Source organism: Mesoplodon densirostris, chromosome X, assembly GCF_025265405.1.
Source record: "Mesoplodon densirostris isolate mMesDen1 chromosome X, mMesDen1 primary haplotype, whole genome shotgun sequence".
NCBI lineage: Eukaryota > Metazoa > Chordata > Mammalia > Artiodactyla > Ziphiidae > Mesoplodon > Mesoplodon densirostris.
In genome coordinates this window covers 23,399,301-23,518,424 of record NC_082681.1, presented here as the reverse complement: position 1 = coordinate 23,518,424, position 119,124 = coordinate 23,399,301, and the positions used below count along the sequence as shown (strand labels likewise).

Here is a 119,124-nt window from a genome sequence, read left to right as displayed (position 1 = left end):
ATAGGTGTTTTGACTCTACCAAATGTAAGCTAAATTGGAAATAAATTATTGGCTGTATGCAAAACATAACATATGCCTATTTCAAAGTTTTGAGTTACATGTTCATTTAACAGGTATTTATTGAGCACTTGCCACTTGGACTGTGCTATTAAAGGAGCTCTGGGGGATATGAAAAGTATAGGAAGTGGTCACTGTCTAGTTGGGGAGATGTCATATACTGGTCATTTAAATAATAAATAATATCTGATGTAGTGCAAGAGCAAGAGAAAATATGGGATGGAATAGCTAAGGAAGGACTTCATGTAAGAAGTGTTACTTGAGCTGTGTCTTGAAGGATGAGTAGTAAAATTCAAATAGTGGAGGAGAAGGAATGATATTTCAGATGGTGAATACTTTGGGACCAAAGGTAATATTTTCAGTGGTTAAGCACCATTGACTTTGCATCCGGTCTGCCCCAGGTTGAATCCTGGCTCTGCCACTTGGGCAAGTCACTTAACTTGTGCCTCACTTTCCTCTTTTACCAATCTCATAGGGTTGTTATGAAGATTAAATGAGCTAATATTTGTAAAGTATCTTAGAGGAAGCACCATGCTGCTTGGAGGCATAAAACAAAACCCAGCATGTTTTCAGGGGACAATGGTAGAGAGTACATACTAGGAAGTAAGTAAGGATGGGTGAATATGGTGGGGCCAGATATGAACAGGCAAAAGAGTTTGGCCCTAATATCGTAGGTGATGAAGTTATTATCTTTAGTGGAATAGGGATAAAGAATGAAATTACAAAGTTATTTTAGGAAGTTTAACCCAGGAAGCAGTATTTATTGCGTGAAAATGATCCAGGGCTCCCTTACTCATTAAGAATAGGTTAATGTTCAGAAGTGCAGGTAGTAGTTGCCTTTAAAAAAAACATTTATTTATTTTTATTCTTGGCTGCATTGGGTCTTCGTTGTTGTGCACGGGCTTTCTCTAGTTGCGGCTAGCAGGGGCTACTCTTTGTTGCAGTGTGCGGGCTTCTCATTGCGGTGGTCTCTCTTGTTGCAGAGCATGGACTCTAGGTGTGCGGGCTTCAGTAGTTGTGGCACGTGGGCTCAGTAGTTGTGGCTTGCAGGCTGTAGAGCGCAGGCTCAGTAGTTGTGGTGCATGGGCTTAGTTGCTCTGCGGCATGTGGGATCTTCCTGGACCAGGGCTCAAACCCATGTCCCTTGCATTGGCAGGTGGATTCTTAACCACTGTGCCACCAGGGAGGTCCCAGTAGTTGCCTTTTAACCTAAGGCTCTTTGGGGGGATAAATATTGAAAATATCAATTCCACAATAAGGTAAAAAATTATTTCTACTTATTTCATATTTTAAAGGTCTTGCAGACATTGAAATTTATTGCTATTTCTAAAAGCCAATAATAAACATGGATTGATTAAATACAAAGTTAATCATATCTGTTGGTGAAAGAAGCTTTGGAAAACACTATCAAAATCATGACGATCATATACCTATGAAAACAACTGGGTGTATTTGAAAGATAGTCATTTAATGATGCACAATTAACATACAAAAAAGACACTGTACAGCACATTTATTTTTGCAATAGGTACAATGAGGTTTTCTTGTCCTCTTAATAAAAAATTATATTTTATCATTTTGGGTGGCAAAAGCAACTTACACATATTGAATAACTCCAAAACTATAAGTGAAAGTTCCCCCAAATCTCACTCCACAGAGTATTTTATTGGGGCATGGGGCCCATTTTGATATACCACATTTCCAGAAATCAGTGTTTCTACCTTACAAATATAATGTGAACGCTCAGACTCAGTGACAAGTTTTTACTGGGAGCATATGTCTAAATAAACTTATGTGGATGTAATATCTTTTTATATCTCCCAGAAAGTTAGCATTAATTACGGCTATGAATTAGCAAAGCTTCTTTTCACTCTTTTTTTATTTTTTGGCTGTGTTGGGTCTTCATGGCTGCGCACGGGCTTCCTGTAGTTGCAGCGAGCAGGGGCTATCCTTCATTGCCGTGTGTGGGCTTCTCATTGCGGTGGCTTCTCTTGTTGTGGAGCATGGGCTCTAGGCGCACGGGCTTCAGTAGTTGTACCACGCGGGCTCAGTAGTTGTGGCTCGCGGGCTCTAGAGCGCAGGCTCGGTAGTTGTGGCACACAGGCTTAGTTGCTCCGCGGCATGTGGGATCTTCCCGGCCCAGGGCTCGAACCTGTGTCCCCTGCATTGGCAGGCGGATTCTTAACCACTGCACCACCAGGGAAGCCCTTCTTTTCACTCTTACCTACTGGATATGCCTAATTAATAGTTACCTTTTTAAAAAAATAGCTACTCTTCTGTAGGTAATGATCACCATGATCCGGCAAACTATTATGTAGACATCAACCAATCAGAAACAAAATACTGTACAGTGAGGATTACTATTCACACTGGACAATGATAATTGGTATTCATAATGATGACCTTCGATTAGCCAACTAAGATTAAATCCTTCTCGAGGTTTAATACTGAATAGTATAATCTAGGGTTTTAGAAATGGGTGACCCACATATATGCTAAAAGAGTTAGCTATAAATATATCTGCTAACTCAGCTTAAAAAGCTTCTTAACTAGAAGACCCCATTTTCCTAGCCATTTTGAGTAACTTGGACTTGGCTGAGCAGTCACATTCCAGTTTGCTTAGAGATCTATCACTGATGCACTGAATTGTTTTTCTCATAGTGGGAATGGATTTAGTCATATTTGTCTCTTCTGCAGCTCAGCCTCACACACAAATAAGATGGTAACCCACGTGGGCTGCTGGAATCCCTGACCTTGATGGCGTTAGCAAATAACTCCTACGTCGGTGCTATTGGTATGTGTCAATATTACCTTAGCTTATGAAATATGTGGGAGGAGGGATAAAGTCTTAAAAGCAAACATAAACGGGCACATTTTATTGTATGTAAATTGTACCTCAGCAGAGTTGATTTCAAACAAATTCTGAACCTGCAAATCACTTCCGGCAGAGGGAATACTGGTCTTGACCAAGATGTGTTATGCTTATTAAGCCTTGGGAAGCTGCCCTCTTAACACCGTAAGAAAGTTCTGTTCATTTATCATCTTCCAAGCATAACCTAGGCTTCTGGCAAATTAGACCCAACCACTTTGTTCTACATTCAGTTGCAGAGGGGTGAACGCTCCTAGGGGTTTCTAATTCCTTTTGAAACTCCACCATTCTGGAAGAATTTATGATTATATGGAGGGCTCGGGAATGCAACACACTGTGAGGTTTATGCTGTGTCCCAAGACCCCTCCACCTGGACCTGGAATGGTTAGCCCCGGAAACAAAGTCCCCTTTGGCTGAAGCTGCCACCACCAGCTTCCCCCTTCTTCTACCCCATGTTCGGCCCTCTCCCGTGGCGGGCCTTCCCCATTGGCCAGACAAACACAACCGACTGCGGCAGCCAATGGGAGCCACTCTCCTGAACATTCAGAGGATGGGTGCTCGTGGTGTGATGAGGGGAGGTTGGCGCCTGGCACGCGCCCCCCTACATCTGACAAGTCTGTGACAGAAACACTAACTCCCCCTACACACGCACACCCGTGCCCCTGCCTACCTTTCGCAGCTGCGCGGGCCCCCATAACCCACAGCGTGTCTTGGCAGCGCCCTCCCCATCTCCTTGGGGCGCGCGAGCGCACCTGCTTTCTCAATAAGACAGAGCATCACTTTATCCTAAGGCTTGGGAGGGGGCTGCGGAGGCGCGGTGCAGCTGCCGGCCGCTTGGTGAAGGAGGTATCTCCGCCCCACCCCCCACCCCCGCCGAGTAGTGTCGCTCCGAAGCCGAGGTGCTCCAGAGATGCCTGAGGGTGCAGCTCTCTTTGTCCTCCCCAGCTGTGCCCGCTGACCCCGTGCGCTCCGAGAAAGTGGGGGTGGGGAGCCCGAAACCTATAAACCTATAAAATAAATGGGGGCAAGGAGAAAGGAAGACCATCCTGGGGTGGTGTGTGCGGCTCTCTCCACCCACCCTTTCCTCCTTAGGCTTCCTCCCTCCGGTGTGTCCCTGGAGTCCAGGCAGGGGAGGGTCTAGGCAAAGGTGCGGTGGCGGCCGCGGCAGCCTGGGGAGCGCGGTAGGATCGCACGCCCGAGCGTCCCGTCCCAGCGCACAGGCGCAGGGAGAACGTTTGCCCACTCTCCTCCATCTCTCCTCCCCTCCCTGGCTTTTGTGTCGCTGTCTCAGAGCTGCTAGTAGGGTGCGCTGGAGGAGGGGGGGCCCTGGGGTGAGAGGCACCCCCTTCACGCGCGCGCGCGCACACGTTGCTGGCGCACGCACACACGCGCGGATACAGACACGCACACTCTCACACACACACACATATACACACGCACAAAGCTCGCTCGCCTCGAGCGCACTAACGTGGCCGTTTTCTTTGTGTGGAGCCCTCGAGGGGGGTTGGGGCCCGGGTCCGGTCCGGGGGAGATGGCGCAGCCCATCCTGGGCCATGGGAACTTGCAGCCCACCTCGGCCGCTGGCCTGGCATCCCTGGAGCTGGACTCGTCGCTGGACCAGTACGTGCAGATTCGAATCTTCAAAATCATCGTGATTGGGGACTCCAACGTGGGCAAGACCTGCCTGACCTTCCGCTTCTGCGGGGGGACCTTCCCGGACAAGACTGAGGCCACCATCGGCGTGGACTTCAGGGAGAAGACCGTGGAAATCGAGGGCGAGAAGATCAAGGTGATCCAGACGGTCAGGTCCGGGAAGGGAGGGATCTGGGAGGGGGCCTTGCCAGAGGCGTTGCTCTAGTGGTTGTAAATGTCCAGCGCGTGGCTGTGTCGCCGCTTGCTGAGCCCAAGACCCTCGGCACGTCCTCATCCCCTTCGCCTCTCTCAGTGGCCCAGTACCCACCTCACCCGTTTTCTGAGGGCAGGCGGGAGTGGCTGCATTCATGCCCTTTGCCCCTGCCTGACAGCTCCCACTAGGAAAAGCCTGTTTGATCCTATCCTTGACCCTGAGCCGGGAGCAGCGGCACCTGTGGGCAGAGGGCGGTATGAAGAATCTCCGTCCTGGTCTGTGGGATGGATCCCAAAGCGCTTTACACATCTTGAGGTCCCTTCTACCTCGTGGGTGCCAATAGGTTGCAAAAACCTGCTTTAGCTAAGCCCCCAGGCCTTGCGGGGGTGGGGGGAGATGGAAATCCATAGAGAATGAAAGCTGCTTTATTTTAAATTACAAGTTATAATTAAGTTTAAGGCTGATTTGGAATGGGAGTGGTGTGGGGTGCTTCTGGCACAAAGCCATGAGCCCTTTTAAAGAAATTGAGACAGGGTTACCTGCCAACACTTCATAATAGATAAAACTAGTTCTTTTGGAAAGTACCCCTTAAGTGGTATCTTCTTTATTTGTCTGGGTACCTAATGCCCATTACTCATTCTGTGGGTATTGTCTTCAGCAGGCCTTTGTAAAAATGCAGAGCAACTTATCTGAGGGCTAAGGGAAGTGTCTTGGTGCCCCCTCTCTTTGGTTTGTCAAGTAGGCTAAGTACAGGTATTCTTGTCTGACCATTTGTGCTCACTTTTGGTTCATAAAAGGCAGAAACTCGATAGGACAGTAATATTTCAATGTGCAGAGGATGGAGGGAGGGAGGACATGGCAAGGGCAGCTTCATGTGTCAGAGGAGCAGAGGGGGCAGGGTTATGGGCAGGAAAGCCACCTCAGAAGGCACTGGGCCCTCAAGACCAACTTCTTTAGACCCACAGCTGGCCTTTTCTTAATTCTTTTTGTCTTTTAATTAATTAATTAATTAATTTTTGGCTGTGCTGGGTCTTCGTTGCTGCACGCGGGCTTTTCTCTAGTTGCAGCGAGTGGGGGCTACTCTTCCTTCAGTGCACAGGCTTCTCATTGCGGTGGCTTCTCTTGTTGTGGAGCACCAGCTCTAGGTGCGTGGGCTTCAGTAGTTGTGGCACACGGGCTCAGTAGTTGTGGCTCATGGGCTCTAGAACACAGGCTCAGCAGTCGTGGCGCATTTGGCTTAGTTGCTCTGTGGCATGTGGGATCCTCCTGGACCAGGGCTCGAACTCATGTACCCTGCATTGGCAGGCAAACTCTAAACCACTGTGCCACCAGGGAAGTCCCACAGCCGGCCTTTTCTTGAGCCTATGCTCGGACACTGTCGGGTGAAGGCAACCCTCCCCCCATGGTGGGTAAACAGCCCCAGTGACCACAGGGCCTCTCTTCTGAGTGATGTGGAGAGAAGGACTGAGTAACTGAGGAGAATGATGAAATGCTCTAAACTGTACACGATTCCTGACTCCTTCATTATTAAAATGAATGTGTTTTAAAATGGCTTCAGAGACCAGGCCAAGGCACTAGATGTCAGGAATATGGGCAGCTCAGTGTTGGTAAGGGAGTGCTCTTGAAAACAACTGAGACCCAGGATCAGGAAGACAGGGCACTGTTTGGAAATAGTGATCTTTTTTGCCCCTCGCATTTTGGAGGGAATTGCTACATTTCCTTTCAAAAGTCAAAGTAGGTCAATATCTGCTTGGCTAGGACTTCTTTTAATGTAACATTGTAAGACTCTGGCATTTTTAAAACATGCCTTTTAAAATCCAAAATAGAAATGTACTTATGGATGTGCTCTTAAACCCTCAAAACCTTTTGAATTTAATGCTATCGCTTGTTTAAAATCGTGTCACATTGAGCCAACGAGTCCTCTGGATTTAACAGAGGGGGAAATAAGTCCCCTTGAAATTTAGATGGAGGAAAAAGGAAGCGTTTGGGAGTCTAGGGAAGGAGAACAGGGGGAGAGGAGAGGAGGAAGCCAGAAAGTGGGAGGTGAAAACGAGTGGAAGAGGGTCACTACCCAATGGCCTTGGGGAAATTTTGCAAAGATTCCTTCCCTTCTAAGATCCAGTACTTGATCAAACTGGATTTTACAGTCTCTGCCAAAGATTCCGGACTTTCTCCCAGAGGGCAGAGCCTGTGACAATGTGACTCACTAGAAACAGAGCCCAGCACAGCACCACGTGCAGATAAATGCTTAACACAGGCTTTTTTGGGAAGATGATATTTTCAAGAGGGCAAAACCTTGTGACACTGCTCATGGAGGAGCCCTCTGAGTGCAGATTCTGAAGGAGCTCAGGGTGGGGTGTGGGAGCAGCGGGATGGGGACCCTGCCTCTGGCAAAGCTGCTGCAAGCTCAGGGCCCAAGCCAGCAGGCGAGACCAGCATGTCCTTGGGGAGATGGCAGAGAATGGCAGCTAGCAAATGAGCTCCATAGGAGATGATTTTGCCCCATACTCCGGCTGGCCTGAAGTTTCTCAAGGAACAGGTACCAAAGTCACGCTAGGAGGTGACTGCCTTTGGGGAAGGGAGAAAAGTCCCCAGGCTGAGGTGGCCCTAGACCACAGCCAGCAACAGAAGGCTGTCAGGCTCTAAAATGCCAGTGCTCACAGGAGAGTGGCAGAGAGGTCTCAGCAAGCCCTTCTCTCAGTTTAAGAATAGGGTGTGGCCTCTCCTGGGCTGCCCCGCTGTGTCCCAGGGTAGCGCATACTGTCAACCCCTGCAGGGGGACAACTAATTTGGCATATTTGGGGCTACTGTCTTAATTACCAGGGCCATCCCTAGGGCCTTGAAGCCCCATTTGGTATCTCCAATCAATGTGTCCCCCATGCCCTCACAAGATTTATAATCTAGCATTTTCTGGTTCACAAGAACATCAAGAAAAGCCTGCAAGGAGTAGGCAATAATCATAATAACAACAACAAGTTCTATTTATTGAAGAAGCAAAGAGCACAGGCTAGGCACTTTCCATGCACTATCTTATTTGGTCTTCTCAGCAACCCTATGAAATTAGGACTATTATTACCATTCTTGTTTTAGAGATAAGGAGTCCAAAGTTAGAGAGATTAAATAATTTGCCCCAAGGCACGTGGATCTGACCTTCAGTATTTGACTCTTGAGCCCAAGCACTCTGCCATCTCACTATCCTGCCTTCCCCGTGACAGGGCCGGGATTTCAACCTAGATTCCGAGCTCATGCTCTTTCCTACTGCTTTCTCCTCTAGCGGGGCAGTATCTGGCTGGGGGGGGGCATTGTGCTCAGGGGGAGGTGGCATGCCGGGCAACCAGCCTTATGGTCTCTTCTAGGCCAGGGGCTCAGGGTTTCAGCCCCAGAACCCAGGAGCCTTCAAGATGTCACCTTCAGCTGCACCCCAGACATCGAGCCGAGTACCTGGGTTTTACTTTTTGCACCTTGACTGTCTCATCTTGGGTATGAGAATCAGAGGATGTTCAGAGATGGAAGAGACCTTAGAGCATCTCTAATCCGACTTCCTTGCTTTACAGAGAGGAAACTGAGGCTCAGAGAGGGAACGTGACTTGCTCAAGATCACCCAGGGCCCGGCCTACAACTCAGGTCTCCTAATTCCCTTTTCGGTGCTCTTTCCATACACCATGCTGCCTGGCTTAGAAGAGCATGTAAATCCCCACTCTGGGCCAGCCTCACCGTCCATCCAACCCACAAAGTTACCTGTGACAGGGACATGGTGACACATCATATGGGAAAGCTTGACAGTCCTCCCTGACACCAGCCTAGGAAGGATGGAGGCCTCCACCAGTCCCCAAAGGCAGGGTGGAGCTTCCCTTAATGACCATTATGTGTCTCTCACCTTACAGGTTTAGCTAAATCATATTGCGCCTGTCTCAGTCTAAAAGCATTGGAAGACGACAACTGGGGTGTGTGTTTGGGGGTGGGCAGGTAGTAGAGGGGAGGCTCAGTTCTAACTTTTGAGCCATTCCTTGTAAATTTTCATGCAAGCACGCCCTGCTGTCCAGTTGGGCTCCTCCTATAGCCTGGGCAACCCTCTGCCCCATCACTCCAGACCAGGCACGCTCGCTGCAGGACAGCCGAGGCTGTGGGCAGGTGCTGCTCAGGATTGTGGATTTCTCTTCCTCTGCCGATCACTTGGAAAAACACCTTCGTGTGTTACATTACCGAGTGGCTGAGCTAAGCGTCCCCTCGGAAGCTGCCTGCAGTCAGAATGACGTCATGTCTTCCTTAGGGCTTCTGAGCTTCCATCTTCTGCCAGTTAGCTGAATGGTAAATTATCCAGCCGTTTTGTTGTTTCTCTGTCTCCAGTGCTGCCTCTCTTGCTGTGGGTGAGTTTCTCTTTGTTGTCCTCCTTTGCTGTTCTCTGTGTCAGCCTGGTGTGTGAACGTGGTGTATCTTAGATGCAGATGGGACAGCCAGCTAGCTGAAGAGTTATCTTAAACTTTTCCCGTCATCCACTCGGGCATCCTCCAAAGGTTACAGATGTAGCTTCTCTCTTTTCCCACTTCTACCCCACACCCCCCACCAGCCTCCAACAAAAGGACATTCATGCCTCATCTGTAGAAAGATGCAAGATATGTTCCCTAGGGATAAGAAATACCCATGTCAGCTAAGAGCACGTGCAGGGGTGAGGGACTTGCCGAAGCTTGCTCAGGCAGCGGTAGCCCCAGGAAAATGGTTTACAAGGCTAGATTTATCTTTGGCAGCTCCCCACCCTGTGCCCCTTGACTCTCCAGAGCCCCTGTCACTTTGGGCCTGCCCCCAGCCACCCATGGCATGTTGCTGGCCTTCCTCTCTCTTCCCCCTCCCCACTGACTGCATTTGCCTTGGCTCTATCTCATCATCAAGAAGCCAAGCTTGGACTTCCTTGGCGGGCCAGTGGTGGAGACTCCGTGCTTCCAATGCAGGGGACACAGGTTCAATCCCTTGTCAGGGCAGTAGGATCCCATATGCTGTGTGGCGCAGCCAAAAAAAGAAGCCAAGCATTTCTGCGCTTTCCAGGATGAGCACCAACAGATCCAAGGAGCAGTGCTACCAGGACAGGGCTCATGGGCCCTCTGAGACAATGGCAACAGCTAATATTTGCAGAGCACTTTATACTGTGCAAAAGCTCTTCCTCGCATGTTATTTCATTTGGCTGGTCATTGACTCAGCTAGAAAGCTGAGGGGCTAGAACCCGGCTTTCCCAATTCCACATCTACTGCTGTGTTTCCAACAGCGCCAGCCCAATTAGCTGTCAGGCCAGACTTGATGGTGGCGGTTTCAGGCCAGGGACAAAGGGGGAGTGTATTAGGCACTGTGTCCTGTACTCACAAGGAATGCTAATCCTCACAGCATCCCTACCAGATTGCTGTGTTTATCCTTAGCTTCCAGAGGAGGACACTGAAGATAAAGTAACTTGACTGAGGACACCTAACTAGTGGGACATGATTGGGTTGAGATTTGCACCCTAGTTGGTTTGACTCCACTATACCCCACTGGCCCTTGGAGAGAAAAGAGGGTCCTGGGGGGCATGTGTGTGGCTAAGGGGCAGGCGTCAGATGCAGTGCCCACAGGAAGGGAGGACTGGGTGAGGGAGCGCCAGCTGCCAAAGGGAGAGGAGATGCTCTCATTGTCCGACAGAGGCCAGGGGTTTATGAGGATGCGGAGAAGGACAGGGACACTAAACCCAGAAACAAAGTGAGGTCGGTCGTGTTCCAGCGATCCTGACTGCCGTGCTGTCCCTTTCTGATGGCTCTTGAGGCCACAGCATTGGCTCTTCTGATTCTCTGCTGTGAACAGCCTGCTTCCTGGCTCCCCTCCCACCACAGACAGGGGTGCAAAGAACCTGGGGTGGGGTTTCTAAAGAACTGGAATGAGAGCAGTAGTTGAAATTCTGAGCCTCCGAATGAAAGCTTCAAGGATCCCCAGGCACTGGAAAGGCAAAGGAGGTCTCCAGCAGAGAGGGCCCTCCCTGCAGTTCCGGCAGCTTGGGTGGCGTGCATAATTCTGAAGCCATAGAAAAGCCAAACAGCCAAACTACTCAGCCCCAAACACCTCATACACTCCCACCCACGTTCCTGCTAGTGGCAGGTATTTTTAGAGTCCTGAGCTCATGGTGTTAAAGCATCTGCCACATGCCTGAGGGCTGGTAGGCATTCAGCCTTACTCAGAGGCAAGAGTTCCGACTACCGGAGGGTGGGGGTGGGAGCCAAGTGGTAATGATATTCTCGCAGGATACCTGCCCTCTTCCCACTGACCTCCGTTCCTTTCCTGGCCTGCTCTCCTCTTTCTTCCTGCTCAGAGCACCAGAGAGGTGGAAGAAATGAAAATCTCTTCCGTCTCTGCTTGCCGAAGCAAATCAGCCTTTGAGGACTTATGTTTTTCTGGGTAACCAAAGTCGAATGTTGTCTCTGAAATCACCTTGGCAGATACCTAGGATGCCAGACAGTAGTTTTGCTGGCTCAGGCCAATACTGCTTTTTGATCACGACAACGATTATTGACAAGCATGATGACGAGTGATCTGATGCAGAAAAAGACTGCTTACAGTCTAGCTGGAGGGATGCCAAGAACACTGATGAAACGACTAGAGAACAAATAAATATATTCTAAATGGTGTGGTGCAGACTCAAAGTGCGATAGGAATGCCTAAGGAAAGAGAATTGAAGAAAAGTTGGAGAAGGTTTTAGGAAGAAGGTACAGTGTGAGCCGAGCCTGGAAGAATGGGTGAGATGTGGATAGAGCAATGAGGGGGCAACCACTTCTGTAGGGGAAGGTAGACTAGAAGGACCAAAGGGACAGAGGAGAGAATGAAGCAGGTGCAGCTGAGTAGTTGGAAACCAGCTTGGGTGGGGTCCGATTAGGGCAGACAAATGTTTCCATTTTGATGCCACATGCAGTAGAGGGCTATCGGAATTGGCTGAAGAGGAGGATGACATGCTGATACAAGAAGGGATTTAGGAAGGCTAGTTTGAAAGTGGTATGCAAGAGGCACTGGAGTGGAGACGTCTAGAATCCAAAAGACTTTGCTGTAATCCAGGAGTGAGGAGATGAGAGTCTGACCAAGAGACATGGAAATCTAAATAGAAGAAGGAGATGAATTCGAATGTCGTGCCAAAGGAATATGGAGGCCATCTCCATTGAGGAGATGAAGGGAAGCCTGGGCAATGAAAACTGATGTTCACAATGATGACTCTGGGGCCCTGTAAGATCTTCATTCAGCAAAGAGATTTAATTATATTTACTAGATTATACTTACTGACTGCTAACTCCAAATAAAGGCTATACTTCGTTTTAAGAACCATAGTAGTCAATTAGTGACCATAATCACATTTTCTTTCATAACTGAGAATTGTATAAGGCCTTGGGACTGTCGTTCTCAGCATGATTTATCTTGTCCAAGACTTTGGATGTATAACGGGAAATAGATTGGGCTGAATGTGTTTAGACTCCAGAGTATCCCCTGGGAGTTGTATCTTTACATATGTTACTGATTGGCGTGATCCCAAAAGCTGAGATGCAGAAGAAAAATCCAGTGAGCTAAATTACCTTTTACATAACAAAGAAGTGAACTTAAAATCAATTGAGCCACACGGTGAGATTTTAACACTAACTTTGTTTTCTTTAAAAAGTCATGAAAAAAAAAAACCCAAACCAAACAAACAAACAAAAAAAACACAAAGTGATGTATGCATGCAGTAGAAAATTTGGAAAACATAAAAAAAAAAGAAGAAACTAAATATCACCTAAGTTCCACTGTTCATAAATAACCATTAATATCCTGGCCTATACACTTCCAGTCTTTCCTATGCATTTGTCTATGTTTAATTTTTTTAAAAAAAATTGGGACCATAGCATATGAAAAATTTTGTTTCCTACTTTTTTCACTTACATTTTATGAGCATTTTCTACACCATTTATTCTATGAAAAGGTTATTTTAACGGCTGCATAATAGCCCATTGTATAGATATATATTGGGTTGGCCAAAAAGTTCATTCAGGTTTTTCATAACATCATATGGAAAACCCCAAATGAAAATTTTGGCCAACCCAATACATACATTTTAGCTGCTCCTCTCCTAGTGAATATTTAGGTTGTTTCCTATTGTTTTTTTTTAAGTGATTAAGATCTTTGTGCAGAATTTTGACCACATATCTCTTTCTTTTCTTTTTTTTGCTCTCCCCCCGTTTTATTGAGATATAATTGACGTACATCACTGTATAAGGTTAAGGTGTGCAGCATAATGGTTTGAGTTACGTATATTGTGAAATAATTACCACAGTAAGTTTAGTGAGCACGCATCATCTCATACAGGTACAATAAAAAGAAAAAGCCAAAAGAAGAAAAAGTTTTTCCTTGTGATGAGAATTCTTACGATTTATTCTCTTAACAACTTTCATATATATTATACAGCAGTGGTAACTATGGTCATCATGCTGTATATTATATCCCAAGTACTTATTTACGTTATCTGCTATTTCTTTTGTATAGATTTCTGGAAGTGGGATTCTAGGCTCTAAGAGTTTTGTACATTTTTAAGGTTTTTGATAATACTGCCAAATTGCCCTCCAGGAAAGTTGACCAATTTACATTCCAGTTTTTCAACTAAAAACCTTAAGAAAGACTTAATAAACCCTGAAAGAAACTTCTCTCTATATGTTGATAAGTCCATTCTGCCAATTTGCCGAAGAACCACTTCCTGTGTCAGGGCTTGTCACCTCACTTTTATAATGCCACAGAACCATGTTTTCTCCTATCTGTTCATGTTTCACTTTCTGACTCCAAATACGGGTCTTTGTATCTTCCAGGTTCAGGTGTGGGACACCGCCGGTCAGGAACGCTTCCGAAAAAGCATGGTCGAGCATTACTACCGCAATGTGCATGCCGTGGTCTTTGTCTATGACGTCACCAAGATGACATCCTTCACCAACCTCAAAATGTGGATCCAAGAATGCAATGGGCATGCCGTGCCTCCACTAGTCCCGAAAGTGCTTGTGGGCAACAAGTGTGACTTGAGGGAACAGATCCAGGTGCCCTCCAACTTAGCCCTGAAATTTGCCGATGCCCACAACATGCTCTTATTTGAGACATCGGCCAAGGACCCCAAAGAGAGCCAGAACGTGGAGTCAATTTTCATGTGCCTGGCTTGCCGATTGAAGGCTCAGAAATCCCTGCTCTATCGTGATGCTGAGAGGCAGCAGGGGAAGGTGCAGAAACTGGAGTTCCCACAGGAAGCTAACAGTAAAACTTCCTGTCCCTGTTGAAACCAAACGGTGTAAATACAAAAGCAGTTATCACTGGAGGTTTTTTTCTTTCCCTTTTTTCCGTGCCTGTGTAACACTGACACCTGCTTGTTTCCATACAAATTGATATTAAAATAAAATTTGTATAGATTATCATATGCCTTCATGTCTTGCTTTCCTCCAAGAAGACATTTCTGATTGTGATGAATAGAAGAGGCAACTCGCCCTGCTAGAAAGGCACACTCCCTACCAGCCTTCTACGCCGCCTGAAATGCTCATCCTTTGAGTCACTTCTTCAGGACTAATTCGTTCTCTCACATGATGTCATCAGTGGGCAGAAACACCCGGAGGGGGTGGAATACAGGACAGGTATGTGGTTCTAGGGAGTCAGTGCAGGCAGAGGGATAGAGAAGTTTTGAAAGGAGACATTGACTCATCATTATTTCCTAGGTTCCTTGGATGTCGAGAGTAGGCTGCTCTCTTCTTATTTCCCAAAATTTAAAAATAAAAATATAGGTTGCCCAACAGGCCCAGTTCCTTCCAACGCCGTTAGCTCCTGCTTCCCCATTTTTCACCAAGCAGCCCCTGATACCAAAAGTACTTCTTTCCCCCTGCCCTTTCTTGAAGAGGGCAGGGTTCAAGCTAACATAGGTCTATGATGTCCCCAGATCTTTGCTGGAAGAAATGTAACAGGAGGATTCATCCCCTACGTTCCAAGACCCTCTGATTTAGTTGTGAGAACAATGTACACACTGAAACTACTTGGGAACAAAAATTAGACAAGAATATTACCAAGTGCAAGACTGTGCTATGGAACTTGAGAGCATCATATACTCAACATCAGGGAGGAGTCACCAAAAAAATCATTGAACTTATTTTGGTTGTTGAATAAAGTGTAATATTTGGATTGGTAAAGAGGAGGGGAGTGGGCAAAAGTAGGGAGGCAGGAATGACCCTGGGGCTTGGGCAGGAGGACAGCTAGGAGTCTGGCCCACTGACAGCTGAGCAGCCCACGCCCCAGGCAGGACAGTTTATTCCTTTTTGAGCCAGTGGGAACTTCTGGTGGCTCTCCAGCAGAAGTCCTGTAGGTATTTCTTGTACATCTGGTCCTATGGATGTGAAAGCTCCTTGTCCAATGGTTAAAGAAACTAAAAGTGGCTCTGAAGGTGTATCTATTGTACAACAGCCCCACGTAGATTTCTTTGCTTGGGGGTGCTCCTAAAGGCAGCCCTCTTGTTGGAAGCCCAAGAGGAGGGGAGGGGGTCCCAGACAGATAGCCCCTGAGCACTGTCCTCTGATAGGCACACGCAGCTCTGGCCCTGCCCCTGACAGTAAAGGGTAACAGATGTGCTTCCCACCCAAACAGCCTGTCTGCTCCTGCGTCCCTCACTGACTACTTCCCCACCCAACCCCACTCCCGCCTGGTCTCAGCCTCGGCCCAGCCGCCAGTCTGGTTCTCATCACTTTGTTTCTGCCTGGATCCTGGTTTTTGGAGTCTTCCTAGTACCCCCAGTTAAGGCTGTGTTTTCTGACCGGTTGTCCCCACCCAACGTCCTGCCCCCGACTCTCATCCGAGGGGCTGGGGTCCTGTTGTCTGTTGGTGAACTGCCCGCTGAAGCCCCTGTCGCTGTGCTTCTCCCCGATGGAATACCCCAGGACCTTGTCTCAAACTTCAGATGCCGACTTCTTGCCCAGGATACGGACTACTGTTGTGGCATCTTTTGGCTCTCGTGACCTGGCTGCAGGGCCGGGCCACCTCTCAGTGGCTGCGGGGACACTTGTCCATACTAATGGATGCATTTTAGTCTGGGTCCCGGCCCGTCTTGGTCACACCCGTTTCTGCTTTAACAGGGTCAAGATGACAACATTCCAAGTCCTCTGACCAGGATTGCCTCTGACACCTTTCAGGCATTCAACAAACGTTTACTGAGCACCTACTGTGTGCCACTGTTCTAGGCCCCGGGGATACATAGGTAAACAAAATAAAATCCTACTCTCATAAAGGAGACAGACACTAAACAAGAAATGAGATATATAAATGAGATCGTCTGAGAGTGATAAGGACTCCAAGGGCCGTAAAATGGGGTAAATGGACAGAAAGTGCGGGAGGTGGGGGGAGGGCAACATATTAGATAGAGTGGTCACAAGAGGCATCTTTGAAGAGAGAACATCTGAGCTGAAACCTAAATGAAAGAAAGCAACCAGCTGTGAGGGAAAAGAACCCCAAGCAGAGGAAACAGCAGATACCAAGGCCCTGAGGCAGGGGTAAGGTTGGTGCATTTGAGGAACAGAAAGAGGGCTGGTGGGGCTGAGCAAGCAGGGAGGAGAATGTCGGTTTATTTAAGTGCAGTGGGAAGCCAGTGGAAGGGCTTAGCATCATCTAGATTCAGTAACCTTTGGGAAGATTCAGCAGGTTTACTGATCGGCAAGGGGAAAAAGCCTCCAGTTTTCTTAGCTCCTCTGAGAGGAATAGGCAGCCTTCCCGGGTGCCTCCTGAGTGTGGGCCCCAGGGATGTCCCTTCCATGCTGGCTGCTCCCCACCTTAAAATCCAGACTTGAAAACTGCCCCCAGACAATTACCTTTTGGTAATTGGTATCGCCAAGGCTCTGGTAGTTTTGCTGCCAAAAGCAGGCACTCACCAATCCTACCTGCCTGTATCTTCTGCAGCTCACCTGCCCAATCCCGTCCCTTCCTGTAGGATGACATTGCTCTCGCTCAGGCACCTGGGGACAGCCAAGAAGTCAGGGGGTTCCCCACTGTGGCCCCAGGAATCCTGAAAAGCTCTGGGCTCCATCCAGTCTCCCAGCCCCAGAACTTCCTGCTGGCAGCAGCAGGGTGGCATGGTGGCGCCCAGGCCTCCCACAGACTGAGCAAGAGGACCTGGGAATGGGCTGTTCCCAGAATGCACCCAGAGGAAGGGGACTCAGGAGGCCAGAAAACAGTGGCACCCTTGTTGCTGTGAGGGTGGTGAGGAGCGGGGGGCTTCAAGAGACACAGGCTCCTCATTCAGCCTCAGTAAAGCTCTGGAACGATGCATGATGGCCAGTATCTCCCCTCTACAGCTCCCCTTCACTTTCCAGACCTGTACCCTTGAGTCTTCAACTGTGCTTCAACAGAGACAGGACCTGGAGAAATAACTATGAACATTTCAATGCCTAGTGGATACCAGACCCTGTACTAAAACACTTTATATTTTTTCACTAGCTCATTTAATCTTCCTTCAACCCTGTGAGGTAGGGATAATACCTTCCATTTTACCGATAAGAATATGGGTGCTGACCTGTCCAAGGTAGTAACTGGTGAAGGGAAATTTGTCCTACTTCAAGTCTAGGCTCTTTCTATGATATTATACTGTCTTTCCAGCTGGTTCCAAGCTCCAGGATTTCTCCCCTTGCAGAGACTGTGGGTTTGCTCCAGCCAGTCCCCCTGATCCACAGAGGCTTGACCAGGAGGCCACTCAATATCCAGGAGGCCAGATTGGGACATTCCTCCCTGAATGGGACACCCCTGACCACATCCTCAAGGAAACCCAAGTGGCTGACAGAAGAAGTGTCAGCTCCGGGCCAAAGGAGTCCCTGAGATGTCCTTGGCTTGGACAATAGCTAGGAACCACACAGCCAGCCAGACTCCGCAGCTCAGCCTTTGGGGGCTGTAGGATCCTGTCACTGGGACCCCCAGCACCACCCTCACCCCAATATCGGAACATTTGCTCAGGACCCCGATTCAGCCTGAGGACTGGCTCTGGCTGAGTTCAGTGTGGCTGAGAACTGTTTCAGCAGGGTCCTTCAGTCAGAGACCAAGACCAAATGCTTCTCTGAGCACCGCCACCTGGAGCAGTGCTGGGGAGGGAGACCCAGGCCGGAATAGCTGGAGAAGCCCACCCCCCAAGTGTAGCTGAGTGCAGCCCACCCTGTGTGCATGCGGGGCGGGGATGGAGGGCTTGGAGACGTGCTGAGAGCTCCCTGGAAAGCAAGGCTTAGCTTCTCCTGCAACTCTGAGCGGCAGATGCAGAGAGGGGTCAGTGATTATTCTCTTATAGCATCTGAGGGGACAGAGTTGCTGCCTTAACTTATAGAGGCCTCCCTCCACCCACCATCCCTCATCCCCTCACTGGGAGGGGCCTTGCTCCCTCTGGAAGGGCTGGCCTAGGCCCCACTGGTTTCACACCTAGTTCTGACTCCATGACTGTCTGTCCATGTCCCTAAGGGCTGGAGCTGCAGCAGCAAGACTGAGATAGGAACGCCAGAGATTGCCCTAGATTAGCAGTTCCCAAACGCTGGTTCACATCTGACTGAATGAAATCTGTTGGCACAGTGCTAAAGTATAGATTCCTGGGGCACCAGCCTGGACATTCTGATCTACTAGATCTGGGGGCAAGGCCCAGGAATTTATTTTTTTTAACATCCATAGTTGATTCTGATGTGTCTCCAGGTCTTTCCCTCCCCCCCCCCACCGCCAGGCTTCCTGATAAACCCTAAGATCTGCAACTACCTTTCCTGAACCACGTCTTCAAAATTAGTGGTCTAGTTAACATGGAATCCAGCCTGGTGAGGTGGATCCTTTCCTAGGATAAATGAAACTGTTCCAGTCATACCAAACGTCCTTGGGCTGTGCGTCTGAAACTAGTAGGCAAGAGCCTCTTAACCATGAGAGGCCAATGAAGAACTAATTCGGAGCATAAACAGCTCTGCACTATGAGGACCACTCTGGACGCAAGGTTGATAATTCAATAGAAATTGCATGACTGTTGTGCGCCCTCTGCTGGTAAAATTAGTGAAGGCTGGAAAGTGTTTACCGGTAGTTTTTTCTTTTTCTTTTTTAAACATCTTTATTGGAGTATAATTGCTTTACAGTGGTGTGTTGGTTTCTGCTTTATAACAAAGTGAGTCATGGAAGCAGCCGCATAGCACAGGGAGATCAGCTCAGTGCTTTGTGACCACCTGGAGTGGGGGATAGGGAGGGTGGGAGGGAGGGAGACGCAAGAGGGAAGAGATATGGGGATATATGTATATGTATACCGGTAGTTTTTTTTTTTTTTTTTTTTTTTTGCGGTATGTGGGCCTCTCACTGTTGTGGCCTCTCCCGTTGCGGAGCACAGGCTCCGGATGCGCAGGCCCAGCGGCCATGGCTCACGGGCCCAGCCGCTCCACGGCATATGGGATCCTCCCAGACCGGGGCACGAACCCGCATCCCCTGCATCGGCAGGCGGACTCTCAACCACTGCGCCACCAGGGAGGCCCCCGGTAGTTTTTTTAATGGGTGCTGACCATGTCCTGGCAAGGAAGCCCATACAGAAGGAGCTAATCCTGGTCCCAGTTTGGGTACTTAAGACACTGGGAACTAGAAAGGTTACTAATTAAAAAAATATTGAAGTGGACTTCCCTGGTGGCGCAGTGGTTAAGAATCCGGCTGCCAATGCAGGGGACACGGGTTCGAGCCCTGGTCTGGGAAGATCCTACATGCCGCGGAGCAACTAAGCCCGTGTGCCACAACTGCTGAGCCTGCGCTGTAGAGCCCGCGAGCCACAACTACTGAAGCCCGTGCGCCTAGAATCCATGCTCTGCAACGAGAAGGCACCGCAATGAGAAGCCCGCACACTGCAACGAAGCCTGCTCTCTGCCACTAGAGAAAGCCTGTGTGCAGCAACGAAGACCCAACACAGCCAAATAAATAAATAATTTTAAAAAAATATTGAAGTGTAATTGATATATAAAAACAACATATTGACTTTATACAATTTGATGAGCTTGGACGTATGCACACACCCCGTGAAATCATCATCACAGTCAAGGTAATAACCATATCCATCACCTCCAAAAGTTTCTTTGTGCTCCACGCTTTTGTGTCAAGAACACTTAAAATGTGTTAAGAGGGTGGATCTCATGTTAATTGTTACTCTTATAAGTAAGCTACCTTCAGTAAATCACTGGGGCTTAACTCTCTTAAGGGAAATCTGTGACCCCTGGTGAGAACTATAAGCCTGGCAGCAGAGAGGGAGGGGAGACATTGAGAAGCACCTCACCTGTCCAGGAAGATAGATTTTGAATCTATCCAAGGGAAGTAACCCTGGGAGCCTTAAGAGAGACCCCTGGGGTCACAGGGAGAGTCCCCTAAGCCATGACACAGTTGAAATAGACAGAAATGGACTTCATGACCTGAGCTCTGTGGTTGGTCCTTAGTCTCTTCTCCAGTAATAAAGTAAGGATTGTGACCCGCCGCGTTTAACTTTTTTATTAACATCTTTATTGGAGTATAATTGCTTTACAATGGTGTGTTAGTTTCTGCTTTATCGCGTTTAATCTTAAAGTATTGGAGGAAGCGTCAGGTAAAAGCTCGGATAGGAAACCTGGCTTATCTGATTCTTACTCACCAATTCCAGGTAGAAACCCCGATGCTTCAGATAAAGGGGAATTACACAGGTATAGTGGTCCTGCCTATCCTTCCAGGGGGATCACTCCATGGGAAGGATGATATCAGATCTAGCCTAATTTTCAATCTCTATACCTCCAACTCAAATAATGACAATTATTAATGGCAGCTAATCTTTATTGTTTACTCTGCACTGCTAAGTACTCTGTTATGTGCTTAACATGGACTACCATGCTTGATCTTCACAGTAAACTCTGCAGCACAGAATGATCAAAGCAACTTGCCCAGACTCACACTGCTGCCCAGGGTCAGAGCAGGGGCTAACCCAGGTCTAACTGCAGAGCCAGAACCACAATGCTAACTTCTCTTATCTCTATTTCTTTCAAGCCTGGAAGGAAGCTGTGCTCCTGGGCCTGGGACTAATGGCTCTGCTCCTGCTGCATTCAGGACTAAGTAGTAGATTAGTTGGGAGATGATCCTAGATGCCAGGGCTTGATCTGGTGAAATCACTCTTAGCCCAGGGGTAGGTCCAGAACCTGGGTGTAGGGGCTGAGTAGGTACCTGAGGATCGAACTGTCCTCCTAGGAAGAGAGGGCAGGGCAGGGGTATGGAAAGGCTAGGAATGGGCTGGCTCTAACAGTTGGAACTTTAAAAAAGAGATACTTTAGAAGAGCTTCTTGCACCATTTGAGAGATGGGAAAAAATGACCTTCATGAACCTTTCCAGTTCTACATTCATATGGACAACACCGAGAATAGTGTGATTGTGCGCTAGCTTTTTTTCGATGGCCGTACGCATTTTAAGCCAGCTATGAAGATAATGACATTTTAGGCCTTTGGATAAGAGTTGCTTCCATGTCTGCAGATCAGAAGTCTGCTTTGAAATTGTGCAGATCTTCCATTAGAGAAGATGCTCAGATCTGACCAAAGCTGGGGCAGGGAGGATGGTGCTTCCGAGTCAGTACTTCCTGATACCATTTTATTTTCAGAATAAGTAACCTGTTTGTTCCTCTGTAAAATGGGATTGAAAATCATCTTTACAGGACTTTTTGAAGATTTAAATAAGATAGCATGTGAAATGTAGTGTACGGGTAAACATTTGTATATTATACTTTATTCAATTCCCCTAATATAAAGGGCATTAGGAAGAAACAAAAATGGAAGACTATTCAGGTTTTTCCAGATCATTCAGTTTTAAAAATAAAGCAGTATTGAATAAATTCTTCTCTTAAATTATTCAGAACTGAGGTAATTTGACCACAAAGCCACTTGAAAGTTACTGAGATAACTAAATCAAGTTTTTAAAATAAATAATTAATTAATTTTTGGCTGCGTTGGGTCTTCGTTGCTGCACGTGGGCTTCCTCTAGTTGTGGTGAGCGGGGGCTACACTTCCCATTACAGTGCGTGGGCTTCTCACTGCGGTGGCTTCTCTTGTTGTGGAGCATAGCTATTTATGGCACCCGGGCTCAGTAGTTGTGGCTCACGGGCTCTAGAGCGCAGGCTCAGTAGCTGTGGTGCACAGGCTTAGTTGCTCTGCGGGCATGTGGGATCTTCCCGGACCACAGCTCGAACCCGTGTCTCCTGCACTGGCAGGCGGATTCTTAACCACTGTGCCACCAGGGAAGTCCCTTAATCAACTTTTAAAATCACTTCAAATTGTGGTCTTTAGGACATTTGAGTCAATCAGTAAATAGACAACTGGTTAAATAGCCTAATTTTCTAAGCTTGAGGTATTTATTGATTTACCCAAGGATTATTATGCTTTGAGGCGCTGAAGATTTGCTAGATAGAAATACCCCATTCTGTTCTCAACATTTTATCAAGAAAGAGAAACTTGTACAACTTCAAACGTTCCTTCTGTTCTATATTATAATTAATCTATTCAGGCAGATATACTGGAGAAAATGGAGGATAGGAAAGGAGATAAGGGGTAAACAGATGGAGCAATTCCCAGGCTGAATGAAAATATCCCTAACTTCTGAGAAAAGCAGGTACTTTTTAATCATTTCAAAGTCCTACTAAAGGAAAGGCCACTTTACTGCTGGTATTTACAATTATACTTTTTCATCAAATTACTGGTATTAGATAAGCTGAGATTCCTGGAAATGAATTCCTGGTAATAATCATTAAAAATTTTCCTGTAAAGATGGGATTCTCTCAGCACAAAAGGAATGTTTTCCCCCAAAGCAGATTGGATCCTGTACTCATTTTTAACAAGGCGGTGTCTTTTCATTGTCTTGACAGGAAAAGCCAGAACTACCCTCATTTCCGACATTAGACAATTATACCACGTGTAATTGAAGCATTGTGATAAGATGTCATCCACCCTGCAGTCTGGAGGAATGTACTGCAGGACATCTGAACTACAAGCCAAAGTTACAGATAACCACAGTGCTGACGGATTGCCTCTAAAGCTGTCAATGAGAATATTCCACTGATGTGTAGTTCCCAGGGTCTCCTTCCAGCGGTAGCAATAGTAGTAAGTAACAGCAATGAAAGCAATCACAGCAGGAGCAGCAGCAGGAATGACACTAATGTTAGTAGTACTAGGGTAAGCAATGGCATTTATCAAGCGCCTACTTTTTGTCAGGCCAGTGCCAAATTACATATATATATATATATATATATATATATATATATATATATATATATACACTTTTCACTGATGAGGAGCCTGAGGCATGACAAGCTTAGGTAATTCACCCGAGGCTACACAGCTGGCTAGGTTCAAACCCTAGGATTTAAACTTAGGACTGTCTTATTTCAAGCCTGAATTCCTTTCATACCACCATACATCCCAGTGGTATCAATAAGTAGATATTTTTCAGTGTGAAGGATTAAAAACAGTAGAAGAGGGGCACAGTAGCCTCTCCAAGTTGCTTGGCGACAACAAGATTTTCCACGTGGTCGAATACCAAAGTGACAGGAGTGAGGCTATGGAAGGATCTCAAAATCAGAGAATCGAGGTGTATGAATATGAGTATGAGGTGAACCATTGTGTGATCAAGTACAAGGCAGTGTAATTTAGGAGAAATACCCTAATACTATTTATAAAAGACAGTTATGACTCAAACGAACCTAGGAGCGTTCATACACGTTCCCTAAAAATAGAAGTCTAGTGAGCTTGAGACACCAAAAGCTAATGGTATGCCTTAACTTTAGTACTCTGTGCTTCAACAATGATTCTCAAGAAAGACATACTGGGTTAGGAAAAGAAAGTTAACAGAAATGATTGTGAAAGTGGTGTTGCAAGGTGGGAATGAAAAATAGGGAGGAGGCTGGTGGGAATGTAAATTGATACAGCCACTATGGAGAACAGTATGGAGGGTCCTTGAAAAACTAGAAATAAAACTACCATATGACCCAGCAATCCCACTACTGGGCATATACCCTGAGAAAACCATAATTCAAAAAGAATCATGTATCACAATGTTCATTGCAGCTCTATTTACCATACCAGGACATGGAAGCAACCTAAATGCCCATCGACAGATGACTGGATAAAGAAGATGTGGTACATATATACAATGGAATATTACTCAGCCATAAAAGGAACGAAATTGAGATACTTGTAGTGAGGTGGATGGACCTAGAGTCTGTCATTACAGAGTGAAGTAAGTCAGAAAGAGGAAAACAAATACCATATGCTAACACACATATATGGAATCTAAAACAAAATGGTTCTGATGAACCTAGGGGCAGGACAGGAATAAAAACGCAGATGTAGAGAATGGACTTGAGGACATGGGGAGGGGGAAGGGTAAGCTGGGACAAAGTGAGAGAGTGGCATGGTCATATATACACTACCAAAGGTAAAATAGATAGCTAGTGGGAAGCAGCTGCTTAGCACAAGGAGATCAGCTCAGTGCTTTGTGACCACCTAGAGGGGTGGGATAGGGAGGATGGGAGGGAGATGCAAGAGGGAGGAGATATGGGGATATATGTGTATGTATAGCTGATTCACTTTGTTATAAAGCAGAAACTAACACACCATTGTAAAGCAATTATACTCCAATAAAGATGTTAAAAAAAAGGAAGAAAAATAGGGGGGAGATTAGGGTCATTCTATCTGAATAAAATGAAGGTAGAAATAAAATCAGGAAGTTTAGTAATAGACTAACAATAATAGTAACAAAGATGACTTACACTCCTGGGTGCCAGTCACTGTTCTAAGTGCTATATACGTGTACTAACTCGTTTAATTCCCTCAACCCTATGAGTAGGTGCTGTTATTTGCATTTCACAAATGAGGAAACTGAAGCCCAGAGCCCAGAGTAAAATATCTAGTTGCTGGCAGGGCAGGAACTCCAACCTAGGTAGTCTGCTGCAGGCCCTGGGTTCTTAGCCACCCCACTGAACTGCCCCTTTAAGGTACAGGGAGGCTTTACTGTGCAGTTTGGGATCGAAGCTCGTAATCTTAGTATCAAGGAACATCTCTTGAAGCTGTTTAAGCAGGAAGTAAACTTTACAGAGTAAGAAAGTCCTTAACAGATTAAAAATTGGCTGAAAATAGTAATAATTTCAAGAAAAGTAGGCAAATGTGTAGATTTGATAAGCATGAGTTACAGAGAGAAGTTAGACATAATTTCAATAAGAGTCTGAAGCCTCCTGAGTTTGAAACAATGTAAAGTGACCATATACTCCAGCACAAATTACTGGTCTCTTCCAGTTATGTATTTCTTATACTTTACAACCACAATCATGAGCACACAAGTTTCTTCTGATATAATTTCCAAAACTATGAAAACGGATATTGCTAGCCTCCAGTTTCATACTCCATCTTACAAATGATTCATGAACGTGAATGAAATGTCTAGAAGTTCATCTTAGTCAACACTCTCACCCAACTATTTTTTATTTCCCAGTTCAGAAAATCGAATGATTATTCTAGGTCAGCATTCTCCATACTGTATCTTATGGAGATTAATGTTTAGAAGTTCTTAAGTATTGGGGGTGAAATTCCAGAGTCAAATAAATGTCTGCTAATTTTTTTCTTAGAGAACCATAAACCACATGTAGCATGAAAAATCCCACAATAAAGAATCTATTTAACTGTAACCCAGCATTTCCTAAATTTATTTGACCATGGCACTTTTATTATGCAGATCATTTACAAATTATGGACAACTCTAGACCTAGATCCCTTCTTTTGCAGAAATGGAAGAGTATTGCTTTTACAAGAGTACATGTAGAGAGTTAACCATGACTAGGAATAATTGGGGTATTTCATTCTCTCAATGTATAAAAACTGTTTCTGCTATTGGGAAAAAAACTGTTTCTGCTATTGGGGAGAGTGGATGTGACATTCTGAATTCACTTTCTTCTAAGAACAAATTATAAGTGATGTTTAGGTATAACAAAAATACAATAATAAAATCCAAGAACTCCAGAACAAGTTAGTACCCACATTTTACAAATAGGCTATCTGAAGTCAAGGATACTGCCACTTCCCTGGTGTTCTTCTCACATCACTAGCCACGCCTCAGTCTCCTCTGCTGTTTCTTTCTCATCTCTCTAACCGCTTGTTGTTGGAATGCCCCAGGGCTTTACCTGTGGACCTTGTCCGTTCTCTACCTCTACTCTATCCCTCGGAGATCTCATACCACCTTGTGACTTACAAAGAAATTTAAATGTTGACAGCCTGGACCTCTCCCCTAAACTCCAGGCTCACACATGAGAATGTCCATGACATCCCCACTTGGATATCTAATAGGCATCTCAAATTCAAACATGTCCCAAATCAAAGTCCTCATCTTCCCTCCCAAATCTGCTCTTTTAGTCTTCTCCGCCTCAGTTAATATCAACATTATCTTCCCAGGTGCTTAGGCTAATGACTGTGGTGTCCCCTACAACACTTTTTCTCTCACACCTCACATCCAACAAATTCTGTTGGCTCAACTTTCACGATACAGCCCCAGTTGAACCACTTATAAACGTACACTCTTACCATCCTACTCCAAACCCGTTATCTCCCACCTGGATTATTACAATAGCTTCCTAGCTGATCTCCCTGATTCTGCCCTTGGTCCCCTGCATCTTATTCTCAAGTCAGCAGCTAGAGTGATCCTGTTCACTGTACTTAAGAATTTTTGTTTTTCACTGAGGTATAAAACACTCCTGTATTCATCTGGAGAGGGTGTGGAGAAAAGGGAACCCTCCTACACTGTTGGTGCGAATGTAAATTGGTGCAGCCAGTATGGAGATTCCTTAAAAAACTAAAAATAGAGCTACCATATGATCCAGCAATCCCACTCCTGGGCATATATCTGGAGAAAACTCTAACTCAAAAAGATACATGCACCCCAATGTTCATTGCAGCACTATTTACAATAGCCAAGACATGGAAGCAACCTAAATGTTTACTGACAGATGAATGGATAAAGATGTGGGATACACACACACACACACACACACACACACACACACACACACACAATGGGATACTACTCAGCCATAAAAAAGAATGAAATAATGCCATCTGAAGCAACATGGATGGACCTAGAGATTATCATACTAATGGAAGTAAGTCAGAGAAAGACAAATATCATCCTCTATCACTTATATGTGGAATCTAAAAAAATGATACAAATGAACTTATTTACAAAACAGAAATAGGACTTCCCTGGTGGTGCAGTGGTTAAGAATCCGCCTGCCAATGCAGGGGACACGGGTTCGAGCCCTGGTCCGGGAAGATCCCACATGCCGCGGAGCAACTAAGCCCCATGCAACACAACTACTGAGCCTGTGCTCTAGAGCCCGTGTGCCACAACTACTGAAGCCCACGTGCCTAGAGCCCACGCTCCGCAACAAGAGAAGCCACCGCAGTGAGAAGCCCACACGCCACAATGAAGAGTAGCCCCTGCTCGCCAATAGAAAAAGCCTGCACAAAGCGCGAAGACCGAACAAAGACCCAACACAGCCAAAAATAAAATAAAAATTTAAAAATTTAAATTAAATTAAAAAATACAAAACAGAATCAGACTCACATAGAAAACAAACTTCTGGTTACCAAAAGGGAAAGGGGGGAGGGGTGAATTTGGAATTTGAGATTAACAGATACACACTACTATATATATAAAATGGACAAGGATTTACTGTATAGCACAGGGAACTATATTCAATATGTTGTAATAACTTAGAAAATAATAATTATATATGTATGTATAACTGAATCACTTTGCTGTACACCTGAAACATTGTAAATCAACTACACTTCAATAAGAAATAAAAATTAAAAAATAAAAACAACACTCCTTTGTTCAAAATCCACTAATGGCCTCCTCTTCCACAATAATAGCCAAATCTTCACAATTGCCTGTAAGGCTCTATACTACATGGTCCACATTACCTCTCAGGCTCCATCTCCTACTACTGTCCCCCCTTCTCCCCAACTCTACTGCAGACCCATCAGTCTTGTTGCTGTTCCTTGAACCAGGCATGATCCTACTTCAGGGCCCTTCTTTTTCTTCCTCTCATTATGCTAGCTGTAGATTCTTATTAGGTTTAAGTTAAGGAGGTTTCCTTCATATTCCTAGTTTGCTAAGGTTTTTTTTTTTTTGTTTTTGGTTTCTTTTGTAGAAGATTCACATGCCATAGAATTAACCATTCTAAAGTGAACAATTCAGTTGCATTTAGTACATTCACAATGTTGTGCAGCCATCTTCTGTCTAGTTCCTCAACACTGTCGTCACCCTGAGAAGAAAACCCTGTACCCATTAAGCAGTCGCTCCCCATTAGGGACCCTCCTCCCCATAACCCCTGGCAAACACCAATCTTTCTGTCTCTATAGATTTGCCTATTCTGTATATTCCATATAAGTGTAATTATACAATGTGACCTGTGATTTTTTTTCACTTAGCATCGTGTTTTTGAGGTCCATCCACATTGTAGCATGTATCATTACTTCATTCCTTTTCATGCCTAGATAATAGTGCATTTTATGAATATACTAGTTTATCCCTTCATCTGTTTATGACATTTAGCCTGTTTCCCTCTTTTGTCTGTTGTGAACATGTGCTGTGCTACGAACATGCATGTACAAGTATCTGAGTCCCTGCTTTCGAGGCTTTTGGATACATACCTTGGAGTGGAACTGCTGGGTCATGTGGTAATTGTTTAACTTTTTGAGCAACCACCAAACTGTTTTTCACAGTGGCTGAACCATTTTGCATTACCATCAGCAACGAATGAGGATTCTAACTCCCCCTTCAGGGCTTTTGCCTTTGCTGTTGTCTCTTTGGAATGCTCTTCTGATAGATATCCAAGTGGCTCACTTCCTTATCTCCAGGTCTTTAACTCAGTTGTCATCCTGTCATGGATCACCAAATTTAAAACTGCAACCTCCCAACTACCAATCTGTACTCACTATCCTCCTTCCGCACTTAATTTTTCTCAAGAATATTGATCATCATCTAACATACTATACACTTTTCTTATTTTCTATTGTCTATCTTCCAACACTGAAAAATAAGCTCCACAGGGGCAGAGATTTCAGTCTGTTTTGCCAGCACCTAGAATAGTGTCAGGCACATAGTAAGTGCTCAATAAATATTTACTAAACAAATAAATGAGGCCCAAAGAGGTGCTTTGGCAAAGTTTGACAAAACAGAGTAAGAAACAGTCTTTGTAGTTCAGAGGTTATTTTTCTAATAATGGTGATGGATTGAAACTGAGCCAATCACACTTTTTATTCAGCTGTAACCAAGAAGCATGCGTGCGTAAGATGGCTATTTCTAAATCAGGTGAAAGGACTATTTAGAATAGCCTGAAAGTGAAGAGATCAGACTGTCAAGCTAAAATTCATTAGCACCAATTAAAACTGAACTGCCTATAATAAGCAAGCTTAGTACCGACTGAGATGTCTTATTTAAATGAAGTAAAAAAAATGATGCTATGGGATACAGAATTTTAAGAGCATTATACTTTACGAAAATGAACCTAATATATACTGTAAGAAATAGAATCCTATGGAAGAACACAAAGGTGCACCCCTGCCTAAAATATTCCTATAGCAAGAATGTGGTTTATCGTTATTTGTGAACTATGACAGAGGCAGAGAAAATATCTGTATATAAAAAGAGAACCTATATTAAAACCACAAAGAAGTTATTTCTGGGCAAAAGTTTAAAGCTTGGTGCAATTAATACTGATGAATTATTCACCTGAAAATGGTTAAAATGGTAAATTTTATGTTATATATTTTTACCACAATTTTTGAAAAGTAAAAAAAAATGGATAGAAGGATGGTGAATGAAAAAACATCTTAGAGACAGATATGGAAATAAAGACTAGAAATATCGCCAAGTCCACTACTAAGAAACAAGCAACTTTTGGAAATTTTGGAAAATCATTTACAGCAGAAATCAGTCTGGAAAATTAAAACTAATAAATTCAACTCTTTTGACTATGAGTTACAAGCAGACTACATAACAAGTGGTCCTTGAAATTGGCTTTCAATGTTTCTGCTATAGGCTGAATATGTTTCCCCCTCCCACCAGCCAAATTCAAATGTTGAAACCTAGTCCCCAGTGTGATGGTATTTGGAGGTGAGGCATCATTAGGTGATTAGGTCATGAGGGTGGAGCCCTCATGAATGAGATTAATGCCCTTGTAAAAGAGACCACAGAGAACTCTCTTGCCCTTCCCACCATGTGAGGACACAGAGAGAAGACGACTGTCTATGAACCAGGAAGCAGGTCCTCAACAGACAATGAATCTGCCAGCACCTTGATCATGGACTTCCAGCTCCAGAAAAATGAGGAATAAATTTCTATTGTTTATAAGCCACCCAATTCTGTTATAGCAGCACAAACGGACCAAGTTTCAAAGTACAATTCAAGAAGTTCTAATGTTAAGAGGAAAAAAACCACTCATGATTGAGCCAAACAACTTCTGAGCCTGCCCACCTTTATGGTTATTAGGATTACAAAGGGACTCTTGCCACCGCTTAAAGTTAGCTTAAAATTAGTAAAGTATAAATAGTGAGCTTTTTTTTTTTTTTTTGCGGTACGTGGGCCTCTCACTGCTGTGGCCTCTCCCGTTGCGGAGCACAGGCTCCGGACGCGCAGGCTCAGCGGCCATGGCTCACGGGCCCAGCCGCTCTGCCGCATGTGGGATATCTTCCCGGACCGGGTCACGAACCTGTGTCCCCTGCATCGGCAGGCGGATGGACTCTCAACCACTGCACCACCAGGGAAGCCCTACATAGTGAGCTTTTAACTGCACTGAAGGAAAAACCAGAAGATGGAGTCAACAGATAAAGCTCTCAATCTGTAGGCCAAGTAATCAGGCTTCCATGTAAGAAGCAAAGCAATGCTCCTGGTTGTATGACAAAATCTACAGCTTTTATTCGAAGTTATTTGTTAGAAAATAATTCCAGAGGCACTTTAACAAACAAACTTTATTATCAAAACTGTTCAGCAAATCTATATTCAATGTAACCAAAATAAACACCAAATAAAAAAAAACATACATCTATATATATATGGACAAGAAACAAATGCAGTTTTTGGTCCCAATATTTTCTGGATATATTATCTTTATCCAAAGGAGTTACATTAATGGCTAAGATGACATTATGTGTTAGATGTACAGAAAATGTAACTTTAAAATTTGTTTTAAGGTCTGTAGGAAGTGGGTTTTTTTGCTAATTCTTTACGTCTTTGACCTCACAATCACTAAGATGTTAATGGTAGTCCCAAGATAGACAGAGGATATAATAATGTCTAATGGTCTAAACAATTACCAAATTAAGAAGCTACCAATAGGTAGCTACATAAAATCTGTGGAGAATTGTAAGGATTTTGGGGGGAGCTACTAATGAAACAAAACAAACACAAGTTTTAAAGAAATAAAAGAGGACATGACAAAATGGACGTTAATAAATTTGGTGAAGACAACATAAAACCAAGATAACAAAATTAAATTAGACTTAAAAAAATTGAATATTAGTACTGCTGAAAACTCCTAGGGTTTAACTTTAACACTGGATAAAACTTTAAATGACTAGTAAAAATAACTAACTTTAGAACTGTAATTTTAGAAATTTGTTTTCCAAGAACATGGAAATAAACTTGGTTCCCTACATAACCAGTTTTTATATTCCTTGGACTGCATGCATGCTAGAGAAAGATTAAAGGGCAGCAGCCAAAATGATTAAACTTCAACTTGGATGTTGAAGCACTGATTTGATGGACTTTTTTCTTGGTCAGAATCAATCCATAAGCTTAAGATCACGAACCAAAGCCCCCAGTGGGAAGCTGTGCTCAATTTGGTGGGCCTTGAGGTCATCTCTGGCCACATTAGCATCAGTCTTATGGGAGGACAGTCATGAAGGAACGGACTCTCCCTAAGATCTGATTTCTTAAGGCCACAACCTAGAGGAGGTCTCACAGTCAAACAATTCACATTCCTTGGAAAGAGAGAACAGGCATCAGATGTGTCCATCAAAGGGGGACACTGACCAGGAGTACCCTGGATTTTTTTGGAAATTTCTGTGTTGCTTCTGCATCTGAAAAATATGAAAAATAGAACAATGACAGACAAGGAAGGAGGAAAAAGACAGCTATCTGACCTAAAATTTTAAGACTTATAAGAAATTAACTAAGAAACCAGACAAAACAGACAAAAAAAGATGAACAGTCACATCTTTGGGAATGCAATATTCTGAAAGCAAGTATAGCAGAGAAAAACACAAATTATTTTAAGCAAAGCAAGAAAAGACCATAGCAACAAAAGTTATTTTTGAAGAGAGCCAACTAGAGAGAAAAGCATATGTTAAGATATGTTAACCTGACACAAAGATAAGGTGGAATAAGACTCTAGTGCCATCTGAAAGCTGAAAAGAGCTGAATAATGAGAACTAGTGTCATGAACTTGGCTGTTTAACCACCTTCGTATGAGAAAACACTTCAGAACTTTGAACTTAGGAAACTGCTTTTGTGTAAGAAAACACTTCAGAACTTTGAACTTAGGAAATTCCAACTTGTCTTGCACCAGGTTGCACGAGCTCCATAGAGCAGGAATCTATTTCAACAAGCGGCTTTAAAAACAAAAACAAAAACAAAAACACTTTAATATTTTTCATTTCTATTAATGATACATTTAAAAAATGCAACAGTGCTAAAATCCATCAAAGAAAAATGCACTAAATGAATATTAAACTTACGCAGAAGTGGGTCCAGAAGCTGAGATACTTCCAGGAACTGAAATTAGAAGAGTTTTACATTTAAAATAGAATATATGAGGAATGAAAAGGGGAAAGGGGGGAAGGGATAAATTAGGAGTTTGGGATTAACAGATACAAACTACTATATATAAAACAGATAAACAACAAGGTCCTACTGTATAGCACAGGGAACTATATTCAATATCTTGTAATAAACTATAGTGGAAAAGAATCCGAAAAAGAATCTATGTATATGTGTATAACTGAATCACTTTGCTGTACACCAGAGACTAACACAACACTGTAAATCAACTATACTTCAATAAAAAATTTTCTTTAAGAATATATGAGGAATGAAACTATCATTTTAATGTGTAAGAGCCATATTGTGGCTGATCAAAAATACTGGAATAAGTATCAGAAATCCAGAGTAACACAATTATATACGTACCTTTCTCCATTATAACTTGGCAAGTATGAGTTTTATGTTGACTTAAGTGTTTAGCCATAAGATCTAAACCAGAAGAATCAGTTAGGAAATCACATTTAAGGCACACCAGAGTAATGTCCCTATGAAAAAAAAAGAAGACAGAAAGAAAAGGTTTTTATCTTTTATGAAAATCCATATACAAGTTCAATCATTATTTTTTCCATGTAATAACTTGATTTGTTTTTTGTGTCATGATCACCATTTGCAAATTTTGTTATATAAACCTGATATATATGAGATGGTATAACCATGTCTCTAGAAAATGGCATAGCCATGTCTAAATTATGCTAGCATTTAGTGCTCTATAAGCTGTTCCCTCTAATGCCAGTTTCCAAAAGATACGAGTGAAGAGAACTAAAGCCCAGTCATGACTCCACTAACTTATATAACTTGTGCAAGGTACAATCTTTCCATGCCTTTGCCCATCTGCAAAGCAAGGCTACAATATTCATCCATTCAATACACATTTTCTGAGAACCTTCGTTACATACTCTGTACTACTAGGTCTTATGGATACAAGAGTGAACAAAAAAGGATACACTCTGTGAGGCCTACAATCTAATGCCCTATTTAGTTGATGATAAAATCAGAAAAGAAAGGAGGCCTTAAAAATAAATCACGCAGGGAGTTTCAAGATGGCGGAAGAGTAAGATGCGGAGATCACCTTCCTCCCACAAATACATCAGAAACACATCTACACGTGGAACAACTCCTACAGAACACCTACTGAACGCTGGCAGAAGACCTCAGACCTCCCAAAAGGCAAAAAACTCCCCACGTACCTGGGTACGGCAAAAGAAAAAAGAAAAAACAGAGACAAAAGAATAGGGACGGGGACCTGCACCAGTGGGAGGGAGCTGTGAAGGAGGAAAGGTTTCCACACACTAGGAAGCCCCTTCTCGGGCGGAGACTGCGGGTGGCGGAGAAGGGGGAGCTTCGGAGCCACGGAGGAGAGCGCAGCAACAGGGGTGCAGAGGGCAAAGCGGAGAGATTCCCGTACAGAAGATCAGTGCCGACCAGCACTCACCAGCCCGAGAGGCTTGTCTGCTCACCCGCCCGGGCGGGCGGGGGCTGAGAGCTGAAGCTTGGGCTTCGGTCGGATCCCAGGGAGAGGACTGGGGTTGGCGGCTTGAACACAGCCTGAAGGGGCTAGTGCGCCATGGCTAGCCGGGAGGCAGTCCGGGAAAAAGCCTGGAGCTGTCTCTTTTTGAATTATGGTTTTCTCAGGGTATATGCCCAGTAGTGGGATTGCTGGGCCGTATGCTAGTTCTATTTTTAGTTTTTTAAGGAGCCTTCATACTCTTCTCCATAGTGGCTGTATCAATTTACATTCCCACCAACAATTCAAGAGGGTTCCCTTTCAGAGCCCATATTCTTAAATGTGACATGACACCACCTCGCCACCTTAACCCAGGTTATCTTATTAAATTAGTGTTAACTACTGCAATAGTCTTAACCAGTCTATGTGCCTCATGTAGCTACAACTCACCTTGTATACCCCTCCAAATTCATCTTCTTTCAGTACCCTTGATTCTACACAAAACCACGATGGCTTTCCCAACATCCTCAAATTAAAATTAAGTCCAAATTCCCCAGCCTTTTTCAAGGATTCCACAATCTGCATCTCAGCTCAAAACTATTTCCCCAGACTCTGAACTTAATGCTATGTTATATGAACTTCATGCTCCATTCAAACTGTACTACTTGTCATTCATTGTGTATGTCTTCTGCTTTTTTCCTGTCTGCATTTTTATTCATGCTATTTCTTCCAACTAAAATGCCCCATGCCTCTTCTTATAAGTAGAAAGCTTTCTTTCTTTTGAAATCAGTAACTCTCATTGCACTTATTACAAACCTCCTTGCATTAATTTCTGTAGTTATTTATGTTCACACCTTACTGCAAATGGTACATTCCTTGAAGGTTGGTACCAAGCCTTCTTCATCACTGTCATCTTTACGGGACTTGCTACATTGTGTTATACATAATAGATGTACAATAAATAGCTAAAGAATGAACACTGCATTTTAACAAAGTATTAATTACAAAATTTGTTTTGTAAGATTTCAAGTATGTAAACTCCCATACACAGAAAATAACCAATTTTCTGTTTAAATTTGAGATCCACCCAAGGTAAGAAAAAAGCCCCTCAGATCTTTAAAGACATGCAGTTAATTTAAGAACCAAGCACACAACTGTGTTTGACAACAGTGAGGCAAAAATCAAATTAAATTCTCATCTTTACAAATCCTTTTCATTACTATAAAAATTGTGAGTACAGGTTAATACCTAAATATAGTTTATTAGAATCTTCTAATGCCTTGAATTTAGTAATATTTTAAAAATAGCACGAATATATTTTAAAAATGGAATCAAACTTTCCTCTGCCTATGAGCTATTTGTCTATCATCCACATACTCCACATATGTCACTTTCAATATTAATTTATTCAACAAATATTTATGGAATGTCTATCATGTGTCAGGCACTATTCAATGCCCAGCAAATGTCTGGCATAGCTCAGTATCTGAACTACACACATCCTAGTGAGAAGATATAGACAATAAACAAGAGGGTGAAATATACAATATACAATACATTGAACAGTAAAAAGCTGCCATGAAGTAAAAATAAAGCAAGAAAGGGAGATAGGGAGTGCTGGGGGTGGGGCCCGGGGAAAGGATGCTACCTCATTATTATTATTATTATTTTTTTTTTTTTTTGCGGTACCCAGGCCTCTCACTGTTGTGGCCTCTCCCGTTGCAGAGCACAGGCTCCGGACGCACAGGCTCAGCGGCCATGGCTCACGGGCCTAGCTGCTCTGCGGCATGTGGGATCCTCCCAGACCGGGGCACGAACCCGTGTCCCCTCGAGCAGCAGGCAGACTCTCAACCACTGCGCCACCAGGGAAGCCCGGATGCTACTTTAAATGGGGTGGTCCAGGAAAGGCTCACTCATTGGAGGAGAGACGTAAAGGAGCTACCTAAAGGTAGCTACCATGGGAGCTAGCTACCCATGCAGATATCCGGGGAAGAGGAAATGAGGCAAAAGAAATAATAAATACAAAGGTCCTGAGACACAGCAACCCCTCTTCTAATTTTCCACTAACCCAAAGCATCAAAACAAGTATTGGCTAAACTTAAGTCTATGTCTTAGCCTCCTGCTACAAAGATCTTGACACTGGTATTTCAAATAGCAATGAGAACATGAACAAAGTAATTAAACAAAGGAATATGGAGTGAAAAGGAATTAGAAGAATGTGAAAAAAATGGTGCTTAGTGAATTCTGAGCAAAGTGTGTGTGGTATAACCAAAATGAATTATCAATGCCTTTAGAAATGTTCACAACAATTCCTCCGAACAGTAAACAAGTTGTGTACTTTTATTTCAAAAATAAAAAAGCCCCAAGGATTATGAAGGCTATATATTGATCACAACCAAAGTAGTGTTAGTCACTTTACTAGGTATCTTAAAAGTCTTTTAAATTTTCAAATATTGCTGGAGAGCCTTATTTTTTTAAATTTTATAAAGCAAATTCATGCAAGTTTCACCTTAATGCCTGACATCACTGAAACAAGTTTAGCTGGAGAATATAGGCAATTCCCTCTTTGAGGTAAGGATATAAAGTACAGAACTCTATTATGTCTAGTAGCAATCACTTCATTTTCCAAACTAGGCACTCCAGCATCAGGTTAAAAAGCTACTATAATTTTTCAGTAGAGAGAATGAAAAAAGTTCGAGTACTTACCTGAGAGTTCCAGAGTGCTTCTTAAAAAGATAAAACCGTTTAGCTGGCTGCTTGCTATGAGAGCTGGAGAGACAAAAGACAAATGAGATTTTATTATACAATAAGTCATTAATTAATTTTATGACCAGTTTTCAAGCCTATGCTTATTAGTTTCTTAGTTTTGAATAAAAGACCATGATTTAAATTATAAAACTCTACTAGCATCTCTGTTTAATTCAAGATTTTTATCTTACGTTTCATTTTCCCTGTGTGTTTTCGAACAACATATTTCCCGGAGAATAATCTTAAATGATCATACCTCACCATTATAAAAAAAAAACCTTTAGAGTTAAAAATACAAAGAGCATCAAATTAAGTTTTTCAACTGTTAAGAGTTGAGAACAACTTAAAAGGTATTGGCTAATAATGTATTTTGCTATAATATAAATTGTTATGAATAATAATTATTACTTTCTAATCTTGATATACTTAGCCCAGGGGACCAATCTGAATGATCCTGAAAGTAACTGTTTCTTGGGCTAAATGACATTACTTACCATCAGTAAAAATGAAACATTTAAAGAATCTTTTGCAATTACTAGGAGAACTTTTAAAGAACACGAATTAAAAGCAGAGCTCATGAGTTAAAACAATACTTTCTCTACACACAGAACAGAAAACCGCTAACCAAATGTCGCAGCGAATGCTAATAGCTTTTATACCCCCTTTTAAACTGATAAGGAAAGCTTTCCTGTATTAGAAAGTCACGCAGAATTAGCTGGGATTAGTGTAGCACAGTATTACTCAAACTGTGGTCCACAGACCAGCAGCATCCGTATCACCTGGGAGCTTATTAGGAATACAAAGTCTCAGCTCCCACTCCAGACTTACTGAATTAATCTCTGGTGGTGGAGCCCAGAAATCAGTTTCAACAAGTTTTTCAGATGATTCTTTTTTTTTTTTTTTTTTTTTTTTTTGCGGTACACGGGCCTCTCACCACTGTGGCCTCTCCCGCTGCGGAGCACAGGCTCCAGACGTGCAGACTCAGCAGCCATGGCCCACGGGCCCAGCCGCTCCGCATGTGGGATCCTTCCAGACCGGGGCACGAACACGCGTCCCCTGCATCGGCAGGTGGACTCCCAACCACTGCGCCACCAGGGAAGCCCTCAGATGATTCTTATGCAAGATAAAGTTTGAAAAGTACTAGCCCTAGCTTGCACTGACAGACCCAAACCAGACAACACATCAAGTCAATGGTTACCCTAAGACACACAGTAACTATCATCAGCATACCACGTATACATGGGAAAAGAATGGCTACCTATAATCCCAAGAAAAAATCCTCAGAATAGGTGCTATGGTGAATACAAAGAACTGCTCTCTCAAGTAGGTAAGACAGACACATTTAATATGAGGCAGAATAGCTGAGTAGTACAGAACTCAAAGAAACAACTGATTCCTATGAGTGGCTGTGGTGATTAGATACTTCACAGAATGTAAAATGAAAGGGGAGGAGAAGGGCATTCCAGAGAATAAGGAAAAGTCACTTTAGATATTGAATATGGGACGAACTATACATTGGGGAAGATTAATTAATCTGGGAGGCTTGACTTCTGTATGATTACAGAGTTGGTATGGGCTGAGAATAAAGATACTCAACCTCTTGAGAAAAATGAAGCTTCTGTATGTACAGAGCTTTATCCTATGACAAAAGTCCACACGGGTCGGAGTGAGGGTATCCAATTAATGGGGAGGTACTTGAGGCAACCAGGGAAGCAAGGCACCAATGAAGTAGGGGAAACACAGAGAGAGCTTCAAGGCCCTTAGAAGAATAGAAGTGGAAGATTTCAGTTCTGTATGAGGCTAACGATGAGTAAGCAATCAGTGTGCGTGATGACAATGCAGTGCAGGGTTGGGGCTAACTGGAAATTAGAAAAGGGCTATGAAGGAAGCCTGGAGCCAACTGGGAATATTTTGGGATAGAATGGGGTCAGAAGTCCTACAGGACAGTTGAGGAGCCTATGGAAAATGGGAAAGGAGAGGACAGAATGATCCATGGGTTTAAGAAACACCAAAGATAATTTCCAATTTAATCTCTTGGAAATTAGGGGCAGAATTAAAGCCCCACTGGGGCAGCCATGTGTTTGGCACAGAATAAGAGACCAGCATTCTCCCCAGTAGTATACTGAGAGAAAGGTTGGCTGTGGTCTGGTTTGGAACAACTGAGGTATGGGTGCAGAACCACTGCAGTAGTTGTGAGGCAGAGTGGTAAATTACAGAAGATGGACTTTCTGGAAGCCATGATGAATGGTGGCAGATCCAAGAGAACTCCATAGGCTTCAGAAACTTAAAGTGTATTATTTCCAGGTGATGCTCCACATTTATGGAAATAATGTGTGGAGACAGACTGAGCTTAAAGGGTACTGGGGTGATAAGAGTTTGGATCCTAGACAGACAAAAATGTTTGACTTATTTGTGTCCTGTATAAATGCCAGTGAGTTAAAGGTGAAAATATCTATCAAATAGTTAGACATGAAGAGTTGGATCTCAGGAAAACTCAGCATTGAAATTGGAGGATTTACAGTTGAAAGGTAAAAGATAAAACTCTGAGAGTGGTTGAAGTACCAAGAAAAGAAACGTAAAGAGGCAAGAAGAGCTGAAGAAAGAAAAGGTAATGAAATAGAGGAGTAGCAAACAAGAAAAAAATGGTGGTAACAGTTTGAGAAGTTGAGAAGAGTTTCAAAAGTGAGTGATCAAAAGTATCAAATACTCTAAAGCAGTCATGGAGGAGTAAGAATGAAAAGCAGTGAGTACACTGAGTGATTAGGACATGACTGATAACCTTCAAAGGGGCAGCTTGAACTGACAGATGGGGGTGATACTCAAATTACAAAGGGTAAAGAAATGACAAACAAGATAGTAAAGAATACTCTTTACAAATGTTGACAGTAAAAGGAAGATAAGAAAATATGCAAAGTAAAGGCAAATCTCCCTCATCCAAAAAAAAACCTGAAAATATTTGCAGGCAGAAGGAATGTGGTAGAGAGAAAAAGATGAAATGTAGGTGCATAAGATTATGGAGGAAATGGAGGAGATGAGGGGCAGGATTAACTTTGAAAAAGAGGACATATCTTTTTCTGAGATTAATGTTTGGATGAAGGAAAAAAAACGAGGTAGAAAGAGGTTAACCTTGGGAAAAATGAAAAGGATGACCTCTGAGTAATTAGTAGGCAAGGTTAACAACTGAGAGACTAGAATAAAATCTTGAAGGTACTGAAAAGGATTTAAACATGTTGTAGATAAAAACAAAGAGGTACTTTTAAAAAGACAGGACCACATTAAAGTTAAAGATCAGGAATCCAGAGCTGACTGAATCAAGCACAGTTTGGGTTCTAGAATTGAGCATAGAGAAAGATCAAAAAGGATAAGAGAGTCAAGGATAGCAAGGTTAAGCATGATTGAAGATGTAAAGGATTCTAGAACAAAAAAACAGAGCAACATTCAAAACAGATGAACTTGAGGATGAAGTTGACTATACGACTGGATTGGTGATGCTGGACTGGAAAAGAGGGGTCAAGACTGAAAGTCCTGGGGTAATGAGATTTCAAAACGAATGAATATTGTATATGATGAGGTAAAATTGGATGGTGGTAAAGAAGGGGGTACAACACCTCAGAGGTGGATGTGAAGTGCTGGCATTAAAGAAGTCAAGGCAACATGATGACAGGCTGATCATCAAGGGGAAAAAAAACCTGAGAGCTAAGTTCTGAAGGCATTAAAAAATGTGGGCAAATCCTTGAAAGTGGTAGTTAACTATGACCATAAAGTAATGTAGAGGTCTTGTTATGATTTGCAAGAAAACCACTTTTACTGGTTATACCTTATTTCTGACTGAAAATAAATGGAACTACCTCAATCTGAATAATCAACTTAGTATATTTATATCTGAATAATTTTTGTCTATTAAAAAAAATCTATCCCGGGGCTTCCCTGGTGGCGCAGTGGTTGAGAGTCCGCCTGCCGATGCAGGGGTCACGGGTTCGTGCCCTGGTCCGGCAAGATCCCACATGCCTCAGAGCAGCTGGGCCTGTGAGCCATGGCCGCTGAGCCTGCATGTCCAGAGCCTGTGCTCTGCAACGGGAGAGGCCACAACAGTGAGAGGCCTACGTACCGCAAAAAAAAAAAAAAAAAAAAAAAAAAAAAAAAAAAAAAAAAATCTATCCCAAAGGCATAAAGTACCAATGAGGTTCAAATGAAAGTAATGTGGGCTCTGAAGTCTTTCTCCAGCAACAGAGTACATGGTAGGTGCTCAAATAATGTAAATAGAATTGATATATGAAAAGAAATTCCAACAGTAGCGTCATGACCGGAATATCCCTGTACTCTCTCATTTCACATTCATCAAATGAATGCAAAGATAGATGGCTTGAAAGACAAATGGACAGACAGATGGATAAGAGAGAGAGAGTGCGAGAGAGTGAGCATGTGAGCACCGATGATGTTCCTAGCGTCTTTGACAAAGCTGAAGTCTCTAAAAGTTGACTGCTTTGAAGTGGGTAACACTCACGTGGTTACATATATTTATTTGATAAATATTTTGGAAACATTTAAAATTTTATGGACCACTTTTTGAAAGGCTTTGAAAAATAATTTCCTTAACAAACTTATTCTAATTTCATTAGTCTAACTGTTCTTAAAATTTTTGTTCCACTAATTTCATGAGTTATTACGCTGGAAAACAGTATTGGGTAATATCCTAGAAGTTCCCTGTTGCTAGATCTTTTTAGATCCTTGATGTGACAAACTGGCTTTGTTTTCAAAAACCAAATATCTTGAATGGAAGTTTTGACTGGCAGTGTACATGTTTAACTCACCTCACCATGTGATTTATAAAGGCTTTGTTACAGTTTGTTTTGTATCTGCAAAAATTACAGTGGATATATATTGGAAAGTGGCTTGCAAAATCTTTTATTTTGGAACAACACTCAATGCACTTGGGAACTCCCCAACGACACCTTATGGAGACAGAAAAAAATATATTGTAAAACAAAAAAAATAAGGTAGAGGCTTATTAATGTTTTATTAATTGAAGCCAAGGTGTTTAAATTAAATCTTTAAATAGAAACTTATAATTTGAAAATTTGCTTGGAAACAACAAGCTAGAATAAGTAAAAAAAGTCTAATACCAGTTAATGTTTCCTTGGAATAAAAAGGATCACGTTAACAATTCAACTATCACAAGATATAAGAATAAAATATAAGATTAGTGTAAAGGATGACAATTATACAATAAACTCAGTAATTCAAGTTCTGTTCAGCAGTTGTAAAAAGTACCTTTTTATTATCTTCTTGGCCTTCATGCCAGATAAGTGATTATCATGTAAATGTGCATATCTAGTGATATGCTAAGCTATATTTAAATAACCTTTAATATTTAATATTAGATTAGGATTGTATATGAGGAATAGAAGATATTACCTTAAGTTCTTCAAAGCTATGCCGATTTTATTCTTCCTTTTGCGCTCTTTCTTTTGCTTGCAATAGGTTTTTGCTTTATATTCAAATACACCTCCACCTTGCTTACTTGCAGTGGATGTAGGTGCACGAGTGCTTCTTGTATTATATCTACTTTCATGAGCTTTTCTAGGATTTTTAGCAGTTTTACTTGTAGACATTGAAGGTGAGACCTGACAAGAAGTGGTGCTTGGAGTATACTTGGAAGATGTAGTTGATAGACTTGAACCAAGAGGTCCAGCTGAAGCTCGAATAGTAACCTATAAAAATGAAGGCAATATATATTTTTAGAAAATTAAGCATCACATTAATATTAAAAAGATCAAACATTATGCAGGCCATAATTGGTTTTTGACAAGGATGCCAAAATAATTCAGTGAGGGAAACAATAGTATTGTCAACAAATGGTGCTGGGACAACTGGATATCTACATGCAAAAGAATGAATTTGGACCCCTACCTCATACTAAATACAAAAATTAACTCAAAATGTATCAAAGACCAGACTGTAAGAGCTAAAACTATAAAACTCTTAGAAGAAAACATAGGAGTAAATCCTCATGACCTTGGGTTAGGCAATGATTTCTTAAATATGATACTGAAAGCACAAGCAACCAAAGAAAGAATAAATGGACTTGGTAAAAATTAAAACTTTTGTGCTTCGAAGGACACTATTAAGAAAGTTAAAAGATAACCACAGGGCTTCCCTGGTGGCGCAGTGGTTGAGAGTCCGCCTGCCGATGCAGGGGACACGGGTTCGTGCCCCGATCCCGGAAGATCCCACATGCCGCGGAGCGGCTGGGCCCGCGAGCCATGGCCGCGGAGCCTGTGTGTCCGGAGCCTGTGCTCCGCAACGGGAGAGGCCACGGCAGTGAGAGGCCCGCGTACAGCAAAAAAAAAAAAAAAAAAAAAGATAACCACAGAATGAGAGAAAATATCTGCAAATCATATCTCTAATAAGGGACTTGTATACAGAATATATAAAGAACTCTTACAACTCAATTAAAAGACAAATAACCCAATTAACAAATGGGCAAATGATCTGAATAGACATTTCTTCAAAGAAGATATACACATGAAATAAGCCCATGAAAAGATGCTCAACATCATTAGTCATTAAGGAAATGCAAATCAAAACTCCAGTAATGTATCACCTCAGACCAACTAAATGACTATAATGAAAAAGACAGGTAGCAGCACGTGTTGACAGGATGTGGAGAAACTGCAGCCCTCATATATTGCTGGTGGGAATGTACAGTGGTGCAGTAGCTTTGGAAAACAGTTTGGCAGTTCTTCAAAATGTTAAACATAAGAGTTATAATATAATCCTAGGTGTTCCACTCCTAGCAATTCCACTCAAGAGAAATGTACACACAAAACTTGTATATGAATTTTCATGACAGCATTATTCATTACAGCCAAAAAGTGGAAACAACCCAAATGCTCATCAACTTATGAGTGAATAAATAAAATATGGTATATCCATACAATGGAACAATATTCAGCCATAAAAAGAATAAAGTACTGATACACAAGTACTAATACAGCCTTAAAAAGGAACAAAGTACTGATACAAGCTACAATATGGATGAACCTCAGAAACATTATGCTAAGTGAAAGAAACCAGTCATAAAAGACCACATATTGTATGATTCCATTTGTATGAAATGTCCAGAATAGGAAAACCCACAGGGATGGAAAACAGATTAAAGTTTGCCTGTTGCTGGTGGAGAGGAAATTGGGAGTGACTACTAAAGGATATGGGGTCTCTTTAGGGGGTGATAAAATGTTCTAAAATAGATTGTAGTGATGTTTTCACAACTCTGTGAATATGCTAAAAACCACTGAATTGTATACTTTAAATGGGTGAATCATATGGTATATGAATTACATGTCAATAAAGCTGTTACCAAAAAAAATCACTGCAATACAAAAAGTTAAACATCAGTGTATAAACTACAATCAGGTAAGTCTCGCACTTATTCTAAATGGTCATACCAATTAAATGAAATTTACCTCAGTATTTATTTACTATTGTAATACTAGTTTTGTACTGACAGCATTTATATGTTAACACAGATAGTAATGGGTCAGAAGAGCACATTCCATGGCTATTTTATGCTCTGATATAACTAAATAGCTTTGGCAAATATAGAGGTCAAAATTTAAATCTCAAATTCTGAAATAACTCTGGAAAGGCATGCATTAATCTTTGGTAACTATAAGACAGATCTCCAGAATCACTGTTAACACCTGAAATTTATATAATATTGTACATTAACTATACCTCAATTAAAAACAATAATGCACCCCCCCAAAAAACCCAGACCTCCAGTATATGTGACCTTCTCTCTCTGGGGGTTCTTTGGGCAAAGGTTACTGTGGAGGTTACATCAATTCATCATACAGCATGGAGAATTTAATAATATTCAGAATTTTCTTCGAGGGAACTAATATAAAATTTCTCATTTAATATGCAGAAAAAGAAATGTTTGATTATACCCATTGGTTGATAATGAAAAACAGTCACCTATATAGTTGGTATCATACAAAAAGCACTGAACTAGGAGTCAAAAGACCTGAGGTTAAATTTCAGTACTACCTCTTCCTAGCCATGTGACCTCGAGTAAGTAACTTATCCTCTCTAAGCCTCATCTGTAATATGGGAATAATACCTGCCTTCTCTACCTCACTGGTTTGCTACAGGGATTAAATAATAGAATGTAAGAAAAAGCACATGGAAAGCTTAATTCTGAAGTGCTAACAAGACATTTAGTATCATTTATTAATAATATCATAATTATATTATAGTATACTAATTATTACTGTTATTATTAATAAGGGAAGATACAAGAGAGGATTGCACTGCTTATGTTAGTATTCTGCATGTCTTGTTCCAGCATGGAATGAATGGACTACAGGGAAGGATACTGGATAGCTTCTCTCCCTCTAGAGCTTCAGAGCATTTTTTATATTATTTTAATGAACTCAAATAGCAGACATAATCACATCAAAGTTTAGTACTCAAACATAAGTACTAAATGTTTGGGAATTATTTCACTTTGGATTGTGCATCCCTCTACTGGAGCAAATAGTCAAAAGCTGACTTTACATAAAAGAAGTCAAAGAAGACAGATGTACGTAAGGCAGAGGGAAAATGAAATTTGTAGTCAGATGTGTGTTTGCTCACTTAACAGTGCAATGCTCATTAAGAGAATTTGCTTCTCGAAGAGGTGACTCAGTAATACCAACTTCAACAAACTACGGCATTCAAGGCATTATGACAGATGTTGGAGACACAAAGATAAACATGATTCCTCACCAGCTGAAGCAGACATGTACACTGCCAACTGAAAAAGCTCAAAAACAGACTATAGAATATTTTTTTAAGTTAAGTACTTTTTAAAATTAATTAATTAATTAATTAATTTTTTGGTGCTGCGTTGGGTCTTTGCTGCTGTGCGGGCTTTCTCTAGTTGTGGCGAGTGGGGGCTACTCTTCATTGCGGTGCGTGGGCTTCTCATTGCGGTGGCTTCTCTTGTTGTGGAGCACGGGCTCTTAGGTGTGTGGGCTTCAGTAATTGTGGCTCGTGGGCTCTAGAGCGTGGGGTCAGTAGCTGTGGCGCATAGGCTTAGCTGCTCCGCGGCATGTGGGATCTTCCTGGACCAGGGCTTGAACCCGTGTCCGCTGCATTGGCAGGCGGATTCTTAACCACTGTGCCACCAGAGAAGTCCCCAGACTATAGAATATTGAAACAATGCAATGATTCAGTCTACAGTTAATATAGTTGCACTCACTGCAAAGGAATATGCTCCAATATAGCACATTTCAATCACCTCAAAAAACAATGGATAGGGCTTCCCTGGTGGTGCAGTGGTTGAGAATCTATCTGCCTGCCAATGCAGGGGACACGGGTTTGAGCCCTGGTCCGGGAAGATCCCACATGCCGCGGAGCAACTGGGCCCATGAGCCACGGCCGCTGAGCCTGCGTGTCCAGAGCCTGTGCTCCGCAACAAGAGAGGCCGCGACAGTGAGAGGCCGTGCACCGCGATGTAGAGTGGCCCCCGCTCGCTGCAACTAGAGAAAGCCCTCGCACAGAAATGAAGACCCAACACAGCCAAATAAATAAATAAATAAATAAATTTTTTTAAAAAATGGATAAAAAATTTTCTTTCCAAGCATAAGAATGATAAAACCTACAATTAAAATTTTAATGACAACCAGAAGTCAATTTTTAATATTATATTGAATAAATAAAAACAGGCAGGGATTTATTTCTATTATCATACAATGTTAAAACACAACATATTTAAAACTCACTTGTGTACCAGGAGGCAATCCTTGTAGCTCCTTAGGCTTTATAAATGTCCGATGCTGGGTCCTGTGATCCAGTTTCTCTTTGTAGGTCAAAAATTGTAGTCTGCATTTTGTACAACGATGAACTCCTTTATTCTGTTTACAATAAATATTAGAAATAATATTAGAAAATAATTTCTACCACCACAAATCTCGAGACCTGAAATTGCTCTTAATTCTAATAGCTAAAGAATTTTAAAACCAGAATTTTACCACATCCTATCATAAATAATTCCAAAATATTTCATTTTTTACAAGTATTTCTTGCATTAGTATTTGAGTTTCAAAAGTATTTATCATACAGGCAATCAATATGATAATTATATCAATTAGATTACAATGGGACAAGTCCTATACTACTTGTAGTGTGAGTTTATTTAATTATTAATTTGAAGTATAAACTATTCAAACATACGATACCATGAAAATGAGCTATATTATACTCTTATTCTTGGAAAGATCAAATAATTTTTGTTATTTCCATTTGTTTCACTAGTTGGTAACATAAATTGAACTTTCTAAAACCAAACAAATTTAACCAGACAGTCCCAAGAAAGTTATGTTATAGAAATGGTTGTATATGTCAGTGTTTGTCCAACAGAACTTTAAACAGTGATGATAATGTGCTATAATGCACTGTCTGATGTGGTATCCACTGCCACATGTGGTTATTGAGTGCTTGAAATGTGGCAAGTGCAACATAGAAATCGATTTCAAATTTTCATTTAATTTTAATTTTAAATTAATTTAAATTTAAATAGACGCATTTGGCTAGTGACTGATATTGGATGGCATGGTTACAGAAGCATAAATCAGAACAACTGATCTGAATTTACTATTTGAGAACCCCTTGACTATGTTCCTTCTGAAACCTGGTCATATTATTATTTTACCAATAGGAAACAGGACCGAAGAGAGATGTAAGGCACTTGCTCATAGCTAGTTAGTGTTCTTTCTACTACATATTAGCAACTGCAGTTTTTTTGTATATGCTGTCATCAATTAAAACATGTATTGTACATTCATCTGTAAATTTGGAACAACGTACAAATATAAAAATGTTTTCTCTAAAGCTGTATCTCCACAGGTTCATCACTATTTGCATTTAAAACACAAATAAACATTTAGGAAAAATCAAATGAGGTAACATACATTAAAGTACCTAGCCATTACTGGTGCACAGCAGGCATTTGATAAATAAAAATTCCTTACAAAGTTCAAAGCAATAGGTAAATATAATGTACTTGTATTACTATTTTAGTTTCATCTTAAGAAGTATGGTTAATTGGATCATATCATAGGTACAGCCAACATAAACAGATTCACCTATATGTACTCAAGAGAGGGGAAGAGGGGGAAAAAAAAACTCAGTCAAGAAGTTGATAGCAAGGTAACACGACAGAAAGTTCCCCAGATATAGGTCCCAGAAATCTCTTCTCTACCTGTACCTATATCTCATCCAGTTCCATGACTTTAAATAGTATTCATCCAACTGCCTACTCAACATCACTACTTGATATCTAACACGCACTTCAAATCAACATGGACAAAATTAAACTCTAGATTTTCCCCCATCCACCCTTAAAAAAATCTGTTCCTCCCCTAGTCTTCCCAATATCTCAATATATGGGAACATCATTCTTACAGCTGCTCAGGACGAAAGAACTTGGTCACTCTTAACTCTTTCTCTCACACCCCACTGATAAAACCTTTCAGCTCTACCTTCAAAAGCATAATCTTTCCACTTGTCATCACCTCCGACCACTGCCACCAGATGAGTCCAAGACACTCACCCGCACTCTCACAATAGCCTCCTACCTTCTTGTTTCCACCCTTTCCTCCTAACAGTCTATTCTCTCCATAGCAGCCAGAATAATCTCTCACATGCCTAAACACTCCAATGGCTTCCCGTAACACTCCAAAATCCTGACTCTGGCTTAGAAGGCCATATACTATCTTCCCCGCATTCTATTGCTACAACCTCATTTCCTACTACTCTTCCTCCCACTTGTTTACCATGCTCCAGCCACACTGGCCTCCTTGTTGCTTCTTGAACATCTAGATATATGCTCACCCTGCCTACTTACTGTTCCCTCTGCCTGGAACATTCGCTCCCAGATAGCCACATGGCTTAATCCCTTATTTCCTCTGGAGAGACTTATTTGACCACCCCGCATAAAAAAAACAGAAGCTACTCTTTCACCTCCTAAGCCCTGGCGTCCCCTATCCTCATGTATTTCCTCCCTATGGTACTTATTCCCAGCTGCCATACAGATACATTCAGACATAATACATATTCTCATTCTCTCTCCCCCCTGCCACCATAATGCAAATTCCAGAGGGCACAAACTTTGTTTTGCTCACTTCTGTAAAACAGCCCCTGGCATATATTAAACAGTAAATAAATATCTGTTTAATAACCAGTAAGGCAGGCAGCAAGAGACTGACAGAGAGTGCACATGAGAAGCAAGCACAATTAAACTAGTTCAAAATGTCTGCCATTCCATTCAATGAGCATTTGCCCAGAGCCCTGAGATGGGGACATTAACCTACTATTCCCTTAGATGGACTCAAGTCTTTCATCTCTCTCTTATGCATGTATACCTGTGATGTGCTGAGAATAATACAGTACGTTTTTTAAATAACATGATGTTCAACCAAAAAAATGGTGACCTATTCCAAGGATAGAGAAAAAAATTGTGTTGAACTTTTTGACAAGGATACTATATCTTTTGGGTGATTTGAGGGATTTCAAGGCTAATTCTGACTCTCTGTAATATCTGCCTTTAGACCTAATGTCAGTGAAGAATGACTCTGTGGTAAAAGCTTGGGGCCCTAGGTCAATTTTTGGCTCTGCCAGCTATTAGAGAATGTGACACTGGGCAAGGTAACTTACTTTCTATAAAGTTTGTTTCCTTATCTATGAAATGGAAATGATCGCATACCTGCTTTGCAGAGTGGTTGTAAGGATCAGACAAGATAATGCAAGTAAAAGCACTGGTGGCTGTCGTACAGCAAGTGATTAGTATATGTTAACTGCTTGTTATTACTATAAAGATCTAATGAGGATATTTAACACATCTGAAATCCTTCATCCTTTCTTAAAAGTTGTACAAACTATACTGTTAGCTCTGAAATCACTCAATACATAATAATCTATTCTTGTAAGGAAAAGGTTACAACCAAAGTCTTTTTTAAAAAGAATAAAATGAGCCACAGACTCAACAATTCTTATGGTCTAAAATTGCCCTAATATCATCTCAATTACAAGCTTATAATCTTGCTCAGCTATGTTTTTTGAGTCTTTTGTGAACAATTACATACAAACTGAGAGTCTTTCCTCTATTGATTGCTGACTGCCTACCTCTTAAGTACTCCAAACTTACAAAAAAAATTGGGCACCCATGGTGTGTCAGTAGTCCCAAGACTACTCTCCAGTTTGATGATTCAATAGAAGGACTTATAGGGCTTAAAAGCTGTTACACTCACAGCTATGATTTATTACAGTGACAGGATACAGAACAGGATTAATAAAGGAAAAAAGTGCATTGGGTGAAGTCTGGAGGATACTGGCACCAGTTTCCAAGTGCCCTCTCCCAGTGGAGGTGCATAGGACATGCTCATCAATCCCTCAGCAACTAACTGCAGCAACAGGTATGAAGTTTTTTTGGTTTTGTTTTGTTTTGTGTTGTTTTATTTTGTTTTCCAGGGAAGCTCTATTTGAGTCTAAGAGCCCAGGTTTTTCATGGGGTTCAGTCACCAAATCTTCAGACTCCAGAAGAAAAGCAGGCATTCACCATAATCCTATTTTTGCACAAGATCTAGAAAAGCTGGTACAACATGGCTCAAGGTTCCAGGCGTGTAAAACACTCATCAATTAATAACAAAGGCTCAGTTTCCAGAATTAGCCAAGGGCTAGTTATGCAAGTGGACTCTTCTGAAAATGTGCATATTTGAGCAACTCAGACCTGCTGGGTTAACGCTTTCCTATATATGTGGCAAGTTAAGACATACAGCTCACGGTATGAAGAGTGACTACAGATCAGGTTAAACCATTTAGGAGACACAGTCCACATAGCAAGCCCATCTGTCTCTTTCTTACCTTTCTAAGCATCTATTACTCCCTCCACATCTATACCTCACTCTGGAGCTTAGTAAAGCACAAGAGAAAGAATTACATTAAAAGCTTCATAATAAAATAGAGCTACTGCTTTATATCTCGTTCTTTCTTTCAAAATCAAAGGTCAAAAGATGAAATAGAGAGCACCAAGATCAGTGTTTCAAAAACTATATTCCTCAAGAAATGTTAATATGTATTGTACAAATAAAGGATTCAATGGTCAAATAAATTTTGGGAACAACATATACAATATCACTTGCTTGGAGATTTATGATCTTTTAAGCATTTTTTAGCATGTTAAAAGCTCTGAAAAATCCTATTAAAAATAAACAAAAAACTATTCATTTTGTAAGGGCAGCCATTTACTGAATTTCTTTTTCCAGGAACAATTTTAGAGTAGAACATCTGTTTGACATCTGATGGAACATGGGGGAAACTCTAGAATAGAAAGATTTTGCCAGAGTTTAACAGTGAGGTGACATACCAGGATAAAAAAATAAGCATGTTGCCATAACACAGGTGATCTTGAATGCATTTGGATATTCTATATTTATGATTTTTTCCAATTAACAACTATAAGTTGATTTCATGATTATCTAATGACTGGAACTGAAAGCAATGTTAGCACAAGTGCTGAATAAAATGGCCATGATAACGCATTCAATAATAAGGAAATATAATAAGCTGATCAGTGAGGAGGCAAAACCTGATTACATAATCAGATTCAGTAAATTCATTGACTTCTGATTTTGGCAAATGTATGACTGCTCTTTCAAGCACTCAAGAATAGGCTCACTGTTTTATCAAGTTTTCAGCCCAAAGAAAGGATGATCTAATTGTGTCAGGGAAAGAACCAGCAAGCATAAAATGAAAATTCAAGGGGAAGGTGCAAGCACTAGTACTGATATTCCAGAAATTACAAAAGCAGAACTGGTAAAAGTCATCTAAGAAACAAGTTATAACCTAAACACTGTTCTCTGGCATAGTTCACGTTATCTAGAAATGTGTCATTGCTGTTTCCTTTGTCATTGGCTGCTACAAGAGACCATCCTGGATCACTGATGACAACCACATGTCTTCTCATAATAAAAAGTGGGCTAGGGGGCCTCCCTGGTGGCGCAGTGGTTGAGAGTCCGCCTGCTGATGCAGGGGATACGGGTTCGTGCCCCGGTCTGGGAGGATCCCATATGCCGCGGAGCGGCTAGGCCCATGAGCCATGGCCGTTGAGCCTGCGCGTCCGGAGCCTGTGCTCCGCAACGGGAGAGGCCACAACAGTGAGAGGCCCGCGTACCGCAAAAAAAAAAAAAAAAAAAGTGGGCTAGGGAATTCCCTGGAGGGCCAGTGGTTAGGACTCTGCACTTCCACTGCAGGGGCCCCTGGTTTGATCCCTGGTCAGGGAACTGGGATTCACAAGCGGTGGGGCAAAAAAAAAAAAAAAAAAAAAAAAAAGGTGGACTAGAAAGTGGAGATAAAGTTTGAAGAGAAAGAGGAAAACAGAAGATTGTGAATCCTCAATCTTATCTTCCTTAGTTCAAACTTATCATTTTCCCTGCTCTTTAAAATCATTCCCATTCTCACCACTCTTAAACCCTTGAAATGTCCAATGTAAATATTCCACTCATCTTTCCTCTTCCCCTCCACACTAGGCTCCTATTGGTACCTACCTTTCAGAATTTTTACTATTCATGAGCCTCATCATCACCAGGAAGCAGACAAGGAAAAGAAGTGGAAGTTTCACAAGTATTTCAGCATAAATTATAAATTAATGGTGTCATTTGGAACAACTTTGCTTTCCTTCTAGAACAAATCTAACCAATGTTCTAAGTTTATATATATAACCTTTTCACTAAGACAAAATGAACAAATACGAATTGCTAAATCTCACCTGATGCTTCATGTAATGATTCATGTAGGGGGCTGCCGTTTTACTAACTTTGAGGCAAAATGGACACAGCAAGTTCTTAGTATTTTCATGGGATGCTCTAAAATGAGTTTCTACATCAGAAAATGTTGATGATCTAAACTGGCAAACCTAGAAATATAAAGAAGATTTAATTTAACTTGAAAATTTATAACCAATATGCAATTATATCAAAGTAGCAACAATAAGTCATTTGTTTATAGAGTAACATGATGTACCACTAATTCAGCTCTGCTGCCTATACAACCAAGGATCCTGATACTGCAAGTAATACAGATAATTTCTGAAGCAGAAAAGTTGTCTTTCAAAGTTTAGGGATATATTCCTAAACATCAGTAGATTCCCTTCTTTTCAGATCTACTATCCCGCATCCCCATCCTGACTTGAATTTTCAAAGTCTGACACCTCTTGACCTATAAAGTTTTTCCTGTTACATCAAATGAGGATTCTCTTCTTTGGATTTTAAATAGCATCCAGGCTATAACAGAAGCAATTTATCTTTATCTTGCTGTCTTACTGGGAAACACTTGAAATTCTGGAAAAATACTGGCCCCAAAGCCTTTAGTTGAGTTCCCCATAACTAACAGTATTTCCTATTTCTCTAACACATCTATATTCTTTCCTACAGTGTAAGAAAGTCAGTATGTTTGTCTTTCTGCAGCAGGGCTTTTTGTTTGTCTAGTAGAGGGGTCAGCAAACTATGGCCCACAGGTCAAATCCAACCCACCACCCACACATACATGAGTTAAACCAAGAGTTTCAACTATTGAAGAGGGTCTTCATTTTTATTTTAAAAAAATCAAAAGAACAATACTATTTCACAGCATGTGAAAATTAAACACCTAAATACACAATAAAATGTGTGTGTACCTGGCAAACATATGGCATTTCACCGGGTTTATGAGTGGCTTTCATATGTTGTAGAAGAAAATGTTCTGTTTCAAATGATAATTCACAGATTTTACAAACAGCTGAAATGGAAAAAAAAAACATTTCATCATTTTAAGGATATAAATCAAAGATTCAGTTTGCACATCCATAACAACAGCAACAACAAGTAATAATAATAATAATAATAATAGTGGTGATGGTGGTTCCAACAATTCTACTGTGGTTAACTTTGTAACGCTGTTCTAAGGACTTTACTTAGTATTAGCTTGTTTCATTCTCATACCATCACTGAGAGCTGTACTGTTAATTTTTATCCCCATTTTTCAGATGAGGAACCTGAGGCACAGAAAGATTAATTAACTTGACTGACATCTCACAGCTGTATTAAGAGGCAGAGCTGGGATTTGAATCCAAGCTAACTCCAGACTCTGTGATTTTAACTATCACTGCAGTTACTTTTCTTATTAGAGTGTAAATGAAGACCATTAATTTTATACTTGCAAACCAGGGAATCTGAGTTTTATAATTTACTTCCTACATACAATGCATAAGTTATGCCAACAAAGTTTCAATTTACAAGAGGGACTTCAATTTTAGTAAGTAATTTTATTGAAAAGTTTTATACAAGTTAAAATATGCTTTCAACTTTGACCCCAAATTACAAAATCTATTTCTTAATTCTTATTTTTCCATCAGAATTCTTAAGGATTCCTCATAGGGTAGATAATCAAAATCATTAATGTTCAGGATTTTAATAAAATTGTGACTTACTAGAAAACTCATATAAAGTGTGTGTCTTCTCAACGTGACACTGCAGCTGGAATGGTGTGGGATACGGACGGTAGCAGTGCTGGCAGGTGGGGTAGGCTTCCAAGCTCTCATTGTTCTGCTTCTCAAGTTCCAAATGATGTTTCACGTGGTTCATAAACCTATAAATGATTGTTAACAGGTGCAAATATTCAAATTTATAACCAAAGACAAATCTCACAAATAAGTATCTGAACCTAAATGTTAAAAATGCAGTTGTATTACTCAAAATAACACCTCCAAAGCCATACAGTCCTCTGGAAAAGTTTGCAATTCAAATGATCACTTTCATTAAGTGCATCAGCGAACATTCTTCTTTGCATCTTTGTTTTAAAATAATCCATTAATATAGTTAATACGAAATACTGCTAATTTGCTTCCTCACCATTATTTCAGATTAAAATTTTTTTGTAAAGAAAAACAGCAGGCTTCTTTTCCATACATGAAATACTATTTACATTTTAAAATAAAATACTTAAAGGAAACTCTACCACCAAGAGCAGCTACAGAATCATGAGAGAAATCTTTTGACGGCCTTGTGATATACAATAGCTTTCAGCTGCTTAAAAGACAAATTGTTAGTATTTTTATTTGTTTCTTGGTTTCTACATGCATGTAATAGCAATTTTAATACCTATAATTACAAGAATCTTTTGTTTTATTTAATGATACAGGTTTACTGTTAGCACAAACAGTTCATTTTAACTCGCAGACTGTGCCCTTTGTAGCACAAGTCCATTTTTCAGTTCTACATTCTGCTATGTCAGATTCCCTAAAAGGCTTCTTATGAGAAGAACTATGACCTTTAATGGCAGAGAGTACAATATAAAAAGGCATATCTATTTCAAACGGCTTACTGAAATGTTTTACTGAATTTCAAAGTAAAGTTATTTAATCAAAATTACAATCTCAAGTCTGGGTCAAGTATTAATAGCTAGTCACTATGAGTCCCTAAAGGAAATAATCTTGAAATGAAGTAATAATGTCAGCAACCTAGGCAGCAATTATTACAGAGGTTTTAACATTTATCTCTTCACACCTCCAAAACACCACTTCTCTTTAAGAGCTGCTTATGGTACACTTTGAAATATCTTTTTCCCTCCTTTCATTTTTACATCATCTCTATTAAAATCTATTTAAAAATCCCAGTCTTGCCTAAATATTTACATATAAAGGTCATGAGCCATTAACCTTTCAGCTCACAACTTTAGTAAAATTTATTTGTATAAAATAATCTGTTAACTAGCTACCTCTCAGTTATTACCCTGCCCCCATCAGCAGCTCACACTTCTTAAACCAGTAGATGGAGATGTGGAAAAAAGGAAACCCCTCACAAGGCTATTCTCAGAATAAAATAACCCTAACTGGTTTTGGTGACACTCGATGTAGGGAAAAATATACTACAATATGTTGTCAGGGCTGAGAGGAGAAATCTTGAGCTATTAGGGTCTGCCATCCCTTAAAACCATCAGTTTTCCACCCTAATTTTTACCATTAAGGTAAAATGTTATTTAACACATATAACATCTTCGGTTATCCAGTGTTTACTGTCCCGGTTTCATTTACTAAATAGTATATGTCAAAATGCCACAAAATTCCTAGGTATTACAAAACATGGTTAGTTCAAAATTTCTAGATATTCTGATAATCTAGAAGTCTGTAGCCAGTCTTTTGAAATGAAAACAAAAAAACAAAGAAAGTTTCATGTTTAATATTAAATGGGCTAATCTTAAAGAAAAGCCAAAAAGCTAATGCTGGAAGAACTTCTAATATCATATGCATAATATTTAAATATAACAAGGAACTTAATTAACTAGTGAACCATTTTTCTATGCATTTTACGAAATTTACCAACATTATTTTCTGATTTTTTTTTTTTTTTTGGCTGCATTGGGTCTTCGCTGCTGCGTGCGGGCTTTCTCTAGTTGCGGTGAGCAGGGGCTACTCCTTGTTGTGGTGCGCGGGCCCCTCACTGTGGGCTCTAGGCACGCGGGCCTCAGCAGCGCGGCACATGGGCTCAGCAGTTGTGGCTTGCGGGCTCCAGAGCACAGGCTCAGCAGTTGTGGCACATGGGCCCAGCTGCTCTGTGGCATGTGGGATCCTCCTGGACCAGGGCTCGAACCCGTGTCCCCTACATTGGCAGGCGGATTCCCACCACTGTGCCACCAGGGAAGTCCCTTTTCTGATGTATTTTACTATAAGAATGATAATATGGAAAGAGGTCTCAGAGTTGGGGTTTTTTTTGGCATTATTTTATTTTTATTGAGATATAATTGATACATAACACTGTACAAGTTTAAGGTATGTATCGATTTGATAATTTATACATTGCAATATGATTACCACAGTAGCATAAACTAACACCTTCATCACATCAGATAATTATCATTTCTTTTTTTATGGTAGGAATCATTAAGATTTAGTCTCTTAGCAACTTTGAAGTTTATAACACAGCATTGTTGTCTATAACCATTATGCTGTGCATTAGATCTCCAGGACTTATTTATCTATAAAAAGTGGCAAGTTTGTACCCCTAAATAACATATCCCCAATTCCCCCATCCCTGGTAACTATTGTTCTACTCTGTTTTTATGAGTCACTGAGTTGTTTTTTTGTGTGTTTTTTTTGTTTTTTGCAGTACGTGGGCCTCTCACTGTTGTGGCCTCTCCCGTTGCAGAGCACAGGCTCCGGATGCTAAGGCTCAATGGCCATGGCTCACGGGCTCACCCGCTCCGCGGCATGTGGGATCCTCCCGGACCAGGGCACGAACCTGTGTCCCCTGCATCGGCAGGCGGACTCTCAACCACTGCGCCACCAGGGAAGCCCTGAGTCACAGAGTTTTATCGTAACATTGTTTCAGTGTTATATCGCAAATAACAATTTATCTTCTGTTAAGCTACTGGGACCATTAGCAATTGATGGCTGGTAGGGCTTGATAAAAGGAGGTAATGAAGTGTGAAAACTTATATGAATAATATAAGTGAAAGGTCTTTGAAAACTATAAAACGCTACCATAAATGTAGCATTCACAATTGTTTTAGGCTTATATTACAGTGTATTTCAGTGTTTTTCTATGTACTTCATTTTGGACCCAAGAATTCACCAGAAAAAATAAATGCTGAGCTTAGAAACGACCTACCTATAGAATGTTTAAGAATGCTACTTATAAATGATGGTTTTCAAGGGTAAATATTTTTAAAAGTTTATAAGCGTGTATGTGTCACAATATAGGTACAGACATAAATATACATGTATGTATCTCACCTAAGGGAAGTGCATTGATGCCTGCAGTTTACTCTGAAAAGTATAAAAAACTCAGATGGGTCTATGGATAAATAGATATGTAGTAATGCAAGTAGAGTAAAATATTAATGGTAGAATTGAGGTGGTAAATATATAGAGATGTTCACTGTAAAATTTTCTCAACTTTGCTGACTATTTGAAATTTTTTATAATAAAATATTGGAAAAACAATGTCAGGCTATATACCCAATTAAAAAATACCAATCAATATATCTCATTACTTTGTTCTTGTTATATTTCACTTAGGATGATAGATATGTAATATGCCATATAACTCAAAGACTGCAAAGTATAAGTTCCTAAAATTTGAAGCATACATGTATAACTCCTCAGAATTCCATTGAGAATTAAATCTCTACTTTGAAAATGTGTTAAATTATAAAATCAAAGCAGACATGTTGCATAGAACTGGTACTTCTGGGCTTCCCTGGTGGCACAGTGGTTAAGAATCTGCCTGCCAATGCAGGGGACACGGGTTCGAGTCCTGGTCTAGGAAGATCCCACATGCCATGGAGCAACTAGGCCCATGTGCCCCAACTACTGAGCCAGCGCTCTAGAGCCCGCGAGCCACAACTACTGAGCCCATGTGCCACAACTACTGAAGCCTGCACGCCTAGAGCCGGTGCTCTGCAACAAGAGAAGCCACCACAATGAGAAGCCCACACTCCGCAACAAAGAGCAGACCCCGCTTGCCGCAACTAGAGAAAGCCCACGTGCAGCAAAAAAACCCAACACAGCCAAAAATAAATAATAAATTTTAAAAAAGAACTGGTACTTCTCTAAAGAAGATTAAAAAAAATCACTTTTTCTGTAAGGAAAATGTACTAAAATTATAAACATGAATTGTAAAAGAGAACATTAAATAAGACAAACATGGAGGAGGTAAAATTGGATAAAGTGGTTCTTCTTGTGACAGGAAAAATAAGATTCACAAGCAGTTAAAAAATAAAAATATCTCATGGAAATTCCTAGTTCAATAATACAGAGAAAAGAATGATTTTCCCCTAGCTTAAAATAAATTTTGTCCTTTCTTAAGCTATCTGAAAGAAATACAACTAAAGTGGATCCAAGTGTCAAACTCCTAAAAACACAAGAAAAGATAAAAGCTTTTCAACATGAAAATCTGCCTTTATTCCTAGTAGAAAGTTAAAATTGCTTATCTGGGATGGCACAGAAAAAGAAATACAATATTTACATCTGTAGCATCCCAATTTTCCAATAGAAATAGAAATAAGTATTTACATACCTAATATTATTTTTAAGAACTTTCAAGCAACTGAAGCATTTATATGTTTTATAAGTCTTCTCTTCCACATCAACAGCTCCTTCATGTCTTCCATAGTAAAAGTCACTAACTAACATAATCAATTTTCCATTCTCTGCATCATTTTTATCTTCAATACAGGAAAGTTGTACTTTAAGCATTTCCAAAAATTCATTTACCATGTCTGGACAACAACGCTGAAAGAGAAAAAATATATAAGCCTTATTTATATTTCTTTTAAAAATTAGACACCAAAAAATGATTCTGTGTTTATAACTAGGGCCACCTCATGTGGAAAGACAGTCTCACATAGTTTTAATCACAAACAATAAATTAAAGCTACATTTTAGAAAAAGTCTGTCACTTTCTCCAGGTGCAGAAGTATATATAACATGCTATGATTTGTATATATTAATAGATGGAAAATAAGAACATTCACGTGTGCCTGTATATGCAGAAAGGAAATCAAAGAGGATACAAAACAAGTTAATAAAAAATGATTCCTTTGTGAGTTGTACTGAAAACTAGGGAAACAGGAGTCGGGGTGAGATTTTTTCACTGTATTCCTTCTTATACTTTTTGAATCATGTGACTATAATTACCCCCAAATAAAATAAACTAAAGATAACTAACAAACTCATTCCTTTCTTTTCTCTATCTATGATGCAAAACATAAAAACATCACTTGATTGTGTATCTCTACACAATATTACATAAATAGGAAACCTGAAAGCACTGTAGAAGTTACTTCTTACTTTTAAAACGAAAGCCCAAAGTCCAGTTAACAGAAGTCACACTCAGGGAGATGGAAATAGTGATAGATCAAATACAGTTTTGCCCAAGAATAAAGAGACTGTAATTGGAATTCCAGGATGCTCCTTTTCTTTCTACATTTTTTTGTAAAATGCTGAATTTCAATGAAAAATTGCCGATCTTTGAAATAGTGAGCAATAACTTTTACTAAATAGTTTTCTTTACCTTGCATTCTTCTCATCCCTTCTTTCCTGCATATATTCTACACGACCTTTTTTCTTGCCTCCTTCCCCCCTTCCTGCCATTTATACTGGGCATACAAAAAGAATACGGACTATCTTTCCAAAGACACAAAGGACACTGTAGTATCTACTAAAATATTTTAAAATATTTTCATTAGTACTGTGAAAATTACCTAAAACCTAATTTCAAGAGCTTCTTACACCAATATAAATCTAGAATTAATTTATAACAACTACACATACTATATTCTGGATTGAGTTAAAACTATCATTTCATATGAAATGCTCCACCATTAGGAGTTTATGTCTAAGTGCTGAAAATTAAAATGCAAGGCTAAGATTTTCATTGAGTAATGTGACATGCATATATCACCATGGACAAAAAATAACGTAAAAAAAAGGAATTAAGTTACATGAAAGATTAAGCACCTAATAAAATGCCTGCTTTACAAGAAGTTTGAAGAATGGCATGACCTAGTCAATAAAATATTCTGATTAATATATTATTTCATTAAAAATTAAAATATAATATGTAGTGTTTGTAAACTTAGTTTTAATAATTTAATGATTGGGGGGCTTCCCTGGTGGCGCAGTGGTTAAGAGTCCGCCTGCCGATGCAGGGAACACGGGTTCGTGCCCGGGTCTGGGAAGATCCCACATGCCGTGGAGCGGCTGGGCCCGTGAGCCATGGCCACTGAGCCTGCGCGTCCAGAGCCTGTGCTCCACAATGGGAGAGGCCACAACAGTGAGAGGCCCACATACCACAAAAATAAATAAATAAATAAATAAAATAATTTAATGATTGGGAAGAATTTTTAAATCTCTTATCAAGTTAATCATTATGAGTATCAATTTTTACTTAAGTTATATGAAAACACCAATGAGAAGATTTCTTATCTAAACATCTGGATAAACTAGCATTTACTATATTATCAATCCTTAGTATTTTAATATTAATATTTTCAGAGATTTGTGAATATTTTTAAAAATCAAATTTTGAAGAAGTTTTACCTTCATGTGATATTTCAAAGGATCCAAAAGATTGAACTGAACATTGCACTTTGGACAAGATCTTAGTAAAGGTGCTGCAGTTCTATAGAGACTTGGTGAGGTATTTGTACCTAAAATAAATTAAGGAGTTTCATGAGTCAAATTCTCCTTTTTTAACCTTAAACCCAGCCAGTAATAACAGTTTTAAACTTCATCACAATTTCTGAAATTTATGTATAAATAATACAATTTCTTTTTTATACGCCAGATTCATATTTACCTTTTGATATCAAGATATGGGAGGATGTCACTGAAGGAGAGTGATTTAAAGACAATGAAGCACAAGGATTTCTGTCAGAAACTCTTTCGCTGGTCTTTGGCTCTTCTGGATTAACACTGATTCCGTTAGAAATAGAAGAACATTCTATTATACGCGGAGTTTCATCTAGACCTACAATGATTAAAATAGTGGAAAAGATATTTGAAATTGTTTTAGTATAGAATATTGCTTACAAATGCTACTAAAATGGCCTTACATATAACATTAAGTGACAATACTTTGGAGATAAAGGTAATATAATTTAATTACCATATCATACAACTGACAATAAAGAATGACCAAAATTTATATGATCAATAGGTAGAAAGAAACTGCACAAATAACCATTATTATGGACTACAGTTTGAACAATTCATGAAATAAACTTTTTATGCAAGAAAATTCTAAAGATGCTTTCAAATTAATATATAAATAGGTATCATGAAAGAAGTCAGACCAAAAAATCCCAAGCCCCCCCTCCCAAAAAAAAGGCAGCAGAAAGAATACTCTAAAAGCTCAGTTCCAAAAAATGAATTTCTCTTCAGATGCTTAAATGCATTTGAGCTTGTAAACAAAAACAATTTATATTCTAATCTAAAAATTTAGAGAAACTCCTTAAGATACTTTAAAAACAATCCTAAGATATCTAATGGAAAACCAAGTTGGTTCTTTTCCCACTTAACAACCTTATGGGTAGTTTAAATTATCTATTTAATTCCTAAATGCAAAGTAGAAACAACTAATCTTAAATATCTTGAATGACAATACCTCACTTATTCATATGAAAAGGTTTGGAGTCAGTATGATGGCTTTCAAACTATGTTCCCCTGAGCCTAATGGTTCTGCTTTAGGGAATTCAGTGGGCATGTCAGATAGAGAAATTCTCATTTTACTTTAAAAAAAAATGAGACTTTTACATAAAATTCTGTTTGAATAGAGATTTCATTGCTAAAAATAGTTTTGAGTTTGAAAACCATCACCTTAAAGGCTAAAGAATTATGCAATTCAGGGTATTTGCAAGAGAAGTGGGGCTATTTAGGCTATAACCAGACCCAGAAAAAGTCCCTTTTGAAAATAACACACAACTGTACTTTGTGATAAAGATTCTAAAACTGCACATGTTTTAATGCTCCCAACTGTATACTAATAGGAGAAGCAGAATGGATATATGCCAGGAAAATAAGAGTATTACACCAGTGGGCTCCTCTGTCAAATCTGCGTTTCATTCTTTGAGATAACACAGAAATGATTTTTTTCCATCTTCAAGCACATGATTACTGACAGCTATATTGCAGACACTTAGGACTGATTTCTGTGTAATCACACTAACATTCTTCCCAGTTGCTTAGGTTAACTGAACAACCAATGAGTGCTGGTATTTTGGACTAGGCAACTAGTTATCTAATAGGCTGTTTTATATATAATTTTTTAAGCATGCATAAATCTCCAAGTTAAATAAAATCACTCTGAGCTCAATAGTTTTAAATTCTGATTCTTCAACTTATTTATCTGTGTTGCCTTTGGCTTGTGCTGTTCGCTATCCTCAACAGTGCCAATAAAAATCCCATTCTCCTCCTTCAAAATCAAGTTCAAATCCAGCCGTCTCCAAGATCCTATGATCATCCTAGACAGGAGTCCATTAATCATGCTTCTGAACATATAGTGCATATTATTATTCATAATTATCATGCTAACAATGTTTATTGTCAAGTCTTTTAAAGCTTTAATGAATTTTTCACTTCTCACTTATCTCATTTGAGCCTCAAAAAAGCCCTGAGGGCCTCCCTGGTGGCGCAGTGGTTAAGAGTCCGCCTGCCGATGCAGGGGATACGGGTTCGTGCCCCGGTCTGGGAGGATCCCATATGCCGCGGAGCGGCTGGGCCCGTGAGCCATGGCCGCTGGGCCTGCGCATCCGGAGCCTGTGCTCCGCAACGGGAGAGGCCACAACAGTGAGAGGCCCGCATACCGCAAAAAGAAAAAAAAAAAAAAAAAAAGCCCTGAGATAAACAGAGCAAGAATCAAAATTATACAGCTAGGGCTTCCCTGGTGGCGCAGTGGTTGAGAGTCCGCCTGCCGATGCAGGGGATGCGGGTTCATGCCCCGGTCCAGGAAGATCCTGCATGCCGCGGAGTGGCTGGGCCAGTGGGCCATGGCTGCTGGGCCTGCGCGTCTGGAGCCTGGGCCCCGCAGCGGGAGAGGCTTCAACAGTGAGAGGCCCATGTACTGCAAAAAAAAAAATATATATATATATATATATATATATATATATATAGCTAAATGGCTGATTTCAGGTCTAGAAAATGAATGCATTACGTGAGAAAAATAAAAATATCTATTTTAATAATATGAGAAAATTGAGGTGTAAAGAGGTTAGGTGATTTAATAAAGGCTACAGAAATATTTAGAATAGAGGCTCAAGCCTATATCTTCCTAATCAACTATAACCCTATTTACCATCACGGCAAAGTTCCACTCTTTGCAGTATAACAACTCAGAGAGAGAGAGAGAGTGGAAGCTTCAAGAATTCAGATTTTTTCTATGAATAAAGACTGTGTGCATTATAAAATCAGATTTCAGACATCTATTTCATCTTCTTATTTATTTTGGTTCTTGGTTATTTTACTCACTAGATAAGTGGCGCCTAGGTAAGTGATTATCAAACCAAGTATTATCAAGGGAAAATGTTTTTGGCACACATATTACTATAAATTTCTATTTTGGTTTTGTAAATATATAATAATTTGTTAGTAAACAATTTAAATATTCACAAAAATTTTTGTGTACCTTTCTCCAGTTAGTGAAATACATCAAATTTGCTAACATAGAAACAATAATTGCTTTGATAACAGGGAATTTTTCAACTAGATGAAACTCCTTCATGGCATACTATTTCAGGTTAATGAAGAACTTTGTTATGGTATACAATCAAAGAATTGTAATTCTTCTTTAATTGGAAATTTTCATTATTCCTTCAATGGATATTTATTGAGTAGTTACTATGTGCAAATCACTTATTTCTTTAGTATTGCCATTTTGTACTACTACCCTATAACCATATTTAACTATCACATCTACGACATTAATTTCGATAGAAAGACTCTAGCCTATTAAGAAATCAACTATAGCCATGCATTTTTTTCTCATACTAATTACCAAGTAATTAATACTTTTTTTTAAAACCATAGTATTAGGGTATCAGGGGACTTCCCTAACTCACAGAAATTATATTAAGATTTTTCAGTGCATGGCTGGCTCCAAGTGAGAATGAGCTCAAAGAATATGTTAGCCAACTTAATAAAAAGAAATAAAATATTCTATCATTAAATACGATTTTATATAAAATCACCCAAGAAAGACATTCAGGAATGATTAGCTTCCATTTTACAATATATGAAAAACATAGCATGAAGATACAGGCCTCAAAATAGAAATCCATCGTATATATATATTCATCAAGTCTCCTTTTATTATATTTATAAAAACTGCCAAACCACACCTTCTACATAAACTGGTGATCCACCTTGGCATGGTGGTATTGTATCCTGGGTCAAGTCGAACACTAGATCTGAAGAATCATCCAAATCACCTTGTGATGGATTCTTTGTAAAATCCTGTAATAAGTTATAATTATTTTGTTTTACAAAGTTTTATAAAGGTAAATTTAACTGTATGTCAATACTATAAAGATAACCTTAATGATTCAATTACTAATAAGTTATAAAACACAAAGATATTTATTACTTGCTGTCAAAATCAGCATCTACTAGGTAAAGGGTGCATGAGAACTCTGGATTATTTTTGTAATTTTTCTGAAGATCTAAAGTTAGTTTTAAATGAACAGTTAACATTTAAAAATAATGATAATATTACTAGCAAAGTAAAGGTTATATTTTGGTATAACTTTTCTGCAAGGAAATTTTGGGAGTATCTATCAAGGGCTTTAAATCCAAGTTTGAGAGCCAGTGGTCTGGGTAAAGGCTGTCATTTTAGAAATGGAAAGTGAGGCCCACAGAGGTTGTGACAATGCTCTACTTAGGAACAAAGAGAGAATCAGCATTCAAGTCTCATTTTCAATCCAGGTTTCTTGGACCATTAATCCAGGGCTCATATTATGATTGATAATAATTTCGGAATACAGATATAGGTTTTCCAAAATTGAATTTTTTGCTTGAAAGCTCAAATTTTATCATTGGCAAGAATATTATCAGTTTTCTTCCATGATAGGCATGCTTTGTACATGTCTGAGTACTGAAAAACTGTGTGTGGAAGACAGACTCTAAAGGTGGCCCCCATAATTTCCTCCTGATATTTACACTTGTATAATCTCCCCTTGAGTGTGGGCGGGACCTGTGATTGCTTCTAACCAAGAGAGTATGGCAAAAGTGAAGGGATGTACACGATTATGTTACATAGGCCATCTTTCTCTTGCTGGCTTTGAGGAAGCAAGCAAGTCATGTTAGGAAGGCCTACATGGCAAGGAACTGAGGACGGTCTCCAGCTGACAGCAGCAAGAACTGACACCTTCAGTCTGACAACCCACGAAGAACTGGATACTGCCAACAACAATGTGAGCTTGGGAGCAGTATTAACTGATACTGCAGCTCTGCCTGACACCTTGAATGCAGCCTGGCCCAGCAGAGGACGCAGTTAAGCCATACCCTGACTCCAGACTCATAGAAACCATGAAATAATAAGTATATATTGCTTTAAGCTTCTAAGTTGGTGGTACTGTTGTTAAGCAGCAATAAATAATTACTCCATGGTGCTTTGTCAGTCATCCTTTCAAGTAAAAATGGCATTCTATTTAAAAAAAAAAACCAGCTAGTTCAGCTTGCAATTCAATCTCACAAGTGCTTTTCCTCAAGAAAAACTTCATACTGCAGATACAGAAAAGCTTTATGATGCATACTACCCATTTTGTCACACAGAATATTTAAAAAGAAGTGTATTCAAGGGTTGAAAGTTAATAAAACTAGAAACAATTTATTACTTCTTCAAGAATATTCTTAAGTGAAAGTGGAATTTTTCTACTGTGAGTGCTTGGTGGCCACCAATACAAAAACTACTAGTACAGTTGGGTGGCACTGCCTTGACTCATATTAAGGCACCAGCAGTTTCACCCTCCATTGCCTTTGTACCACTAGTGCAAATGTTAACAGAGTGAAAAGGGCAAATGTCTTAGTGTTAGTATGACAATGGTTTTGACCTCACAGACTACTGAGGGTCTCAGGGAACCCCAATGGTCTGTGAAATACACCACTGCTCCAAGGCAATGCTTCTGTTTTTAAAAGCACATACTTAAATGTATGTATGGATGTGTGTATGTGCATATTTTAAAAACTCTGGGCTAACCTGGATTGAAATCCCAGATCCATCATTACCAGCTGTGTGGCCTTGAGAGAATCATTTAGACTCTCTGAGCCTCAGTTTCCTCAACTATAAAATGGGGGAAATAACTGCGCTTACCTCATAAGAAAGTCATAAGAATTAAAAGAGATTAATTTATATATAGCATCTAGAACTAAGACTTACCCATGGTGACAGACTAACAAATGTTAAATATTACCATTATCTATTATTTCTGTTAGAAGTTTTAAAAACTAAACTATGAAAGTATGTTTTCAAAATAAACAGCAATAATAACCTTGGAAAAATCTTCCCAATTAAGAATGCCTGGTTCAGTTTACTGTCTTAAGAATGTTGCCATTATGCAATATTCATTACTGATTATACTTACTCACCTTTAGATAGCATAGTTTTCAATATTACACCTATTTAATTTAAGAATATTCCCTGATTTATTGACAGGTTGGATAGTTAGTTCCTGCAGCTATTATTTTGGGTATTGGCTGAGCCATCACAAAGATGGTGACATTTTTTTTCTTTTTTTATACTCTAAGATGTTAAAAAATGGTATATATGTGTCAATCCCAATCTCCCAATCACAGACTCCTTGTTTATAATAGCCCTTCCACTTTCCCTTGCTCCTTTTTTTTTTAACATCTTTATTAGGGTATAATTGCTTTACAATGGTGTGTCAGTTTCTGCTTTATAACAAAGTGAATCAGTTATACATATACATATGTCCCCATATCTCTTCCCTCTTGCATCTCCCACCCTCCCACCCTCCCTATCCCACCCCTCTAGTTGGTCACAAAGCACCGAGCTGATCTCCCTGTGCTATGCGGCTGTTTCCCACTAGCTATTTATTTTACATGTGGTAGTGTATATATGTCCATGCCACTCTCTCACTTTGAAGATGGTGACATTTTCTGATAGTGATTATGTTTCTACTGGGATGGTGACTAACTATGATGGTCCACAATTCTGACTGGGTATAATAATATCCACTGTGTCTCTGATCTAATTCTGTAGTTTTAGAAACACTTACAGGTTCAGACATGCTCTGAACAATACCAGAGCTATGTGAAGATGTAGATTCAGGATGAAATCTAGGCAAGGCAGCCACTGGATCTGATGTCGGGTGTCTGTAGTATTCACTTGTAGGCTGGAAATCACCAGTAACACCTGTATTTTAAGATTACACAAATATTGAATACTTCTCTACACAACCAATTTTGTCAAAATATTTCACTTTAAAATTAAAGTAATACAATAATACTATACCTCGTCTGACTGTCTCATTCTTCGTTCCATTTGAAGATGGGCGGGGACTACTTCTGTTCAAAATATCTGTAAAAATTATATTTATTTAAAAAATTTTTATTTGGGGGCTTCCCTGGTGGCGCAGTGGTTGAGAGTCCGCCTGCCAATGCAGGGGACACGGGTTCGTGCCCCGGTCCGGGAAGATCCCACATGCTGTGGAGCGGCTGGGCCCGTGAGCCATGGCCACTGAGCCTGCGCATCCGGAGCCTGTGCTCCGCAATGGGAGAGGCCACAACAGTGAGAGGCCCGTGTACCGCCAAAAAAAAAAAAAATTTATTTGAATGAAATATATATTAAGATAATAGAAAAAACTTTCCAAAAATATATCCATATATAACCAATAGCTGAAGTATATTTTTTTCTCTTAATGGTGACAGGGTTGTATATAGAATTGGGTTACTGTGACTGGAAATCAAGCCCTTCCCCAATCTCCATGCCGCATTCACACCCCTAAAAGCCTGGAAGTTTCATTAAGGGCAAGCTGATGGGTTACCTGTACCATTACTCTTGACTTCTGAAAGGGATACCATCAGAGACTGCAGACTAAATTGAATCTAGAGTTTACAAAAGTATCTCATATCTACCTACTACACCAAAAGTCAATTTGAGCCTGACATGACCTTCTCTATCAGTTTAAAATTGCTCACTCTTATACCCATGTGAACCCATAACGTCTAGGTTATTGAGAAATCAAATGAAAATTTGGAAAATTGCTAATCAGGAGAAGATACAAAGCAGACAAAAAAATCCCATAAGACATCAAAAAATTTCCTTTTTCCCCTCCTAGTAGAAAAGAACCAGTTCTCATAAAATAATTCTATAAAGTAAAGGGTCACACAAAAGTAGGGTTTCTGACTAAGTGCTACAGAAGTCTTCTAGGAGAAAAATCTGCTCATTCAAACAACTTGGTATTGTTTTCGTTCAGAAATTCAAGGTAAGTACTTACCCAAGCCAGTAAAGAGCTATTCCTGTAGTACTTTTTGGTGAGTGCAGTGTATCAAACACAAGTTTTTATCCCCCCTCTTACAGTGGTTCTTTTAAAATATTTAGCTCATGTTCCATATGCTAAAATATTTTATGGCTCACACATAAAACATCAATAAAATCATTTAAATTCTGAGTTATTTAGAAAAGATATTTCACTGGGGTCAATTTTCTTTCTGACAGAATCACTTAAAACTAATACAGGGGGCCTCCCTGGTGGCGCAAGTGGTTGAGAGTCCGCCTGCCGATGCAGGGGAGACGGGTTCGTGCCCCGGTCTGGGAGGATCCCATATGCCGCGGAGCGGCTTGGCCCGTGAGCCATGGCCGCTGAGCCTGCGCGTCCGGAGCCTGGGCGTCCGGAGCCTGTGCTCCGCAACGGGGGAGGCCACAACAGTGAGAGGCCCGCATACCGGGAAAAAAAAAAAAAAAAAAAACTAATACAGGGAGAGTTGCCTCAGCCCCGAACGCCCAGTGGCGGTGAGCGGTTTGCTAGGCGGGTGGCCTGGTAGAGCAAGGCCGTGAGGGGCGGTAGTGTTGCCTATCCTGCTGCAGGAGGCGGCAGGGCCTCTGGGACACCCCGGCGAAGCGCGACCTGTGGGGTTCTGTTGAGGCTGGGGCCGGTGGGAGGGGAGCGAGTGGGGCGGGGCCGGCGGGGGAAGCTGCGAAGCTCACCCGCCCGCCACTGCTAGGACTCTGGATGAGGAGTCGGGGAAGAGGTGCGCGACTTGCAGCTAACGTAGCTGCGCCTGCGACTCCAACACCGTCCTAAACGTCTGGATCAGCACGTGGAACTTGAAAAGGATTGGTGTTGGGGACCGGAGGAAGATGGCAGAAGAGTAAGATGCGGAGATCACCTTCCTCCCCACAGATACATCAGAAATTCATCTACACATGGAACAACTCCTATAGAACACCTACTGAACGCTGATAGAAGACCTCAGACCCCCCAAAAGGCAAGAAACTCCCCACATACCCGGGTAGGGCAAAAGAAAAAAGAATAAACAGAGACAAAAGGATAGGGACGGGACCTGCACCAGTGGGAGGGAGCCGTTTAGGAGGAAAGGTTTCCACACACTAGAAGCCCCTTCGCTGGCAGAGACTGTGGGTGGCGGAGGGTGAAAGCTTCGGAGTAGCGGAGGAGAGCACAGCATCACGGGTGTGGAGGGCAAAGCGGAGAGATTCCAGCACAGAGGATCGGTGCCCTCAGGCACACACCAGCCCGAGAGGCTTGTCTGCTCCGCCGCCGGGGCGGGTGGGGCTGGGAGCTGAGGCTCAGGTATCGGGTTTCAGTCGGAGCACAGGGAGAGGACTGGGGCTGGCGGCAGGAAGAGAGCATGAAGGGGTTAGTGCAACACGGCTAGCCTGGAGGGAGCCCGGGGAAAATGTCTGGAGCTACTGAAGAGGCAAGAGACTTCTTCTTCCCTTTTGTTTCCTGGTGCGCGAGGAGAGGGCATTAAGAGCGCTGCTTAAAGAAGCTCCAGAGACGGGCGCGAGCCACGGCTAAAGGCGTGGACCCCGGAGACGGCCGTGGGACGCTGGGGCTGCTGCTGCCGCCGCCACAAGGCCTGTGTGCGAGCACGGGTCACTGTCCACCCCACCTTCCGGGGAGCCTGTGCAGCCCGCCACTACCGGGGTCCCGGGACCCAGGGACGGCTTACCCGGGAAAGCGCACGGAGCGCCTCGGGCTGGTGCAATGTCACGCTGGCCTCTGCCGCCGCAGGCCCGCCCCGCACTGCATGCCCCTCCCTCCCCTCGGCCTGAGTGAGCCAGAGCCCCCGAATCAGCGGCTCCTTTAAACCCGTCCTGACTGAGCAAAGAACGGACGCCCTCCGGCGACCTACGCACAGAGGTGGGGCCAGGTCCAAGGCTGAGACCCGGGAGCTGTGAGAGCAGAGACAGGGAAATCTCTCTGCAGCCTCGGAGGCAGCGGATTAAAGCTCCACGGTCCACTTGATGTGCCCTGCGTCTGTGGAGTGCATGAATGGACAACGAATCATCCCAAATTGAGGAGGGGGACTTTGAGGACAAGATTTAAGACTTTTTCCCCTTTTCCTCTTTTTACAACAAATTATCCCAAATTAAGGAGGTGGACTTTGAGAGCAAGATTTCAGACGTTTTCCCCTTTTCCTCTTTTTACAACGAATTATCCCAAATTGAGGAGGTGGACTTTGAGAGCAAGATTTTCGATTTTTTTCCCCTGTTCTCTTTTTGTGAATGTATATGTGTATGCTTCTGTGTGAGATTTTCTCTGTATAGCTTTGCTTCCACCATATGTCCCAAGGTTCTGTCAGTTTTTTTTCAATAATTATTTTAATTTTAATAATGCTACTATATTTTATACTTTATTCTATTTTACTTTACCTGCTCTTTCTTTTTTTCCTACCTTCCCTTCCTCCCTCCCTCCCTCCGCCTGCCCCTCCTTTCTTTCTTTCTTTCCTTCCTCCCTCCCTCCTGTCTTTCTTTCCTTCTCTTTCTTTTTTTTCTTTCTTCCTTTCTTTCCTTCCTCCCTAACTCCCTTCTTCCTTTCACTCTTTCTTTTTCGTTCCTTCCGCCCTCCCTCCATTCTTTCTGTCCTTCCTCCCTCCCTCCCACCTTTCTTTCTTTCTTCCTTCCTTTCTTTCCTTCTTCCTTTCTTTCTCTCTCTCTTTCTTTCTTCTACTAATTCATTCTTTCAACTTTTTCTCCCTTTTATTCTGAGCTGGGTACATGAAAGGCTCTTGGTGCTGCAGCCAGGAGTCAGTGCTGTGCCTCTGAAGTGGGAGAGCCAACTTCAGGACACGGGTCCACAAGAGACCTCCCAGCTCCACATATCAAGCGGGGAAAATCTTCCAGAGATCTCCATCTCAACAGCAGCACCCAGCTTCAGTCAACGACCAGCAAGCTACAGTGCTGGCCACCCTATGCCAAGCAACTAGCAAGACAGGAACACAACCCTACCCATTAGCAGAGAGGCTGCCTAAAAACATAATAAGGCCACAGGCACCCCAAAACACACCACCAGACGTGGACCTGTCCACCAGAAAGACAAGATCGAGCCTCAACCACCAGAACACAGGCACTAGTCCCCCGCAGACCAGGAAGCCTACACAACCTACTGAAGCAACCTTAGCCACTGGGGACAGACACCAAAAACAACGGGAACTACGAATCTGCAGCCTGCAAAAAGGAGACCCCAAACACAGTAAGATAAGCAAAATGAGAAGACAGAAAAACACACAGCAGGTGAAGGAGCAAGATAAAAACCTACCAGACCTAACAAATGAAGAGGTAATAGGCAGTCTACCTGAAAAAGAATTCAGAATAATGATAGTAAAGATGATCCAAGATTCTATTTCCAAGATCCAAAATCTTGGAAATAAAATAGAGAAAATGCAAGAAACAGTTAACAAGGACCTAGAAGAACTAAAGATGAATCAAGCATCGATTAAAAACACAATGAATGAAATGAAATGAAAAATACTCTAGATGGGATCAATAGCAGAATAACTGAGGCAGAAGAACAGATCAGTGAGGTGGAAGATAAAATAGTGGAAATAACTGATGCAGAGCAAAATAAAGAAAAAAGAATGAAAAGAACAGAGGACAGTCTCAGAGACCTCTGGGACAACATTAAACGCACCAACATTCGAATTATAGGGGTCCCAGAAGAAGAAGAGAAAAAGAAAGGGACTGAGAAAATATTTGAAGAGATAATAAGTTGAAAACTTCCCTAATATGGGAAAGGAAATAGTTAATCAAGTCCAGGAGGCACGGAGAGTCCCATACAGAATAAATCCAAGGAGAAATCCGCCAAGACACATATTAATCAAACTGTCAAAAATTAAACACAAAGAAATCATATTAAAAGCAGCAAGGGAAAAACAACAAATAACACACAAGGGAATCCCCATCAGGTTAACAGCTGATCTCTCAGCAGAAACTCTACAAGCCAGAAGGGAGTGGCAGGACATAATTAAAGTGATGAAGGAGAAAAACCTGCAACCAAGATTACCCAGCAAGGATCTCATTCAGATTTGATGGAGAAATTAAATCCTTTACAGAGAAGCAAAAGCTGAGAGAGTTCAGCACCACCAAACCAGCTTTACAACAAATGCTAAAGGAACTTCTCTAGGCAAGAAGCACAACAGAAGGAAAAGACCTACAATAATGAACCCAAAACAATTAAGGAAATGGGAATAGGAACATACACATCAATAATTACCATAAATGTAAATGGACTAAATGCTCCCACCAAAAGACACAGATTGGCTGAATGGATACAAAAACAAGACCCATATATATGCTGTCTACAAGAGACCCACTACAGACCTAGAGACACATACAGATTGAAAGTAGGGGGATGGAAAAAGATATTCCATGCAAATGGAAATCAGAAGAAAGCTGGAGTAGCAATTCTTATATCAGACAAAATAGACTTTAAAATAAAGACTATTAGAAGAGACAAAGAAGGACACTACATAATGATAAAGGGATCGATCCAAGAAGAAGATATAACAATTGTAAATATTTATGCACCCAACATAGGAGCACCTCAATACATAAGGCAAATACTAACAGCCATAAAAGGGGAAATCGACAGTAACACACTCATAGTAGGGGACTTTAACACCACACTTTCACCAATGGACAGATCATCCAAAATGAAAATAAATAAGGAAACACAAGCTTTAAATGATACATTAAACAAGATGGACTTAATTGATATTTATAGGACATTCCATCCAAAAACAACAGAATACACATTTTTCTCAAGTGCTCATGGAACATTCTCCAGGATACATCATATCTTGGGTCACAAATCAAGCCTTGGTAAATTTAAGAAAATTGAAATTGTATCAAGTATCTTTTCCAACCACAATGCTATGAGACGATATCAATTACAGGAAAAGATCTGTAAAAAATACAAACACATGGAGGCTAAACAATACACTACTCAATAACGAAGTGATCACTGAAGAAATCAAAGAGGAAATCAAAAAATACCTAGAAACAAATGACAATGGAGACACGACGACCCAAAACCTATGGGATGCAGCAAAAGGAGTTCTAAGGGGAAAGTTTATAGCAATACAATCCCACCTTAAGAAACAGGAAACATCTCGAGTAAACAACCTGACCCTGCACCTAAAGCAATTAGAGAAAGAAGAACAAAAAACCCCCAAAGTTAGCAGAAGGAAAGAAATCATAAAGATCAGATCAGAAATAAATGAAAAAGAAATGAAGGAAATGATAGCAAAGATCAATAAAAACTAAAAGCTGGTTCTTTGAGAAGATAAACAAAATTGATAAACCATTAGCCAGACTCATCAAGAAAAAGGGAGAAAACACAAATCAATAGAATTAGAAATGAAAAAGGAGAAGTAACAACTGACACTGCAGAAATACAAAAGATCATGAGAGATTACTACAAGAAACTCTATGCCAATAAAATGGACAACCTGGAAGAAATGGACAAATTCTTAGAAATGCACAACCTGCCAAGACTGAATCAGGAAGAAATAGAAAATATGAATAGACCAATCACAAGCACTGAAATTGAAACTGTGATTAAAAATCTTCCAACAAACAAAAGCCCAGGACCAGATGGCTTTACAGGCGAATTGTATCAAACATTTAGAGAAGAGCTAACACCTATCCTTCTCAAACTCTTCCAAAATATAGCAGAGGGAGGAACACTCCCAAACTCATTCTACGAGGCCACCATCACCTTGATACCAAAACCAGGCAAGGATGTCACAAAGAAAGAAAACTACAGGCCAATATCACTGATGAACATAGATGCAAAAATCCTCAACAAAATACTAGCAAACAGAATCCAACAGCACATTAAAAGGATCATACACCATGATCAAGTGGGTTTTATTCCAGGAATGCAAGGATTCTTCAATATACGCAAATCAATGTGATACACCATATTAACAAATTGAAGAAGAGAAACCATATGATCATCTCAATAGATGCAGAGAAAGCTTTCAACAAAATTCAACACCCATTTATGATTAAAAACCCTGCAGAATGTAGGCATAGAGGAAACTTTCCTCAACATATTAAAGGCCATATATGACAAACCCACAGCCAACATCGTCCTCAATGGTGAAAAACTGAAACCATTTCCACTAAGATCAGGAACAAGACAAGGCTGCCCACTCTCACCACTCTTATTCAACTTAGTTTTGGAAGTTTTAGCCACAGCAATCAGAGAAGAAAAGGAAATAAAAGGAATCCAAATTGGAAAAGAAGAAGTAAAGCTGTCACTGTTTGCAGATGACATGATACTATACATAGAGAATCCTAAAGATGCTACCAGGATACTACTAGAGCTAATCAATGAATTTGGTAAAGTAGCAGGATACAAAATTAATGCACAGAAATCTCTAGCATTCCTGTACACTAATGATGAAAAATCTGAAAGTGAAATCAAGAAAACACTCCCATTTACCATTGCAACAAAGAATAAAATATCTAGGAATAAACCTACCTAAGGAGACAAAAGACCTGTATGCAGAAAATCATAAGACACTGATGAAAGAAATTAAAGATGATACAAATAGATGGAGAGATATACCATGCTCCTGGATTGGAAGAATCAATATTGTGAAAATGACTCTACTACCCAAAGCAATCTACCGATTCAATGCAATCCCTATCAAACTACCAATGGCATTTTTCACAGAACTAGAACAAAATATTTCAAAATTTGTTTGGAAAAACAAAAGACCCCGAATAGCCAAAGCAATCTTGAGAACGAAAAACGGAGCTGGAGGAATCAGGCTCCCTGACTTCAGACTATACTACAAAGCTACAGTAATCAAGACAGTGTGGTACTGGCACAAAAACAGAAAGATAGATCAATGGAACAGGAGAGAAAGCCCAGAGATAAACCCACACACATATGGCCAACTTATCTTTGATAAAGGAGCCATGAATGTACAGTGGAGAAAGGACAGCCTCTTCAATAAGTGGTGCGGGGAAAACTGGACAGGGACATGTACAAGTATGAGATTAGATCATTCCCTAACACCATACACAAAAAATAAGCTCAAAATGGATTAAAGACCTAAATGTAAGGCCAGAAACTATCAAACTCTTAGAGGAAAACATAGGCAGAACACTCTATGACATAAATCACAGCAAGATCCTTTTGGACCCACCTCCTAGAGAAATGGAAATAAAAACAAAGATAAACAAATGGGACCTAATGAAACTTCAAAGCTTTTACACAGCAAAGGAAACCATAAACAAGACCAAAAGACAACCCTCAGAATGGGAGAAAATATTTGCAAATGAAACAACTGACAAAGGATTAATCTCCAAAATTTATAAGCACCTCATGCAGCTCAATAGCAAAAAAACAAACAACCCAATCCAAAAATGGGCAGAAGACTTAAATAGGCATTTCTCCAAAGAAGATATACAGACTGCCAACAAACACATGAAAGAATGCTCAACATCATTAATCATTAGAGAAATGCAAATCAAAACTACAATGAGATATCATCTCACACCAGTCAGAACGGCCATCATCAAGAAATCTAGAAACAATAAATGCTGGTGAGGGTGTGGAGAAAAGGGAACACTCTTGCACTGCTGGTGGGAATGTGAATTGGTACAGCCACTATGGAGAACGGTATGGAGGTTCCTTAAAAAACTAAAAATAGAACTACCATATGATCCAGCAATCCCACTACTAGGCATATACCCTGAGAAAACCATAATTCAAAAAGAGACATGTACCAAAATGTTCATTGCAGCTCTATTCACAATAGCCCAGAGATGGAAACAACCTAAGTGTCCATCATCGGATGAATGGATAAAGATGTGGCACATATATACAGTGGAATATTACTCAGCCATAAAAAGAAACGAAACTGAGCTATTTGTAATGAGGTGGATAGACCTAGAGTCTGTCATACAGAGTGAAGTAAGTCAGAAAGAGAAAGACAAATACTGTATGCTAACACATATATATGGAATTTAAGAAAAAAATGTCATGAAGAACCTAGGGGTAAAACAGGAATAAAGACACAGACCTACTTGAGAATGGACTTGAGGATATGGGGAGGGAGAAGGGTAAGCTGTGACAAAGCGAAAGAGAGGCATGGACATATATACAGTTCCAAACGTAAGGTAGATAGATAGTGGGAAGCAGCCACATAGCACAGGGAGATCACCTCGGTGCTTTGTGACGGCCTGGAGGGGTGAGATAGGGAGGGTGGGAGGGAGGGAGATCCAAGAGGGAAGGGATGTGGCAACAGATGTATATGTATGACTGATGTACTTTGTTATAAAGCAGAAACTAAAAAAAAAAAAAAAAAAAAAAACTAATATAGGACTTCCCTGGTGGTGCAGTGGCTAAGACTCTGCCTGCCAATGCAGGGGATATGGGTTCGAGCTCTGGTCCCGGAAGATCCCACATGCCGCGGAGCAACTAAGCCCGTGGACCACAGCTATGGAACCTGCACTCTAGAGCCCACTAGCCACAACTACTGAGCCCATGTGCCACAACTACTAAAGCCTGCATGCCTAGAGCCCGTGCTGCACAACAAGAGAAGCCACTGCAATGAGAAGCCTGTGCACCGCAATGAAGAGTAGCCCCCGCTTGCTGCAACTAGAGAAAGCCCGCACGCAGCAATGAAGACCCAATGCAGCCAAAAATAAATAAACAAATTAATTAATTAATTTTAAAAATAGATATTTAAAAGAAACTAATACACATTATTCTAGTTGAGTACTAGTCATCTATAACTGATATAAATCCAATGTGAACTGTCATGCTTTCAATAAGATGATGTGAATAATATTGAAATATGGTGATATTTCAGTATAAAAATAATCACAGTGACTAGGAAACATTAAGAGAATATAATATTCTGTTTCTCTATCAGCAGCAAATATGCCAACATGCCTACTTCCTTGAAGTCGCACTCCACTTAGCATCTCTCAATTTGCCACAGGAAGTGATACCAAGAATTAAACTAAATTAAATTATTCTACCTTTTATAAAACTGAATAGAAGTGCTATTCTAAGTTTAGAGTCAAGAGAAGTAAGAACTAGGCTTTCAGAAAGTTACAAACTTTTCTCTAAACTACACTATTATGCACTGCCATAGTAAGTAAGAAAACACTGGTAGGCTGGCTACATTCTTTGGTAAATTCTCCTGGCTTAACAAAAGTAAGTATAATGAGAATCTGTTTCTTCATTCTCCGCTGAAACTCAGTATGTTGTTCCTCTGCATTTTACACATTTCTGATTGGACATCTTAACAAGTATCATTAATATCTTCACTTTAACATTATAACAATGTCAAGTCTAATTACTCTATGAGAAATCCACAAAGGCACTGGACATATTCTCCTAGAAAGTGTGGATTAAGGATTAAGTGTGCTGACTGCTTGCATCATCCCAATATAGCAGCTGAAGATCAGGCCACTGTATATTCTTCATGAATATACAGTAATCAGGAGTTGCTGAAAGATGGGTGTGGCCAGAAGCTACCGGCCATGTTGGCACACAGACCAGCACCTTTAATTTTTGTAGCCATGAATCAAGATGACTCTGATGAGGCACTTGCCTGTGTGTAAGAAATTCCATCAGAGACTAACAAAAACTTATTTAGTAGTCTGATATTTTAAGCAAAACATTCCAACACTTCCTTTTCTGGGTACATTTGGGCTTAAGGGAAAAAAAGAAAAATTAACAAATAAACAAGTAAATAGGCTACTTGGCTTCAATAAAATTATGATTTCTAATCTCAAAAGGCCTACAATGTTGTTAGGTAATCTTAACCTTTAGGTAATTTAGTTAACATTTTCCTTTTCTCTCATATGACATTTTTACCTCTCACACCTCCTTGTTCAACTCCCCAACCACATTCTCCCTCCGATTCTCACAAATTCTTACTGACCTCTATGCTCTCTCTCACCTCCAGCTCCTTATAGAGTAACAAGGACATATAAGACAGCCCCAGGTTTTCCATTAGAAGCAACATCTTATAAAGCTTTGCTTCACTGAAAGTGAATGCTTACTTGAAGTGGCTGGTCTTGAAGGTTTTACCTCTCCAACAAAGATCACCTCCTCCTCCTCATCTTCATCCTTAGTTTTTACTACTGTCTTCTGCCATGGTTCCAGATCTTCTTCTTCACATTCCATGAACAGTTCTGCCATTTTGGAATTATCTAATTTTCAAAAAGAGAGAATCAAATTTTATTTTTTTAAACACTTTTTTTTGCAATACATAGTATGATATTTAAGATGTACTTTAATATTCTGATAGCAATTACTGAACTGGTATTTGTCAGTAAATGGTAACAGAAGTATGAAACTTGGAACTCAACCTCTAATATCTAAACTAGTAAAATTAATCTAGCTAGATAGACTATAATGGATGACAGTAGTTATTTACAGTGGCTAATAAATTTTAGGAACAATCAAATCCAATCAAAGTGAGTTTCAGTTTTATGACTAGAATATGATTATATCCATGAAAGAACTGTACCTATTATCTGAACCCCCCCCCACAAACTTCTGTATTAACAAAAGGGAGATAATAAGAGATATGCTAGAAAAACTGAACCAGATTCAAGGATACCAGGCACAGGACAAGGCAGGGATGAGGTGCTGGAACGAAAATAGGATAATTAAGTGAGGCTTATTCCATCCCAGAGCAGATTACGCATTTCTCACCTGAAGAAACTAAGTAAAGAACATACTGTGGATACCACCAGCCTACAAATGCTGACCAATCACACAGAGCTACCAGGAAGCATTTTAGTGCCTCATTCTTAAATATGGATAGACACCCAATAAGCCCCAGAAATATGACTGAAATCTCCAATGTGAAAGACCAAAGTAATAAAATGGACCAAAAGATATTAAAGAAAACACAGATAATACAGAGAACAAGAGAAAACATTAGAGACTGTAATTAGCATTTTTAAAGAGATAAGACAGGAACGTTATAAATAGTAATATTCACAAAGCAAAAAGATTAAAAATAAAATAGCCAAAATTCAGTAAAGAAAAATAAAATGCCAAATTTGGGTAAACAGCCCATAAGTGGAAAAAGTCAAAAAGTATACATATACTAAATAAAGAAGACAAGTTGGCTATAAAATCAATTTCAAAGGTACAACTCACGTAATAAAGGCCCAGAAAAGAACAGAGGAAAAAAAAAGGATATAATCAAAGGAAAAATACAAGAAAAATTCCCAGTTCTAAAGGACATAAATCTCTAGATTGAAAGGGCCCACCAGCACCTAGCACAACGATCAAGAAAAAAACCTACAGTAGATGGACAAATCATGAAATTTCAGAATGCTGGAAATAAAGAGAATATCCTAAAATCTGAGAGAGAGAGAGAGAGGGAGAGAAGAAAGTTGGAATAATGATTTCAAAAGTCTTAGTAAAAATAATTTTCAATTTAGAATTCTATACCCAGCCAAGATTTTTGTCAAGCATGAAGTTACATATTCTTTCAGCATGAATAAAGACCAGTGGGACTTCCCTGGCAGTGCAGTGGTTAAGAATCTGCCTGCCAATGCAGGGGACACAGGCTCGAGCCCTGGTCCGGGAAGATCCCACATGCCACGGAGCAAATAAGCCCATGCACCACAACTACTGAGACTGCGTGCCACAACTACTGAAGCCAGTGTGCCTAGAGCCTGTGCTCCACAGTAAGAGAAGCCACCACAGTGAGAAGCCAGCACACTGCAACGAAGCGTAGCCCCCGCTCGCTGTAACTAGAGAAAGCTCATGAGCAGCAACGAAGACCCAACACAGCCAAAAATAAATAATGAATAAAATAAATAAATACACAACCTTTAAAAAAAAAAAAGAATAAAGACCAGCAACATCACACAAAATTTACCTCCCATTCGCCCTTTCTTTCTTAGGAAGACCCCAGCAAAATATGAGACTTAAGGAGGAAGACACAGAATGCAGAAAACATGACACTGAACACAATACAAAGACAAAGGGAAGTCCCAGGACAATAGCTGTTCAACAGGTCTAGAAAGCAACCAGCCAGAGTAGAGACGACCATTACTCCCAGGAGGAATGTCTCTAGGAGACCAAACACACACACATACACATACACACACACACAGATTAACAATCAAATTGTTAGATTACCTGACAAGTTTTACCATATAGAAAATCAACTTAAGAGGCTACAAAAGGGTGTGAGAAGACTTGGCTATAAATTTTAATAAAATTTAGCAAATTTTAAAAACCAAAAAATTTAAATTGCTGGATATATATTTAAAAAAGGAAATGTATCCATAATATATTATTACCATCATATCAATACTATGCTCATCAGCAAACAATATTTGTTACAGTCATCACAATAAAAACATCAAATATGATTTAACCAAAAATTGAGATATAACTACATTGGGAGGTGCTTGGGGGTGGTGGTTAAGTGTACGAAAACTAAAATCCTCCTATTCCTTAATGGAAAAATCATTAGATAATGTCAAAAACTGATGATTCAAGAGACAGCAGTACATATTTCAAAAATTTAGAAATATGAAACTAATTATTAGAAAAACAGCTCAACTATTCAAAGTGGATGTCTTGAAAAAACAGGGAGTACGTAGGCCCAAAACACACACACACCTCTCTCTTGCTTGCTCTCTCACTTTTCAAGAATCTGTGGATATGCAACCTATAAATTTCTGATTGTCTTTTTAAAATTATGTATTATTTTTAAAAATTCACCCAAATTAAAATAATAGCAATGAAGATGGATATAAGTGGCACTAGATATATGGAGTAAGATGTGGATGGGCTAACAACTTTGAAAAAATAAAAACAAAACAAAATAATAACTCTAGAGTTCTGGCTTAGACAATGATATCCTTTTTTTATTAGACAATGATATCTAAGATTTATCTTTTAAATAATTTCTAAAGGTAATTTTACTAGATTAAAACAATGTCATTTCTACTTTTGACTCAAAATTAAAAGGTACTATGTGAATATAATGATTTGGGGATGGCATACAAAAGAAACACTTTAATAAATTGGTGCTATTTTCTAACAAATTTTTAAAATGTAGTTTCCCCTTCTATACAAATAATTTCTTAGCATAGTGTTGTTTAATGCTTAGTAGTTCACCTACCATAAAACAAAATAAAAAAATCGTCCACTCTCCCAAATGTAACCAATTTTAAGAACCTATCTCTTTTCCAAACCTTACTTAAAAAAATATATACAGAATGTTCTAAGTGAAATAATTAAAAGTGTAATTCATAGTTTAGCATTTGCATACTGTGTCCCTCAGAGCCCTCATTTGTACTGTTTTTCCATCTAAAATACCCTTCCTCCTTACCTTATACTGTCCATATTATTCAAGTATAGTAGAAAGAGCATGGACTTGACATCAAATTGAATAGTTCAAATCTTCATTGCACCATTTCTAATGTAACTCTGGAGAAATTACTTGAATCTGTTTCCTCACCTAAAATATGGGTATAATATCTACCTAATAGAAGTGGTAATATAGATTTAGGGAAAAGCTATATGAAGTATCTAACTTCAAGCAATACTCAACAACATATTAATTCCCTACTCCTTCCCAACTCTTGGTTCAATTGTAACTCCTCGATAAACTATTAGACCCTGTTTTTCTTCCACCTTTTACTACACTGACAGCCTATGCCAGGCAACTCAGAATATACTATATATAATCTCAAACTGCTATTTCTTAATGTGTCTTAACTGTACATGTCTAGCTCCAAAGTAAGCTCCTTGAGAGTAAAGAACATATTTTCTTCTTCCTTTACATTTCCTTTTACACACAGTAGTCTACTGGATATGCAGTAGGCACTTAACATGCGGTAATCTAAGGGCTAAGGAACTAGGCAAAGTCAGGCAATGCCAAGTTTAAAAAATGAGAGACCCATGTATACTGATAATAAAGAAATTTATATCTACGTTAATACCATGGTCTTAATGTCATGTTGATACATAGGTCTTCCTCATTCTTTTTAACTGGGTACCGACACTGTCAATATATTCAAGATAGATGGTTGAGTAAAAAATTTTAAGGGCACATAATAGCATATACAGTATGATCTTATTTAGAAATAATTTATTTTTTGTCTATGCATAGAAAAAAGTTTGTGATTATGTATACCAAACCGATAATAGTAGTTATCTCTGGAAATGAGGAAGAAACACTTCATTTCTACTTTACTGACATTTTTATTGTATGTAGTTCTTTTTTACTATGGTATTACTTTAATGTTTTTGTGTGTTTTTTTAACGTGCCCACCTCTGTCTCTCTCACCTTTTCTCATGAAGCAAGGTTATCAGCACAAGACCCAAGTACACTAGTATCACTTGCAGCAGCAATACTTACTTTTTGGTTGAAAAGGGTTGTCGCTGTCCATCAAGTTGCAGAGTCACCTAAGCATTAACACATGACATCAATCAATTTTATGAGTCACTTTAAGTAACACCAAATATACTGAAACATGATACTTGGGATTCAGAAATCTTTGGGTCTAATTTCAATCTCCAGAAACTCACCATGTGACTCCACACAAGGTAGCAAGTTAGGTCTTAGTTTTCTGCCCTATAAAATAAAGATACTTACTATTAGGGTGGATTTGTTAAATTAAATGTACACACATTAAATATTTTTCTCTACAAAAAGTTTACCTTTTGAGTTTGATATACACATGCTACTCACTTTCCATAATTGGCTCATTCCTGAATGAATGCAAATTTTGTAAATAAAATGCTGAATGTAATAAGCATTTATTATTTGAAGAAATCTGAAATTATTAAATTACAAATAATTTTTGAAAGAGACCCTTCTGTAAATGAGTAATCACCCTGTAATACATGCTTTAGTAAATCTGAATTTTGAAATGTTAAGTAACATTAATCTTTAACTGTTGTTCTTTACATTTCAGAAATAAATTAATATTATAAAAAAACACATTCAAAGAAATTTTTAGGTTTCTTATCAACGCTAACAAAAGAACAGAAAATTAGTTGGATACATTTTATCATAGATTAACTCATTAAAAATAATTACTCATTGCCTTCTGTACTCAATGAAATGTGCTCAGTTCTAGGGAAAAAATTAAGATGAAGAAATCATAGTCCTTGCCTTCAGAAGTTTACAATCTAATAATGTCTATGTTTCTTTGGGCTTTAAAAAAAGCTGTTACAGGGCTTCCCTGGTGGCGCAGTGGTTGAGAGTCCGCCTGCCGATGCAGGGGACACAGGTTTGTGCCCCGGTCCGGGAGGATCCCACATGCCGTGGAGCGGCTGGGCCCGTGAGCCACGGCCACTGGGCCTGAGCGTCCGGAGCCTGTGCTCCGCAACAGGAGAGGCCACTGCAGTGAGAAGCCCGCGCACTGCATCAAAGACCCAACGCAGCCAAAAATAAATACATTTATTTAAAAAAGAAAAAAAAAAGTAACAGATACAATTTCACACCCACTAGGATGGTTATAACCAAAAAGACAGAAAATAACAAGTGTTGGCAAGGATATGGAGAAATTGGAACCCTCATACACTGCTGGTAGGAGTATAAAATGGTGCAGACACTGTGGAAAACACTTTGGCAATTCCTCACAAACTTAAAGTTACCATATGACCCAGCAATTCCACTCCTAGCAAGAGAGAATTGAACACGTATGTCTACACAAAAACTTGCAGATGAAAGTTCATAGCAGTATTATTGATAATAGCAAAAAGTAAACAACCCAAATGCCTGATTAATGGAGAAACAAAATGTGATATATCCATACAATGGAATAATACTGTCATAGAAAGGAATGAAGTACTGATATATACTACAAAATGGATGGATGGATGGACCGACCTTGAGAACATTATACTAAATGAAAGAAACCAGTCAAAAAGACCACATATTGTATGATTTCATTTATATGAAATGTCCAGAAATGGCAAATCCATAAAGGCAGAAAGTAGAGTAGTGGCTGCTTAGGGCTGGGAGGGTTGGCGGGGGAAATAAGGAGTGACTTCTAATGGGTATGGGGGGTTTCTTTATGGGGTGATTAAATTTTTTTTTTAATATTTATTTATTTATGGCGGCACACGGGCTTTCTCTAGTTGCGGTGAGGGGGGGCTACTCTTTGTTGTGGTGTGCAGGCTTCTCACTGCGGTGGCTTCTCTTGCTGCAGAGCTCGGGCCCTAGGCCCTTGGGCTTCAGTAGTTGCGGCTCATGGGCTCTAGAGCACAGGCTCAGTAGCTGTGGTGCACGGGCTTAGCTGCTCCGTGGCATGTGGGATCTTCCCGGACCAGGGCTCGAACCCGTGTCCCCTGCATTGGCAGGCAGATTCTTAACCACTGCACCACCAGGGAAGTCCGAAAATGTTTTAAAATTGATTGTGGTGATGGGTGCACAACACTGTGAATGTACTAAAATCACTGAATTGTACATTGAATGGGTGAATTGTATGTTATGTGAATTATAGCTCAATAAAGCTGTTAAGCATGTATTAAGCTGGTAGGATATAAGTCTGGTGGTGATGGAAGTCCCTATGTGGAGAAAGACTACCTAAGAAAGACGCCAACAAAGAGAATAGCAAAACCATAAGATTATGGAGTAGAGAAAAAGAGGGTAGGACAGGGAGACATTCAAGTTCTTTTGCTACCATCTAAACACCTAAGCCATGCTTAGAGGCAAAGTAGCTACTAGAACTTTTCAGTTAAGAGAGGGAATAATTGTTCATTTCTGGTCAAACTACTTTGAGTTAAGTTTCTGGTACTTACATTCAAGATTAATAATGCACTTTCCAACAAATTACCCCAACATTTTTGAAACTAACAGACCTCTGGGAAAATACTTATATTCCAGATGGTACAAGAAAGCTCTAAAACAATACATTATTTTGCTATCTAAAAAATTAACATAAGCATACTCCAAGGATCATCTGAATGACTACTTTATAATGAAGCTCAGTCACATAATTTCAGTACTCACATTTTTTAAAACTGAGATATAACTGACATACATTATATTAGTTTCAGGTGTACAACACAATGATTTGATATATGTGCATATTGCAAAATGATCACCACAGTAAGTCTAGTTAACATCCATTACCACATATAGTTACAATTTTTTTGTGTGATGAGAACTTTTAAGATCTACTCTCTTAGCAACCTTCAAATATACAATAGTCTTATTAACTGTAGTCACCACACTATATTACATCCCCAGGACTTATTTTATAACTGGAAGTTTGTACCTTTTGACCACCTTCACCCAATTTTGTCCCCCTCTCCCCCAACCACCAATCTGTTCTCTGTATCTATGAGGTGTGTGTGTGTGTTTTTAAAGACTCCACATACCAGTGAGATTATATGTTATTTGTCTTTCTTTGTCTGACTTAGCGTAATGCCTTAAAGGTCCATTCATGTTGTCGCAAATGGCAAGATTTCCTTCTTTTTTATGGCTGAATAGTATTCCACATTTTCTTTATTTGTTCAACTAAAGATTGACACTTAGGTTTTCCCATGTCTTGGCTATTACAATAATATTATAACATTATACTACAATAATGCTGCAATGAACACGGGGGTGCAGATATCTTTTTGAGTTAGTGTTTTTGTTTCCTCTGGATAAATACTTAGAAGAGGAACTGTTAGATCATACCAGTACTCATGTTTGTTTCTGTATTTACTATTTCATTGTCATCAAGTACTATCACTTTTACTGCTGCTGGCTAATAATAAAAGAACAGAGGGAGGGAATATCTAAATGATGCATTTATACTAAATGCAAGGAAAATGACAGTATTTATGGTTAGCTAGAGAAATGAAGGTATTGAAAAAGTTTAAACAGAAAAATCTTGCTACTGTTTAGATAGATATGAATCATGGATATGAAAAACTCAAAAAAAGTAGTCAGTGACTTTGTTTCACCAAAATACATTATTCAATGTATTAAAGTTGATTCGAATGGCACTGATTTTGCAGTTTTCATTATTTTGTTTTATGATTGTACAAGAACTCTAAGAATATTTAAACATTTTAAGTAAGAGGGTGTCTGTAAAAATGTTTTCCTTATAATAGGAATTAATTGGTACGGTACTCAAATCCAAGAAACACTGGGTTATACCTTGGTTTCTTAGACAATTTCACTGGCACCTAAACAATTCAAACTCTCAAACCAGGTTTTGGGAACAAATCACATACAATTTAGAAGGAAAATATAGACTCATCATCTTTTCTTTGTCCAAGAAGTTTTTATATTGTGGAAATGATTTATTTTTTTGAAAGCCTGAACACATGAAGTCCATGTACATTTTGAGCAGATCTTTAATAACTCTACTATTTCCCCCCTAAATTAAGTTTTCAACTTTTGTCTGTTGACTTTCATACTTCATCTATATGTAGAAAATTGCTAGTTGACACTAAGATTTAAAATTCATTAGCATAATACTTTGCAAAGATTGTCTGTATTTTAAAACATTTTAAAATTAGCTCTTGGGATGGACCACCCCTCTAATAAAATTTACTTTCTGCAAAGTAATTTTTAGATCATATTCAGGGTAAAGATTTTATCTATAAGATGTTTTTATTGTAATTGATATGTAAAAGATATAACCTGGAGAAAAGACAAATGCATAATTGGCCTTTCAAAGACAAACTATATAATAAATGTTTTAATAAGTTTCATAAGATATTCTTTAAAAAATATTTATTTATTTGGTTGCACCATCTCTTTAGTTGCAGCAGGTGGGCTCTTTAGTTGCGGCACGTGAATTCTTAGTTGCAGCATGCATGTGGGATCTAGTTCCCTGACCAGGGGTCGAACCAGGCCCCCTGCATTGGGAGTACAGAGTCTTATCCACTGTGCCACCAGGGAAGTCCCTTTCATAAGATATTCTATAATCACTAATTCCTAAAGTAACTTCAGGGAGTATATATTCTTAATTAATTCACATTTTATAGGAATAAAACTGATCTACTGGGAAAATATCAAGTAAAAATATGGAGCACAATTATGGGAATACTGGACATAGGGGCTGAATAACTGAGTGGGAATTTGAAGTCTACCACTTTCTGGTTGCCAAACCTATAGGATATTTAACTGGCCTCTTTGAACTTAGTTTTTCTATCTGTAAAATGAAAACAGTAATACCTTCCTTGCAGCACTACTGGAAGGTTAAATGAAGCACATGAAAAATTACTGTACAATGCTTTGCATTATTTTGCTCAACTGTTCCTTCTTTACTGAAAATCGTACAAGTTGATGAATATAAGCACTAAGAAGAAACAAAATTCTAGTTCACGTATAGAACTGTTAAAATACTGTCACAAATAAAGAACACCAGATCAGCAGTTCTCAAACTTTTTTGAGCTCAGGTCCACTCTTCATTCTTAAAACTTATTGAGGACCCCAATGAGCCTCCTGTTTATGTGGATTAATATCTCTTGATACTTACCATATTAGAAATTGAAACTGAGAAAAAATTCAATATATATTAATTTATTTAAAGTAATAATAAGCCCATTACATGTCCATATAAATATTTTTAATTAAAATAACCAATTTCAAAAACAAAAAATTTAAGGAGAAGAATGACAATGATTTACGTTTTTGCAAGTGTCTTTAACATCTGTCTTAACAAAAGACAAGTGGAGGGCTTCCCTGGTGGCGCAGTGGTTGAGAGTCCGCCTGCCGATGCAGGGGACACGGGTTTGTGCCCCGGTCCAGGAAGATCCCACATGCCACGGAGCAGCTGGGCCCGTGAGCCGTGGCTGCTGGGCCTGTGCATCCGGAGCCTGTGCTCCGCAACAGGAGAGGCCACAACAGTGAGAGGCCCGCATATCGCAAAAAAAAAAAAAAAAAAGAAAGAAAAGAAAAGTGGATTCTTTTATCAGCTTCTGGAATGTATTTTTTAGTTCTTCTAAGTATATACAAAGAAGTACACCATGTCTAAACACTTATTAAATACCTAATAAAACTGGTTTCACTATTTCTTTATTCTTATGTAAATTATTTCTAAAATGACTTATAATATAAAAGATGAAATAAAAATTGTCCATTGGACCCAGATGGTACATAGGGATGACTACTTTTCCTGATATACTATTATTAAAAACACTTCTTAAGATAAAACTGCTTTGCAATGAATGAATTTAAAAGTCTAGACACGTTTTGATACAAATTACTGAGTAAAACAAGTCTTCTGGGGTCATTATTTAAAACAACCTGACTGAAAATCATATATATTTTAAGTCCTTCTCTGAAGCAAGAAGAAAAAATATTCAGGGCTACGTATTTAATTAGTGAATATGTCAAATATTTCTGATCTTTGAAAAGTCACTTTCGAAATAAAGCACATTTTCCATATAAATTTCCAATATCCTATCTGTCACTAAAATATGGGTTACTTTCTGTTCACAAAAATTGCTATTCATTTAGGTATTGCCCCTGTCCAACTGGTATAACAAGAACAACAGAAAAATTTGGGTATGGTTCTAAATGTCCTCTTGAATAAAGAAAACAAATTGGATAGAAGAGGAGGTACAGAATTATATATCCTTTCCCCTTACTCTCCTCTTCCACTAAGAAAGCTGATGCTGAGAAGTAAAACCCTGGGCTGAAAAAATCAGATTGGACTAGAAAACTTAACTGGGGAAAAGTGGCTGAAGAGAAGCTGAAATTTGGATCCCTTCAACTGGGGAAAAGGGGTTGAAGAGAAGAAGCTGAAATTTGGATCCCTTCAACGTAGAACTTTTTTCAACTTTTCAACATGCTTGGGAATAATAACAATATTATTTAAATTAAAAAAGTTGAAAAGATATGAAGTCTTCTAAAAATATTTTACTGAAGTGTAGTAGTTGATTTACAATGTTGTGTTGATATGAAGTCTTAAATATTTTAAATATAAAGGAAAAGAGAATTGAAAAGTGTTACTTATATATTTTCGGTGAGTCTCCATGCTTATTCTCCTTGACCACCTCACTCTCATTAAAAAAATGGATCATAATATAGTGAACTGAGCACTGGGTGAGGAGTCAGAAGACCTAGGTTCGAGAATTGGTTCTATCACTCCTACCCCCATGACGTCGGTAAAGTCTCCTCCTTGAGGCTGTTTCCTCACCTTCTAAACAGTTCTATCAACACCCCACAGCCCACCTCAAAAGAGGTGATAGCCATGAAATATACAAATGCAAGATACAACTGCAGTGGGACTTGTACAAATGTTAAAACATCAAGGGCACACAGCCTTAATTTTATAAGCAACCCAGTGTCTTCATAGGCTTAGTAAAGCTTCTGCTTAAGGAGACAGTTTGAGCTTTTCACTGTAACCCCCCCAAAGCAAGACACATCACAAATGCTAAGACCAGACTTCTGTAGTTAAAACTCTACTTCTTGGTTTTAATTTTATGTTTAATGGCACTAAAAAGCATTAGAAATCACAGTTGAAACCTGAAAATAATAAAAGCAAAATTTAAGTTCACAGATTAAAAAAATCTTTGCAAACAAAGAGAACTCTTTGGATGTAGACCTCCTGTGCTTGTAGAAGCTGGTTCACTTGACATTTTCTTCTCTGATTTCTCCTTTTTAAAAAAAGCATTAAAACTTGAGATGAGTTAAGAGGAACTCCCTCCGTGTCTAGAGAAGGATAAAACCTCAGAATGAGATAATTTTTTCCGTCTCATTAAGTAAAACCTGCAAAGATCACTGTTAAAAAAACTGTGTCTCTTAACTCCACGTTTCTCCTCAGGGCTCTTCTCCTCTAGACAATAACGGAATGGAGCACGATTTCTATGACGGAGGAGAGAAGTCCCTTTGGCAAGAACAAGGGTGTGAGCATTGAATGACCAGTAACCTGGGTGGGGGGGAATCAGGACAGAAAGAAAGGAGGGGCCCAAGAGGCCCTGAGGCCAGAAAGTTCGGAACCCTCTCTGGTTTCTATCCCCATGACTGAAGAGCCGGGGATGGGCGGGTCTTGCCAAACATCGGCATAATATATACAAAAGACCAAAGGGAGTCGCCTCCAGAAAGAAAAGCCAAAACCAGGCTGGGACCGACCGACACATAGGCCCCAGAAGGTGAGGAGGCAGCAGTGGCAACCCGAGTGACCCCGGCCCTCAGGCCGCCAACGGCTGCCGCCAAGCAGTTACCTTTCCGAGATGCCTCCCCCCGCCGGGCTGGTGCAAGATGGTGGCCCACCCGCCACCGCGCCGCCAAGTCCGTCCCCTCCCCCGCGCCCTGGGCCATCCTGGCGACGCACGCCAGCATCCAGACCCTCGACCTGCAGTCCTCACGGCCGGGCCACCTCAGCTGCCCTCAGAGTACGGTGGCCGTCGCCTCGCGGGAGAGCCCCTGCCTGCTTCCGCGCGGCGTAGGCGGGGGCGGGGGACACTTACCGCGAGCGGAGCAGGTTGGGCTGACTGGGACTCGGAGGAGGAGAAAGAGGAGGAGGAAAGGGAGGAGCGTGAAAAAATTAGGCGGCGGCCTCAGCCACAGCCACCTCCTGGGGCGACTATCGGCGCGGAACGAGCACCTCTGAGGAAGGGAGAAGTATATAACTACGCGCGCTGACTCATGGGTAGACGCCAGCTTCTCCCCCGCCCCCCCAAACATCCGGGTTTCTTTTCTAACGGACCAGGGAGGGCGGGCAAGGACATGTGCGCGGCCTTACACATTCTCGAAGGCAGCGGTGCTCTGCCTGCGGGTGGTGTGCTGTGGGCCACATTCCGCGCGTCAGGACGAGGGTCTGGGCTGATGCCTATCTCCTCGGTCAGACAACTGTCTAGCCCGTGTTGCAATCCCGAAATCAGGGCTACACATGAAATGTGAGCACATGGAAACGTGAATTCTGGGTCCTCCCAGTGTGTAAGGGCTAGAAGCACCAATTAAAAAAAATACTGTACCCAAGAGGTGAAGACATAAATCAGATGAGTGAAAGGAATAAAAATCAGGTTATTTTAAATAACTGGTTAATTTTACTAAATTTACTTTAAAAAATATGATTTTGGTTGCATCTCTATTATTCCTAACTTGGTCATATAGTCGTCTATAATAGTTATTAAAATGTTAAGAAAAAATACATTTACAAGAAAAACACTTGCAAGATACTGCTTGCACAAACATATTCTAAACAATGTGTACTGAACAGTATAGAAAATTTTATCTCCCAATTTTCCTCACAAGGTCTATGGCACTAGTGTTCCTCCTCTCAAGACTTAAAATCTTGCCTCAGTAGTTCCTTAACACACATGTAAGCTCAATCAGCCACTTGAACTCTACCAATTCTTCTATTTGAGCTAGTTTCTTCTTTCTCACCTATACTGCTCTTTGCTACTGGCCCTGATATACAGAGAATAATCAAAATAACGAACTTGGAAAGTTTAAAGTTCCAAAATCTTAAAGTATTCATAGATTGCTCCCCACTTCTGGACAAGCTGATAAGAAAGCCCAGCTCCCTCTTCCATGTTGTCAGTAGCAAACTTAAAACTAGCAAATTTACAGTCCTGGCGCCTTCACCCTCGTGGGAAATTTCAAACTCGCAACTCTCCAGCCTGACTCCTCCTTTGGCGCAGGTGGGAAATTTAAAACTTGCAAACCTACAGCTAATGAGGGAGTGCTTTTCCCCAGACCCCTGCCTAAAGACTATAAAGGCCCAACGCACTCCCTCTGCCTCTCTCTCAAGACAGTCCTGACCATTTTGGCCCCCCTGCTTTCCGTGGGGGGCCCCTTGAGTAATAAAATTTCTCTCAAATTCTGTGTATAGTGTCATGAGCCTGCACATCTGAACTAAAATTAGGAGGAGGGAGAGTCAATCTGCCTCAGAGGGAGGACCAGAAATTGTTATAAAACAAACAAAAATTCCAATCCAATTTATTCTTTCTTCAGGAAAAATATAACAGCCAAGAAGACTGAAAAACTCTGGTCAGCAAATTTTCTTTCAAAAGGAAATGTCCCTGAGAAGCCAAATTATAATAAAAAGGATGCCTGGTGAGAATGGAATCAGCACAAGGGAAATTGTTTGGATGATTTTGACTACTCTATCCTTAAAACTCCTCCCCAAGCTTCTAGGAAACCACTCTTTTGATTCTCTTGACTAACTGTCCACGTGTTCTTTTTTCTTCCAGGACCACCATTCATCAGGATTTACTCCTATATAGCCTTTTGTGGGCAATTTTTAATTGAGATAAGTTAACATAAAATACACCATTTTAAAGTGTAAATACAGTGATTTCTAATATACTCACAATATTGTGTAACCCTATCCACTGTTTAATCAGAACATTTCCATCATCCCCCAAAAGAAACCCCATACTTGTTAATAGCCACTCCCAATTCCCTCCTACACACACCCCGTGGCCTTTTTTAACCAGTGGAGGGAAATAGAATCAAGGGTATCCCACAAAAGATGCAACACTCACATGTTTTTCTACTTGAGTTTGGAATAATTTATCAACTTTTTATCAACCAATTTTGTGTCTCTACAGATCTGCCTGTTCTGGACATTGCACATAAATAGGATCACAGTATGCAGCTTTTTGTGTCTAGCTTCTTTCACTTACCATAATGTTTTTGAGGTAGGTTAATCTATGCAGTAGCATGTATCAGTAGTTCATTCCATATTTATGGCTGCATAATATTTTATTGTATAGATATACCAATTTTTGTTTATCCATTCTTCAGCTGATGGATATTTGGGTTATTTCCACTTTTTGGCTATTATAAATAATACAGCTATACAGCTGTGAACACTGGTGTACAAGACTTAAAAAACAGCTTTATTGAGATATAGTTCTCTATTGAGATACAGACATATATTCAAATGAAAATAAAAAATTATTCCAAACTCAAGTAGAAAAACATGTGAGTGTTGCATCTTTTGTGGGATACCCTTGATTCCATTTCCCTCCACTGGTTAAAAAAGGCCATTTCTAAGCAAAATGGTGATACTGTGAAACAAGTTTGTCTGCTACTCCTTTTCCTTCTTCCCTTTCCATGTTTCTTCCCCTACTGCCAACACACTCCAGTACCCTGGAAATTCATGATGCCTTTGTGTGTTTATGATACCTACCTGAGCTTGCCTTCTCCAGAAAGTGTCTCATTCTATTTCTTTTTATTCTTATCTGTTGCCCTTATTTTTCTCTGAAATCTTACTTATCTCTAGCATAACCCTCAGAGACTTGCTCTTTGCTAGGTAGCTCTTGTAACTGACTGACCTGGGCCAATGGACTGGTTTTGCTCCTGAAGAGTGGTTGCACACAGAAAAGTATGGCAAATTTTAACCCTTGAAAGTTAGCTATGGTAGGAAAATTACTAATTAGGGCTCATTGGTTCTAGGAGAACTGATTTACCAACACAACACTGATTAAATTCTGTGGTCTCAATGCCTGTGGCCCAGTGCTTAACTAAGGGGTGCCTCAGGAAGCGCCTCATCTTCTTTTTAACCAAAGGATCAACTCCATGTTTATATTTTGAACTCCTACCTAATATTTATGTGAAGAAAAGTTTCCACTGATATAAAATAAATAATAAACATTTGAAAACTACTGTTCTAGGCCAATCAACTAATTTTGAAGATGAGTCAATGGAAAATTAGAACGGTTAAAAAGAGTTGTCCAATATCACACAAAGGACAAGAGAAAAATGGCAGGGCAAGTACTAGAACCTAGGTTTCCCTATTCCCAGTCTAATGCTCTTCCTATTTTTACTCAATTGTCCCACATTACAATTTCCCTGTTTTGTTTCTCATCCCATGAAAAAAACAAAGATGTCAAGTAGTATATCTGATGGAGTAACCAAAGTTCCCAGTAATGTATGCTGATTATGAGTGGGGCCTTCTAGAGAAATGCCCGCTCAGAACACTTTAGTGAATGGAAGAAATTGAATGCAAGAAAGAAAGGAGAGGGGCTTCCCTGGTGGCGCAGTGGTTGAGAGTCCGCCTGCCGATGCAGGGGACATGAGTTCGTGCCCCGGTCCGGGAAGATCCCACATGCCGCGGAGTGGCTGGGCCCATGAGCCATGGCCGCTGGGCCTGCGCATCCGGAGCCTGTGCTCCGCAACGGGAGAGGCCACAACAGTGAGAGGCCCGCGTACCGCAAAAAGTAAAAAAAAAAGAAAAAGAAAGGAGAAGTAGCAGTAGAGGCACTAGGTATACAGTAATGATTACAACTGTAATTTAAAAAATTATAAAAAATTATATAGCACTTAGTGTGTGCCAAGCACTGTTCTCAGTACTTTATAATATTAATTATTCAATACAACAATTCTATCGGGAAAGTACTCTTTTTATCATCCCCATTTACAGATGGCACAAAGATGGTAAGTACTTTCTTTGCAGTCGTACAACTAGAAAGTGATAAAGCCAGGATTTGAACCCAGGCATTCCTGCTCTAGCATCTGGAATCTAAGCCATTAGACTGACTTCTCTTCAGATGTTCAATAAATATATGTTGAATGAATGAATGAATGTAGATAGTAGATAGTGGGATCAGAGATTCTTGGGGACATATCAAATAACGGGAACATCAAACAATGCTGCCTTCATGTAGAATAAGTGCAACAGAGTAAGTCGAATGAATCTTTTATTAAGAAAAAGTCACACTTGTCATAAATTTTGGTGGGAAAAATATGTTTAATCAACTAGGCCTCTAGAATTCTAGTTAAGCCTTTCTATGTCCCTCACATTTCTGATTGAACCACTTAGAGGGCTTAGTAGAGGGCTCTTGAACAAGTCTCAAGGATATCAGCCCACTTATATAATTTCTAGGAAAAGAGAGTCTTCCCACTCCTCTGGTAACTGTATGCAGAGATTGACTTAGCCCTTCAAAGTTGAAAGGTTTAAAATTTTGTAATCAGTACTTTGCATTATACTATATGTTAAAGGGTGGGGGGGATAAGGAAGTATACAACATAGACCCTTCTCTTATGGCATTACAATCTAATTGGCAAGCTAGGCTCAACACCCCACAAATGATTAGTGAGCAATGCAAGAACACTTATAATCAAGTGTGTGATTCAGACTGTCAAGCAGAGTGAGAATTCAGAGAAATGGGATATTAGAGCAGATGGAAATAGATGTGGAAGGCCTGGTCTGAAAATGAGTTTAAACTAAGAAAGGTCTTGCAAGATGAACGCAACTTGATAACACAAAGAAGAGCATTTTAGGTAAGAGGAGAGACATGAAGGAAACCAACCATAGATAATGCTTCTATGACTCAATAAATGGACCACTTTGTTAGAGTAGATATTGTGCATCAGGGGTAAGGGAACTGAAGTTGGGTATTTATTCATTTACTCATTCATTCATGGAGCAAATGCTAAGTGAGCACAATGTCATGTGTTGGGAATATTGTGATAAATGGGACCCAATCCTGGCCTTCAAGTTGCTTATATTCAAGTAGTAGAAACAGATTCATAACCATAATAGTGCTATGATAGAAGTGGGCTCCTGACTCAGCTTGGCTGTGTCAGGGATGGCTTCATGGAGGAAGTGATGACTGAGCTTAAATTATTGGTACGATTCAACCAATCAAAAGTGGGGAAGACAGTTAGAGTGGCAGAGAGAAGCATGGGCAAATCCTACATGAGTAGGATCATGTAGCAGCCATGGCAACAGCCTAATCAGATCTTCCTATGAGAGTACCTGCTGTGGAGATCACTGATGACAGACTCTAGCTACAACACCCTTGAATCCATTGCAGTGTTCCCATCAGGCCATGCTTCCCCCCGGGGAATTCTCAAAGACTGGGCATAGCAGGGTTACTAGTATCAGTCCATTTTTTGCCCATTGTTGGATTCTTTTAATGGACAACTTTTGCTTGGTTAATCCCCGTCAACCTTGTCCAAGACTTTTTTAGAACTTCATTGCAGTATGAGGCTCTTCCTTCTCAATCCTTCTTTCCTCTCTTCTTTCACAGGTGTCAGACCTGCATCATGGTTTCTAAGCTCTTCCCAACTACTGCTGCTCCCTCCCTTTTTATCCTTTACAAATGGTTCTTCCAATAAATATTTTGCATGTCCAATCCTGTCTTGACCTCTGCTTTTCTGAGGAATTAAACTGACACAAAGCAGCAAAATATATGGAGGAGAACAAGAAATCATGCAGTATTACTTGTGGGTAAGGGTCAGTGGAGGGAAATCAGGTGGAGAGGTAGATGCGGGTGGGGGTGGGGCAGATGACTGAGGGCACTGAATACCTTACACAGGAACTTGGACTTTAAGCCTGTGGACATAGGGAGCCATTGAAAATTTTTACAGAAGAATGAAGTGCAGATTTGTGATTTAGTTTTGATCTCTCTGCACTCAAAGTGGAAGAGAGACTTGAAGGAGTTAAGACTAGATGCATGAACAAGAGACCTGATTTTAAATCCGGCCTCTCCTACTTATTATGCATATTTGTAATATGGTAGCATTTGTAGTATTTGTAAGTAATTTAGTCTGACCCTTTGTTTCCTCATCTTTAAAATAGGTGGGAAGATCTACTCTACAGAATCATTTTAAAATAAAATATGATAATATAGTTAATACATGCCTAGCATAGTACCTGATACAGAGTAGAAGCTCAATAACTGCTATCTTTTTTCTCTTTTATTATTATTTTACACTTGTAGCTTAAAAAAATTAAAGTATTGGCTAAGGATAACAGAAAAAAAGGCTAGATGCACGAAGACTAATTAAGATGCCTTTGTGGTGGTTTAGAAAGAAATAAAAACGACAGTGACAATAGAAAGGAAGAGGAGAAGAAGAATTTAATTAATATTTAGGCAGAAAAACTGGAGGGACTTGGTGAATGTCTTGGTTGTGGGGATTAAGTGTGAAGGTGGAACCTAGGATGAGGCCCAGTTCTGCAGTGTGGGCTTCTGCGTAGAGAATATGAGAGGAATCATCAGCTTCAAGTTCCATTTAGGATATGTTTGGGTTGTTGCTCTATGGATCATGTATGGGACATTAAGATGTCCAGCAATTTATCTTATATGGAAGTCTAAAACTCAAGAGGTAATTTTGAGTTGGAGATAAAGATTTGGGATAGGTTAGTGGGTATGTGAACTCACCTAGTGGAATGTGTCAAGTAAGAAGAGGAATGAGCTGAAGATGAATTTAGAAGTGGCACCCTTTGACTGGGGTTCACATTTCATTTAAACGTTCTCATTTCACTTCTGCTACATCCACCTTCTCAGACTCGTATTTCTGAATTGCTTTACTTCCACTTTAGACACTGTCAGGATAAATTAGACACCAAGGGTCCATGATACCCTCAGAAGCAGAACTGCTATATAACAAGGGAGTTTTGATTTTCTATATAGTGTAGCACTTTTTTGGAGATTTTTTTCCTAAGAGCAAAAATGGAAATGATAACTTGGGTGAATTTTGAAGCATAAAAAAAGAAAAGAAAATTTTACTTTACTACATATCCTCCAGCAAGTGTAGCCAAAGGAGTGTAAGTAATAGTAAATATTTTATCCCCTGACGGTGCATCTGCAAATCGTTCTGCTGAATAATCTGATAGGTTCTGACGATGAGCAGAGAAAGGAGAATGACTCTGATGATACATAAACTTGGATCAGATATAGGCTCCATTTTTGCTGTTATCATCCATCCATGGCCTAGCCCACTCAGTTGACATGGCATATTGTTAATAAAGCATTAGTACCACAAGTACATTGCCCTACACTGTGCTTATCTTGTTGGAAACTGTAATTGTGTGAAACAATGGCTTCAGTGAAAAATGTAATATGTTATGAATTATATAAAGATCAAAATAATTTAGACTAATAATAGTAGTTGTTTGTGAAGGACAAAAACATGGGTTATATACTTTGTAGAGTTTACAACTCAGCATTGCCCTTAGGTTTTGTTTCCATTCTAGTCCCTGTGAGAGAGCCATGAATTTCAAGCCGAGCCTTCTGGGAGAAACAAAGTTCCCCGAAGAGAGAGGGAGAGGAGGAGAGGAGGAGAGGGGGAGAGGGGGAGAGGGGGAGAGGGGGAGAGAGAAAGAATATGAATATCACAAGTATGGGAGGCAATATCCCCGGTCTTTGCTGGATGCCCCCATTTGCATATGACATCAAGGAATGCTGAAGCCATGGTGTAGCCTTGCCAGGAAGTGATATGAAATATACCATCATTCTGAGGATGGCAGAGCAGGAAGAAGAAATCCACTTGGGTCTTCGATGACATACTTGAGCTACCCAATTAACCAATCTTGGAACCATCTTCCCCCAAACCTATTTTATGAGCTAATACATTTCTTTATTTTTAAAAAGTCACTTCTGGGGACTTCTCTGGTGGTCCAGTGGTTAAGAATCCACCTTCCAATGCAGGGGACGCGGGTTGGATCCCTGGTCGGGGAACTAAGATCTCACATGCCTCGGGGCAACTAAGCCTATGAGCCCTGGAGCCTATGCATCACAACTAGAGAGAAGACGGCTGTGCCAGAAGGAAAAGATTCCGCATGCCACAACAAAGATCCCATGTGCCGCAACTAAGAACTGACAAGGCCAAATAAATAAAAAAATATTAAAAAAAGATTTATCAGAACACAGCCATTTAAAAAAAGTCATTTCTACTCAAGTATTCTGTTGCACTTGTAATGATGCCTTCCTTGATCCCTTGGAGTAAAGTAAGAAGTGAAAGCATGTGTGATAAATATGAGGTGTGGGATTTGAAAAGTTTGAAACAGATATTTCAGCTTTCACCTTGGCCCCCCTTCCCTCACACCATCCCTACCCCACCTCCCACTGGACTCAGACATGGGCCAGGAAACACAGGACTGGAGTCGGAGGATCTCTCTCTTCTGATGACCTGGGCTCTGCTTTTGGCTCAAGCTTATTGTGTTTGGCTCCTTCTTCCTTGAGGACATGTTCTCTCCGAGGAGGCTCCTCAGTCACTGAGGTAATCTGACATGTCTGAACCCCAAATCACAGCTTAGGCTCAAGTGGGGGACCCCAAATTCAGCACCATTTTGTGCATTATCTAGAATGCTCCACTGCCTTTGAGCATGAATAGAGTGAATGAAAACAGCCCAGACTCAGGGTTGGGAACTGGCACAGGCTTGGGAGAAGGTCAGAGTACGCAGGAATGAGTGTGGCTCCACTAGGTTATAACGTCTATGAAGGCCACATACCACACAGCCCAGAATGCTGCATATACAGAGTTAGTGCTCAACAGATGTGTACTGAATTTATTTGAAGTTGATTCGTTTCTAAACTGAAGGTCAACAGGCTTCTTTCTACTGAATCTTCATGCAGAGTGCCTTTTACCTGCCACTCCCTTTCCTCCCAAAAAAGAAACCTTCAATATTTTCACCTGAGGTATCTGTTTATTTTATGACATATTTGTGAGATAGGGAAAGATAAGAAAAGTCTAATTAAATTTACGAGAAAGCAGCAAAGACACAAAGAGTTGATCTAACTTGGCCAAGGTCCCAGAGGGTGTCTGTGGCCAAGCTGCGATTGCCCACTAAGTCCTCAGGCTCTCAAGCCATTGTACTGATGTCCCTGTATGTACTTCTTTTTTTTTATTTTTTACTTTATTGGAGTACAGTTGACTTACAATGTTGTGTTAGTTTCAGTTGTACAGCAAAGTGATTCAATTACACATATACATAGATTTTCCTTTTTTTCAGATTTTTTTCCCATATGGGTTATTATGGAATACTGAGTAGAATTCCCTGTGCTACCTACTAGGTCCTTGCTGGTTACCTATCATATACATAATAGTGTGTGTATGTTAATCCCAAGCTCCTAATTTATCCCTCCCACCCACAATTCCCCTTTGGTAACCATAAGTCTGTTTCTGAAATCTCTGCAGACAAGAAGATTAAAGTTTTACTGAGCTCTGCCCACCAGACCAACACCCAGCTCTACCAACCACCAGTCCCTCCCATCAGGAAAATTCCACAAGACTCTGAGATAGCCTCATACACGAAAGGGTAGACAGCAGAAGCAAGAAGAACTACAATCCTGCAGCCTCTGGAACAAAAGGCACACTGAAGGACCTAGAAGAACTAAAGAGCAAACAAACACCGAGGAACAACACAATAGGTGAAATTAAAAATTCTCTAGAAGGAATCAACAGCAGAATAACTGAGGCAGAAGAACGGATAAGTGACGTGGAAGATAAAATAGTGGAAATAACGACTGCAGAGCAGAATAAAGAAAAAAAAATGAAAAGAGTTGAGGACAGTCTCAGAGACCTCTGGGACAACATTAAATGACCCAACATTCGAATTATAGGGGTCCCAGTAGAGGAAGAGGAAAAGAAAGGGACTGAGAAAATATCTGAAGAGATTATAGCTAAAAATTTCCTAATATGGGAAAGGAAATAGTTAATCAAGTTCAAGAAGCGCAGAGAGTCCCATACAGGCTGAACCCAAGGAGAAACGCGCCAAGACACATGTTAATCGAACTATCAAAAATTAAATACACAGAAAATATATTAAAAGCAGCAAGGGAAAAACAATAAATAACACACAAGGGAATCCCCATAATCTTAACAGCTGATCTTTCAGCAGAAATTCTGCAAGCCAGAAGGGAGTGGCAGGACATATTTAAAGTGATGAAAGAAAAACCTACAACCAAGATTACTCTACCTAGCAAGCTACCACCTTTAAATTCATTGTTTGCAAGCCCCTCTCTAGAAGCAGATATCTCTTAACAGGTGAATGACGCACACCAGTTTATGTGTCACGCCTTAGGTGGGTCAACTGACTAGGCTTTTAAAAAACATTAAATAATAGAGAAAACAATTATAAGGTCGTCATCGCTCACTTATATATACTATTTCTATAAAACATCTCAGTTTTTAATTTATACTACAGAAGAGTTACAGAAACTATCTAAAGCTCTTTCCCTCCAAATAGTGGACTGGTTAAATAAGAACTCGTACATCCATAAGCTGCAGCCATTGAAAATCATCTTTTCCAGGTCTTCTTGGAGATATAGCTGACTCTAGAATTGGAGCAGGAAATTACAATATGATTCTGGAACATCCTGTCATATCAGAAGTTAAATATGAAAGATCACTGGATCATACTAAAAAGGACTCAGGAAGCAGAAAAGTTACCTGGGCTGGGCCGGGAGGCTGGGCGCGCCGCGGCGCGGGGAACCGGCTCCGGGGCGCGCCCTGTGCTCGCTCCGCGGAGGCTCGGGCGTCGAGAGGAAGCCGCAGACGCGGGGCGCTCGCCGAGCTCCCCGCCCCGTTTTGCAGGAGCCCCGGTCGCTCCTCGGAGCACACGCCCAGGGATGGCGCCAGGCCAGGCTCGGCCGCGAGGGAGGGGCGCCACGGCACGTACGGACCCTCGTGACGCAGCTGCCTTCTTTATCCGCGCGCAGAGGCGCGCTCCGAGTCCACGCCTCCAGACCGTTGCTAATCCCGCGAGCATTTAGATTTCCACTGCGATGTCCGACTGGATCTCTTTCCCCCGCCCCTCCCAGACACACCGCCCCCCGGCGCCCCAGTGAGGGGACGGTGTTCCTGACCTTCAGCCGCGTGGCTGACAGGGTCTAGGGGCTTCCGCCAGGTGTCACGCCTGTGCCTCTGAGGTGGGAGAGCCGAGTTCAGGACACTGGTCCACCAGAGACCTCCGGGCTCCACTCCACGTAATATCAAACAGAGAAAGCTCTCCCAGAGATCTCCATCTCAACGCTAAGACACAGCTCCACTCACCGACCAGCAAGCAACAGTGCTGGACACCCTAGGCCAAACAACTAGCAAGACAGGAACACAACCCCACCCATTAGCAGAGAGGCTGCCTAAAGTCATAATAAGTTCACAGACACCCCAAAACACACCACCAGATGCCGTCCTGCCCACCAGAAAGACAACATTCAGCCCCACCCAGCAGAACACAGGCATTAGTCCCCTCCACCAGGAAGCCTTCACAACCCACTGAACCAACCTCAGGCACTGGGAGCAGACACCAAAAACAAAGGGAACTAAGAACCTGCATTCTGTGAAAAGGAGACCCCAAACACAGTAAGTTTAGCAAAATGAAAAGACAGAGAAACACACAGCAGATGAAGGAGCAAGGCAAAACCCCACCAGACCAAACAAATGAAGATGAAATAGGCAGTCTCCCTGAAAAAGAATTCAGAGTAATGATAGTAAAGATGATCCCAAATCGTGGAAATAGTATGGAGAAAATAAAAGAAATGTTTAACAAGGACCTAGAAGAACTAAAGAGCAAACAAACACCGAGGAACAGCACAATAGGTGAAATTAAAAATTCTCTAGAAGGAATCAACAGCAGAATAACTGAGGCAGAAGAACGGATAAGTGACGTGGAAGATAAAATAGTGGAAATAACGACTGCAGAGCAGAATAAAGAAAAAAGAATGAAAAGAATTGAGGACAGTCTCAGAGACCTCTGGGACAACGTTAAACGCACCAACATTCGAATTATAGGGGTCCCAGAAAAGGAAGAGAAAAAGAAAGGGACTGAGAAAATATCTGAAGCGATTATAGTTGAAAATTTCCCTAATATAGGAAGGGAAATAGTTAATCAAGTCCAGAAAGCGCAGAGAGTCCCATACAGCATAAATCCAAAGAGAAACACGCCAAGACACATATTAATCAAACTATCAAAAATTAAATACACGGAAAATATATTAAAAGCAGCAAGGGAAAAACAATAAATAACACACAAGGGAATCCCCATAATCTTAACAGCTGATCTTTCAGCAGAAATTCTGCAAGCCAGAAGGGAGTGGCAGGACATATTTAAAGTGATGAAAGAAAAGAACCTACAACCAAGATTACTCTACCCAGGAAGCCACCATCTTTTAATTCCTGGTTTGCAAGCCCCTCTTTAACAGGTGAATGACGCACACTAGTTTATGCGTCACGCCTTAGGTGGGTCAACTGACTAGACTTTTAAAAAATATTAAATAATAGAGAAAACAATTATAAGGTCGTCATCGCTCACTTATATATACTATTTCTATAAAACATCTCAGTTTTTAATTTATACTACAGAAGAGTTACAGAAACTATCTAAAGCTCTTTCCCTCCAAATAGTGGACTGGTTAAATAAGAACTCGTACATCCATAAGATGCAGCCATTGAAAATCATCTTTTCCAGGTCTTCTTGGAGATATAGCTGACTCTAGGATTGGAGCAGGAAATTACAATATGATTCTGGAACATCCTGTCATATCAGAAATTAAATATGAAAGATCACTGGATCATACTAAAAAGGACTCAGGAAGCAGAAAAGTTACCTGGGCTGGGCCGGGAGGCTGGGCGCGCCGCGGCGCGGGGAACCGGCTCCGGAGCGCGTCCTCTGCTCGCTCCGCGGAGGCTCGGGCGTCGAGAGGAAGCCGCAGAAGCGGGGCGCTCGCCGAGCTCCCCGCCCCGTTTCGCAGGAGCCCCGGTCGCTCCTCGGAGCACACGCCCAGGGATGGCGCCAGGCCAGGCTCGGCCGCGAGGGAGGGGCGCCACGGCACGTACGGACCCTCGTGACGCAGCTGCCTTCTTTATCCGCGCGCAGAGGCGCGCTCCGAGTCCACGCCTCCAGACCGTTGCTAATCCCGTGAGCCTTTAGATTTCCACTGCGATGTCCGATTGGATCTCTTTCCCCCGCCCCTCCCAGACACACCGCCCCCCGGCGCCCCAGTGAGGGGACGGTGTTCCTGACCTTCAGCCGCGTGGCTGACGGGGTCTAGGGGCTTCCGCCAGGTGTCACGCCTGTGCCTCTGAGGTGGGAGAGCCGAGTTCAGGACACTGGTCCACCAGAGACCTCCGGGCTCCACTCCACGTAATATCAAACAGAGAAAGCTCTCCCAGAGATCTCCATCTCAACGCTAAGACACAGCTCCACTCACCGACCAGCAAGCAACAGTGCTGGACACCCTAGGCCAAACAACTAGCAAGACAGGAACACAACCCCACCCATTAGCAGAGAGGCTGCCTAAAGTCATAATAAGTTCACAGACACCCCAAAACACACCACCAGATGCCGTCCTGCCCACCAGAAAGACAACATTCAGCCCCACCCAGCAGAACACAGGCATTAGTCCCCTCCACCAGGAAGCCTTCACAACCCACTGAACCAACCTCAGGCACTGGGAGCAGACACCAAAAACAAAGGGAACTAAGAACCTGCATTCTGTGAAAAGGAGACCCCAAACACAGTAAGTTTAGCAAAATGAAAAGACAGAGAAACACACAGCAGATGAAGGAGCAAGGCAAAACCCCACCAGACCAAACAAATGAAGATGAAATAGGCAGTCTCCCTGAAAAAGAATTCAGAGTAATGATAGTAAAGATGATCCCAAATCGTGGAAATAGTATGGAGAAAATAAAAGAAATGTTTAACAAGGACCTAGAAGAACTAAAGAGCAAACAAACACCGAGGAACAACACAATAGGTGAAATTAAAAATTCTCTAGAAGGAATCAACAGCAGAATAACTGAGGCAGAAGAACGGATAAGTGACGTGGAAGATAAAATAGTGGAAATAACGACTGCAGAGCAGAATAAAGAAAAAAGAATGAAAAGAATTGAGGACAGTCTCAGAGACCTCTGGGACAACATTAAATGACCCAACATTCGAATTATAGGGGTCCCAGTAGAGGAAGAGGAAAAGAAAGGGACTGAGAAAATATCTGAAGAGATTATAGCTAAAAATTTCCTAATATGGGAAAGGAAATAGTTAATCAAGTTCAAGAAGCGCAGAGAGTCCCATACAGGCTGAACCCAAGGAGAAACACGCCAAGACACATGTTAATCGAACTATCAAAAATTAAATACACAGAAAATATATTAAAAGCAGCAAGGGAAAAACAATAAATAACACACAAGGGAATCCCCATAATCTTAACAGCTGATCTTTCAGCAGAAATTCTGCAAGCCAGAAGGGAGTGGCAGGACATATTTAAAGTGATGAAAGAAAAGAACCTACAACCAAGATTACTCTACCCAGGAAGCCACCATCTTTTAATTCCTGGTTTGCAAGCCCCTCTTTAACAGGTGAATGACGCACACTAGTTTATGCGTCACGCCTTAGGTGGGTCAACTGACTAGACTTTTAAAAAATATTAAATAATAGAGAAAACAATTATAAGGTCGTCATCGCTCACTTATATATACTATTTCTATAAAACATCTCAGTTTTTAATTTATACTACAGAAGAGTTACAGAAACTATCTAAAGCTCTTTCCCTCCAAATAGTGGACTGGTTAAATAAGAACTCGTACATCCATAAGATGCAGCCATTGAAAATCATCTTTTCCAGGTCTTCTTGGAGATATAGCTGACTCTAGGATTGGAGCAGGAAATTACAATATGATTCTGGAACATCCTGTCATATCAGAAGTTAAATATGAAAGATCACTGGATCATGCTAAAAAGGACTCAGGAAGCAGAAAAGTTACCTGGGCTGGGCCGGGAGGCTGGGCGCGACGCGGCGCGGGGAACCGGCTCCGGAGCGCGTCCTCTGCTCGCTCCGCGGAGGCTCGGGCGTCGAGAGGAAGCCGCAGAAGCGGGGCGCTCGCCGAGCTCCCCGCCCCGTTTCGCAGGAGCCGCGGTCGCTCCTCGGAGCACACGCCCAGGGATGGCGCCAGGCCAGGCTCGGCCGCGAGGGAGGGGCGCCACGGCACGTACGGACCCTCGTGACGCAGCTGCCTTCTTTATCCGCGCGCAGAGGCGCGCTCCGAGTCCACGCCTCCAGACCGTTGCTAATCCCGTGAGCCTTTAGATTTCCACTGCGATGTCCGATTGGATCTCTTTCCCCCGCCCCTCCCAGACACACCGCCCCCCGGCGCCCCAGTGAGGGGACGGTGTTCCTGACCTTCAGCCGCGTGGCTGACGGGGTCTAGGGGCTTCCGCCAGGTGTCACGCCTGTGCCTCTGAGGTGGGAGAGCCGAGTTCAGGACACTGGTCCACCAGAGACCTCCGGGCTCCACTCCACGTAATATCAAACAGAGAAAGCTCTCCCAGAGATCTCCATCTCAACGCTAAGACACAGCTCCACTCACCGACCAGCAAGCAACAGTGCTGGACACCCTAGGCCAAACAACTAGCAAGACAGGAACACAACCCCACCCATTAGCAGAGAGGCTGCCTAAAGTCATAATAAGTTCACAGACACCCCAAAACACACCACCAGATGCCGTCCTGCCCACCAGAAAGACAACATTCAGCCCCACCCAGCAGAACACAGGCATTAGTCCCCTCCACCAGGAAGCCTTCACAACCCACTGAACCAACCTCAGGCACTGGGAGCAGACACCAAAAACAAAGGGAACTAAGAACCTGCATTCTGTGAAAAGGAGACCCCAAACACAGTAAGTTTAGCAAAATGAAAAGACAGAGAAACACACAGCAGATGAAGGAGCAAGGCAAAACCCCACCAGACCAAACAAATGAAGATGAAATAGGCAGTCTCCCTGAAAAAGAATTCAGAGTAATGATAGTAAAGATGATCCCAAATCGTGGAAATAGTATGGAGAAAATAAAAGAAATGTTTAACAAGGACCTAGAAGAACTAAAGAGCAAACAAACACCGAGGAACAACACAATAGGTGAAATTAAAAATTCTCTAGAAGGAATCAACAGCAGAATAACTGAGGCAGAAGAACGGATAAGTGACGTGGAAGATAAAATAGTGGAAATAACGACTGCAGAGCAGAATAAAGAAAAAAGAATGAAAAGAATTGAGGACAGTCTCAGAGACCTCTGGGACAACATTAAATGACCCAACATTCGAATTATAGGGGTCCCAGTAGAGGAAGAGGAAAAGAAAGGGACTGAGAAAATATCTGAAGAGATTATAGCTAAAAATTTCCTAATATGGGAAAGGAAATAGTTAATCAAGTTCAAGAAGCGCAGAGAGTCCCATACAGGCTGAACCCAAGGAGAAACACGCCAAGACACATGTTAATCGAACTATCAAAAATTAAATACACAGAAAATATATTAAAAGCAGCAAGGGAAAAACAATAAATAACACACAAGGGAATCCCCATAATCTTAACAGCTGATCTTTCAGCAGAAATTCTGCAAGCCAGAAGGGAGTGGCAGGACATATTTAAAGTGATGAAAGAAAAGAACCTACAACCAAGATTACTCTACCCAGGAAGCCACCATCTTTTAATTCCTGGTTTGCAAGCCCCTCTTTAACAGGTGAATGACGCACACTAGTTTATGCGTCACGCCTTAGGTGGGTCAACTGACTAGACTTTTAAAAAATATTAAATAATAGAGAAAACAATTATAAGGTCGTCATCGCTCACTTATATATACTATTTCTATAAAACATCTCAGTTTTTAATTTATACTACAGAAGAGTTACAGAAACTATCTAAAGCTCTTTCCCTCCAAATAGTGGACTGGTTAAATAAGAACTCGTACATCCATAAGATGCAGCCATTGAAAATCATCTTTTCCAGGTCTTCTTGGAGATATAGCTGACTCTAGGATTGGAGCAGGAAATTACAATATGATTCTGGAACATCCTGTCATATCAGAAGTTAAATATGAAAGATCACTGGATCATACTAAAAAGGACTCAGGAAGCAGAAAAGTTACCTGGGCTGGGCCGGGAGGCTGGGCGCGACGCGGCGCGGGGAACCGGCTCCGGAGCGCGCCCTCTGCTCGCTCCGCGGAGGCTCGGGCGTCGAGAGGAAGCCGCAGAAGCGGGGCGCTCGCCGAGCTCCCCGCCCCGTTTCGCAGGAGCCGCGGTCGCTCCTCGGAGCACACGCCCAGGGATGGCGCCAGGCCAGGCTCGGCCGCGAGGGAGGGGCGCCACGGCACGTACGGACCCTCGTGACGCAGCTGCCTTCTTTATCCGCGCGCAGAGGCGCGCTCCGAGTCCACGCCTCCAGACCGTTGCTAATCCCGTGAGCCTTTAGATTTCCACTGCGATGTCCGATTGGATCTCTTTCCCCCGCCCCTCCCAGACACACCGCCCCCCGGCGCCCCAGTGAGGGGACGGTGTTCCTGACCTTCAGCCGCGTGGCTGACGGGGTCTAGGGGCTTCCGCCAGGTGTCACGCCTGTGCCTCTGAGGTGGGAGAGCCGAGTTCAGGACACTGGTCCACCAGAGACCTCCGGGCTCCACTCCACGTAATATCAAACAGAGAAAGCTCTCCCAGAGATCTCCATCTCAACGCTAAGACACAGCTCCACTCACCGACCAGCAAGCAACAGTGCTGGACACCCTAGGCCAAACAACTAGCAAGACAGGAACACAACCCCACCCATTAGCAGAGAGGCTGCCTAAAGTCATAATAAGTTCACAGACACCCCAAAACACACCACCAGATGCCGTCCTGCCCACCAGAAAGACAACATTCAGCCCCACCCAGCAGAACACAGGCATTAGTCCCCTCCACCAGGAAGCCTTCACAACCCACTGAACCAACCTCAGGCACTGGGAGCAGACACCAAAAACAAAGGGAACTAAGAACCTGCATTCTGTGAAAAGGAGACCCCAAACACAGTAAGTTTAGCAAAATGAAAAGACAGAGAAACACACAGCAGATGAAGGAGCAAGGCAAAACCCCACCAGACCAAACAAATGAAGATGAAATAGGCAGTCTCCCTGAAAAAGAATTCAGAGTAATGATAGTAAAGATGATCCCAAATCGTGGAAATAGTATGGAGAAAATAAAAGAAATGTTTAACAAGGACCTAGAAGAACTAAAGAGCAAACAAACACCGAGGAACAACACAATAGGTGAAATTAAAAATTCTCTAGAAGGAATCAACAGCAGAATAACTGAGGCAGAAGAACGGATAAGTGACGTGGAAGATAAAATAGTGGAAATAACGACTGCAGAGCAGAATAAAGAAAAAAGAATGAAAAGAATTGAGGACAGTCTCAGAGACCTCTGGGACAACATTAAATGACCCAACATTCGAATTATAGGGGTCCCAGTAGAGGAAGAGGAAAAGAAAGGGACTGAGAAAATATCTGAAGAGATTATAGCTAAAAATTTCCTAATATGGGAAAGGAAATAGTTAATCAAGTTCAAGAAGCGCAGAGAGTCCCATACAGGCTGAACCCAAGGAGAAACACGCCAAGACACATGTTAATCGAACTATCAAAAATTAAATACACAGAAAATATATTAAAAGCAGCAAGGGAAAAACAATAAATAACACACAAGGGAATCCCCATGATCTTAACAGCTGATCTTTCAGCAGAAATTCTGCAAGCCAGAAGGGAGTGGCAGGACATATTTAAAGTGATGAAAGAAAAGAACCTACAACCAAGATTACTCTACCCAGGAAGCCACCATCTTTTAATTCCTGGTTTGCAAGCCCCTCTTTAACAGGTGAATGACGCACACTAGTTTATGCGTCACGCCTTAGGTGGGTCAACTGACTAGACTTTTAAAAAATATTAAATAATAGAGAAAACAATTATAAGGTCGTCATCGCTCACTTATATATACTATTTCTATAAAACATCTCAGTTTTTAATTTATACTACAGAAGAGTTACAGAAACTATCTAAAGCTCTTTCCCTCCAAATAGTGGACTGGTTAAATAAGAACTCGTACATCCATAAGATGCAGCCATTGAAAATCATCTTTTCCAGGTCTTCTTGGAGATATAGCTGACTCTAGGATTGGAGCAGGAAATTACAATATGATTCTGGAACATCCTGTCATATCAGAAGTTAAATATGAAAGATCACTGGATCATACTAAAAAGGACTCAGGAAGCAGAAAAGTTACCTGGGCTGGGCCGGGAGGCTGGGCGCGACGCGGCGCGGGGAACCGGCTCCGGAGCGCGTCCTCTGCTCGCTCCGCGGAGGCTCGGGCGTCGAGAGGAAGCCGCAGAAGCGGGGCGCTCGCCGAGCTCCCCGCCCCGTTTCGCAGGAGCCCCGGTCGCTCCTCGGAGCACACGCCCAGGGATGGCGCCAGGCCAGGCTCGGCCGCGAGGGAGGGGCGCCACGGCACGTACGGACCCTCGTGACGCAGCTGCCTTCTTTATCCGCGCGCAGAGGCGCGCTCCGAGTCCACGCCTCCAGACCGTTGCTAATCCCGTGAGCCTTTAGATTTCCACTGCGATGTCCGATTGGATCTCTTTCCCCCGCCCCTCCCAGACACACCGCCCCCCGGCGCCCCAGTGAGGGGACGGTGTTCCTGACCTTCAGCCGCGTGGCTGACGGGGTCTAGGGGCTTCCGCCAGGTGTCACGCCTGTGCCTCTGAGGTGGGAGAGCCGAGTTCAGGACACTGGTCCACCAGAGACCTCCGGGCTCCACTCCACGTAATATCAAACAGAGAAAGCTCTCCCAGAGATCTCCATCTCAACGCTAAGACACAGCTCCACTCACCGACCAGCAAGCAACAGTGCTGGACACCCTAGGCCAAACAACTAGCAAGACAGGAACACAACCCCACCCATTAGCAGAGAGGCTGCCTAAAGTCATAATAAGTTCACAGACACCCCAAAACACACCACCAGATGCCGTCCTGCCCACCAGAAAGACAACATTCAGCCCCACCCAGCAGAACACAGGCATTAGTCCCCTCCACCAGGAAGCCTTCACAACCCACTGAACCAACCTCAGGCACTGGGAGCAGACACCAAAAACAAAGGGAACTAAGAACCTGCATTCTGTGAAAAGGAGACCCCAAACACAGTAAGTTTAGCAAAATGAAAAGACAGAGAAACACACAGCAGATGAAGGAGCAAGGCAAAACCCCACCAGACCAAACAAATGAAGATGAAATAGGCAGTCTCCCTGAAAAAGAATTCAGAGTAATGATAGTAAAGATGATCCCAAATCGTGGAAATAGTATGGAGAAAATAAAAGAAATGTTTAACAAGGACCTAGAAGAACTAAAGAGCAAACAAACACCGAGGAACAACAAAATAGGTGAAATTAAAAATTCTCTAGAAGGAATCAACAGCAGAATAACTGAGGCAGAAGAACGGATAAGTGACGTGGAAGATAAAATAGTGGAAATAACGACTGCAGAGCAGAATAAAGAAAAAAGAATGAAAAGAATTGAGGACAGTCTCAGAGACCTCTGGGACAACATTAAATGACCCAACATTCGAATTATAGGGGTCCCAGTAGAGGAAGAGGAAAAGAAAGGGACTGAGAAAATATCTGAAGAGATTATAGCTAAAAATTTCCTAATATGGGAAAGGAAATAGTTAATCAAGTTCAAGAAGCGCAGAGAGTCCCATACAGGCTGAACCCAAGGAGAAACACGCCAAGACACATGTTAATCGAACTATCAAAAATTAAATACACAGAAAATATATTAAAAGCAGCAAGCGAAAAACAATAAATAACACACAAGGGAATCCCCATAATCTTAACAGCTGATCTTTCAGCAGAAATTCTGCAAGCCAGAAGGGAGTGGCAGGACATATTTAAAGTGATGAAAGAAAAGAACCTACAACCAAGATTACTCTACCCAGGAAGCCACCATCTTTTAATTCCTGGTTTGCAAGCCCCTCTTTAACAGGTGAATGACGCACACTAGTTTATGCGTCACGCCTTAGGTGGGTCAACTGACTAGACTTTTAAAAAATATTAAATAATAGAGAAAACAATTATAAGGTCGTCATCGCTCACTTATATATACTATTTCTATAAAACATCTCAGTTTTTAATTTATACTACAGAAGAGTTACAGAAACTATCTAAAGCTCTTTCCCTCCAAATAGTGGACTGGTTAAATAAGAACTCGTACATCCATAAGATGCAGCCATTGAAAATCATCTTTTCCAGGTCTTCTTGGAGATATAGCTGACTCTAGGATTGGAGCAGGAAATTACAATATGATTCTGGAACATCCTGTCATATCAGAAGTTAAATATGAAAGATCACTGGATCATACTAAAAAGGACTCAGGAAGCAGAAAAGTTACCTGGGCTGGGCCGGGAGGCTGGGCGCGCCGCGGCGCGGGGAACCGGCTCCGGAGCGCGCCCTCTGCTCGCTCCGCGGAGGCTCGGGCGTCGAGAGGAAGCCGCAGAAGCGGGGCGCTCGCCGAGCTCCCCGCCCCGTTTTGCAGGAGCCGCGGTCGCTCCTCGGAGCACACGCCCAGGGATGGCGCCAGGCCAGGCTCGGCCGCGAGGGAGGGGCGCCACGGCACGTACGGACCCTCGTGACGCAGCTGCCTTCTTTATCCGCGCGCAGAGGCGCGCTCCGAGTCCACGCCTCCAGACCGTTGCTAATCCCGTGAGCCTTTAGATTTCCACTGCGATGTCCGATTGGATCTCTTTCCCCCGCCCCTCCCAGACACACCGCCCCCCGGCGCCCCAGTGAGGGGACGGTGTTCCTGACCTTCAGCCGCGTGGCTGACGGGGTCTAGGGGCTTCCGCCAGGTGTCACGCCTGTGCCTCTGAGGTGGGAGAGCCGAGTTCAGGACACTGGTCCACCAGAGACCTCCGGGCTCCACTCCACGTAATATCAAACAGAGAAAGCTCTCCCAGAGATCTCCATCTCAACGCTAAGACACAGCTCCACTCACCGACCAGCAAGCAACAGTGCTGGACACCCTAGGCCAAACAACTAGCAAGACAGGAACACAACCCCACCCATTAGCAGAGAGGCTGCCTAAAGTCATAATAAGTTCACAGACACCCCAAAACACACCACCAGATGCCGTCCTGCCCACCAGAAAGACAACATTCAGCCCCACCCAGCAGAACACAGGCATTAGTCCCCTCCACCAGGAAGCCTTCACAACCCACTGAACCAACCTCAGGCACTGGGAGCAGACACCAAAAACAAAGGGAACTAAGAACCTGCATTCTGTGAAAAGGAGACCCCAAACACAGTAAGTTTAGCAAAATGAAAAGACAGAGAAACACACAGCAGATGAAGGAGCAAGGCAAAACCCCACCAGACCAAACAAATGAAGATGAAATAGGCAGTCTCCCTGAAAAAGAATTCAGAGTAATGATAGTAAAGATGATCCCAAATCGTGGAAATAGTATGGAGAAAATAAAAGAAATGTTTAACAAGGACCTAGAAGAACTAAAGAGCAAACAAACACCGAGGAACAACAAAATAGGTGAAATTAAAAATTCTCTAGAAGGAATCAACAGCAGAATAACTGAGGCAGAAGAACGGATAAGTGACGTGGAAGATAAAATAGTGGAAATAACGACTGCAGAGCAGAATAAAGAAAAAAGAATGAAAAGAATTGAGGACAGTCTCAGAGACCTCTGGGACAACATTAAATGACCCAACATTCGAATTATAGGGGTCCCAGTAGAGGAAGAGGAAAAGAAAGGGACTGAGAAAATATCTGAAGAGATTATAGCTAAAAATTTCCTAATATGGGAAAGGAAATAGTTAATCAAGTTCAAGAAGCGCAGAGAGTCCCATACAGGCTGAACCCAAGGAGAAACACGCCAAGACACATGTTAATCGAACTATCAAAAATTAAATACACAGAAAATATATTAAAAGCAGCAAGGGAAAAACAATAAATAACACACAAGGGAATCCCCATAATCTTAACAGCTGATCTTTCAGCAGAAATTCTGCAAGCCAGAAGGGAGTGGCAGGACATATTTAAAGTGATGAAAGAAAAGAACCTACAACCAAGATTACTCTACCCAGGAAGCCACCATCTTTTAATTCCTGGTTTGCAAGCCCCTCTTTAACAGGTGAATGACGCACACTAGTTTATGCGTCACGCCTTAGGTGGGTCAACTGACTAGACTTTTAAAAAATATTAAATAATAGAGAAAACAATTATAAGGTCGTCATCGCTCACTTATATATACTATTTCTATAAAACATCTCAGTTTTTAATTTATACTACAGAAGAGTTACAGAAACTATCTAAAGCTCTTTCCCTCCAAATAGTGGACTGGTTAAATAAGAACTTGTACATCCATAAGATGCAGCCATTGAAAATCAACTTTTCCAGGTCTTCTTGGAGATATAGCTGACTCTAGGATTGGAGCAGGAAATTACAATATGATTCTGGAACATCCTGTCATATCAGAAGTTAAATATGAAAGATCACTGGATCATACTAAAAAGGACTCAGGAAGCAGAAAAGTTACCTGGGCTGGGCCGGGAGGCTGGGCGCGACGCGGCGCGGGGAACCGGCTCCGGAGCGCGTCCTCTGCTCGCTCCGCGGAGGCTCGGGCGTCGAGAGGAAGCCGCAGAAGCGGGGCGCTCGCCGAGCTCCCCGCCCCGTTTTGCAGGAGCCGCGGTCGCTCCTCGGAGCACACGCCCAGGGATGGCGCCAGGCCAGGCTCGGCCGCGAGGGAGGGGCGCCACGGCACGTACGGACCCTCGTGACGCAGCTGCCTTCTTTATCCGCGCGCAGAGGCGCGCTCCGAGTCCACGCCTCCAGACCGTTGCTAATCCCGTGAGCCTTTAGATTTCCACTGCGATGTCCGATTGGATCTCTTTCCCCCGCCCCTCCCAGACACACCGCCCCCCGGCGCCCCAGTGAGGGGACGGTGTTCCTGACCTTCAGCCGCGTGGCTGACAGGGTCTAGGGGCTTCCGCCAGGTGTCACGCCTGTGCCTCTGAGGTGGGAGAGCCGAGTTCAGGACACTGGTCCACCAGAGACCTCCGGGCTCCACTCCACGTAATATCAAACAGAGAAAGCTCTCCCAGAGATCTCCATCTCAACGCTAAGACACAGCTCCACTCACCGACCAGCAAGCAACAGTGCTGGACATCCTAGGCCAAACAACTAGCAAGACAGGAACACAACCCCACCCATTAGCAGAGAGGCTGCCTAAAGTCATAATAAGTTCACAGACACCCCAAAACACACCACCAGATGCCGTCCTGCCCACCAGAAAGACAACATTCAGCCCCACCCAGCAGAACACAGGCATTAGTCCCCTCCACCAGGAAGCCTTCACAACCCACTGAACCAACCTCAGGCACTGGGAGCAGACACCAAAAACAAAGGGAACTAAGAACCTGCATTCTGTGAAAAGGAGACCCCAAACACAGTAAGTTTAGCAAAATGAAAAGACAGAGAAACACACAGCAGATGAAGGAGCAAGGCAAAACCCCACCAGACCAAACAAATGAAGATGAAATAGGCAGTCTCCCTGAAAAAGAATTCAGAGTAATGATAGTAAAGATGATCCCAAATCGTGGAAATAGTATGGAGAAAATAAAAGAAATGTTTAACAAGGACCTAGAAGAACTAAAGAGCAAACAAACACCGAGGAACAACAAAATAGGTGAAATTAAAAATTCTCTAGAAGGAATCAACAGCAGAATAACTGAGGCAGAAGAACGGATAAGTGACATGGAAGATAAAATAGTGGAAATAACGACTGCAGAGCAGAATAAAGAAAAAAAAATGAAAAGAGTTGAGGACAGTCTCAGAGACCTCTGGGACAACATTAAATGACCCAACATTCGAATTATAGGGGTCCCAGTAGAGGAAGAGAAAAAGAAAGGGACTGAGAAAATATCTGAAGAGATTATAGCTAAAAATTTCCTAATATGGGAAAGGAAATAGTTAATCAAGTTCAAGAAGCGCAGAGAGTCCCATACAGGCTGAACCCAAGGAGAAACACGCCAAGACACATGTTAATCGAACTATCAAAAATTAAATACACAGAAAATATATTAAAAGCAGCAAGCGAAAAACAATAAATAACACACAAGGGAATCCCCATAATCTTAACAGCTGATCTTTCAGCAGAAATTCTGCAAGCCAGAAGGGAGTGGCAGGACATATTTAAAGTGATGAAAGAAAAGAACCTACAACCAAGATTACTCTACCCAGGAAGCCACCATCTTTTAATTCCTGGTTTGCAAGCCCCTCTTTAACAGGTGAATGACGCACACTAGTTTATGCGTCACGCCTTAGGTGGGTCAACTGACTAGACTTTTAAAAAACATTAAATAATAGAGAAAACAATTATAAGGTCGTCATCGCTCACTTATATATACTATTTCTATAAAACATCTCAGTTTTTAATTTACACTACAGGAGAGTTACAGAAACTATCTAAAGCTCTTTCCCTCCAAATAGTGGACTGGTTAAATAAGAACTCGTACATCCATAAGATGCAGCCATTGAAAATCATCTTTTCCAGGTCTTCTTGGAGATATAGCTGACTCTAGGATTGGAGCAGGAAATTACAATATGATTCTGGAACATCCTGTCATATCAGAAGTTAAATATGAAAGATCACTGGATCATACTAAAAAGGACTCAGGAAGCAGAAAAGTTACCTGGGCTGGGCCGGGAGGCCGGGCGCGCCGCGGCGCGCGGAACCGGCTCTTTGGCGCGTCCTCTGCTCGCTCCGCGGAGGCTCGGGCGTCGAGAGGAAGCCGCAGACGCGGGCGCTCGCCGAGCTCCCCGCCCCGTTTCGCAGGAGCCCTGGTTGCTACTCGGAGGACACGCCCAGGGATGGCGCCCGGCCAGGCTCGGCCGCGGGGGAGGGGCGCCACAGCACGTACGGACCCTTGTCTGGCGGCTGCCTTCTTTATCCGCACGCTGAGGCGCGCTCCGAGTCCACGCCTCCAGACCGTTGCTAATCTCGTGAGCCTTTAGATTTCCACTGCGATTTCCGACTGGATCTCTTTCCCCCGCCCCCCCCAGACACACCGCCCCCGGCGCCCCAGTGAGGGGACGGTGTTCCTGACCTTCAGCCGCGTGGCTGACAGGGTCTAGGGGCTTATGCCAGGTGTCACGCCTGTGCCCCTGAGGTGGGAGAGCCGAGTTCAGGACACTGGTCCACCAGAGACCTCCGGGCTCCACTCCACGTAATATCAAACAGAGAAAGCTCTCCCAGAGATCTTCATCTCAACGCTAAGACACAGCTCCACTCACCGACCAGCAAGCAACTGTGCTGGACACCCTAGGCCAAACAACTAGCAAGACAGGAACACAACCCCACCCATTAGCAGAGAGCCTGCCTAAAATCATAATAAGTTCACAGACACCCCAAAACACACCACCAGATGCCGTCCTGCCCACCGGAAAGACAACATTCAGGCTCACCCAGCAGAACACAGGCACTAGTCCCCCCCACCAGGAAGACTACACAATCCACTGAACCAACCTTAGCCACTAGGAACAGACACCAAAAACAAAGGGATCTAAGAACCTGCATTCTGTGAAAAGGAGACCCCAAACACAGTAAGTTTAGCAAAATGAAAAGACAGAGAAACACACAGCAGATGAAGGAGCAAGGCAAAACCCCACCAGACCAAACAAATGAAGACGAAATAGGCAGTCTCCCTGAAAAAGAATTCAGAGTAATGATAGTAAAGATGATCCCAAATCGTGGAAATAGTATGGAGAAAATAAAAGAAATGTTTAACAAGGACCTAGAAGAACTAAAGAGCAAACAAACACTGAGGAACAACAAAATAGGTGAAATTAAAAATTCTCTAGAAGGAATCAACAGCAGAATAACTGAGGCAGAAGAACGGATAAGTGACATGGAAGATAAAATAGTGGAAATAACGACTGCAGAGCAGAATAAAGAAAAAATGATGAATAGAGTTGAGGACAGTCTCAGAGACCTCTGGGACAACATTAAATGACCCAACATTCGAATTATAGGGGTCCCAGTAGAGGAAGAGAAAAAGAAAGGGACTGGGAAAATATCTGAAGAGATTATAGCTGAAAATTTCCTAATAAGGGAAAGGAAATAGTTAATCAAGTCCAGGAAGCGCAGAGTCCCATACAGGCTGAACCCAAGGAGAAACACGCCAAGACACATGTTAATCGAACTATCAAAAATTAAATACACAGAAAATATATTAAAAGCAGCAAGGGAAAAACAATAAATAACACACAAGGGAATCCCCATAATCTTAACAGCTGATCTTTCAGCAGAAATTCTGCAAGCCAGAAGGGAGTGGCAGGACATATTTAAAGTGATGAAAGAAAAACCTACAACCAAGATTACTCTACCTAGCAAGCTACCACCTTTTAATTCACTGTTTGCAAGCCCCTCTCTAGAAGCAGACATCTCTAACAGGTGAATGACGCACACCAGTTTATGCGTCACGCCTTAGGTGGGTCAACTGACTAGGCTTTTTAAAAGCATTAAAAATAGAGAAAACAATTATAAGTTCATCATCACTCACTTATATATACTGTTTCTATAAAATATCTCAGTGTTTAAGTTATACTACAGAAGAGTTACAGAAACCATCTAAAGCTCTTTTCCTCCAAATAGTGGACTGGTTAAATAAGAACTCGTACATCCATAAGATTCAGCTATTAAAAATCATCTTTTCCAGGTCTTCTTGGAGATATAGCTGACTCTAGGATTGGAGCAGGAAATTACAATATGATTC

The 119,124-nt window shown here is 41.3% G+C and overlaps 2 protein-coding genes across 5 annotated transcripts; one reads left to right on the top strand and one right to left on the bottom strand.

Annotated features, from left to right (window-relative positions):
- Positions 1-4,457: 4,457 nt before the first annotated feature.
- Positions 4,458-14,056, top strand: RAB33A (RAB33A, member RAS oncogene family). Its single transcript, XM_060087819.1, has 2 exons — positions 4,458-4,715; positions 13,601-14,056. The coding sequence occupies exons 1-2, from the start codon at positions 4,458-4,460 to the stop codon at positions 14,054-14,056; spliced, it is 714 nt and encodes a 237-aa protein (XP_059943802.1).
- A 16,827-nt stretch (positions 14,057-30,883) lies between these two features.
- Positions 30,884-91,398, bottom strand: ZNF280C (zinc finger protein 280C). 4 transcript variants are annotated; one of them, XM_060086718.1, is made up of 20 exons: positions 91,294-91,398; positions 83,452-83,497; positions 83,282-83,328; positions 78,942-79,091; positions 67,893-67,958; positions 67,657-67,793; positions 64,762-64,876; positions 61,227-61,397; positions 60,968-61,077; positions 58,944-59,158; positions 54,359-54,516; positions 53,567-53,667; positions 52,661-52,807; positions 46,620-46,751; positions 42,265-42,560; positions 41,661-41,801; positions 36,808-36,870; positions 33,024-33,142; positions 32,573-32,609; positions 30,884-32,446 (listed from the first exon to the last, which is right to left on the bottom strand). In XM_060086718.1, the coding sequence occupies exons 3-20, from the start codon at positions 83,310-83,312 to the stop codon at positions 32,431-32,433; spliced, it is 2,205 nt and encodes a 734-aa protein (XP_059942701.1). In that variant the 5' UTR covers positions 83,313-83,328; positions 83,452-83,497; positions 91,294-91,398; the 3' UTR covers positions 30,884-32,430. The 4 variants fall into 4 exon arrangements, with proteins under 4 accessions (XP_059942701.1, XP_059942703.1, XP_059942702.1 ...); XM_060086720.1 differs by having other exon boundaries at positions 64,786-64,876; XM_060086719.1 differs by lacking the exon at positions 91,294-91,398 and adding an exon at positions 91,048-91,268.
- Between the last annotated feature and the right edge of the window lie 27,726 nt (positions 91,399-119,124).

Bases quoted from the DNA above. Each gene is read 5' to 3' on its own strand.
- RAB33A (XM_060087819.1), top strand. From the start codon at position 4,458: ATGGCGCAGCCCATCCTGGGCCATGGGAACTTGCAGCCCACCTCGGCC. The intron at 4,716-13,600 runs GTGATCCAGACG...TGTATCTTCCAG, and splicing joins TCGAGGGCGAGAAGATCAAG to GTTCAGGTGTGGGACACCGC.
- ZNF280C (XM_060086718.1), bottom strand. From the start codon at position 83,312: ATGGACAGCGACAACCCTTTTCAACCAAAAA. The intron at 53,668-54,358 runs GTAAGTCACAAT...TTTCCATTTCAG, and splicing joins CACTTTATATGAGTTTTCTA to CTGTTTGTAAAATCTGTGAA. The intron at 42,561-46,619 runs GTGAGTTTTAAA...TCATTTTTATAG, and splicing joins GATTGCCTCCTGGTACACAA to GTTACTATTCGAGCTTCAGC.